The sequence below is a fragment of the Podarcis raffonei genome, chromosome 13, assembly GCF_027172205.1.
Source record: "Podarcis raffonei isolate rPodRaf1 chromosome 13, rPodRaf1.pri, whole genome shotgun sequence".
NCBI classification, from domain to species: domain Eukaryota; kingdom Metazoa; phylum Chordata; class Lepidosauria; order Squamata; family Lacertidae; genus Podarcis; species Podarcis raffonei.
The window spans coordinates 21,342,016-21,461,456 of record NC_070614.1 but is presented as its reverse complement, the minus strand read 5'-3'; the positions used below and the strand labels follow the sequence as shown (position 1 = coordinate 21,461,456).

Sequence of the window (119,441 nt, the reverse complement as noted above, 5' to 3'; positions counted from 1 at the left end):
AGGACGTGATGTTTATTGCAGGCATAGGCAAACTTGGCCCTCCAGATACTTTGGAACTACAATTCCCATCATCCCTGAACACTGGTCCTGTTAGCTAGGGATCATGGGAGTTGTAGTCCCAAAACACCTGGAGGGCCGAGTTTGCCTATGCCTGGTTTATTGCATGTTGCCAAGCGAGTGGCGAGCCAGGCAGACACAGAGGGAGTCCATTGGAGCTCACCGTAGCCAAAGATCACAGCGAGAGGGGCCTGACAGTGGGCTAGGGAGTGAAGGAAGGGCTACAAGTCCGTCCAAACAACTGCTTCATTAATACAGGAGCAACCTTTAGAAATCTCTGTGCTTTCTTTGCTTTGCTTTCCTTAATGAAGAAACTAACTGCACGTTCACCAAGTGTCTCTCTCTCTCTGAGACCTGCAAATGACCTGCTCTGCCTGTCAGCTCCCTAACAGAGTCCATGTTGACTGCAGCTCATGGATCATCAGAGCGGTTTGTCCATCACTCCTGACACCCATTAATGCAGAGACAGAGAACTAAGGGCACTGCAGGTGTTGGAACTCCCATCAGCCCCAGTCACCAGAGTCAGCGGGGGCAAGGCAGAAGCAGTTTGCCTCCTTTCACCAAAATGAGAAAGTGCAGTCCTGCCCCACCTCAGCCTCCCTTACCTGGGTTGTGTGGTGGACGCAGTGCAGCTACTGCCTTTGAGGCTTCCGCTGCCTGAGGCAGCTGCTTCAGCTTGCCTCGTGTGTGGGCCAGGTTCTGGGACAAGGATGCTGGGAGATGCAGTTGAGCAACATCTGAAGGGTACCATGTTGTGTAGTCCTAGGCCTTCACAGGAGGAGGGGGAGCTGGTTCTAAGGGTCTGGGCTGTGAAGGGCCTAGCAATTGTGCTTTTCGCACGCGCTGTGGTTAAAAAGGCGTTGTGGACAGGGATGAATATCTGTCGACGTGACGAGACAAGAATATGTATGACTTAACCACTGATGCCATTAAAAGGAAGCTGTGGGCCTGAGAATGAAGAGAGGAACTGAAGGGCTGGAAATATAGAAGTGGCTTAAGATGCTGGTTAAGGTTATGTGCGCATCAGTGGCTTCAAACACAGTGAGGTTGTTTCTTCCTCCTCCTCCCCATTTCAAGCTATATTTGCACATTGTGTGTACACAGCTGGGGGGTGGGGTGTCAATGGTCTTCACTAGCTGCACGTTTCCTGTTTGTTCCCCCCATGCAACCTCCCCCAACAACTCTCTATTCATGAATCTTGACATCTGAGCATGTGCAATGGCAGTCCCAAATGTACACACCTCAGCTTCATGGTGAAGTGGACGTGGCTTATGTTTTCAAATGGGATGCGAACCAGTTTGAGGGGAAATGCCACCAAACAGCAGCATTTCTCAAGAAACTACAGCATACAGGTGACTTGTGTGGCTAACGTCATGTGTACGCTAGCAGTGAGAGCACACTGGAGCCAGAGTAAACAGCAATGTGTGCCGGGCTAAGACAGGTGATGTTGGGCTCCAGGTACCATCAGCTTCAGGCAACGCAGCCAAGGTGGTGAGGACTCCCAAGAGTTGCCAGCAGTCCTGGCAAGGATGGTTGGTGGCTGCCTGAGAATGGTTCCATTTTCTCTGGTCTTCAGTTCTTCTTGGAGAAGGGAGGGAAGCACATTAAGAGGGAGGTACACAGTCGAAAAGATGGCTTATAAAACCATGCATTGCAAACTAGAAGTGGCTTCACCCCACAGGCCAACGGATACAGTGGTACCTTGGTTCTCAAACTTAATCCGTTCTGGAAATCTGTTCAACACCCAAAACGTTTGAAAACCAAGGCATGGCTTGCAATTCGCTGCAAGAGCTTCCTGCCCTCAAGTGGAAGCTGCGTCGGATGTTTGGCTTCTGAAAAACGTTAAAAAACCGGAACACTTACTTCCAGGGTTTCGGCGTTCGGGAGCCAATTTGTTCATCAACTAAGCCGTTTGAGAACCAAGGTTCCACTGTATAGGGAGATTGGTTTAGGACAGAAAGGGCAACTCCCCAGGAGGGAAGGATATCCCCCTCTCCTCAATATGCTTGTGAGGGTCTCAAGTAGAGAGATTCATACATTCAACATTGCAGGACAAAACAAAAAACAAAATTAACAGGCTACAGGGCGTTTTGGACACTTGGAAATGAAGTCACAGAGCATGCAGCTATTGTTGAAGTGTACACAAGACAAAATAAATCGAAATTGTTTGCTAATTGTTTCTTTTTTTGCACGCTTACAAAAAGAGTTTCCATGGCTTTTAAGTTCCAACAAGCATTGACAGACCGGTGGAGAAAAGGGAGGGAGTTGTTGACAACAAAGCAGGTTTGCAGAGGAAACAGAATTAAGGAGCAGGCGAAGGCGAAGCAAGACAGACTGACAAATGGGTTGGTTGTGCAATCTGCGATGGATGAGCAGGCGGCAAGCGTAAGGACAAGAACATCTTGCTGGTTTCAGGGAAAGCAGCATGGGAGAGGGAAATTTAAGGCTGCAATAGAAATATCATAAATAGAGAAGAATCTGGCAGGTCTTGGGTTGCACTCACAGAAGTGTCTCTCGAAGCAATCTGTTGATGATCATTGCACACAAGGGCAGGACACACAATCCACATAGGACCGTATGACCCACGTATGATCTCATGGACCATCACTTATTGTTTACGTTAAGCACACCCATGGGATTTCTGCGGCAGTGGCATGTATCTCACTTAGAAAGATACAGGCTTTGCTCGGATTAAGTTTTGCACAGTCCCTTTTTCCAAACTTTGTCCGGTACCTGTTTCCCTCATTGCTAAAGTCTTTGTAGCTATTGATTGAATAGATGTGGTTTCTTCCCAGGCATGGGGTTCTCAAGCAATTTTTCCAGGGGTGGAAGAAGCAGGCTCTCACCAAAAAAGTAAGAATAGTAGATGTGCATTTTTGCCCTGTATCTCAGGTTCTACAAATGCTAAATACTTGCTCTTTTTTAAAAAAATGAAGGCTAGAGAATGGGAAATTATGGTTCATCTGTGGAAGGAACATCCCCCCACTCTCCATAAATATTCATGTTCCTAGGGGAATGCAGTTCTGCAAAGGCATCCATGGATATTGAAGAGAGAATGTCAACACCCTTATCAAATTACCATGCCCAGGGTTCTTTGCGCGAAGTCATTAGTGGGTAAAAAAGTAAAGGGACGCCTGACCATTAGGTCAAGTCGTGGCCGAATCTGGGGTTGCGACGCTCATCTCGCTTTACTGGCCGAGGGAGCTGATGTATTAGTGGGTAAGTGGGTACAAAAAACATCATATAGATGTAGCAGAAAGAGCCACCTTTTTCTTTAAAATGATGCATTTGTAGCACAAGACCCAACTCCACATGGATTTCCCACCTTGCCAAACAATCCGTTTCTACTCCGCAACCCCTGCCCCCAATCCGCTATTCGTTTGGGAGGACGTGGCTGCTGCAAATTGACAAATTCAGCATATGGGGAATAGAAAAACCCAGCCTGAATCTGCAAGGAAAAGAGCTGTGTAGGAATGGGAAAATGCCCAAAGGTGAAACCCAGGTCAGCAAGAGCCAAAATGTGCAATGGGAGCACAACTTGGGTGTTTACCAGGATGATGCACCCTTAGAGAAAAATGGTGCCTCAAATGTATCTTTGCTTGTCCTCATTTGCCCACTCTGTAACTCAAGTGCACACTGTCCCTGACTGGCTTCTTCTTCCGACCCATTCAGTTCTCAACACACTGAACTCTTTGCTTGTTTTGCTATTCATTGCAACCTACAGGCCTCCCGATCCTGTTCATTCCCCCTTCATTTTAGACACCAGGCTTTTCTGAGCAGCAGGAATACTGTACTCCTTGAAGAGGTTGTCTTGCCAGGCAAGGAAGGGGAGAGTAGAAAACACCATTCATAGGCTGCTGCAGCAAAAGTGCTTTCCCTTTTTGTTCCCGACGTGCTCGGCCAAAGTCAGGGAGTGGGGATGGAGCTATAGTCCTTCGGTTGTTGTTGGACCACAGCTCCTATCAGCCCCAGCCAGCATTGCGAATGGTTGGGGATTATGGGAGTTGTAGTTCAGCAAATATCCAGAGGCTGTAGGTTCTCCGTCCCTGACCAGAGTGGGTCATCTCAGCCACAAGATGAGCAATGATGCCAGGAATCATCAAGTCCATGTAGCTGGGATAATCTTTCTGGCTCTCCCATTCTTTTCTGGAGACGCCAGGTGCCCCCCAGCCGATTTAGATAAACAATTAAAGACAATTCTGACATCCTGTTAGATGGAGTAGGATCTGTAAATGTAAATTTTTTTTTTAAAAGGTGTTTCGTTAAGTGAGGAGAACTATATTCAACACCCGTGAGCAGTCAAAATGCTTTGGTAATGACAGAATTTTCCCATGCGCTAAGAGCGCTACTGAGAACCAGCCCGAGCGAAACGAGATGCGTGGGTTTAGCAAATGCAAAAGTATTTTGCTTTTGCTTTCCAAAAAGGCAATCAAAAATATTTAAAATGGCCTGTCATCCACCCACCCTTCCTTCAATGGATTTTCTAACTGCATAGTGAGCCCTTATCTCTCGGCTGAAGGAAGGGGAGACCCAGAGACAAGAGATTTTGAGGTGGAGAAAGCCCAGAGAGAGCGTGAGAGAGCCTTAAGCCAAGCGTGAGAGAGCCGTGATGCTATAATCGTTCAGATCTTTCCAAACGAGAGCAGCTGTTTCCTCCCGCCAAAGGTCTCCCCCGCCCTCAACATTTCTTCTTGAGAACTTCTTGAAGGTGACGAGAAATCTCTACGGCAGAGTCCCAGGGGACGACCGTGGCCTGGTAAGTCCCAGGCTGGCTTTTCCCAGTCTCCTGGATGAGCTGGTGCATGGGGTAGCCTTTCCTAGGGAAGGCGACGTCGCTCGACTTCAGCGTGGTGGAAGGGCAGAAGTCATTGGCTCCGTCCCCGACGTAGAAGACGCGGTCGAACCTGGCCCCTTCCTGTGCCCTCTCTGCCAGGTATTCTGTCAGGATCTTGTGCTTACACATGTTGGCCGGGCAACGCTTGCAGTTGTGCGAGTGGTAAGGGCCCAAGGTGAAGTAGCCTCTCTTGTCAAAGCTCGAGGGGTTGCTGAAGATCTTACGGAAGAGGGGATAGGCCCCGGCCGCCTTCAAGGCGCACTCGATGCCAAACATGTTGGCGTCGGAGATGAGGATGATCTCGAAGTGGTCCTGTTGCTTGGAGAGGAGCTGGAAGAGGTCAGCCATGCCAGGGGAGAGCGGGATCCTTTCGTAGGCTGCTTTGAAGTCGGCCATCTTGACTCCTTGGTCACACATGTACTGCAGGACCCGCTGCATGTACTCGTTGTAGAAACCCTCGCGGTACGTGCTTCGGATCGATTCCGGGAGCTGCTTCCCTGGAGCGGCCTGGAGGATGGACTCGTCGCTGTTTTCGTTCACGATGGTCTCATCGAAGTCGAAGATGAGGAGGTATTTCTGGCCCTGTGTTACGGCCATAGCCCTGTCCTGCAGCAAGAACAGAGGCGATATCCATTACGTGGAGTCCTGTGGCTTTCATTCGTTACAGCAAACGGACACAGTAGTACGTTCAAAGCACCTCCAAGAAAGGAGAATCCACCACCTGAAGGGATGTGTTCTACTCAATGTTAGAAACTCAGATATGTAATCTAGGCGCCAAATGGCTCCTTAAACCAAGGTTGCAGTCGCCAAAACAGAAAGTCTGGTTGCCATTTTGGGGCAATATGGCTCTAAAGTCTTTATTTTTCAAAAAATGGGCTGAATGTGACTAATTATCAGTTAAACCTCTGGCTAGTTCAGATGACAACCTTGAGCTAGGTTAAGAACTTGGAGAATTTACAAGAAGAAAAGTCACCGGATTACAGGGACAGTCTAAAACATAGACTGGCCTATCCCGACCTCTTTTCCTTAATGGCGACTGCTCTTGCTCAGGCTGCACAGAAAAAGCATTTTGGTTCCTGAAATTCATTCTGATTGTGCGATATAACTGATCGCATTCTATGGGATGGGGTATTAAGTGTGTGAAAACAGTCTAGAACCAATGATCCCCAGAGGGTGGAGATGTCAGATGCTATCCTGGTGCCCGGGCGCCTTCACCTGATCGCAAGTGGTCAAAAGCCAGCTGCAAAATGCGCTTGGCACCTAGCTAATTTCGAACACTGGTTCCACTGAGTCTTAAGTACCCAGCAGCGACCCCTAGCCATGGGCAGGGTTTTATAAATCTCCCCCTGCCTTGTACATTCAGTGTCTCCGACTACCAGCGAGTCGCCTTTCATTTCCCAATGGAAACTCCGGTATGGAAAAAGCCTAAAAATTTGAGCGGGGAAGAAACTGGGCCCACAGGCCTGCCGAGTCAGCTACTTAGACGAAATCGCTACAGCCCGGTTGCCTCTTTGAGCATATCTTTCCAGCCATAATCTTTTCCCTCATGTTATCTTCAACTCTGACCGTTAAGAGGCTTAGCCTGCAAGTAAAGGGGATCAGAGGTTTGCGTCCATCTTAATCCAGGCCGCGCTCCTTAGCGAGCAAGACGATTACTTGCCCTTGAAACCTGCATGCCAGTGCCCCAAAAGAACAGCCGATGTGAGGCTTGGAAACTGGAGAATGAATAACTTGAGGTGGGTGGAAAGATGGCTTGAATCTGTGTGGGGATCTTTGTGTTGGGTGAGGATCTGTGTAAGGCACCTCGATAATGGATTTCCTAGAATTCGGCAGGAGTTATCACCACCTGGATTTTCACTGAGTTTTTAGAACTCAGTGAAAATCAAAGAAATGACGATGGTAGGGTTTTAGTCCCCACAGAGCTTTGAAACCCCTAGCAGAGTCAACAAATCTTTCCTGGTGTCAAGGTGGTGGAGCCTCTGAGCCCCACCTGACTGACTGCCCCCCTCCCACACCATCTCTCCAGCCTCGCTTCTCCTACCTCATCGACTTACCTGCGCGCTTTGCTCTGCCATCGCACTACTTTATATAGATCCTGCCCGCCAATCAGAAATGAGGAATGCCAGCCAATGAAGAGACGGAGGCGTGGCCTAGAGGTTGCGGGCGGTAGAGGCAAAGTGGTTAAGCTAACAGACAGAGGCATCTTCAGCCAGAGTCGGACCAAGGCGTTTTCGACGCTGAAGTCCAAGCTACCCCCCCTCCACACACACAAACATACACACACCTCCAGAGGCCCTGCTGCTACCAGGGCCAACCCTGGAGAAAGGAGCTTGCTTCGCCCTGCCTTCCAGCGACGGAGGCACAGTTTGGGTTGCGGCCCTCCGTGCAATGGCAACATCCAGGCTTTTGAGATCCTGGTTCCCTGCAGCAGATGCAGCCCATTTCCGGAGATTCGTGCTCACCTTAAGAAAGCATTGCAGCCCGACACTTTCGAAGCACCTTCTCATCTTCAGTTCCTTAGTAGCCAACACGCTGCATCAACCGGGGTTATCTCTCTCTCTCTGCCTCTCTCTCTTTCTCTCTCCACAGAAAGGTCTCTTTGCTGCCAGAGAAACCACACACTGCCATTTTTGCGAGGGCCCATGCCTGTCCTGTTATTTCTTGCGAATAAGCTCCAGTTATTTCTTTAAAAGACAGCCTTGCTTTCGACATCTCTGTTTCAGTCCAATCAATCAATAAGGCTCCATGCACATCACACATGGAAAGCACATGGCTTCCTCGGAATAATTCTGGGAACTGTAGTTTCCCCCCAGATACAGCACCTTTAACAAACTGCGGTTCCCAGGATTCTTGGTGGGGGAGTCATGTGCCTTCAATCTACGGCATGTACGTGCCATAAATCTGGTGCAAATTGAAGCACATGGGAGCTCAGGATGCAGAGAAGGTCTGGCTTCTCCATCACTGAGAGAAATCCTGGAGAAAGTCTGCCTTCTGTGGATCTCTTTAGAAAAGTGGCGCCCTTGCGCCTGGCAAAGCCATTTTGGAAGAGAGGAAGTGACTTCTTTCAAGGTAAGGAAGTAGTGGTCCACCCTCAACTCTTTCTCCCACAATGCAAAACACTTCCCACTCCCTACTGGTTCCTGGTAGCCAGCAGAGACTACTGCAAGGGCATTTTTTATTTTGCAGTCCCAGAACTGCACTTCCGTCGGGGATGGGCTACCTTTGGGATACGGGGTGCAGCAATCGATGAAGTTGCTAGCTCTCTGTACTAGGATACATTAAAAACATGCAGAAGCCAGAGGGGTCTCTACACCCACCCAACCCTCTTACAGTGGTACCTCAGGTTAAGAACTTAATTCGTTCTGGATGTCCATTCTTAACTTGAAACTGTTCTTAACCTGAGGTACCACTTTAGCTAATGGGGCCTCCCGCTGCTGCCACGCAATTTCTGTTCTCATCCTGAGGTAAGGTTCTTAACCCGAGGTACTATTTCTGGGTTAGTGGAGTCTGTAACCTGAAGCGTCTGTAACCCGAGGTACCACTGTACTGGCTTTGGCTACACAAATCAATAATATTCATAATCAAAATAATAGTCATTCACACCTCTCTACACCCGTCAATCACGGTATCATCATAGGATACATTCTGGCTAGGCAATGGCACTCAGGGAGGACATGGAATAAGGCCTGGAATCATAGAATCGTAGAGTTGGAGGGGGCACCAGTGGTCAGCTAGTCCAACCCCCTGCAATTCAGGAATCCCAGCTAAAGCATCCATGACAGATGGCTATCCAACTTCTGCTTAAGAAACCTCCGCTGCCGAGCAGCTCTTACCGTCAGGAAGTTCTTCCCGAGGTTCAGTCGGAAATCGGAATCTCCTTTCTTGCACATTGAAGGCATTGGGTTCGAGTCCTACCCTCCAGAGCAGCCTCCCATCCCATTGTAGCCTCACATAATATATTGCCTCACAATCACATTCGGCAGCTAAGATTCTATATAAACCTGCATGGGCTGCTGGTTTGTTTCAGCCATGAACTCTTTCTTAAGAGATGGGCGCAATTGGCAGAAGAGAAAAGCGTCATCTTCTTTCGCTCCGCTGCCATCATGTGGCCAGAAAAGGTAAAAGAGCGAAATTCTAAGAAAATGCTTGATAACTCGTGGAACGTAACCGGCGGTTTGATCCACTGAGAGCACTCAAGCATACTTATAAAAATAGCAGGGAGGCAGATGTACAGAACAACAGTTTTAATGCTGGTTGTTGTCAGTCTGTCCCCTGCAAAGCTGCCTGCCTGTTTTCATTGTGTTCTTTTTTTAAAAAAAGCCCTAGGTAGGTAAAGGGACCCCTGACCATTAGGTCCAGTCGTGACCGACTCTGGGGTTGCGGTGCTCATCTCACTTTATTGGCCGAGGGAGCCGGTGTACAGCTTCCGGGTCATGTGGCCAGCATGACTAAGCTGCTTCTGGCAAACCAGAGCAGCACACGGAAATGCCGTTTACCTTCCCGCCATAGTGGTACCTATTTATCTACTTGCACTTTGACATGCTTTCGAACTGCTAGGTTGGCAGAAGCAGGGACCGAGCAATGGGAGCTCACCCCATCGCGGGGATTCGAACCGCCGACCTTCTGATTGGCAAGTCCTAGGCTTTGTGGTTTAACCCACAGCGCCACCCGCGTCCCTACACGACCATTTATTCCTGAAACATTTTTTTTAAAAGAAAACAAACAAGGAAAGTAAATTTTAAGTGTCATAAAATTGCTCTGGGATGGTGAGCGGGTTTGTGATGTCACATGGACCAGCCAATCAGTGCTGCCCACAGCCAAATTCTGCTGCAAAGCGGCAGGACTGGTTTCCCTGGTACACAGATGGCAGCTCTTGTGCTTCAGAACTCCCTGCTACTTGATACCAGGCTCTATTAGACACCTGCTGAAAAATGGTCTTTTCCAGTGGGCCTATCCAGAAATGGGATTCGGTTTCATCTGTTTTTAAACCGCTTTAAATGTTTGATTGTTTTTAGGTGTTTCACTTTTTACAATAGGCCGTGTTTTCTCTTCATTGTATTTTTTTTTAATCACAGATGCTTTCGGGGCTCCTTGGAAAGGGCAGCATGCTAATTTAATAAACAATACTGAGGACGCCAGATTTGTGCAAGAAAAACTGAAGTGGATGATTAATTTTTTTAATCCTCAAATTCATATGCTATTAACTCATCAAGCAGATTAACAGATACGTTGTGCCCAATCTGTAGTCTGGAGCAGACCTGAAACTGACTCTGCTCTCACCCGAAATAAAGAAGTAGTAATAATATTTTGGGCGGCTCACAAAAGAATATTAAAAACACAGGGCTGCCTTCAGATGTCTTCTAAAAGTCAGAGAGTTGTTTATTTCCTTTACATCTGATGGGAGGGCGTTCCACAGGGCGGGCGCCACTACTGAGAAGGCCCTCTGCCTGGTTCCCTGTAACCTCACTTCTCGCAGTGAGGGAACTGCCAGAAGGCCCCCGGAGCTGGACCTCAGCGTCCTGGCTGAACGATGGGGTGGAGACGCTCCTTCAGGTAAAGACTTGCAACAGGTAGTCCAGAGAGGTTAAAGGCTTTGCTGGTCACTGCAATGTAAACTTATGCTCCGGCACAGTCTAAGAAGCAATGCCTGTTTCGAGTGAGGAGGGCTGAATTCTATGAATGAATGAATGAATGAATGAATGAATGAATGAATGAATGGGATCCATTTGTCCCCAGTCCCCTGCTTTTCTGCCACATCCCTCAAAGCTACGGTTCAAAACCCCAAACACACAGAAGCCTCTGAAAAATCGCTAGCTTAAATCCCACTGCAGGGACACACAGACGGTGAATCTTTGCTCCAGCAGATGGCAAAGTCCTAGCACTGCTCTGGGCCGGAGAGCACTTTCCTTTTCACAGGATGTTCCCTGTCCTAGGCTGCCCCCGGCTTGGCAAGAGCGGTGCGGAACATGTGGGATGTGCCGAGTCAGCAGTGCCACATGCTACCAATTAAGCACAGCGAGACGTGGCACCTCTCGAGCGATGGTTCATGATTTGTGTTTTGTTTTTAAAATTTATTTTTGGGGACAACCTAAGCTGGTCAGATTCTTGGGACTGGGCTATGCCACAGGCAGGCAGCCGTCTGTGTGCAGATCCATTTATACTTTGCTGCAACAGAAGGCAGAATTCAGAGAACTAGCAAATGGCCCGATGCGGGACATCTTTGGGTGTGGGTGCCCATATTGGACAGCCCCATAGGATGCCAGTAAGGCAGGCATGTCCAAAAGTACATTTCGGGGACCCAATCCGTGGCAGTATATGTCCTGGGGTAAAATTGTTAAAAAGCTCAACCATTTCAATCCTTAAAAAAGCTCAAGAACTTTGGGATAAACTTCAATCCTAAAAGGGATGTGAGTGGCGCTGTGGTCTAAACCACTGAGCCTCTTGGGCTTGCCGATCAGAAGGTCGGCAGTTCGAATCCCCGCAACAGAGTGAGCTCCCGTTGCTCTGTCCCAGCTCCTGCCAACCTAGCATTTTGAAAGCACGCCAGTGCAAGTAGATAAATAGGTACCGCTCTAGCGGGAAGGTAAATGGCGTTTCCGTGTGCTGCTCTGGTTTTGCCAGAAGCGGCTTAGTCATGCTGGCCACGTGACCCGGAAGCTGTCTGCGGACAAACGCCGGCTCCCTCGGCCTATAGAGCAAGATGAGCGCGCAACCCCAGAGTCGTCCGCAACTGGACCTAACGGTCAGGGGTACCTTTACTGAGCTAGATGGCAGTATATGTCCTAGGGTAAATCCTAAAAAAAGCCCAACAACTTTAGTCGGCCCTCACTTCATCAAATCCGGCCCTCTTTGAAAAATGTTTGGGCACCCCTGCAGTACGGGAAGGTGGACCAGTGCTAATACTGCTCTCACCCATCCCCAAGTGCAGTGCTGCTGAATAGCAGTCATTTGCTTATACAGTGGTACCTCAGCTTACATATGCTTCAGGTTACAGACTCCGCTAACCCAGAAATAGTGCTTCAGGTTAAGAACTTTGCTTCAGGATAAGAACAGAAATCGTGCTCTGGCGGCGCGGCGGCAGCAGGAGGCCCCATTAGCTAAAGTGGTGCTTCAGGTTAAGAACAGTTTCAGGTTAAGAACAGAGCTCCGGAATGAATTAAGTACTTAACCCGAGGTACCACTGTATGGAATAAAATTTTAAAGGGGTGCATTTGAGGATAACATTGCACGATTATCCAACCCGACCCAAAGCCCCGTTGGTTAAAGCATGGTGCTGGTAACACCAAGGCTGAAGATCCGATTCCCATAAGGAACAGCTGCATATTCCTGCATTGCATTGGACTAGATGATCCTCAGGACTCTACAATTCTATGATATAGAATCCTCAGGCTTCCTCAACCTCGGCCCTCCAGATGTTTTGAGACTACAATTCCCATCATCCCTGACCAGTAGTCCTGCTAGCTAGGCATCATGGGAGTTGTAGGCCAAAACCATCTGGAAGGCTGAGATTGAGGAAGCCTGTTCTGTAACACCCTCATGAACTGCACTGGGGCACTTTTGTGGAGGAATGAGCTAGACAATCAGGATCTACTAGCAGATTTCTGTGCAGTTTGCAGTTGATTGATGGGGATTTCTGACTCCTTGTTGTTCAGCCATAGCTATGACAACATTACTCTTCCACCCTCCATCAAACAATCGTAATGGGGGCGTGGGAGCGGAAGCAGCTGACGGTTTCTAGGAAGAGATTTTGGTAAACTCAGGTCACAGTTGCCACACTCAAAACAAATCCCTGTGTTCAGCAGATGCTCAGTAGCACTATTCTTTCATTCTAAAAGTGTACACCTTTTGCAAGTGGGCTGATCTCTGGGTTCTAGTCACACCCAAAGTACAGTGGTACCTCGGGTTAAGAACTTAATTCATTCCAGAGGTCCGTTCTTAACCTGAAACTGTTCTTAACCTGAGGTACCACTTTAGCTAATGGGGCTTCCCACTGCTGCTGCGCGATTTCTGTTCTCATCCTGAAGCAAAGTTCTTAACCCGAGGTACTATTTCTGGGTTAGCAGAGTCTGTAACCTGAAGCGTATGTAACCTGAAGCATCTGTAACCCAAGGTACCACTGTAGATCCTGCAAGCTAGTGTGCCTGGGAAATTAAAGCCACTAAATTTAAGTCACGGTACGATCCACCTTGTTTTAAAGAAGCACCTACCCTATCCCTCTCCAAAAGGCTGAAAGGGCACACAACCACAAGCCTCCGATGAATGAGACAAGCGCAGGGGAAATCTCAGAAACCACTACTGTCCAGGAAACAGAATCCTCTCCCTGACTAATAAAATAAAGGGGAGGCATGGGGGAAGAGAAGCAGGTGACTGAGAAGTAAAACAAAAACGGGGCTTCCCCTCAGATACCTGAACATTTAAGTTCCACTGAAGGTGAGGGTTGGACACAGCTTCTCACAGGCAAACCCAACACCATCAACGCTGTACCACCACTCTGACGCTCTGCCTGCAGAGACCTTTTCCCATTCCTGCACCTGCAAGGCTTGTCATACGACAAAACAGGACCAGTCACGTTCTCGGAGCATCAAAAGTGCAGAGTTAAAAAGCAGGCAAGCACGCCGCAGCCTTGCTAAGGCAGGTCAGCTTGCTCCCTTTGCGTATTCCAACAAGTCTGAATCTGGTTGGTCAAAGTAAAGAGATAAAGGAGCCTAGCAACTACAGGAATCCTTGTCCTGCAAATGATTAGAGAGCAGGGGCCTCTCTGTTTGGTTTGCAGATTTCTGGGGATGCAGATTTGAGACAGCTTCTAATTTCATGCCAATGCCCAATATTTCATTTCTAACTTGCACGCATTTCGTTTTATGGATGTGCATCGGGCATTTGTGAAAGGCCTCATTTCACGATGCAACCAGTGTTGGAAACTCATACAGTGGTACCTTGGGTTAAGTACTTAATTCATTCCGGAGGTCTGTTCTTAACCTGAAACTGTTCTTAACCTGAAGCACCACTTTAGCTAATGGGGCCTCCCGCTGCCGCTGCGCCGCCGCTGCGCAATTTCTGTTCTCATTCTGAAGCAAAGTTCTTAACCCGAGGTACTATTGCTGGGTTAGCGGAGTCTGTAACCTGAAGCGCATGTAACCTGAAGTGTACGTAACCCGAGGTACCACTGTATTTTGCTAATTGTGAAGTGGCACCTTAAGCCTAAGTTATGGTCACTGCAACGGAATGTCTAGGTGCCTTTTTTGGCATCAGATTATTATTATTTATTTCTTCATTTTCATTTCTGTACCGCTTTGTATTTTGAAGAAAAACACCTCACAGCAGTTTACAACACATTAAAAACCAAATACAGGCAACTCCCCATTTGCACAGAGGTTGCATTCTGGGTCATTACGCTGTGTGGCCCCGGGGTTCTGCGTCAAAGCATTCTTGCGGCTCACTTGGTCTAAGAGGTTGGACAGCCCTGATCTAGAAGACCACAGGTTCACTAGCTGGTGTAGTGAGGGTTGCAACAAAAGTAGGCCAAGTGTATGGCACACTATGTTCCCTGCCAACACACCAAAAAGGGAAGTAAAATCAAACACCCTCCCAACTCTGCAGATGCAGGAAGTTTGGGCAGAGGGTGTGCGATGCTCCCATGGTCTTAGAGCAAAGGCTACGGTGAAGGCGGCACTTGAACACAGGTCTCCCATGACCCAGACCCAAAGCTGCAATTGCTCCGTCTTCTTTTGGACTTGCAAGGGTGAAATCTGAACTTTCCAGCCAGGGCAAAGGCAGCTCAGGGACAGCCTCTTCCCTAAAGCAGCCTTCCTTCCTTCCTTGGGATTCCTCCACACGCCTCCGCACCGAGGTCTTATTGATTTGCAGAAGGAAAGGGCCATTCGGTGTGCAAATAACACAAGAGTGCCTCTCCTTGGGCAATGCCGCCAAAAGCACTCAGAACATTTCAAAATACCTTCCTCTCCAAAGAGGCATTTGCGGCCACCCTACCTCTGTAGCTGGCGAAAGGCTGGAGAGGAATACAATGTTTGCGTCCCTGCTTAACCTCCCTGCTGAGAAACTCCAAGTACAGCCTAAACATCGGAGAACTGTTCTCTGGAGCACAGCTGAGTCATGCTAATATTTGGCACATCCAGCAGCAGCAGTACTGGGGCTGGGGGAAGGGAGATAAGAGATCACAACAGAGTTTTCCAGAGAGTGAATCAACGATTCCCTGGGCATGGAAAGGGAAGGAAAGGAGGGATATCTAAACATGAGCCAGGACAAATACTCTGCTCCAATTGCCAGCTAGCCTGGGGCAGCGATGGGGAACCTCTGCCCCTGCCGACTCATACCCTTCAACATTAATCTGATGAAAATAGAGGTGCCCTATTCCTTATTTAGGGACGCGGCTGGCGCTGTGGTCTAAACCACTGAGCCTAGGGCTTGCTGATCAGAAGGTTGGCGGTTCAAATCCCTGCGACGGGGTGAGCTTCCGTTGCTCGGTCCCTGCTCCTGCCAACCTAGCAGTTCGAAAGCACATCAAAGTGCAAGTAGATAAATAGGTACCACTCTGGCGGGAAGGTAAACGGCGTTTCCGTGTGCTGCTCTGGTTTCGCCAGAAGCGGCTTAGTCATGCTGGCCACATGACCCGGAAAAACTGTCTGCGGACAAACGTCGGCTCCCTTGGCCTGTAAAGTGAGATGAGCGCCGCAACCCCAGAAATGATTGCGACTGGACTTAACTGTCAGGGGTTCTTTACCTTTTTATTCCTTATTTATTAGCCCACCCATCTGACTGGGTTGCCCCAGCCACTCTGGTCGGCTTCCAACATATTCCAAACACAAGACAACATTTAAAAACTCCCCCATGCAGGGCTGCCTTCAGATGTCTTCTAAAGGTTCTATAGTCACTTATCACCTTGGCTCGGGTGTGTGTGTGTGTCGCTTAACTCCATACCCTCCAATGAAAATAGGGACTTAATGTTTTACCATACCCTCCAGCAATTCCCCAATGAAAACAGGGACGTCCTAAGGAAAAGCGGGACATTCCGGGGTCAAGTCAACAACAGCAACAATACAATTTTATTATTTATACCCCGCCCATCTGGCTAGGTTTCCCCAGCCACTCTGGGTGGCTTACAGAATATACATTCAGAATATTAACAGGACTGCTCCTGTAAATCCGGGACTGTCCCTGGAAAACAGGGATGCTTGCAGGGTCTGCAGACTCCAGTTCCCATCAGCCCCAGCCAGTATGGCCAAGGGTTGGCAGCTCAACAACATCTCCATCCCTGTCCTTGGGGACCGCAGAGCCGGTAGAGGGAAGCAGGTGCTGGCCTTTGCCAATCAGAGCAGAGGTGGGGAACCCCAGGCCAAATGTGGGGCTCCCCCCAGGCCTCTGTGTGGCCCTCAGAACTCTCCCAAGGTCTCACCCCTCACCAGCCCTGCTCCCGAAGCCAAGCCCTTTTTTGTTTGCCTTGTGCACGTCCTCGAAGGAGGATAATGATGCCTCTGTCGTGGGTGGAGGATAAAGAGGACTGGGTGCGGGTGTGGAAACCAGCTGCGATGTACATGTACTTTTATTGGTCTGCCCTCTTTTGCCTGTGGCCCAGAAGGGAATGCAGCCTGTGGTCAGAAAACAATGCTTCCCCACCCCTGGATTAGAAAGAGCCAAGGCTGCTGGGTCGCTTCCACCCAAGCAAAACGTCCGGGGAATTTAAGAGCAGCCTGGCTCCAACCAGATGCCAACCATCTGTTTTACAGCTCGCACCTTTGCTCTTGACATTGTCAGACTGATCTCTCTCCACCTTTGGCCTCCACTTCTCCTCTTCCCTTTATCACTCATCTTTTTAAAGTTGTAGATCTCAGGGCAGAAGTCTGCTTCTCACTTTATTATTATTATTATTATTGTGACTGATGTTAGCAGTGTGGCCTAGTGGTTACACAGAGTTGGAGCAGGGTTTGGGGAAGAGCAGGGTTCAAATCCTCACTCGGCGATGAAGCTCAACTGGGTTGATATTGGGGCCAGTCACTCACTTTCTGCCTAAATCTACCTTGCAGGGTTTTTGTTATTGTGAGGACAAAATGGGGAGGAGGAGAAATACGCATGCCACCTCAAGCTCCTTGGAGGAGAGGCGAGATATAAATGCAATATATTAAGTAAACTTTGGGAGACAGTCGAAAGCTTATACCCGGAACAAACTTAGTAGGTCTCTAAGGTGCTACTGGACAATTTTTTATTTACCGTATTTTTCGCTCTATAAGACGCAGCAGACCATAAGACGCACCTAGTTTTTGGAGAAGGAAAGCAAGAAAAAAATATTCTGAATCTCAGAAGCCAGAACAAGAGGAATCGCTCTTGCTGTTCTGGCTTCTGGGATAGCTGCGCAGCCTGCATTCGCTCCATAAGACGCACACACATTTGCCCTTACTTTTAGGAGGGAAAAAGTGAGTCTTATAGAGCAAAAAATAAGGTATTTCGACTGCGTCAGACCAACACGGCTACCTACCTGAATTTGGGAAACAGTATTTGTCTGAAATGTGGAATATACATATTTTTATATATGAAATAAAGTAATCAATCATGGCTATATCAGGAACCTCTGTGCTCAGCTGCGAAATAAGACGAAAAGCAAATTTGGCAATCTTAAGTGATTGTCATCTCTCTTCCAAAAACTGGTCAGAGTTTAATAAGTCTTCCTTGTTTTCTTTCAAGCCATTCATGATGTCTGCACCTCCCCCCCCCGCATGACGATAGCTCTGCTACCAAAATATGTGAGCAGGAGAGTTGAAGTACTACAAGGATGGCTCAGTTAGGTCAGATAGGACCAGATAATCCACAGGGTCCCTTTCCAACTCTATGACCTGCACAGAGACGAGACACAATGTTTATCCTCAGCAACTATTACTCGGTGACATGCCATCCCTGAACAAGGGGGTTTGTATGAATGGCTGTCCCCCAATATAAAAACATTCCCTCCGTGCAGAAAACGAGCATTTCAGGACTCCCAGACTTCCTCTCTGCCGTGCTAGCTTCCTATGTGGAGGGAATACTTGTGTACGGCGGAGTATCCATCCAATTCGTGCCAGAAATGGTTAGAAAACTGCCCTTGGTCGTACCAGAGTGATGACACACCGAAAACTGGCCCGATAGCTAAATGTCTTTTCTTTCTGCACAGCCCCTTTCTGCGTATAAAACAACTTACAACCTTTCCCCAATTTATCGTTCTCAACAACCCTGTGAGGTAGGACAAAAAAGGCAATCACTTCTGCACCATGTCACCCGCAATCCTCAACCGGGGTTGCCACGGCCATCCAGTTACAACAAAAAAATTCAGGCATTCCTCCATGTTAAGGAGAACTTCACTGAGCTTTGGAGAGGCTTTATTTTAAACAGAATGCCTTTAATTTAGAGGAGAGGCATTTAGGTAGATTCTAAATTTAGCCTTCTCTGTTTTTCTTTGAAGAAGCTGGTCTGTTCTAAAATCCCTTCTTTTCCACATTGACAGGATAAACATATCGCTTGCCTAATGGCAGCTGGTCTGTAGGAGTCCCCCCAGAAAGGAAAAACACCTGACCAGGAGGTTTGGGGGGGAGGAATGGAAGAGAGAAGGCCAAGAAGGACAAACAAAAAAGGAAAATTAATAGGGAATGAAATAAAACTCTGTATGGAGAAACCTTGTATTTGTATTGGAAGGCTCTAAATCCAGCAAATAAAACAGCACGGCTTGTTTGGAGAGGATCTCCAGGATGCTATATTTGAAGGCGTCTAAACCACAATTTCCAAACATGCCCTACATTCGGAGTTACTCTCTCCTTGCAACAGAAGGTTCAGAGAATGTGGGTGTTGAGAACTCTGCATGGGGAGGAAGAAGGGAAGGGCAGGAAAATGGGGAAGGTAATTGGGCGAGAAGCTTAAGAGGAACTGACGAATGGGGAAGTCAAAGCCGGGATACCAGAAAGATGAGTGCAATCTTTTATCGGTATGCAGGGGCAAGAGGTATGAGGAACACACAGCATTTTAGGGTGGCGTGGGTGCGTACATGTGGATAAATGTTTCAGCGAAGGGTTTTAGCAAAGCAGCTGTGTCCATGTGCATTCGGGAATGAGGAAAAGTGCTCAAGATAAGATAGGGACTTTTGCCAAGAGGTACAACTCTTTTGATGCAACAGCCTACAATCTCACCTCCTTAACTCTGCTTGCAGTTACTTTGATTTTTGAGAACCCAAGTTTCTAAGCTTTCAAAATGGGAAGGATCAGAAGATGCAGAGGCAATGATTGGTGATTTTTAAAGGAGGGCAGGGGGGTGCTGAGCAGGGTTTCCAATAGTCTAGGTTTCAGTGCCTTGTATAGCTTTAGGGCTGGGGAACACCTGGCCCTCCAGATGTTGCCACACTACAGCTTTAATCATCCCTGGCCATTACCTGGAGGGCCACAGGCTCCCCATATCGGCTTTAGATCCTGCCTCAAGAAAGAATAATGTAAACTAGAGTAAAAGGTAAAGGGACCCCTGACCATTAGGTCCAGTTGCGGACGACTTTGGGGATGCAGTGCTCATCTCGCTTTATTGGCCGAGGGAGCCGACGTACAGCTTCTGGGTCATGTGGCCAGCGTGACTAAGTCGCTTCTGGTAAACCAGAAGAGCGCACAGAAACACTGTTTACCTTCCCGCCAGAGTGGTACCTATTTATCTACTTGCACTTTGGCATGCTTTCAAACTGCTAGGTTGGCAGGAGCAGGGACCGAGCAACGGGAGCTCACCCCGTCGCAGGGATTTGAACCGCCGACCTTCTGATCGGCAAGCCCTTCGCTCTGTGGTTTAACCCACAGCGCCACCGCGTCCAAGAAACTAGAGTACACAATTGCATAATTTGCATGAGGGGACCCCCACCATATACCGAGGGAAGAAGGCAGAGCACACACAATCCTGCTTATGGCACAAGGACCAAGCTGGAAATCTGTTTCTACTTGCAGTTACCATGAGACAATCATGACCTTGAAGATGTCCCCCTTCCCCCTGGAATTGCTAACGTTACGCCTTGCATTTACAATCTCAGGGGCACAACAAAATTGCTCTCCAGTGCTGCTGGCCCTAAAAGAATCGGCGTGGCCCTGGGAGGGTGTTAGGTCCAAGCTACTCCTCTCTTTGCCTCAGTTCTGCCTCTGTAGAATGGGAAGAATAGTCCTGTGTAGGACATTTTTGAGATGGGCAAGGCTTGTAACGTACAGTCATACCTTGGTTCTTGAACGCCTTGTGACTTGAACGTTTTGGCTCCCGAACGCCGCAAACCCAGAAGCAAGTATTCCGGTTTGCAAACTTTTTTTGGAAGCCGAATGTCTGACGCGGCTTCCAGTTGAGTGCAGGAAGCCACGCCTTGGTTTTCGAATGGACTTCCGTTCGAGAACCAAGGTAGGGTTGTATTGTAAACTGCATGCAAGCCATCAGCCTTGCAGGAGCATTTTACACTGCCCTGTACCAAGTTAGATCATTGTGTCCATCTAATGCACGACTTGCCTGCTCTAACTGTGAGGGATTCTCCAGTACAGTGGTACCTCAGGTTACAGACGCTTCAGGTTACATACGCTTCAGGTTACAGACTCCGCTAACCCAGAAATAGTACCTCGGGTTAAGAACTTTGCTTCAGGATGAGAACAGAAATCGCGTCGCAGTGGCAGCGGGAGGCCCCATTAGCTAAAGTGGTACCTCAGGTTAAGAACAGTTTCAGGTTATGAATGGACCTCCGGAATGAATTAAGTACCACTTTATTTCAGACACGAGTCACTCCTACCTGGAGATTGAAGCTGAAACTGTGGCCTACAGATGTTCAACCACTGAACTCAGTACAACCCATGCAAAGTACCCTCAGCTGCCTGTCACATCAAAAGGCATTGTCTTGCTTCCTTAAAAGCATTCCGAGAGCCAGACCTCCAGCTCAGTATCTCAAAAACCCCTTCAAATCCCAGATCCATCCAAGTCCCTTGGATTAAGTATGAAGCTTCCTGGATCTGCTTGCCCTAGTACAGCCCGCGGACTGGCACTTCAAACTGGCACTGGCAGCAATGTTGTCTCCTTGGAACCCCTGAAACACCTATCTACCCAGGCTCTCTTGGGAGTAAAACCCCCAAAACCCTGCATCTTTGGAGTCCGCAAAGATCTCTGTGCCTAGATCAGAAGCTGCTATGACCACCATTCTATCTTCTGTGTATTTGTTGCAGTTACATCTTGTCTTTGTTCCTACAGGGAAAAAAACCAGCATATGCCCAGGTTGGGTCCCCAGGCAGCCTTCCAAGCAAACACAGACAAGCCAGATCTTTGGCAAGACTGCTGTGTCATGAGCCTCCAGACGATGTCCTGGGGCGATAAGCAACTTCTGACCTCCCATTCTAATGCCGGCAGTCGCAGGGACCCTTCCTGCCCTGGAATAAAATATCGGTGGTGGTGGGGAAAGCCCTGCCATCGATCACATGACATGGTGCACACACACCATTTGAATGGCAATGCCCATCAACTTAGGGTGGTGGCGGCAGCAGCCCGCTCAAATATTTTAGGAGTTCGCTCCTATGCTGCCCCTATTAGGTAAGACAACTGGCATAGTCCTTCCACATCTCTGAGATCCTGCATAATGCGCTCGCCCCACCCCAAATGGGACAGTGGAATCAAAGAGGTGGCAGCTTTCATGTACTCACAGAATGCAAAACAAGAACAGCATTAAAAAATATACACAGTGGTACCTCGGGTTACGTATGCTTCAGGTTACAGACTCCGCTAACCCAGAAATAGTACCTCGGCTTAAGAACTTTGCTTCAGGATGAGAACAGAAATCGTGCAGCGGCGGCGCGGCAGCAGCAGGAGGCCCCATTAGCTAAAGTAGTGCTTCAGGTTAAGAACAGTTTCAGGTTAAGAACGGACCTACGGAACGAATTAAGTACTTAACCTGAGGTACCACTGTAAATCAAAAACCTACTACAAGGAAAAGTCACTTCCTCCCCACCAAAACAAGTGGTGGGTGCATGGGTGGCAGGTGGTTTTTGGAATAGGATGGTGTAAAGGGAAGGCAACTTTTCTAGGCATACCTGTGCCCTTGCCTTGGGCACAATGCACACCTTTACATCGTTAAATGACCTCCCTGGATCATCACCACCTCTCTTCCCACAACCCTCCTTTCGTCTAACACTCCAGTAATCAGCATCTGGAGGGGGAAATTCTTCCTAAGTGCAATGGGCAGCTGTTTTATAAGGCAGAACAACGTAAATGGACCACAGATCTTTAATGGCTAAGGTTATATATAACCTCTCCTTCCTCTGATCCCATCAAAGAGCTGGGATCAACGCCCCCCCCCCAATTAACTCTTCATCACTTACTTATCCACATGACATCTCACAGCTACACTTATCATCTATAAGCCTACCCATCCCTACCCATCCCCAAACTTCTGCAAAACTGCTGCCCCCCTCGCCCCAAGTCTGCTGCTTCCAAGATCTCCTCTGCCACTCAACGCTACTCGGATTCTGCCTCCCCATCAGCACCCTCCTGCCCCCCAACCCCAGGGTCCCGGGCCCCATCCACTTTCTCTCGTGTCCCTTTTGCCCTTGGCCAGATCTCAGCTCAACTCTGCTCTCTCTTCCTCTCCCCGTAACACCCCAAGTGCGGCAGACTCACGTGCGCTCTTGGACCGGATCCCAGCCGTCAAGCGGGAGATCCCTAGTTTCGCTTCACACTTCCAACTTTGCTCCCTGCATCGCTCTCCATGGGGGGGGGGGGGAACAGCTTTCCCCTTCTCTCTCCCTGGCCAGCTTCCTTTTGAACGCCGAGGGCCGGCGGAGAGCTGATCCTTCCACCCCTCCCCTCCTTTTTTTTTTTAAAGGAGGGTTGGGGTGGAGGGGTTGGGGGGAGAAAGCGGCCCCCGGGTTCCTCCTTTTGCTTCTCCCTCCCCCCTCCCCACCCGCACCAACCCAACAGAATCCCGGGTCTCTGGAAAGAGACGGAAACTAAGCCCGGCGCTTGCTACATAGGACAACCGCAGTCCCCGCACGTCACAAGAGAGGCAGCCAATAGCAGCGGCTCCTGGGCAGAGATCAAAAGAGGAGACGCCGCAACGGAGAAAGTGCATCCCGGAGCGCGCGCGCCCTCCTCCACGCCGAGGGGAGACACTTCGGCCAAGCAGGGGGTGGGGTGGGGGATAATCCCCGTAAAGTTTGCGCCCTGGTCCCCGTTGCATGGGTGCAGCCAGGATTTATGTTGGCAAGGGGAGGAGATGGGTGCTGGCAGGACACCCACCTGTCACAATCCTCTATCCAGTGGTCCCCAAACTTTTCTCAGCCCACTGCCCCCTTGGTTCCATAAACTCATCCACTGTGGCCCATAGAAAGCATTCGGAACGGCAGTTCGCATGACCCACCGAGGAAGCTAATGATAGCGCAAGAAAACTCGAAACGGCAACGATTCATAGCGCATTCATTCAAAATCCAGTAAAAACTGTTTTGAGTCAACAAAACTTGATGAAACACTGATGCCAGCTTTTCAAAGCCTGATAGTCATTTACACGACCCCCAGCGGCACCCCCCGGTGCCTAGTGCCTCCTAGGTAATCCACACACCCACACACCCCGGAGGCAGTAACTACTTTGGGAACTACTGGTCTAGCAGATTCAGAATGAAATGTCTCAACAGCAGTTGCTTAAAATTCATTTCTTTTGACCCCAAGTGCTCAGAAAAATCTGTCAAAGCCGTTCTACAATCTCTACTTTTAGCTAAGTATTTTTATGTATTTGCTTGATTTAAGTGTGGGGCAGCTGCCCCCACCCACCCCACGCTTTTTTTTTTTTTTTTTTGGCAATCACGCTTTTTAACTTAAGCGCCACAACCGGTTCAAGAGGCCGAGAAGGCGCTTGGAGCCTAATGCCTCCCAAAGGAAAGTGCCGGCAAACGTGTTTTAAAGGGGGAAGAGGGAAGCAGAAGAAGACCTACCTGTGCCTGTGCCATCCTGAGGGTGAAAGCCACATGCAATGGGTAGGACCAGAGTGCAAAAAGTGTTCTAATCGAGTCATCATCACCTGCCCTGAGCCAGCCCTATATTCTCAGCGGTACCTGCACAAGGCGACGCCACGCATTCCCAGCAGAAATCACCCCCAGGGCGAAGGAAGATGTTTCTGATAATTATCTCCTTCCGCATTATTAGGGCGCCGCCTCGCTATCTGGTCAGGTGAAATGCAAAACAACCCTTCCCCGCAGAACAACTGCTGGAATTCTGCCTCCGAACAAGGAAAAAGCCACAGCATCCGGCTTTCCAAACAAGTTTCTAGAACTCATGCTTACAACAGCACACTTGAAAGCGTGTGAAGACATAAGCCCTGCGGAATCGGAAGCTGAAGCGCCACACTGGTGCAGAACAAGGCTCTGGTGTCATGCACAGCCCCTGTCCCATTAGACAAAGCTAGAAAGTATTCAAAAATGAAAAAAAAAATGCCCAGTAGGCAAAGCTAGAAAGCATTCAAAAATGAACTCTCTACCACTGCGGTACATGCAGTAGAATTACGTAACTGTGCACCCCTAGATGACGCTGAAAAGCAGAGAAAGAACATCAAGTCAAGCCTTATGCTGCAATGTGACCAACTCACCCACCGCAGCCCAACTCCTGCTATTCAGACCACAGTACAAAAACCACACGGTAAAAAACTTCTCTAGGTTTCTTCAGGTCACTGGCCTAAATCTGATATGGATTTGCTATGCTCCTTTTGTGATCAGAGGGCATATCAAAACTACAAGACAGACATTGGTTTAATAATAATAATAATAATAATAATAATAATAATAATAATAATAATTTTTTATTTATACCCCACCCTCCCCAGCCAAGGCCGGGCTCAGAGCGGCTTACAAGCAATAATAAAAACAAGATGAATGATTACAACTTAAAAACAAAAACAAAAAACAACATTAAAATAATGGAACATTAAAATATTAAAATGTAGCCTCATTGCAGGAGGAGAAGGAAAAGAAAAAAGAAAGAGAGGGATGGAGGGAGGGAATCAAATTGGCTCCAAGCCAAAGGCCAGGCGGAACAACTCTGTCTTACAGGAAAGAAATCAGATCCTGCAGGGCCCTGGTCTCATGAGGCAGAGCGTTCCACCAGGCCGGAGCCAGAGTTGAAAAGGCCCTTCTCCTTCCAGAGAACCCTGAGAACTGCATTCCTAAGTACACTCCTGGGTTGGCATCCCTCCCCTCCCCAAATCATCCCCGCCCCCGTTCTCAGTCCATAAAATTTGCAGCGTCACCTGTTTCATTAAAGCCAGAGGCGACCTGCAAAAGTGGCAAAGGCAGCGTTTGCTAGAGACAGAGGGTTGTGTCCGATGCTCTTCATACTCAAGAGAAGACCTACTGAAATGAATGGGCACAGCTGACTTCACTACATCAACCTCAATGGGCCTGATCTGAGTCAGATCATAAGTTGGATGCAGATCAGTGTTTTGGCAGAAGTCAGGCCAGCCTGCAGAATTCAGTTTATGAAAAACGATTTGGTCAAGCAAATGAAACATACCACTTAAATTGAGAAGGGATCTGATGGGGACTTATCATTACGAGCATTAATTAACTGGGTCATTTTAAAAGTCACCATTTCCTGAGCAAGTTCTCTGATTTTTCCAACATATCTCTGCCCACTTTTAACACTCTAGAATGGGGGGGGGGGTACGATTTCCCTTATGTTAAAGAGAAGGCAATTATATTCCATGACCCTAGTAACTCCTATCCTTATGAATGTTTAAACATTAAAACTAAAATTATTGAAATTATAAAAAATAAAATTATTATTAACCAAGCAGCCAAGGGCACGTATATCACCAACAAGTGTTAAGGTTTTTCACCCTTTCACTCTGGAAGAGTTTAGTTCATAAAATTTGTGTCCTATTTTTCAATTTCCCATTAAGAGGCTGGCAAACTAGAGAGTTCCCCAATGTCCTCACACACCCCTCCAACAAATGTGATTTTGAAAAGCTAGATTCAGCACCTGTACCATATAGCCAGCTCCCGGTTCACTACTCAGCAAAAGACTTGGAAATGAAAGAAACAAAAATAGACATGTTTAAAAATAAAGCTGCCACGGCTGGAAAACCTCACCCTGCTCCTGGCTAACTATAGATTTCAAACTGTGCCACAGAGAACATTAGATTACAGGGTTCTAAGCAATGGGTGGCATGTTAAACAACCCTACCACCACCCTAAAATACTGTGGACAGCTCACCTAAAGCATCTTTGGTTTTGCAGAACCTTCTAATTCAACACCACATGTTTGAGAGAGATAAGGGAAACGGGTCATTAAAGCACAGGGTGTGGTCCTTGCAAGGACTATTTTAGCCTACCAGAAAGCTGCAGATGTTGTCTCTACCAACTACCAAAGAATGCCTGAGGTCTCCCTATATTTAAGAAGTCTCCACACTGGCATAATGGCACCAATTATACCCATACCAGGGCAGGCCAGTAGGAAATGCAACTCATTATTAAACTGATCACTCACGCAACTGTGACAAACCTGATCCTCTACCGTTTTTCAAACTCAATGAGTTTTCATCCCCGTGTTCTCGCAAGTTCTGTTTAATTATTTTTCTTTTTCACTTAAATTACCTAGGGTGATTTTTTTTGGGGGGGAGGGGAAAATAGGAAACAACACCTTTTGACCATGTTTGCAAACTGTTAACTGCAATTGTCCTGACCAAGAGAGTCACAAAAGCAACACAAAATTAAGGGGCCAGTGCGAAACACACAAGTATTTAGAGATATAATTCTTCTTCTTTGGTGATTACTCGTAGCCGAGTAAGATTATCTTCCATAAACACGGTCTTAACAGTGAGTCCGTGACTGTGGAGGCCAATTCTGGATCCACACTTCCTTCCAGTGGGGGCATTAGTTCACCTGTCTTCCCAAGTGATGTGTAAAATTTTTCGGAGACACAGATATAATTAGACAGATGAGAATGCATAACTGGGCCTTCTTGGTTGTGGCTCCACAACTCCATATTTAAAGTTAGACATTAAGCAGGTCCCACCTCCTGCATTTAAAGGTGGTTTTAAAATGCTTCCATAAGTTTTTGATGGGGTGCATGGATGAAGGCAGTTAACTGGGGTGTGGGCTAGGTTACTGTTTTATGCTGGTAGTTTTATGTGTTTTAAAAAGGTTTTATTAAATGAACCTGTAATTTAAAATACTGTAAGCGCTTTGTGAAGGATTTCCTCACAAGGTGGATTATAATATATCATCATCATTAAAACATAAATTTTTGTTTCACAACTTGGGACGAAGGATTCCATTCAGGCAAGCAGGCTGGCGTGAGAGGGATTGGTCCTCTGTCCCTTCTTCTGCAACCAGCACGAAAGCCAAGCTCTGGTCCCTTCTCTGCCAGAATTTCGCTCCCTATTTTTTACTAGTCTGTGCATCATCTAGCAACCAGCATTTCAGTCTTGCTCAGTAAGTAGGGCGTGGGCCTTAGCTTCTTCTGCAGGTAGCACAGAAATGCATAGTGTTAGCCACTTATAACACTTCATAACTTTTTGAGGGCTTATGTACAGTGATGGGTTTGTATCCATTCATGACGGTATGGGTGCATTGATAAGTGCAGCTTCCCTCACCAGTCACTCTGGTGAATACTATACACTGACGTTTCAGACACAATTGATTTATCCCTTTTCTCAAGCTGCATTTGATCAGCGCAAGACAATGCAGGTTAAATGCCTAAAGATAAGAGCAGGGGGCAGCAACCTTTTTCAGCAGGGGGCCGGTCCACCGTCCCTCAGACCGTGTGGTGGGCTGGACTATATTATGAAAAAAAATAATGAACACATTCCTATCCCCCACAAATAACCCAGAGATGCATTTTAAATAAAAGGACACATTCTACTCATGTACAAACACGCTGATTCCTGGACCGTCCTTGGGCTGGATTTAGAAGGCGATTGGGCCGTATCCGGCCCCTGGGCCTTAGGTTGCCTGGATAAGAGTGTCCAGCTGTGGCTTGGGATATATTTCCGAGACAACCCCCCGCAAACAACAATGCATACTCCAGCGTGCTACAGAGAGAACAAAGGCAGAAAGAAGCTAGAGTGCCCCATCCCTCAGCTACTCATCCTATTTCATTCCACAGAGATAAACAAGGTTATTTGTGTCCACAATTACACAAAGCCAATCATAAAAGCCCCTTCATGGATCACTGCCTTGCCGTGGCGAAGGGGCTTGAAGAACTCAGAGAAGCTATGAACTACGCCGAGCAGGGCACACAAGATGAACAGGTCATAGTGGAGAGTTTTGACCAAACGTGATCCACCTGGAGGAGGAACCGGCAAGCCACTCCAGTATCCTTGCCGAGAAAACTCCATGGACAAAGACAACAGGCATATAAAAGTTATGACGCTGGAAGATGAGCCCCTCAGGTCGGAAGGCGTCCAACATGCTACTGGGGAAGAGCGGAGGGCAAGTACAAGTAGATCCAGAGCTGATGAAGCGGCTGGGCCAAAGCCGAAAGGACGCTCAGTTGCGGATATGCCTGGAAGCGAAAGGAAAGTCCAATGCTGTAAAGAAAAATATTGCACAGGAACCTGGAATGTAAGAACCATAAACCTGGGTAAGTTGGAGGTGGTCAAAAATGAGATGGCAAGAATAAATATTGACATCCTGGGCATCAGTGAACTAAAATGGACGGGAATGGGCGAATTCAGTTCGGATGACCATCACATCCTACTACTGTGGGCAAGAAACCCGTAAAAGAAATGGAGTGGCCCTCATAGTCAACAAAAGAGTGGCGAAAGCTGTACTGGGATGCAATCTCAAAAATGATAGAATGATCTCGATACGAATCCAAGGCAGACCTTTTAACATCACAGTAATCCAAGTTTATGCACCAACTACTGGTGCTGAAGAAACTGAAATTGACCAATTCTATGAAGACTTACAACACCTTATAGAAGTGACACCAAAGAAGGATGTTCTTCTCATTATAGGGGATTGGAATGCTAAAGTAGGGAATCAAGAGATAAAAGGAACAACTGGCAAGTTTGGCCTTGGAGAGCAAAACGAAGCAGGGCAAAGGCTAATAGAGTTCTGTCAAGAGAACAAGCTGGTCATCACAAACACGCTTTTCCAACAACACAAGAAACAACTCTACACATGGACATCACCAGATGGGCAGCATCGAAATCAGATTGATTATATTCTCTGCAGCCAAAGATGGAGAAGCTCTATACAGTCAGCAAAAACAAGACCTGGAGCTGACTGTGGCTCAGATCATCAGCTTCTTATAGCAAAATTCAAGCTTAAACTGAAGAAAGTAGGAAAAACCACTGGGCCGGTAAGATACAATCTAAGTCAAATCCCTTATGAATACACAGTGGAAGTGAGGAACAGGTTTAAGGATTTAGATTTGGTGGACAGAGTGCCTGAAGAACTATGGATGGAGGCTCGTAACATTGTACAGGAGGCAGCAACGAAAACCATCCCAATGAAAAGGAAATGCAAGAAAGCAAAGTGGCTGTCCAATGAGGCCTTACAAATAGCAGGGGAGAGAAGGCAAGCAAAATGTGAGGGAGATAGTGATAGATACAGGAAATTGAATGCAGATTTCCAAAGAATAGCAAGGAGAGACAAGAAGACCTTCTTAAATGAGCAATGCAAAGAAATAGAGGAAAGCAATAGAATGGGAAGAACCAGAGATCTGTTCAAGAAAATTGGAGATATGAAAGGAACATTTCGTACAAAGAGTTCCATAATAAAGGACAAAAGTGGAAAGAACCTAACAGAAGCAGAAGACATCAAGAAGAGGTGGCAAGAATACACAGAGGAATTATACCAGAAAGAAATGGATGTCTCGTATACCCCAGGTAGTGTAGTTGCTGACCTTGAGCCAGACATCCTGGAGAGTGAAGTCAAATGGGCCTTAGAAAGCACTGCAAATAACAAGGCCAGTGGAAGTGATGGTATTCCAGCTGAACTATTTAAAATTTTAAAAGATGATGCTGTTAAGGTGCTACACTCAATATGCCAGCAAGTTTGGAAAACTCAGCAGTGGCCAGAAGATTGGAGAAGATCAGTCTACATCCCAGTCCCAAAGAAGGGCAGTGCCAAAGAGTGCTCCAACTACCGCACAATTGCACTCATTTCACACGCTAGCAAGGTTATGCTTAAAATTCTACAAGGAAGGCTCAAGCAGTATGTGGACCGAGAACTCCCAGAAGTGCAAGCTGGATTTAGAAGAGGCAGAGGAACCAGAGACCAAATTGCAAACATGCGCTGGATTATGGAGAAAGCTAGAGAGTTCCAGAAAGACATCTACTTCTGCTTCATTGACTATGCAAAAGCCTTTGACAAGGCTGTATAATGTCTCCCTGCTTATTTAATTTATATGCAGAATACATCATGCGAAAGGCTGGGCTGGATGAATCCCAAGCTGGAATTACGATTGCCGGAAGAAATATCAGCAACCTCAGATATGCAGATGACACAACCTTGATGGCAGAAAGTGAGGAGGAATTAAAGAACCTTTTAATGAGAGTGAAAGAGGAAAGCGCAAAATATGGTCTGAAGCTCAACATCAAAAAAACGAAGATCATGGCCACTGGTCCCATCACCTCCTGGCAAATAGAAGGGGAAGAAATGGAGGCAGTGAGAGATTTTACTTTCTTGGGCTCCATGATCACTGCAGATGGTGACAGCAGCCACAAAATTAAAAGACGTCTGCTTCTTGGGAGAAGGGCAATGACAGGCCTAGACAGCATCTTGAGAAGTAGAGACGTCACCTTGCCAACAAAGGTCCGTATAGTTAAAGCCATGGTCTTCCCAGTAGTGACGTATGGAAGTGAGAGCTGGACCATAAAGAAGGCTGATCGCCGAAGAATTGATGCTTTTGAATTATGGTGCTGGAGAAGACTCTTGACAGATCGTGAAGCTGAGGCTCCAGTACTTTGGCCACCTCATGAGAAGAGAAGACTCCCTGGAGAAGACACTGATGCTGGGAAAGATGGAGGGCACAGGGAGAAGGGGGCGACAGAGGACGAGATGGTTGGATAGTGTTTTCGAGGTTACCAGCATGAGTTTGAACAAACTGCGAGAGGTAGTGGAGGACAGAGGTGCCTGGCGTGCTCTGGTCCATGGGGTCACGAAGAGTCGGACACGACTAAACGACTAAACAACAACAACAACAACAATCATAAAACAATTCCTACTGATGCACTCCTCCCCGATAAACATTTATGGTACCAAGGAACTATACCAAGACGTGCCATGCAGTGCTATCTTAAAAATAAATAAATAAATACAGGAATTTAAGAGCTGCAATTACATATTTTTATCTATCAAAACTGACTGCACTTTGGACAACAAGGGAAGAGGGCAGACTGTAATGCAATTTAGCGTTTTAATTTGCATAAAACTAGCAAAAGGACAGTGGTTGAAAGGAACAATACAATAAATAGCGAGCTTATCTCTTTCTCAAGTGCTTGCTACAGCTCCAACCTTGCATTTCTTTGCAGTCGGATATGTGGATAGCAGACTGGCTTGCTTCAGCCCAGCTTGCTCCTGTAAAGTTTCACAAGAAAACAAAAAAGAGCCTTTGTACAGAAAGTCAGCTGCTCCAAGCATAGCACAGGAAACGTTACATCAACTTGCAACAGTTGTGTCAGCAGCAATTCAATAACCATCAAGAAATGTTGGACCGTCTGTTTTAAATGGAAAGGAACTTTGCTTCAGTTATGACACAGACACAACAATGATAGGTCCTGACATCACCACTGCCATCCTTTCAAGTATGCTGGAGAAAACAGGCTTGCGGCTTTTCAAACTGACCGAAAGATTAAAAATTGCACATATCTGCAACCTCTTTATGCAGCAAGATTCTCAGCAATTATCTGGACAGGTTCTGTAAGAAGTGTCCTAGCTGTTGCTTAAAGAACACCCACATCCCAATTGTGAATTGTGCTAGACGTTCCTCACATGATAACAAATGAGTATGATTCATGTAATTTTGCATAAATACTTCCAAGCCCCACGCATGGGCTTCTGTAGCATTTGCAATACTGTATTTTTGCAAGAACACTGGCGTTAGAAGGGCAGGGAAGGAGGCAGACTGGGAGAAAACGTTAAGAGGAACCTTGGAATAAGTGGGCGGTCAGTAGGAATTATGCAACACAGAAGCGACACACCCTTTGTCCTAGGACAGCATTATCCAAAATTCCATGTTTGTTTCAAGCTCACATACGCACAGGGGATCCAGTTTCCTCATTTTCCTTCTACTGTTGCGTTATAATTATGCACCCTCAGTTACTACTGATAAACAATGCAATTTAGCATTTTAATTTGCATAGAAATTAGTGGAAACAGATGCTGTGCAGAAGCGATGCAGTCTTGACTTAAGAGGGACAGAATGTTGCTCATTTTGCTTAAGGATTTAGCAGCACCTGCCATGTTGCAGAGGACCACTCCATATGGACACAGTACATTGGGTTGCCTGAAGGGCATGCACTGCCTCCACAAACGCTCTGGGAATTGGTGGGCACCCAACACACATGTCCCACACGCCCAATGGTAGGACCAGAGCAAAGCTTAACACAAATTAACCGTGATGTTAGGTTAAGGAGAATAAACTCAAGCACAAGAACAAAAACGGGCAACCATGTTCAAGCACTGCAGCCCTGAGCCCAAAAGCAGGTCGCTCCACACCATCAGTTCCCTTCAGAGCAACCTGAAGGCAGTTCTCTTTTTAATGCAGTTGGTTGGCAGACTGGTAGCCTGCTACTTAGCAGCACTGAGCACCAGTATAGCAAAGCAAAATTATGCCCCAATCATCAGAAAACCAATTAAAATGAAAAGCAAAACCTTAAGCAAAGAAATGCCAACAGCCTGCTGCTCTGACAGTTTAATACAAATGCCATTAAGATTGAATTATATTTAAAAGTATGTTTTAGGGAGATGACTGTAGAAGTATTTTATCATGGAGATTTTAAAATGTTGCCCTAGCTGCCAATACCCAACTACTCATTACCTCGAGGGTGTCCCTTTTTCTCAAGAACAGTTTCTTTATATAACATTTCTTTCCCTGTTGAAAAGTGAGTACAGATGGGAGATAAGGTTGTTAATAAGACATGCTACAGAGCACGACAGAAAAGTCATTTTGCAACAATGCCACAAGGAAGGTTTTCTGTTCTCAGTGTCTAAGATTTAATTTAATTTTAAAAGAAAATATGTAAGTATATAAATATGGGCGACAGGAATGGACAGTGTTTTTATTCACAGTCCGCAGCGGACCTGCCAAAGAGGTTGCTTGTTAGAAAAGGGAACATGGAGTCTCTTCTATAAGCAGCAACTTCCACAAGCTCCTAATTTTGCAAGTTTGCTTCGAGTGCCAGCTAATGCACCATAGCTCCAGCATTTATTCCAAACTGCATCCACGTCTGCACATAATGCAATAAATAAATTGAGGGTGGCTTATTTCTGGTTTGCAATGCGCAACTTATTTTTACTGCAACATGCTGACAGAAGTATAATATGCTATTGTCAACTTGCGCGTTGCATCTATTATCCAATCTTACTACGGTGCCACCTGCTGTAATCCTGAAAGCCAAACTGCAGGAATAGACTTAAAACTCAGAAGCTTATTCAAAAAGCCTTTGCAATTGAAACAAGAGATACAGATGCCAAATCAATATTATAGACTCTCTTTTTCTGTGTGTGATGGCATTAGTAATATCCAACTAGTCTTTCAAAACACCCACTTTCTGTAGGCTTTTTAAAACTTGTTTGCTCCACTCCAGTACTCTCGAGAATAGGAGCCCAGTGATTTTTAAATGAGAAAAGTAACTCAACTTTCAATTCAGTAAAACCAAGATAAGCTAGTTCTTAAGTCTACATGGAGTAACTTTGGTGGCAAGGAACTGCACCCTGCTGTTCAGCAACCTTGGCAAAACAAATCCCAAGTAGTTTGCCATACCCACTGCTCAAGCACTTGTGCTGGGGGGAAAATGTACAGTGGTACCTTGGGTTAAGTACTTAATTCGTTCTGGAGGTCCGTTCTTAACCTGAAACTGTTCTTAACCTGAAGCACCACTTTAGCTAATGGGGCCTCCTGCTGCTGCCCCCTCACCAGAGCATGATTTCTGTTCTCATCCTGAAGCAAAGTTCTTAACCCGAAGTAATATTTCTGGGTTAGCGGAGTCTGTAACCTGAAGCGTATGTAACCCGAGGTACCGCTGTGTTGAGTTTTAATCAGTTCTGGGAATTTCAGAAGGAACAGTGATCCTAAAACCCAGATGAGAAGACGTAATGATGGGGCACAGGTGATTTGCTGCCAGGAGTCTGCTACAGAGGCCCCTCCCACATCTGCAAAAATCTCTATGGTCATAGATCTAGGCTGCTGGTGGTTTCATCAGTGAGAGGCTCTGAAATGGGGCATTCGAGGGGCGAGTTGGAAGTGGTTCTGGATCTGCTGGATCCAAAGTCTTTGATTCCTCCGAGAAGCTCTAGGATGCATTTGAAGCTGGCAGAGCTAATTCCTCCCTTCCCTCTTGGTTTCAATGAGGGGATTAAAAAAAAGAGAGAGAATTGCCTGGGCAAAAATAAATAAAGAGGACAAAGGTGAAATCCCTCCTCGCTCTCAAAACAGCCAGCAAAACTGGCAGACTTTTGAAAATGGCAATCTGCCATTTCAGTCCCCTCACCTTAGCCACGGATGCTTCCTAACTTTCAATATGTCAGAATCACTGATCAGCTTGGAAGAATGCATTGATGCAAAGATCAGTCTTAATTATGCAGACATACTGTAGTGGCAAATTGTTAGTGCCTCTTTTAAAGTTTGAAGCAACTTGTAACTCAAAGGGATAGACTGTCCTTTCTGACATCAGAGCCAGTACAGCACTAGTTAAGAGCACGAAGAGGAAATCAAATATTCCGTTTAAGCAAAGCTGGCTTACATTGCCACCTGAAAATATTTGGAATGAGATGCAACAAACTGGATTCTTACAGCATTCTGAAAGTACCGGTATAACTGTCTGACACACTTCCTTCATGGATTTGCCAGGGTCAGGGCACTCATACTTTCTGCAGCATCTCAGGTATCTTTGAAGGAAATGGACTCCAAGGTTTCCCAAGCTAAAGTACTAAAATCCAAGTGTAAATGCCACTACTAGGAAATGAGAAGGTGCAATATGCAAAGTCTTATGGCCTCTGAGGGACGCACACAAAATCCATGTAACCAGTGCCTGTCCCACTTTTCCCAGGTTCAGGAAGTGATCAGCACGGACACCTCAATATCCCCAATACTGAGAACAAGTCAGACCCCCTCCCACAGAGCTGCATGTTCTGAAACCATTCGCTTTTAGGACAAAAATGTTGAAATTAATAGTATAACCATGAAATCAGTAGCATATCCATGAGTACGCGGGTGGCGCTGTGGGTTAAACCACAGAGCCTAGGGCTTGCCAATCAGAAGGTCGGTGGTTCGAATCCCCGCGACGGGGTGAGCTCCCGTTGCTCGGTCCCTGCTCCTGCCAACCTAGCAGTTCGAAAGCACGTCAAAGTGCAAGTAGATAAATAGGTACCGCTCCAGCAGGAAGGTAAATGGCGTTTCCGTGTGCTGCTCTGGTTCGCCAGAAGCGGCTTAGTCATGCTGGCCACATGACCCGGATGCTGTACGCCGGCTCCCTCGGCCAATAAAGCGAGATGAGTGCCGCAACCCCAGAGTCAGTCACGACTGGACCTAATGGTCAGGGGTCCCTTTACCTTTGTATATCCATGAATAGGTTTAGTTCTAATTCAGGCTTCCAAAGGACACATGGAGAAATAAATTGGCAAGGGGCTGCATTTGTCAGTAGTCCACAGTATCCTCATCCCTTTCAATTCCACCCCGACCTTTTTGTGTTGATGGAGGCTCTTCATGCGTTCTTCCGAACACACTTAGAACCTCTCCACAATCAGGAACTTGGCTTGGCTACGGCAACACAGCGGCTGCAAATCCATCCATAGGTAGGAAGGCAGATAGATAATGTGAGTCGAACTGCAGCTGCCCCCATCTGGCCACTTGCCAGGTGTACCCACATATATATATTAATACAACTCTCAAGTGTATAGAATCAGCTGCACATTCAAAGAGCCAGCTCAGCTGCTGTTTGGGGGAAAATAACACACCCGTCTCAAGTAGTAGGATTCATAAATAGCAGCCAAATACTGTAAATTTATTGAGAAAACCATTTTTTTGCAAAAGTGGATTACAACTGATTTAACCACAATGGTTTTTTTTTCTTTCTTCCTATAAAAGTAGATTTAACAAGCCAGTTTGTTGACCTGTGGCATATCTACACAGAACTGTAGGTTTGCAAACATGACATGGAATGTATAAAACCATTCAGGGTAGTTGAAGATGACAAACTGTTATGTATCAATTATTCACTTTTATAGCTAGCTTTACTACCTACAAAAGAGAAGGAACAGATGTTATCACATTTTTTTAAAAAATACTTATTTTTCCAGAAAAAAGGAGGAGATTTAGAGGTTTTTATTCAAATATGAATAGGTATGCAAAAGGCCTAACACTATTTTTTTAATGCAAAAAATCAAAGTTAATAGAGATGGTAAAAACACAATTAGCAACCTTGAGGTGCAATAGACAGGGCTTTCTGTTTGATCAGATGTAATCCCTCACCTAAGATTTAAAAGCCTAATTTTTAAAAAGAGAATGGCATGCTAGGGATCAGCATGATGGTCTCTGGGAGGGGAGGGGGCGTGAAATGAAGCTTAAGGAAATTTCACCTCTTTTAGTCATGAGTGTGTCACTGTGCCTTCTCCTCAAGGAGCCAACAGCTATTTCAGCTGCTTAAAACGGTGCTGTATTTCAGATTCCGTAAACTACATCTGAATAAGAACCATGACTCTCTGCATTCAAACTAGTTTGCCACAATTTAGTGCCACTGGAGACTTTGAGAAAACACAACTAGCAACTTGCTTAACATTCAAACATTTCTTTGCCACATACCTGTGAAACCTGAAGTCAAATCTGAAAGAAGCTATCCTATATAATATGCGTCTCTTTTCTATACCAGACACTGCTTCACTGCGTGCACATACTCTGTGGGTAAACATTTCAGGCAACATAACAACTGCGTTCCTGCTGATTCAAGGTTGTCGTTTTTACAAACCAAACCAAACAGCACCTTATTTGTGGTTCCCCACTTGTATCCTAATGAACTCTTGAATCTTTCGAGGAGGGGGGAAGCAAAAGCAGCATCAAGTATGATTCCCAGATTAAGTCATAGCTTAAACACATATCTATAAAATGAACTAGGTCCTAATGTATGCTAAAGAAACAACAGCATACAAATTCTGGTTGAGTTCTTCCTTGTATCTTCATACCCCCAATTTCCCCCCCAATGAGAGAGTCTATCCTTTCTGAAACGTTCTACACTTCAGTCCAGCAGAGGCAAGTGAAAAATGTTTGTGGGAATACAGTAGTTTAATGTTCTTGTCTAGCAACCCTCGAGTGACATTGAAAGAAGGTAACCGTCACGTTTAGAAAAACAACAACACCCTACAAATAAGTTATATAAAGTTCTGAAATCATCTCCACTTCTGAGGCAGCCTTACCAGAGACTTATTGGGTTCCTTCCTCTCCCTTTCAAAGCACCTTTTTAAGAGTAGTACAGATGTAAGAATATTTTCCCCCCTATTATAAGCTATTTGCATCTTTTTTTTCTTAAAGAATCACATTTGAATGATTATAAAAAATTATCTATTGTAACAACATAGGTCCAGCTACACTGAAAAAAATTACACCGCTTATTTGAAATACATTTCATTTTAGAAACAGGCTACTAAATAGGTCTATACAAAAACTCTAAAATAATTTTTCCGTATTAAAATAAAGAGTGTGTTAGGAGAACTACTCAAATGGGATTAAGTTTTGTTTACCGTCTTTTTCCTATAATGCTTGATATTCTGCGATCATGTGGCTGGCTCACTCCATAACCAGCACACACACACACACGCACAACCACACACACACACACAACCACACACGCACGCACACCAAAAAAAAAAAAGCTGAAAAGAAATTAACAAATACACAGTGATAATTAATGCTCTGGGATTTAGTCTCACAGTCTCTGATTAGTACAAAGGAAACCAGGCTCATCCCCTCTTTGAGGAGAAAGTCCGGGATATAAAAGCAAGCATACCTCATCAGCTGATATGAAATTATAAAAAATTTCACAAGTCTCAGTCATTTTGAAATCTAAAAAAGTCAACAGTAAAACGTGCAAGCCGAGTTGGGCTTCTGTCCTATCGGTTCCCCTGGGCTTGATGACCACTTTGCAGAACAGTCAAGATGCATGTGAAGTTCTTTCCCTTGGGGCTGCAGAAGCCACCATGAGATTTCTTGAGAAGGGAGCACACTTCCAGGTTCTCAAGACCAACTGAACGGCAGGCAGAAGACAAAAGCAGTTAGTGGTGCTGTACTGAACTGTTTTTCTCCGCTAGGTGTCGTAGAAAACTGTCTTCGCCTTGGCCCCTATGATTTAAAGGCTCACTCTTAAACAGAGCAGGAGGTGGGGGTAAATGAGGGACGGGGGGCACAGGGACAGGGAGGTGATGTGGATGGTGGGGGTGGAGGTGCAGGTGAGAATATGGGTGGGCAATGGGGCGGGGTGGAAGCGTGCTCACTGGGTTCATATTGATTGGTGGAGTAGGAGCAGGGACGTTCTGTGTGTTCGCAATGGAAGGTACAGTGGTGGCAGGAGAGCTTGTGGCTAGTGTGATCTGGGCAGCTGGTGGCACGTTAACAGGACTGGTAACACGGAAGCACTTCTCCTTGTGTGCCTTGAGCATGTTGGAAAAGCGGAACCGCTGGCCGCACACGTCGCATGGATATGGCTTCTCCCCTGTGTGAGTTCTGCGGTGTCTCTTCATGTTGGGGCGGCTGGTGAAGCTTTTGCCACAGATTTCACAGATAAAAGGCTTCTCTCCTGTTGGAAAATTGAAGGTGGAAATTCATTCTCCACCTACCTCAATCAGATATTCATCAACCGTAGGAAAAAACAGATCTACAATCAAAAACTTTTCAAAGGCTGAGGAATATATTAGGTGCTATGTTAAAGGACTCAAGACTTAAAATCACACAAAAATGATCTTAGCTAAGCAATGCTTATGATGCCAACTTGGTTTACATCCTTGATGCTTCTCTACTTTTCATGCCCAGAGGCTGCACTTCTCCAGTTCCTTGACTCTCAATATAAAATGGGAGCTATCCAAACACTCTTTCCACCCCTCATCCTTCAACACAGCCCTAAACCTTCTCCTCTGCAGTCTTGCTTGCAGAGATGACCATGTGCCCCGGGATCCTATCCCTTCCAATTTCAGTTTGCCATCTCCCCAATTATTCTTCCTTTTCAGCAGAATATAATCAGCCTATTCTCCAGCTCCTTCTGTATTGTGTTCAAATGAATCAGCAAGACAAAAAGTCCTCTTTTGACCTATTCCACCCTTTTATCTATGGTCACATTTTTTCTTTTAGATCTTTCCTCCAAATTCCCGGAATACGGACTCTATTCTTGCTGTCTTATCCATCTCTTCTCTCAACCTACCACAACTGGCTCCTGCTTTCTGCACTCAATGTAACCTGCTTTATAAGTAGGCAGACCATCTGGTTGTCAGTACACTCTGGCTAGCAGCAGCCCTCCAAGGTTCCAGAACCCGTCTTTCTCCCTGAAAGCGGACAGGGTCCATGTGTCACTGCAACTTTCACTTCGGCCTCCCATTTACTAACCTCAGTTCTTTCCTGTTTAGCTAACAACTCATTCACCTCTATCATTCAGACGATGCAACACATCGTCCCAAATCCCTATGTTCTTTTCCCATCCCCTTCTGTTTCCAGCACAAACACATGCTTAAAGCTCTCCAGCTCCCATAACTTTCAATACTGGATGCTGCTCTTTAAGGCCATAACTTCTCTCAGAGCACAAAAACTCTCCTCTAAACCTGTATTTTCTGGGAAACCTGGATCTTAACCATTTGCATTTCCCCAAGTGCAATTCTGTTTCCTTATGCCTGGTTGTTGTTTATCCTTGACTTTCCTCCACTGTACATCAAAATTTTTAGACTGGGCAAGAACCTGTCTTTTTCTTTTCATGTTCTGCATTATTGTTATGAATAAAACCGAGGGGTACATGCTAGTGAATCTCTTTTTTGTGGACGGCGTATGACCTTTTTTGGTCTAGTGCAGTGGTTCCCAAACTTGGGTCTCCAGCTGTTTTTGGACTACAACTCCCATCATCCCTAGCTAGAAGGACCAGTCGTCACAGGATGGTGGGAACTGTAGTCCTAAAACAGCTGGAAACCCAAGTTTGGGAAACCCTGCCCAGTGTACTTTCACATTATAGAATAAAAAAAGTACATCTTTACCAGTGTGGGTTTTCATGTGCTCATCGAAGTACTGCTTCATGTTGAAGTCTTTACCACACCACTGACACATAAACTGCTTGTGTCCAATGTGGATGCTCATGTGGGAACGGAGCTGGTACTTGTACTGAAACCTTTCATCACAGTTCTACAATAAACAAGAGGGTACAAGTCTTTCATTTTGCAATAATCAGGGTAAAATAAGCTATAATACAGCAGCAATGTATCCCATTGTGAAGAGACCCAAAAGGCTCTCATTCTGATTTAGCTTTCATTATGCCTTACCGCACACAGTTTCAAGGCTGCTAAGGCTATCATAAAAACAATTGCAATAAAATCCTGTTGTGCTAATAAGTTCCCAGGATAGTTTCTATACTATTTCAAAAATTACACCGTAAAGACTTGATCAGTTTATTGCGTTGAGAGAAACGAAACAAAAATATTCTTTCAGATTTATGGACTGTTTCTTAAGGGCAAGGTGGAAAATTTGTAGTGGTATATGTAGAGAGCAGGAAATGAAATGGGAGAACTTTGTTCTATTTCATTTCCAAGTCGAAACACCCAAGAATCAAGCTTTCGAAATGTAAGAATCAAAGTAAGTGGCAATACTGATGCACATACTGGATTGGGTCCAACAAAGTCATTCCATTCACGCAAGAACTTCTGCCTGCACAATGGAACTTCTTCTTCCCCTACCCAATTTTTGCAGATAACATTTTGGGGGGGAAGGCAAAAGCTTCAATTTGCTTTTCTATAAGACTATTTCTTTCTCGCTTTCACCTTTGACACTCATAGTTTTATTCTTCTGCTGCCTACGCTAAGATAAAATAGTCAGAATTTGCTGTATGATGGCAAGAACATGGTCAGCCGGTCAGCTGTAGTGCCTTACCATATAGTGAAGTGTATTTTACAGTGTCCCTGCTACTTCACACTGTGATGATATGGCACAATTAATCTCACAGTCAGGCAGCAGACAAGCAAGAAACAGTCTAGATGTTTGTTCTCCATTGTGCACGTTTTTCAAATTCAAAGTAATTCCCAACTCTAACTGCACCCTGAATTAGCAAGAGTGCATACCTCACACCGGAAAGGCTTCTCTCCCGAATGCTGCAGGGAATGAACTTTGAGTGACATACTGCGTTTGAAGGATTTCCCACAGGTTTCACATGTAAATGGCATGTCCTTAGTGTGTGCTGAAAAGACAAATTAGGGAACAAGTATTTAGAGAGGAGAACAGTAAGCGGTGAAAACAATGCTAAGTTCTATCCAAAATTCCACTCTGCTGTGATGGGCAAAAAAAAAAAAAAGAGGTTGGAAAGGGTCAAAAAGCCGCTGAGTCCAATCCCATATACTGAGAAAGGACGCTTCAAACCAACGTACTAATATCCATAATGTTTATTTTATTTCTATAGTGCCCTTCAGCCAGAATGCTTCCCAGGATGGTTTATAAGAAAATAATTACAATATAAACGAAATAAAACAATATCATAATTAGATTTTCCAAATCCGTTTCTCCCCCGGAAAAAAAATCAGCCCCCCCCATTTTTCTGGGTTTTTTCTCCAGGCCTTCCCATCTCTAGTCACAATAAGAACCAGCAATTTAAAATGGCATGTGAAATTTGAACCATAAAAAGCCCATTGCTGCGCACAACAGCCCCAGAGGAGGAGGGACCCAAAGAACACATCAGATATGTCCATAGAGCCATTACTAATTGAGAAAAAGGCTAATAATCAGACTATGAGAAAAACTTTCTTCTGCTGAAAATCTTTATAAGACCCCGGGGATGAAAGTAAAAAAACTACCTACATAAGACTTAATATCAAGGAAGAAAGCAGCCTTTTACTATCATGCCTACCCTGCTCAACATCACACCAGTATGCTTAAACTGCCCAGGTGTATTATTGGGTAAAATAACACACATCAAAGCCAGCACTTGGTGCTCCTGCACTGGGCAGATTTAACAAAACAACTGAATAATAAGGTAGTCTGGCTTTAGAAATGTCAAGTTGGAATATAAGATCTGGTATGATCTTCTAGGTTGTTGGTTAAACAAGTTATTCATTACTGAGCCAGAGTTCTTAGCAGGATGCTGTTGTAACCTTTGTGTCTTGGGCAGATTCTGCTGTAACTCAGCTTTGTTGAAGAAAATGTTTACTAAGAAAGAACCTGGTTGGAAGGAAATAGTGTCGGACTTCAGACCTGATAAGACTTGAGTTCAGATTCCCCCTTGAGGGTTGCTGTGAGGCCCACGTGCAGATGTGTTTGCATTCTTGTGCACGGATTTGATTTGCAACTGGGACAGCCGTGCCTGGACTGGGAGAGCCTGGCCACAGTTCAGGCACTGGTGACTTCAAGGCTGGATTACCGCAATGCACTCTCGCTGGGACTTCCCTTGTGTTTCATGCAGAAGCTGCAGTTAGTGCAGAATGCTGCAGCCTGGTTGCTGACAGGCCCTGTCTGCATGGAACACCTCAGCTCAGAGATCTACCGGGCCAAGTTCAAGGCGTTAACTTTAACCACAGGACCAGCACTTCAGAACTCCCTTCTTAAAACATTTTTGTTTAGGCAAAACCGATGCAGACCATGTAGAAGTTGAGTTGTATCTCTTTGTTATGATTTTAGTAATTATGTTTGAAATTGTTTTTGTTTCTTTTAATCGAGAATCTGAATGTTTGGTTTTTGTTCTGTTGACAGCTCTGTTGTTTTCACCATCGAATGGTATATAAATTTTGCAAAATAGAAGAACAGAATTTGAATTTCAGAGCAAAGGTAGTTTTGCTGGTGCAGGTAACAGCACTGATCTCACCAATAGCTCTGCTGGTTACAGCATGGTGCTAGCAATGCCAAGCTTGCTGGTTCAATCCCCGTAAGGGACAGCTGCATATTCCTGCATTGCAGGGGGTTGGACTAGATGACCCTCAGGGTTCCTTCGAACTCTACAATGTTTTTCCCCATGTGAACCTTCTGTTGATAAGGGCATTTCCCTCCACATTTTGGCCTCAGCTGCAAATAGAGATGGCAACGGCTGATGAGAATGAATAAGGTTATAGTACTTGGAGAGGAGACATAGACAGATCATTTGTCTATTTATAACCCAGGAGGCACTGGCAACAGTATAAGGAAAGTACTTTGAACGTTCTCGGAAACAAGCAGCAGAGAGATAAGGAACCACAATATGGGCAGCAAAAACTCACCAACCATGTGCTTTCGCACGTGAGCCATTGTGTAGAACTTCTTCTCGCATATCTCACAGGAGAACTTTTTCTCTGCATACCCATGGACAATCTTGATATGCTCATGGAGGGACCATAGCTTCTTGAACGATTTATTACAGGAAACACACTGAGGATGGATGGGACAAAGAAGTGCAATTCACACAGAGCTCATTTCAGATGGGACAAGCCAGCTGTAACTGAAATGCAGTGAAATAGGGAAGGAAACCACAACCCTAGATACATTATTTTGTGGCAACTGCTGAAATGCCACCCACTTCACTGTAATTCTGCTGCGCCGACAGAGCTCAAAAGCTAAATGTCCGATTAAAGAATGAGTGGGTTGTTCTTGGACTTACATCGCCACCTGCTGCTTCCGAACAGCAGCTACATCTAGATTAAAAACCTGGTGGCTGTGATGGGAGTGAAACCAATCCAAGATTGGTGTGGATGGGAAAGAAAGATTAGGATTACACTATTACAAACCCTATTCAGAGGCTAATATATAACTTGTACTAGCTGGTTTAGAAGTATGCATGCACATGAAAGCTTATACCCAGAACAAACTTAGTTGGTCTCTAAGGTGCTACTGGACAATTTTTTCATTTATTTTAGCTGGTTTAAAGACAGTGATATTCTAACTCAGATAAATAGCAGGTTTTCATTTGTACAGAGTGACTGGAACTTGTGAAGTCTAGAAAGCCCTATATTACGCAAAAAGAGTAAATCTAAAGTGAAGCATATTTGCCTTTCTTATCCAGATTCTAGGAATCGCGAGAGTTTGGACAGTTACTGAGACTGGAAGGAAGGAGTAGAACATAACATCCAAATGTTTTCCTTCTACCAGGGATTTATGACCAATTAATCACATCTAAACAAGTTAATGTAAGTTGGAAGTAATGACCCTTGGTTGCAAAGGGAGACAAATTTGAATTTATCAATTAGTAAAGGTAAAGGTAAAGGTACCCCTGCCCATACGGGCCAGTCTTGACAGACTCTAGGGTTGTGCGCCCATCTCACTTAAGAGGCCGGGGGCCAGCGCTGTCCGAAGACACTTCCGGGTCACGTGGCCAGCGTGACAAGCTGCATCTGGCGAGCCAGAGCCGCACACGGAAACGCCGTTTACCTTCCCGCTGGTGAGCGGTCCCTATTTATCTACTTGCACCCGGGAGTGCTTTCGAACTGCTAGGTTGGCAGGCGCTGGGACCGAGCAACAGGAGCGCACCCCGCCACGGGGATTCGAACCGCCGACCTTTCGATCGGCAAGCCCTAGGTGCTGAGGCTTTTACCCACAGCGCCACCCGCGTCCCTTATCAATTAGTAGTCAAAATAATTTTTGTTGTTTTAATAACTAATGTCTCCATTTTCTCCAAACACAACTCCAAAATGGCTGAGAAAAGTAAAAATTGGATCAACACAGCATATAAAACACCCTGTAACACAATTTACATCAAGTACTAGACAACATGATTATGAGCTAGGAATGTATATCGGCACAAACCTTAACACAACCCCCAATGACCCAGTTATGCACATGGCTGTGTGTACTGTGAGCTTAAAAACTGAAATTCTATACCAAGAAAAGCTGGATTTTGCCCCCCCCCCTGTATAAATTATGCTAAATGTATCAACAAAGGCAGTTGATAAAAGTTAAACAGCATTTTAAACAGAAATACTTAATACTTTCTTCTAACACTTTAAAGAACTTTGAAAGTTTCGAACTCAACCCCTGGCATCCTTCGAACTAGTTAGCCCACTCTACAGTCCACCTTAGTGGACTTCAGGTTGTGACTCTTCTTTAATTTACTTGTAGGATTCAGGGAGATATGGAGACAGAAGTTAACTGGATTCGAATTCCAAATGAACATGGCAGGAGGATTGTCCTAGCTGAGACAGTGGTAGCAGAATGAGGAGTTGGAACTAGTGAAGTGAAGCAGCAGCAGCTTCTGTGCTTCAGTGTACCAAAATCATACCCAGGTACAAAAACTGGAACCTGGAATAGCAGAGGACTTCTTGGAGGGATGAATGAAAACAACCGGATCCCAGCAATAATAGCAAGCACTTGGAATACAGCAATTACAAATCTATTGAACACATGAGGTTTCCCTGATCCAAAACAAGATCCAGTTCTTTAGCCATGGTACTTAGCTCCAGTGTCTGAGGAATGACAGCTCTGCAAGTTTTCCACTTCTTAGCCACCAGATGCAGGTATGTCACCACCCAAACAGGCAATAGCTTAAAAGGCGGCCCATAGTAGGAGCTTCGGAAGGTTTGCCTATTAGTTCCCTTAGTCCTTTGCTACAGATGATAAATGTTAACACAATCAGAATAGCTGGCTTCTGAGTACAGGAACCCTAAGGAAGAGAGCTAGCAGTTGCTAGCGCAAAGTTCTGCCAACTCATTCATCAAACATTTGCTCCCACAAGGATCCCATTTTCATATTCATTCCTGGACTGCTTAGGGTAATAGTCTCTGACATCAACCCCACCATTTACAGGCCCTGCAACCCCAGAAGTTTCTTGTCGGAGTTCAATCTGCTCTGCTGCAGATAAGACTGCCCAAAAACTCTGCCTAGTTCTTGGAAACAACCTATACTGATCTGATATAGTATTCCAGCAATGCAACACCTGATGCAATGACTATTTACACAGGCAACAGATTAAGAGACACTGATACCCTTTGTACATTTATCCCATTAAAATAAAATTAAACAGCTTAAGCAAATTCAAAATACGCATCAATATACTGAATGCTTTTATCCAGAAGGTTTTAGATTTATACAATCACTTCAAGATCTAGCACAGGGTTCACCCTGGACTAGTGCCCCAGATTCCGAGTGTCTCCCCCCCCCCCCCCGGTTTTAAAGCAAGTCACTAGCTCTCCTAGAAAGAAGGTTATGGGGTAAAATGTGCAGGAATCTTCTAAGTGATTTCTGTGAAACAAGTGAGCGTGATGTGGTCATCTTGTATATTTTTCGTGGTACTGTTCTTAAAACAGCAACAACATTTGAATGTATGTGTATGGTTGTCTGGCTAATTTTATGTTACGCCATTCCCCATGGCAGCTATTTTGTATTATGCCAAGCCTAGTGACATCCATTTTGTGTTATGCAGCATGTCCCCATGACAGCCATTTTGCGATTGGTGCCCTTAGCACTCTCTCAAAATTTGAAATACTTGCACTGGTTGAAAAAGGTTGGCAAGCCCATTCTAGAAGCCTAAGCCTAAAACATGTTGATGAGTTTACGAGTAACTTCAAATAGTTAACGACTACATTTACAGACCTATTTGATTCAGATTTACTCATAAGCCCAAATTCAACAGGACTTAACCATCAGGATTGCTGGTTTAATTGCTCCACCTTAGCAAGCCAATGTAATAAGGATAAATGGTAATGAAAACTTTTGTCAAATGGGCAATGACAGTTGTTCGACTGTCTTCTTTGTGACAATTTACCTTCAGATTTAAACAGCAATATGAGGGCACATGCTTTGCATTGAAAAGGTCCCACGTTTAATATCTGGCATCTCCAATAGGCATGGGAGATTCTTGTCTGAAATACTGGAGAGCCACTCCCAACACAATACTGGGTTAGACAAATCAATCATTTGACTCAGAATGAGGCAGCTTATGTCTGTCTGGGGCCTGATCCACATGTCACTTCAAAACCAGGGGTGGGGAACATGGGTCAAATCCTTATCGCTCCTACATCCTTGTGGGCCAAAGTTGATGAGTGGGCAGGGCTGTTTGCACAACATCACAGTGCCATTAGGTGATGGTCACCAGGAGTTCAATGCAGCCTGGGAGTCATTTTGGACTCGCAGCTGTCCATGGAGGAACAGGTCAATTCTGTGTCCAGGGCAGCTGTTTACCAGCTCCATCTGGAACGCAGGCTGAGACCCTATCTGCCTGAGGACTGTCTCGCCAGAGTGGTACATGCTCTAGTTATCTCTTGCTTGGACTACTGAAATGCACTCTACGTGGGGCTACCTTTGAAGGTGACCCGGAAACTACAACTAATGCAGAATGCGGCTGCTAGATTGGTAACTGGGACTGGCTGCCGAGACCACATAACATCGGTCTTGAAAGACCTACATTGGCTCCCAGTACATTTCCGGGCACAATTCAAAGTATTGGTGCTGACGTTTAAAGCCCTAACGGCCTCGGCCCAGTATACCTGAAGGAGCGTCTCCACCCCCATCGTTCTGCCCGGACACTGAGGTCCAGTGCCGAGGGCCTTCTGGCGGTTCCCTTGCTGTGAGAAGCCAAGTTACAGGGAACCAGGCAGTGGGCCTTGTCGGTAGTGGCACCTGCCCTGTGGAACACCCTCCCACCAGATGTCAAAGAGAAAAACAACTACCAAACTTTTAGAAGACATCTGAAGGCACCCCTGTTTAGGGAAGCTTTTAATGTTTGACACACTACAGTGGTACCTTGGGTTACATACACTTCAGGTTACATACGCTTCAGGTTACAGACTCTGCTAACCCAGAAATAGTACCTTGGGTTAAGAACTTTGCTTCAGGATGAGAACAGAAATCGTGCTCTGGTGGCATGGTGGCAGCAGGAGGCCCCATTAGCTAAAGTGGTGCTTTAGGTTAAGAACAGTTTCAGGTTAAGAACAGACCTCCGGAACGGATTAAGTACTTAACCCGAGGTACCGCTGTATTGTATTTTAATATTTTGTTGGAAGCCACCCAGAGTGGCTGCGGAAACCCAGCCAGATGTGCAGGGTATGTATGTATGTATGTATGTATGTATGTATAAATAAATAAATAAATAATGCACCACGAAGGGCTTGCAAAGAGCATCACAGACCAACAGGCCTGATGGTTGGCATTGTCTGCCTTGGGAGACAATGAAGGAGTGTGCCTTTGGGGGTGAAGTCAAACGGCTGGTGCAGTTCTAGACAACCATACACATGACATAATGCTAAGCCAAAAGCTAAGCCAAAAGCAAAAACACTGCAACCACAATTTCAGCAACATGCACTGACAAATTTAAATAATAGTTTAACAATGCAAACCAGGCCATGGGAACAGATTCACTACCATGTTTTTGGCATCTTTATGGAGGGTTGTGGGGCACATTAGGAGAATGAGCGAGTTTGGAGGGCAAACATTTTGGGTGACACATTTTTTTTTGTTGGGGGGGGGGAGAGAGAAGGAATTCACTGCTTCTGGCTATGAGATGCCTGGAGTAGTTTTTCCTTTTATAAACTTAAAAAGTTATGCTGCTGTTGTGGCTGGGCTGAGAGATCAGCTTTATGGTTCCCTTCTCACTTCTTTGCCATACAGTTCATTTTTCAAAGCTGTAACGCTGATTATTTATCAACAAAGCTTTGAGCTGCAACTTGGTTTTTTAAAAGTACTCAAGGAAACACTAAAATTGTCCCCATTTTATGTAAGCAGGAAAGTCTTTATCTGAAAGCAAAGCACTTTCCCTCTTCACTTGGAAGTCCCTGATATTCTCTTCCCCACCTTCACCAACGGACACAAATTATGTAAGGTGAGAAAGGAGGCTTTGTCCCGCCGTAGCTACACGTGAGACTTATTTGTTAAGTAAAAAAGGTGAATAAGGGGCAGTTTCAGAAAAGTTTATAAAATTATGCAGAGTGTAGAGAAAAACAGACAGAAAAGTCAGTCAGTCAGTCAGTCTCTCTCCCCCTCTCTCTCTCATATAGTACTAAAATTCAAGGGCATCCAATGAAACTTACTAGAAGGAGATTCAATACAAACAGGATCATTTGGTCTGATGTAGCAGGGTTGCTTTTGTATTTTTAATACCCCCTTTAACATGCTCTTTAACATTATCTAATGTAACCAAGTCATCCCACTAGCATGATCCAACGATTCACATGTTTGTCCCTGCTTTTGTTCTCATCCTAGCAAAGCAACCAATTTATCTGTATCCGCCCTTTAAGAATTTGATGGCCCTGGTTTTCAGAGATGGAGAAAATTCAAGGCTGAGAATGTCAGCAAGCATCCTAAGACGGTTTGCTTTGAGGGTTTCTTCATAAGTACTTGTGCTACACAGAATCTGGATGTCAATGCAGTTTTACTTCCATTGAAGTAAATATAGCAGACACCAATGCTGTATTACTTTAGATGCCTGGGAACTATTTTTAATTTAGTAGGTCTACCCAGACATATAATTTAATTAGGTAATACTTTATAAAAGTTTTGTTGCTTTTATTTGTTTTGTTGATAATTGTTTTATTATGTACACCGTGTAGGATTTATTTTTGATTAAGCAGTCTATAGGATTTTCTAAATAAAATAAAATGCAAGGACTCTGAATAAATAAAGTTTGTGATGAGGAGAGAACCCAGAACAGGATTTGTGGTGATTGTATGCAGTTTCTATAGGACTCTTCATAAAACCTACAGCTTCACAATCCCTACTTCATCTCTTTGTGGTAGCAGCGGTCTCTCTCCCCCTTGTGGCACCTAGAACAGTTTCACACAAGATCATTCCATACATAGTTCTTTAATGTGTGTACAAATGTCTATTTCACAAGCAGACATAAGCAATAAGTTGCAATAAGCCATCTAGTATACTCAGACTCCTGTCCATTTGTTACACATTAGTGTTTACAGCTTTCCTACATGGAAATACTTTCGAGGTAGGAAAATAGTCTTGCATGAAACAGCACCTGGATCCATCCTTGTATTTGCCTGCCCATCAATTCAAGTTTTCCCTCCTTCCTTATCAAAGCATGTCACACCACACATTCTACAAGCAGAATTACTAAAATAAATACAAGTTTTAAATTCAGCCTGTCCTTAGAACCTGAATTGCCTAGGGCACAGCAAGCTCAGCTTCATGTTCATGATTGTTGGAAATAAACTTCTGCTCATACTAACCAGCACAGAGTGCATTAAGCTCTATTTTGAAGCACCTTATATTTCACCTCACCTGTAATGTTGTGTAGAAAAACCCTAAGAGCCACTTCTTACTCCCTCCCTTTCCCACCCCACATTCATACAGGTAAGTTTCCTTAGGTGCGCAACAGGAAATGCCGACAGAAGCAGAAAGGCTTGGGACCTTGTTCTCCTCAAAGGATTTCCCCCCTTTCGAAGTGTCCAGGGGACAGCAGAAGGCAGGGAAATCTTGCAAGCAGGCAAGAGAACCTACCTGAATGTTTTTTTCACAGTCTGTTTGCTGGTGGAGGGAGAGCTCACTTTCTAGAACAAATTTCTTCCCACACTTGTCGCAGATCTGCATGCGCCTGTGAGTGACGTTCATGTGCTTCTCCAGATACCAGCGTGTGTTAAACACCCTGGGGCACTTCTCACAGGTCAAAGTCTCCTTTTCTTCACACTTTGATTTCTGCACAGGTGCCTTGGGCTCCTTTGCAGCTTTCTTCTTACGCTTGGGGGGCTCAACGCTCTTTCTACGGCCCCTTGTAGTTCTGGAAGTAGGGGAAGTTGTGGCGGCTGCAGCAGATGCAGCTCTCCTTGTCCTCCTTTGTGCAACACTATCTTTCTCCTCTCTTTGCTCTTTTTTCTTCTGCCTCTCATTCTCCTCCTCATCATTACTGTCTTCAGTGGCCTCTTCCTCCCCACTGTCACCCTCCTCTTCCTCACTGCTGGTCTTAAGAACAGCAGTTTCTTTGGATTGGGAGGGGACCCCCTTCTCCCCTTTTGAAACATTTAATGTTTGGTTGTTAAGGTTTACCTCTACTATTATCTGCTCCCTTTTGTAAGTCACTTCATCTTCCTCCTCGTCCTCCTGCAAGTCGTCAGAGTTCTCCCTGTCTTCTTTCACGGCTCGGACCTCTCCTACTGTTCTGTCCTCCTTGAAATATGGCTGTTCCTCTCTTTCATGGAGATGTGGTTTACTTGCTTTTGGGTCCACCAATACGGAGTAAGGACTCCCAGACTCCCTTTTGTAGACTTTGGTGGACAAATCAAGTTCCTGGCTGGCACCATGGTAGAAAGTGGGTGGCACTTGAGCTCTGTCCTCTTGCGCCATCCCTGCTACATGTGTGCTGCAGTTTTTAGCCATCTGCTGGCAAGAGCTGGCTGTTTCATTCATGGGGGCTCCCGATTCATTGAGCACCTTGTATTCCAGAATACCAAGGAAGTAACTCCTCTGGAGCAAGATGAATTGTCGGAGAGAACTAACACATGACTGCCTTGGGGAAGCAGAGCACCAAAGCACCCTGTGCAGGTCATGGAACTCTGGCTTTACAGCACGAGGAAATCGGCAGCAGTTCACAGGAAGAAAGCTGCCGCTCAACAGCTGAACATCTTGTCTAGAAAAGAAGGAGAAAATTAAGTCAGTGGCTTAAACATAACTAAAAGAACTTATCCCTGTGAAATCATTGGCTGCCTAACCTAAACAGAGTACAGGATTTGCCGCACAAGTTGTTAAACATTCTTATTAATAATGGCTTATTCATCTTATTGCTGGGGGTCGGGGCGGGGAATTAATTCTACTGCTGGAAAATATGCGGCTTTCATCTGATCCTCAGAGCAGAGGAAGGTCCTGAAATACAGTTCCAAATAAATGGCCTCATCTAATTGAAAGATGGCACATAACAAAAAATAGTTTATCCAAGGTCAGTCACCAGAACTGGCATTCGTCCATTTAACATCATTATTAACATACTTCCCTATTCTTATGTTCAACACTACAACAGAATTAATGTGCTGCACAATTAAACTTCATTGAATTGGTACAGTAAAATACTTCTCAGATTTAATTAAAAATAATAATAATCACACATTTATTCACACATAATTGAAACCTCTTGCACACACTAGTCCGCCCACCCATCAGTTTTGCCAGAAACAAATTATGAGCCCCCCAGGTATCCAACTAAGTTGTATGGTTCCTATGTGTCTGCAAGTACACATTCAAAAGACATAGATTGTAATGTAGCATAGAACTTAGCATTCCCTGTCCTTTGCTTTTATTTTTTTAGATGATTCTAGACCAAGGGTTGGCAACCTAAGGTCCATGGGCCATAAGCGGCCCATGGGGGTTGCTTAACCAGCCCATGGACCCCCACCACCCACTCGGTCAGCTCCCGTGCACTGCTCTAAACCGGCACGGAGTGGAGCGGAGACTGCCTTCTGCAAAGCTGGGCAGCTTCCCATTGGCTGCTGGAAGCTCCTGCAGCCAATGGGAAGCTGCGCACGCCTCCTCCGCGCCGGAAATAGCGTTTGCGCATTCGTGCGTGCACACTCTGGCCCACCGCGGCATCTGCAGGACTGTGAACCGGCCCAAGGCACAAGAACTTTGCCAACCCCTGTTCTAGACCCAACAGCTGTGACATCCATATTAAAAACTCATGGGTAGTGCCTAGTGAAAAAGCTTCTCATGTTCCTAGTTCACCTGGTTACCTGTCTATAGCACAATACTGTCTGCTCTGACTAGAAGCAGCTCTGAGCAGTCTTGGACACAGGTCTTCTCCACTCAATCCTCTTTACTAGAGATGCCAGGAAATGAACCTGGGGCCTTTTGCACGCAGAACATGTGCTCAACCACTGAGGTACAGTCTAACTCAGAAGCCAGAGAGGATAGGAATTTCAGGGGTGGGGTATTTCATCACCATCATTTATATCCCGCCCATCTAGCTGGGTTTCCCCAGCCACTCTGTGCGGCTCCCAACAGAATATTAATGATAATAAAAGAGCAATAAAACATTGAACATTAAAAACTTCCCTAAAACAGGGCTGCCTTCAGATGTCTTCTAAAAGTCAGATACCGTATTTTTCGCACGATTGGACGCACCGGACCATAGGGCGCACCTAGCTTTTTGGGGGGGAAATAAAGGAAAAAAATTTCCCTTTATTTCCCCCCCAAAAGCAGGTCAGGGAAACCGAACCAGGTCGAGGAACAGCGGGATAGTGGCGCTGCGCCTCCCTGCTGTCCCCCGAGCTTGTGGGGCTGGCTGATGTCTGCCTGGCGCGCGGGGCGCTCTGCTTCAGGGTGCCCCACCCGCCGGGTGGCAGGCTGCTGTCCGCAGCGTGGGGAGCCTTGCGGGGAACTCCTGCAGGGCTCCCCACGCTGCGGATGTCTGCCCGGCGCAGGGGGTGCTCTGATTCAGGGCGCCCCGCCCGCCGGGCGGCAGGCTGCTATCCGCAGCTTGGGGAGTCTTGCGGGGAACTCCTGCAGGGCTCCCCAGGCTGCGGATGTCTGCCCGGCGCGAGGGGCACTCTGATTCAGGGCGCCCCGCCCGCCGGGCGGCAGGCTGCTATCCGCAGCTTGGGGAGTCTTGCGGGGAACTCCTGCAGGGCTCCCCAGGCTGCGGATGTCTGCCTGGCGCGAGGGGCGCTCTGCTTCAGCGGGCCCCACCCGCCAGGCAGCAGGCTGCTATCCGCAGCGTGGGGAGCCCTGCAGGGAACTCCTGCAGGGCTCCCCAGGCTGCGGATGTCTGCCCGGCGCGAGGGGCGCTCTGATTCAGGGCGCCCCGCCCGCCGGGCGGCAGGCTGCTATCCGCAGCTTGGGGAGTCTTGCGGGGAACTCCTGCAGGGCTCCCCAGGCTGCGGATGTCTGCCCGGCGCGAGGGGCACTCTGATTCAGGGCGCCCCGCCCGCCGGGCGGCAGGCTGCTATCCGCAGCTTGGGGAGTCTTGCGGGGAACTCCTGCAGGGCTCCCCAGGCTGCGGATGTCTGCCTGGCGCGAGGGGCGCTCTGCTTCAGCGGGCCCCACCCGCCAGGCAGCAGGCTGCTATCCGCAGCGTGGGGAGCCCTGCAGGGAACTCCTGCAGGGCTCCCCAGGCTGCGGATGTCTGCCCGGCGCGAGGGGCGCTCTGATTCAGGGCACCCCGCCCGCCGGGCAGCAGGCTGCTATCCGCAGCTTGGGGAGTCTTGCGGGGAACTCCTGCAGGGCTCCCCACCCTGCGGATGTCTGCCCGGCGCGAGGGGCGCTCTGATTCAGGGCGCCCCGCCCGCCGGGCGGCAGGCTGCTATCCGCAGCATGGGGAGCCCTGCAGGGAATTCCTGCAGGGCTCCCCACCCTGCGGATGTCTGCCCGGCGCGAGGGGCGCTCTGATTCAGGGCGCCCCGCCCGCCGGGCAGCAGGCTGCTATCCGCAGCTTGGGGAGTCTTGCGGGGAACTCCTGCAGGGCTCCCCACCCTGCGGATGTCTGCCCGGCGCGAGGGGCGCTCTGATTCAGGGCGCCCCGCCCGCCGGGCGGCAGGCTGCTATCCGCAGCATGGGGAGCCCTGCAGGGAATTCCTGCAGGGCTCCCCAGGCTGCGGATGTCTGCCCGGCGCGAGGGGCGCTCTGCTTCAGGGCGCCCTTTCGCGCCGGGCGGCAGGCTGCTATCCGCAGCTTGGGGAGCCTTGCGGGGAACTCCTGCAGGGCTCCCCACGCTGCGGATGTCTGCCCGGTGCGAGGGGCGCTCTGATTCAGGGCGCCCCGCCCGCCGGGCGGCAGGCTGCTATCCGCAGCTTGGGGAGTCTTGCGGGGAACTCCTGCAGGGCTCCCCAGGCTGCGGATGTCTGCCCGGCGCGAGGGGCGCTCTGATTCAGGGCGCCCCGCCCGCCGGGCGGCAGGGTGCTATCCGCAGCTTGGGGAGCCTTGCGGGGAACTCCTGCAGGGCTCCCCACCCTGCGGATGTCTGCCTGGCGCGAGGGGCGCTCTGATTCAGGGCGCCCCGCCCGCCGGGCGGCAGGCTGCTATCCGCAGCGTGGGGAGTCTTGCGGGGAACTCCTGCAGGGCTCCCCACCCTGTGGATGTGTTCCCGAAGCGCCGGGCGCTCTGCTTTCAGGGCGCCCAACGCTCCGGGAAGCAGGCTGCTATCCGCAGCCTAGACACGGCTAGCGGAGCGCTAATCCCGAAGCTTGGGGCTGCGGAGCTCAGCGCGCCCCAAGCTGCTGGGTGCCGGCAAGGTCTAGACGGCTAGCGGAGACCTTGCCGGCACCCAGAAGCTTGGGGCGCGCTGAGCTCCGCACGCCCCAAGCTTCGGGATTAATGCCGCGCTCCGCTAGCCGTGGGAGAGCTGGGTCTCCCACGGCTAGTGGATAGCTTCCTGAAGCCTGGAGAGCGAGAGGGGTCGGTGCGCACCGACCCCTCTCACTTTCCAGGCTTCAGCGAAAGCCTGCATTCGCTCCATAGGACGCACACACATTTTCCCTTGCTTTTTAGGAGGGAAAAAGTGCGTCCTATGGTGCGAAAAATACGGTAGTTGCTTATTTCCTTGACATCTGATGGGAGGGCGTTTCACAGGGCCCTCTGCCTGGTTACCTGTAGCTTCACTTCTCACAGTGAGGGAACCGCCAGAAGACCCTCGGAGCTGGACCTCAGTGTCTGGGCTGTCATGTGCTCTATATAGTTCCTTTCCTATTCTGCTATGTACACACACTTCCTTGATTTACACAATTTATTCAGGTTTCAATATTTGGGTTTTCTTATTTAAAAGGTTTTATGCTACCTTTCCAAAGTTTCCCCAAAACAACTAAGACTGCCACTTATAAAAATCAACAATGTTGCTTATAGGGTTCCCCCCCCTGTTTTGTTTTTCTTAAAACCACAACCAAACACTATAAAATCAAACAATCAAAAACTCAGAAACAACCGGGGGGGGGGGGAGCAGTCAGTTTTCAAAGGCCAACAGTTTTGCCTGCCTTTGAAAAGCCAACAGGGAGGTAATTGTACAAACATCTCTTGGGAGTGAGCTGCACGGCATCAAGGCTGCTATGGAAGAAACCCTGCTGCGGAGTCAGCTCATGCTGGAACACATTTCCTAAGATAGTTAGGACCAATCTGCTTAGGGCTTTAACAGCAAGAATAAGCTCTTCTGAACTGAACCTGGAATGAATGGATACCTCAAAACGGGTCAATATCAGACCACACATAGAGGCTTCTGCATTCTGCACTAGATGTTTTCAAGTCATTGTCAAAGGCAGCTCCATGTAGAACACAATATTCTTGGAGGCAACCAATGTTATGGATAACCATGGTCAGGTTTCTATTTTCCAGCAACAGCCATAGTCAGTATATCAGCCAAAGCCGATAAAAGGCACTCCAGGTTGTAGCCATCAGCTAGGAATTGAGGAGCAACACTGAGTCCAGCAACAAACGTAAGTTACAAACTTGGTCTTTACAGCAAAGCTGACCCTATTCAAAAAAGGCATTTCTTCAACCAGTCTACTGAGTTATCATCAGCTATCTTATCTTAATTTAGTTTAAATTCTTCCATCTGTATTTAATCCACCACTGATCACACACATGTATTCTAGAACTAGGGTGTCTTGCCTGGGTTTGATGAAAAGTAGTAGTTTTTTTGTGTAGCAAGGTGTCTAAGACAGTGGATTTATAACTGTGGAATAAGGCATATATACCAGACACATTTTTGGACTGATCTGCTTTCAGCAGTTACATAACTATTCCAAAGTCGAAGATGCACACTTGCTACATAGTTTTCAGAATACATATAGTCCCTAAGGACATGCCTCCTACAGTGTCTTTTAGGTGCAGTCACTTTTTCCATGCTGCAGGGAAGCACAGCAAAGCAAGAACTCAAATGGCAGAACCAATAAAAATGAATTGTCCACCTGCCAGAGGGGGGGGTGTGTGTTCTGGCCAGCGTGCACAAAAAAAAACCCCAACAGCTCCAGTTTGCTACTGCCATGCCTTCCCTTCAAAAGCTGAAACATTAAAAAGACTCTTACATACCAAGTAACTTTCTTGACAGCATGTAAATGCACAAACAGCTTAGGTTTTTGCCTTTTGACAGCAAACCGTACTACAATACACTGTGATCAATTGCTCCCTTCCAGGTCAGTTTCTATACAGCTTCATAGTTGCATGTACTTTGTGTGTCCAAATAAAAACCCAAAGATTAATTATGCAAATAGCATAGGCATACATTATTTCAGGGGTCAGCAAACTTTTTCAGCAGGGTGCCAGTCAACTGTCGCTCAGTCTTTGTGGGGGGCTGGTCTATATTGGGGGGGGGGACTGAACAAATTCCTATGCCCCACAAATAACCCAGAGATGCATTTTAAATAAAAGGAGACATTCTACCCATGTAAAAACACTCTGATTCCCGGACCGTCCGTGGGCTGGATTTAGAAGGTGATTGGGCCAGATTTGGCCCCCGGGGCCTTAGTCTGCCTACCCATGGTCTAGAAACTATGTTCTACCAGTAGTTTCCATTTGTGATTTCCCCCCCTAAAGAAACTGGTTTAGCAAGACAACCAAGCAACTGCCTGTTGCCCTAAAAATGCAGCACTAGATTGGGGTAGGGGGAGGGGGAGAGAGGAGGACTGCTGAATGGATCTAACAGCAAACAAATTCCTGAAGTCAACTGTTACATTTTCAACATTCTCTTTACACTGTTCCAACTATATAAAAATAAAACATTTTTATACCACCTTTCAATTATATTCCAGGATGGCTTACAGAAAAGAACAAAACAACTGAAAAGGGGAATACAAACATACAATAACAGCGTTCGAAACTCCCATTGTCCTAGGTGCATTTTGCCACTGGGAATTTCATTAGCTCGAGCAATTTCTGAGCTCTGGGCGCGGTACTGCAACTAAGATTTCAGATTAAAACTGCCGCTGCTGATGGCATGAGAGGAGAAATTCTTGCTTGCTTGACTTCCAAGAAATCGCTGCAGCATCAGGCAAGCTGATAGGTTCTGCCTCGAAGCTGGCCTCACAGAAAGGCAGTGTTTTGAGGGGAGGGAAGGGGAAACATGGCTTTATTTTTTGCCTTCAGATGAGGACTAGACCATGTGAAAAATGAACATAAGATTTTAGGGGCAGTTCATTCATTTTCAACTTTGTAGTCTTATTATTAAAAACGTGTGCCTCAACATTCCGTTGTGGCACCTATAACCTAGGTTTAAGGTGCCATTTAGCTCCTAACTTTCATATCTCTGTTTCTAACACAGTACAATCAGCAAAAAGTCACAAAATCATGAAAGTAGCGTAAAACAGTAAAGGAGGATTAAAAGGATTAGAAATGAATCTAAAAAGCTTGGGAAAATAAACAAAAGTCTTAGCCTGGTGCCCAGTGGACAATAATATAGGTGCCAGACAAATCTCTCTGGGGAAAGTACTCCACAACTAGCAAATGACCACCAAGAACATCCTCTGATCACATTTAACATATCTGGGTTGATTTAGGGTTCAATAACAGCCACACAAGGAGCTGTAGGGAGAGCCACACAAGGAGCTGCAAGGAGGGAGAGATCAGGACTGCAGGATACAACTTTCCCTTCACATTAAGTTCCCAATGAAAATTGCCTCTCCCAGGTTTCTGATGTGCAATAGCAGCTGACCCTGAATATACACACATCACTACTATTTAACAAAAAATACAGATACATTAACTCTGAACATGAATTTAACACTGTGCATGCTTTGTTCACGATCTCTCACAAGAAAAACTCGAACAATGGTTTATTTCGCATGACTGTTGTGAAGATAAACGTAAAGCAGATGACACATTAAACAGTGCAGCATCTTCTGTAATTATTTTTCTGTTGTCTGCACTACAGCATCTGGAGAACCTGTTTGTGCTTGGGTGAATGTCTGCTGAACTCCAAATACTTCCTGAAGAATACAAGTAAGAAACAATCTTTTAAGGCAAAAAGAAGGGAGGCTGTGATGCCACTAGTCAACAGAACATGCTTATCCAAAACCCTGAAGCTTCAACAACTAAAAGTTGCAATTACAACCATTGGGGGGGTGTTAATGCTTGAAATGCCTAGGACTGGGTGCAGATTACATCACATTGTGAGCAATCTTATGAGACTACATGCTAGTGGTGGAATGGACCAGAAGCACTCATGGATGGTGCAGAGTATGGCTAGGCCTAAGTGGAGTCCCAAGGGCTAGACAGAGAGACCTGAAAGCCAACTTTTGATCTGTAGACTAGAGGTTCCCCACTCCTGACCTAGGATATATTTCAGAAAAAAAGTGATAAACCTGTAGGAAGGAGAGACTTAAAAGAAGTTGAAGCAAAGGGAAAGGAAGCTGAGACCAACATTCACTCACACAGATGCAGTCTCTCTCAGATATACAGTGGTACCTTGGTTCTCGAACAGCCTAGTTCACGAACAAGTTAGAACCCAAACGTCGCAAACCTGGAAGTGAGCGCTCCGGTTCTCAAATTTTTTTTGGAAGTCGAACGTGTCCTGAGCTTCTGTTTATAGGGTTGCACTTCTGTTTCTAGAGAGATCGCACTGATTGGGGAGGTGAGGAGAAGCGTCCCAGCAGCCCAGTCGCTTTGACAAGAGATAGATCGAAAGATCACACTGACTGGGGCAGTGGGAAGAAGTGTCCTGGCAGCGCTCCACAGCCCAGCTGCTTTGACGAGAGAGAGATCAAGAGAGGGAGATTGAAAGATTGTGCTGATTGAGGCGGTGGGGAGAAGTGTTTTAGGGGTAGTTTTTCAACAGCCTGGAACAGATTAATCCATTTTGCATTACTTTCTATGGGAAAGCGCACCTTGGTTTTGGAATGTTTTGGTTTTGGAATGGACTCCCGGAACAGATTAAATTTGAGAACCAAGGTACCGCTGTATTTCAATGCAAATTTCAAGGATGCATTGCTAATGTAGCTACAAGGAACAGTTACACCTGAATAGGGTAAAACAGAAAGAAGACATGGGCCTGATGTAAAGGTATAGAGGAGGTGCCTAACAGACGAGAGGGAAAGAAAGCAGGGGATAGAAGCCAGAAATAATTCTCTAGGAAAGTCAGCTGTGAAAGTTAGCAGAGGCTCTCACTTACCCCCAAATAGCTGCTTCTTCCACATATTTAGACACATTTCCATACACATTCCCTGCCATTTGATGGGCAGGAGCAAATCCAAGTTGAAGTTAAGTGGCAGGGAAGGTAATAAAAGGTGTTTGGGGAACCATCATCCTTCATTTGGAAGCTCCCCAAGTACCCTTCACTCTGAGAACTGCAGAAAGGAATAAAACAGTACAGTACTCTGCTTTTGAAGAAAAGGGAAAATGATTGTAACAATTGTCAGCCATTGCACCAGTTCCCAGCTATCCACTCCTTGCATGCCTAGCAAACAATGTATGCAAATAAAGGGGCGCTGAGGTCTCAGACAATGGTAAGAATTGGTACAATAGCAGCCACTGTCACAAGAATACCACTCCCCCTGTTCCTTGAAGAAAGTAATAGCAGAAGACTGAAGAGAAAAGCAGAAAGAGTCAGACACTTAAGATAAGAGAATAGAGAACAAGGAACAGTGAAAGGCAGCATGAAGGCAACAAAGAAAATAGAAGATGAGGCAAAACTGGATGAGATGGGAGATGGGACCAAGTCATCACCCAGGTACTGCTCATCTGTATGGTCTCCTTCCCATTCTTATTGCAATCAAGTTGTGTATACCTCATGAAAAATCTAAGATGAAGAATCTATGTAAGCTAAGTTCATGTCACACCAAACCAAACCCAGTTCCACTATTTTACAAATTCATTTCCAGTCACGCATCAAAATATTTTTAAAGAACAAATTACAGATCTAACACATGAAATAGCTCAAAGTGATACAATCATTTTAAAAACTGGTTTTAATATATTCCCCCTAATGCATTTGAAAGTTCTACAGCTGTGCCAAGCAGAGCAGGCCCGTGATTTTCCTGCTAAAATGGAGGGTGCAATGACAGTCATATTAAAGCAACTATATAGAAAAGGAATATTTAAAACAAGTCTAATATACTGTTCCATGAAGGACCCACAATATCCTAATAAAAATCTATCAGGCGGGTGATAAAACATTTAAACCAGACCTCAGCAAATGCTTTATACAAAAGATTAGTGTAGAACAGGGACAGAAAACAGGTTGCGAAGAAACAATGCCTACTGACTATAGTTACGCTTTTTATTATAAACTTTTTTTTAATTAACAAAACACCTTAAGACAAAGACTGACATTCCTGACCAAGGCTGCATACACACTCACTCAAAGAACCATGGGAACTGTAGCTTTGCAGGTGCTGAGGAACTGTAGCTCCGTGAAGACCAAACTTCCAGGATATTTTTTTAGCATGGGGGGTGGGGGTGGGAATGTGCTCTGACTGTGCTTCAAATGTATGGTGTGTACACAGCCCAAGTAAACATTAAAGGAAATTAAAGGAAACAAATCTCAGTCACTGTTCATTAATTAATTGTTCAGCGTTATAAGAATGAGCTGTGTTGATCTGCCACATGTGCTCTCTCTCTCTCCCTTTTCCACACATGAAGGAAGAAAAAGGAAAGCTTGTCTATTAGGAAACTGATTTATTCAAAACCAAAAGTGAAAGCTTTCAATCTTCTACCCTAATAGCACTGTGTTCCTCACTATAAAAGCATGGAATGCCACATTGGAATACTAGATGAAAAAAGGTAGTATATGAATCTGAATGTACTGAAGACATGACAAATTTCAGTAAGTCAGTTTTGATATAAAGTTCAAAAAGATGCAAAAAACATGTACAGGGATGACATGTGTAGGGGGAGTGGCAAGCTCACCTCCAATCCATTATTGCCTGCTCCACTCCTAACCTTCCCATACTGAGCAGGAAAGCCTGAGAGAGGCTTCAGTCTGAACCTTAAAAGAATTGTTAGCACACAGAATATTTTACTAAGCTGCTATCATGTTTCCATGAACCATCTTTCCAGGCATAAGAGTTCAGTTTCTTGAGAATCTCATCTTTCATGAAAAAAACAAGTTCTGAGCCCTTGGGGTTGCATAAATATGCTTGAAATATGGCTGACATTGTAGAAGCCAGAAGGATGGCTGAATGAGGTTTCTAGTGGCTGGATGTGGGGTTTCACCTTTTTACCTCTCCATGGCTAACAGAAAGAAAATTATGGAAAATAATAATTGCTGTGTATGTATAATTTGAACAGGCTGCAAAGTCCAGCTTTTTCCTAATGTCATATAATATTCTATTGATTTTTCCCCATTTCTAAAAATGCATTACTTGATAAAAATTTGTAACACAATACCAGACAAATCAAGCAATTTCAAAGTTATTATTTTTTCAGGTGATTTTCCCAAGGAACCACAAATTTCTACTTACAGTCTATTTGTAAATTTGGAAGAGGAGAAGTTATTTTTTGTGTTGAAAATATGTTGTGTGTGTTTCAAAAATAAGTGTCAGCACTTCAACAATTAGTTCAACACTTAACTGACATCTGCTAGGATGACTATTTGTTTTCACCCCAACTGAGAAATGAATTGATTCTTCTGCCCCATCTAAGTATAACATGAATTGCTACATGCACACAAATGCAGTGAGAGAAAGCATACAAAGGAACACCTGGAAAAGAATAGGGTCATAACCATACATGTAAAGGGTGTATGGCGCTGTGGGTTAAACCACAGAGCCTAGGACCTGCCAATCAGAAGGTCAGCTGTTTGAATCCCCGTGACAAGGTGAGCTCCCGTTGCTCGGTCCCTGCTCCTACCAACCTAGCAGTTTGAAAGCACGTCAAAGTGCAAGTAGATAAATAGGTACCGCTCTGGTGGGAAGGTAAACGGTGTTTCCGTGTGCTGCTCTGGTTCGCCAGAAGCGGCTTAGTCATGCTGGCCACATGACCCAGAAGCTGTATGCCGGCTCCCTCGGCCAACAAAGCGAGATGAGCACCGCAACCCCAGAGTCAGTCACGACTGAACCTAATGGTCAGGGGTCCCTTTACCTTTATCTAAAGTGGGCAGTAGAAGAACAGGGTGGAGATGCCAGGCAAAACTGGAAGTCTGATAGGGGTTGAAAAGAAAGGTGAATGTGCTTGAGTGCACGACAAATGATAGGTTGTTTAAATCATCAAGAGCATGTTTTTCATTTTCAAATGCACAGATTTTCCAAACAAGCATGGATACCAACAACTGATACTATACCAGCTAAAAGACAGTCTAAAATTCAACAGAACCTTACACAATGAGAAGCCCTGATCGTATGTAAGAGCCTTTACAAGATCATACGATCAAACCATCTAGTAAAGCAGAGCTTTCCAAACTGTGTGTCATGACACGTTAATGTGTTGGCTGCAGTGTGGAGGTATGTTGCGCGAACGCTCCCTGCGCTCCTCCCAGGGCTAGAAAGTGGTTAGTTTAACCTCTGGTTTGCTAGTAAAACTGAATTACTGTGTCGTGAAATGATGCATGTCTAAAAAGTGTGTCACCAACATGAAAAGTTTGGAAAGCTCTGTAGTAAAGTATCCTAAACTTAAGAAATTCCATAAAGCCGTCAATTAATTTCCTTGAATATCATGACCATCCAAGTTCTGGTAATGAGACAGTTACAAACTTTTCTTCAGATCACACAAAATTTTATAAACCTCTTTTCATGCCCTGCATGCCCTGCAGTTGCATCCTTCCTTCATCGAGAAAATGTTCCAGCCCATTGATAATTTTGATTTCCCTTTCTTGAACCCTTTCCAGCTCTACAATATCCTCATGAAGACTGGGAACCCAAACTATTCACAGTATTTTAAGTGTGGTCATACAAGGATTACAACCATTGAAATATTACAGGAGTACCCAGACTGCCCATATGGGCTTTGAAGGCGAACCAGGTAGCTTATACCATGGCACCTCATGGACCCTAATGCTTAGCAATAACTTGGACCCAACACAAATACAACAATAACAGGTAACATATTATTTAGGGTGCTATATATAATGATATAACGAGATCTCCTTCCCCAGAGTTCTTTTTATGCACAGAAAACTGGTTTCATTTAATCTGTTAACAGTCATGATTAAATAAATAAAATATAAACTACAGACTTAAGCATTTGCTTGTAAACAGTTCAGATTTCATTTTAACTTGCCACTATTTGATAGTTACAAAACTACCATTGATATTATTATTATTATTAACAAAAAATCTATTTTTAATCCATCCTGATATAAGCTTATGAATGTGTGGATCGCATAGGACAGGAGTGCCCAAACTCTTTTCAACGAGGGCCAGATTTGATGAAGTGAACGTTGAGGTTTTTTAAGAATTGCTGTTGTTGAGCACACTAGAAAGAGGGGAAGTGGGAGGAGATGATGCAAAGGCAAGAAAAGTTTTTGCCAGTCCCTAATTGTTTAATCTCCAAACTAAAAAAATATAAACTATCAATAATTTATAGTATTTATGTCAGCTGCAAATAAACCACATTTTGATTCTGTTTATGAATCACTTTCCATAAAACATCTAGAAGTGATTGCACAGTAAAATAATTGATAAGCTTCAGCCCTGTGACAACTGGAGTTTAAAAAAAGTTTGTGAAGTATCATTATCACCCTACCTGTAAGTTAAAAAGGACCGTCTTAACTGGCACCAGTAAATAATGAAAGGAAGGACTAATGGAATAGAGAATGAGATTCCTCAAGGTGCTAGCATGATTTTGAGCCAGTTCACAAGATCCTTGTCTCTTTTACTAATCATGTAAACCTTGGGTCTGCTGCAGAAAAGAAGACAAGGGACGGATTAACTCAACAGCAACACAGAATCACAGAATTGTAGCTATCATCATTTTTATTTTGAATGTTAGGCACCTTCAGCAATATTCAGTTGGAAAGGTGGGATATAGATATTCTAAATAAATAAATAAATAAATAAATAAGAATAGTAACTATTCTGTGCCTTCTGCTGATCCCATGTTTCTCTAGGTTAGAGACATGAGATGCAAAACAATGCACAGTTAAAGTCAATAAAATCTGCATGCGTATAACTGCATGCTGCAGCGTATCCATTGCTTTTATAAGCTACTTTGACTTCTACAATTCCATCTCATGCTATCAAGATGAACTCATCATAATGTAGTGCACATTAATTTTGCACAGGAGTCAACAAACGCTAGCATAATGTTGGCTGTAAATAGTATTGCCAGAATGAATGCAGAGGACACGTCAAATGACAGGCCAGTCACAAATCAACACAAGCTGCTATTCAATTCTTGCAATAATCACATATACACCACAGCCAGTCCTGGAACAATTAAGGACACCCTAGGGAGGGAGAAGAGAAGACAAGAGGAATGACACTCAGCATATCATGGAAATTTAATACACAGAACCATCCCCTGTATCTCATTTTAAACCTCTGTTTTATGCAATCCATGTACCTCAACAGAAACTAAAATGAAGCGCAAATACAACACTATAACAGAATTAATGGAAAACATTATCTCAAATCACTACAGTCTGAATATGGACACTGCCAAAACTTCCCCAGGACCCAAAGTTGAACACAGTCCTGTTGAAAACAACCCCGGGCATGCACACTGTACTATTTGTTACCCTAGGAGTGTCTGAGTGTTATCAGCATGCCTAATAACACAAGCACATATACAGCCTCCCAGCACTTGCACCATCAAGAAATCCCACCATATTCCAGATCTAAACACTAGAAAAAACAGTTTTTCATCCCATCCCTACCTGTCCTGATTGAAGTAGCCACATCTACCAAGTACAATCCTATTTCACCCCAGCTCATGCATGCTTCTGCTAAGGCAGCAGTGATATGGAAAGGAAATCTTCCCAGCACTTTATTTTTTGGTGGAAAAGTTTCCATTTCATAAGTTGATTAGTATCAGTGAATGGATGCCAACTGCAAATACAATATTAGGCAAGTGTGGCTGTTTCAAAGATCTAGCTTTGGTTCCTCAAAGTGTTGTTTTTTTTAATAAAAAAGGCTAAAATAGCAAATTCTATTTGCAATACAAATTTGCAAAAATTTCCTAGGCAAATTAGGCTATTATTATTTTTAAACCCCGCACGCCTTTACAGAAGGCATTTCAGTAACTACAAGTCACCCTCAAAGAACCAATGTACACTCAAACTTTCGTAGGATTATTTTAGATCACAAGGTATTACAGCAAGTGCAGCCTTTCTTCACCCTTTCACTGCTCAAACTGAAGCAGTTACAATGCAGTCAGTACAATTATTCCCTGGGCCAGTATGCTAGGAAATAAGCACTTACCACAGGTGCAGCAGCTGAAATATCTACTGCCAACATCCAGATGCTGGCATAATTTTCTGCTAATTCAGGATTATCCCCTATCATTGCTCCCCCCCATACATCCATGACAGAGAAAACAGCTGCTACCCCAAAGACTTTTATTTTACAGTGGTACCTCTGGTTAAGAACTTAATTCGTTCTGGAGGTCAGTTCTTAACCTGAAGCACCACTCTAGCTAATGGGGCCTCCTGCTGCTGCTGCACCGCCGGAGAACGATTTCTGTACTCATCCTGAGGTAAAGTTCTTAACCCAAGGTACTACTTTCGGATTAGCGGAGTCTGTAACCTGAAGTGTTTGTAACCAGAGGTACCACTGTACTTCCATTTCTCCCAAGGCAGCACACTACCTACCAGTGTTAGAAACTCTCATATATAAGCTAGGTTCCAAATGACTCTTTAAACCAAGGTTACAATCACCAAAACTGAATGTCTACTTGCCGTCTGGGGGCAAGATAACTCTAAAGCCTTAATTTTCAAAGGATGGACTGACTGTGATTGATTCTCAGTTAAGCATCTGGCTAGTTCAGATGACAACCTTGAGCAAGGTTAAAAGCTTTGAGAACTTAAATAAGAAAAGTCCCTTGATCCAGGGACAGTCTACATATATGCTGGACTCTTCCTACCTTTTTTCCTTAATGGTGACAGAGACCATTCATAACGGAAGAATATTAATCACAACTGTGAGCACGGGAGTGGGCAGGGGTAAGTGAATATAAGCGGCAACTATTAACTATAACATTGTTCACTGCTGCTTAGGCTGCATAGAAAAAGCATTTTGTTTCTGAAATTCATTCTGATTGTGCAGATAAAATATAACTGATAGAATTCTACAGGATGCGGTATTCGTGTGTGAAAACAGTCAAGATCCAGTGATCCCTGCACCTTCCAGTTAAGTTGTACTGATTTTTTCCATACATTTAAAGTGCTGTAAAATGGATATTTAGCTGAAGGATCTGAACTGGAATAGCCTAATAGATTCTATCTGCTAGGTGACCATATACTGCATAAAGAGTAGGGGGTAAAGGGCAGTAAGAGCATGCCCACATGAGTTGGGTTGTCATGCAATCCTGTATGCACATACACAACTCTCCACCCTCCTCTTTCCCTCATTAACCCTAGTTGCCAGCTGCTACCATTAGCCAGTTACACCTAGCAAAACAAACTTGCTGCTAAGGCTTCCCAATATATATCTAGCCTGAATAGTGTGGTGCTGAAAATGACAAGGTTGCAGGTTCGATCCCCACACGAGGCAGCTGCATATTCCTGCATTGCAGGGAGTTGTACTAGGTCCCTTCCAACACTACAATTCTATGATTCAGTTCTATGATATGGCCCACAACTTGTTTAGGAGCAAGATCATCATCATCATCATCACTATTATTATGAAGATCACAGGGTGGTTCACAACATACAAACACAAAATGATAACATAAAATACAGAACAAACACTAACACAAACGAATTTAAAAGGCTACATAGAATGTTCAATCAGCCAAAAACCTGATTATAAAGAAATACTTTTGCCTGGCGCCTAAAGACGCCAGGCGAGCCTCCCCAGTGACAGCATTCCACAAACAGGGAGCACAAGAAGAAGGGGTTCAGATTTTGATGACATCTCTTCCTAGTTTCAGTTGGTGCAACAATCTCTGCAGGGCATACATTTAACTGCATCACTCGAGAAGGTTTTGAGTAGATCCTTTCTCCATCTTCATCATGCCAAAAGCTGTAAACCCCATCCATCATGCAAATAGCTCCAATTGTTTTCCTAGTTGCACAAACTTCTATCTGGAGTACAGAATAACTCCACCACCCCAGTTCAGCAACCCCTACTGACACCCAGAGACTAGCTTACATGAACATACCTAATTCTCACATCAGGCACAATATGAAGGAGAGTAGATTTGCATCTATTTTCTTATGAATCCTATTCCACCTGAACAAAACTATTCCATTTGTCTCTCCTGCTTTACTCCAGGAACCATCATGGTGCTCTCCACCACAAATCACCTGAGTTCTCCCACTGGTATCCTTGTGAGAAAGAGCAATCGTAACACTCTCCAAAAGTCTGCTGTATAGCAGCCTAACAGTTCTCCAATCTATCACCAGAGGAGCATTTTAAGAGTAGGGAGTATTTAAACAATGATGTTTGAAACAAATGTGTAACTTTCTTTTTCTACAAAATGAGATTTTAAATAGGACTTAACTAATTAATTTCCAGACTTTCTAGGAGTTAGATTCAGGTTGCATAGAGGTACACCATCCAAACATATACTCCAAGGTAAGCTTTTATGAAAATAGTGTGACATAACACATTGATCTGCCTGCTCCAACCATGCACAGGTTGAAGTTAAGTCAATTTACAAACATTAGACACCTGTAGCTTATTTGCAGATGAGGAGGTTGGTCATCGGAAATCTGGGATTTTTACAGCCCTGATTTTAATCATATCAAATATCAAACTTCAAATAGCAGTGGTTTGGAAGAGAAGGAAAACTGTGTGTTGGGAAATGATAACATTTCTACTTCAGTAGTGGAACTTTTTCTTTTTTTAACTTTTCTACTATTTCGCGGACCTAATGTCACCCGAGGGTGCAAGGAGTCTCTTAACACTGCTTCCCTTCCCCCAATTCCCAAGATCTGCATCAGATCTTCCCAGCATCAGAGTTGTCACAGGAGACGGCACAACTTCCTCCTCCAACCACGCCAAACCTTTAAAGTGATGCCAAACTAAATGTTCCCCTCTATGCCAACTTCTCTGCTGAAGAAGCACCTTCCACCTCAACTTTCCAAAACCCACACACAGCCAAACCCTCCGACCCCAACCCCCCCATGACACTATCTCAACTGTCCAGATCCCAAGCAAGCAAGAGCACTCTGCACATGCTCAGGTGCACGCTCGCCCCTCCCTGACGCTCCCCAGCCGGGCCTCGTTGGCACTTCGAAGCGGGAGGCACGTTACCAACAACTAAGCAAAAAAGAAGGAGGCTGTGGAGCTGAGGAGGAGCTCGGCCTGCCCTTTCCCCAGCCCGAGGGCCTCTTTCCCTGCACGGACTCACCCAGGCCGGGACTCTCCGGGACTGCCACCGGCGCTGCTCCTCCGTCGCCGCTCCGCCTCCTCCTCCGCCGCCGCGGTCCATGCCTAGGCAGGGGAGGGGGGAAGGTAGGGGCGGCCAGGGCCCTCTTTCCTTCCTGCCCTCCCCCTGGGCTCGAGCCCCCTCCTCGTCCGCCGCCGCCTCAGGACCAGGCCTAGGCCCCGCCGCTCCAGCGGCTGCTCCCACTGACGCTCTCCCTGTCGCTCGCCCTCCCCTCGGCGGCCGCCGCCGCCGCCGCAGCGCTACGTGGCCGCCGCCGTAGCCAACCAAAGTCAGTCAGACACTCAGCCTCGCGACTGCACCGCCCGCTCCACTCGCAACACCCTCCCCCCCTCCTCCTCCTCCGCCCCGCGCGCGCTCTCTCTCTCTCCGCTTTTCCTTCAGCGTCGCTGGCTGGCTTGACTGGCTGGCTGGCTCGTCGTAAAGGAAGACAGCGACTGCGCTTGCGTCGTCGCTGTCGTCGCCTGAGGAGGACTTCGCGCGAGAACGCGCGGCGGCTTCCCTCTTTCCCCCCTCCCCCTTTACTCCGTTCACCGCCCCGCCCCTCGCCCAGCTCGCAACCTGCGCGCGCAATAGGCGCGAGCGCCACTTTCTCTGAAGCGCGGCCGTTCTGTTCCTTTCCCTCCACCCTCGAACGCTGGCTGGCTGGCTGGCTCGGACGGCGACGCGTGCGTGGTAGGAATCAACGTCTCCGCGCTCGCGCGCTCTGCTCTCACCGCCTCAGGTGAGACGGGAGGAAGGGGCGGGGCCGAGGGCCAACAAAACAAAACGGTGCGGGAAGGAAGAAGGGAGCCATCCGCGCATGCGTGACCAGCGCCAGCTACGAAATTCTGCTAGTTTCACTGAAATATATATGTTAATAGCAATTATAATATCCCGCCATTTCCATGTTTATCCTTCGTCTCTGTCTGCCTGTCTGTTTGTTTGTGTGCATTAAGACCGATCGGGGTTTTTTAATTTTTTTTATTTTTTTATTAAAAAAATTAAAAAACCCAGTATTTCTCTGGAAGGTTTTAATAAATACTACAGCTGCTGATGGTGGTTGGAAAGTGTGGGAAGGCACGGAGTCCGTGCACTGAGAATACACGCTCTTCAGTTAATCTTTGCGAGGGTGGGTCACTGTTTTAGGAATTTTGTTAATAAAATTTATTTATTTATTTATTTACACCCCACTCTTTTCCCTGACAGGAACTCAAGACAGCTTACAGATAAACATAAAAACAGTTAAAAGCATGGCGGGGGGGGGGAATACTTAAAACAACAACAATAATTAAACATTGATATGAGTTAAAAGTGCTCTCTCTCTTGTCCATTAAAGTCCTTTACATTTCAGAATTAGAGATAAAGTCCATCTATTTAGTATATACACAATTGTTATAAGAACTTTAAGGTCTTAGATATATAATAAATGTTCATAAATGTGCCAGGCAGGCACGCACATGAGTGTGTGAACTGCGTGTGGAGCAGCGCAGGGGGACAGTCCTGAAACCATTTTGACTCCCAAGCTGAACAAGTGTTTCTGTGCAAGGAGGGAGGAGGTGAAATAACCTTCCCATTGTCTCAGGAATTAAGTAATTACCATCTAAAAGAATGAGACGCGGGTGGTGCTGTGGGTTAAACCACAGAGCCAAGGTTGGTCCCTGCTCCTGCCAACCTAGCAGTTCAAAAGCACATCAAAGTGCAAGTAGATAAATAGGTACCACTCCGGCGGGAAGATAAACAGTGTTTCCGTGTGCTGCTCTGATTCACCAGAAGCGGCTTAGTCATGCTGGCCACATGACCCGGAAGCTGTCCGCCAGCTCCCTCGGCCAATAAAGCGAGATGAGCGCCGCAACCCCAGAGTCGGTCATGACTGGACCTAATGGTTAGGGGTCCCTTTACCTTTTTATCTCAAAGACATGGCCAGACTACCAGAAAAGGCAATCAGATAAGGCATTATCAGATAACCTGGCAGACAGGAAAAACAACAACATTCAAATTTCTGTTGTAGACCGCCTTTTCTGTGATGTAGGTATGATGTATGGAGGGGTGGTCTTGAGTTCCAGGGCAGGGAATTTCAAAATGGCTAGCGTGCCATTGTTCAAGGTCCTCCTCCTCTCTCCTACATGTGGGGGAGCACCCTGTTGCAACAGTCAATAAAGATCAGGCTTACTAGTTGCTTTGCTTCTCAATATTCTCTGGTTGGTCTCTCTTATTTTCTCATACTGATAGAGAACCTACAAAAAGACTCTATATGGGCTCTTGGGTACCCCATAAGGGAAAAGGACCAGTTTTTTTTACTTATATCACAATGAAGCCAGAAAAGCAGCAGTGGTTGCTATCCATGAGGGGAAAACAAATCCAATTTACACTTTGGAAATTAATGACGAGAATGCCCATTGCCACTGGAAACAATGGGAGCTATCCGAAGGCCCTTAGGAAATAATGAGCTCTCCAAATGACCTTTTTTATATGACTGCTGCACGGAAGTAGAGCGCTTGGTTTGTGTGCAGAAAAAACCCCCAGGTTGAGTCTCCAGCACTGCCGGGTAACTAGGGAAATAATCCTGTCTGCAATTCTTAATAATCACTGCCGGTGAGCATAGATGACTGTTAGCTAGACAGACCACTATCTTCTACTCAGTGCAAGGCAGCATCCTAAGCTCCCATAAGAAAAAGCTGCCGTTGTTTCCAGTGGGCATTCTTGTCTTTCATTTTAGTCCAGGCATAGGCAAACTCGGCCCTCCAGATGTTTTGGGACTACAACTCCCATCATCCCTACTAATAGGACCAGTGGTCAGGGATGATGGGAGTTGTAGTCCCAAAACATCTGGAGGGCCGAGTTTGCCTATGCCTGTTTTAGTCTATCCCAACATAAATACCAGGATTGTTAGGGTTAGCGGACCTAGAAACCAAGGGGAAAGCAGCTTTGAAAATTAGAAGGTAGAAATGTATGCAGCATACGAACGATGCTTTATTGAAGGTAGTTGGGTGGTGGTTGATGTTTTTCTAGTCTGTCTTTTATTCTCCCCCTTTTTATTATTCTTTCCACGAACAGTGACTGGGTGTGTCTCAAGAACTATCATGCCAAGGTGTTACCCAAATCAGTGCATTTTTTTTAAAAGGCCAAGTCCTCAAATGTAGACCAAAACATCCTCAGGAACAAACAGGTACAGGGGCATCCAGCAATAGACAAAAACTGCTCCATCAGGAACCATCATTACAGCTTTGATTTAAGATATCTTCAGTGGCAGATTATGCATGTGCACAGCCCTTGCTGGCTGAATTCCATATGTGGAAACCTTTTGACTGAGTAGACTTGGTGTTGACCTACATATGGCATAACAAAGATATTTGTATATACTTGTTTGATATTTAAGCAGGGTTTTATATAATCATTATCATCACCAGCTTCATCTTTTTAGTGAACAAACTTCAATGACTAATAACACAAATATAAAAAAGACAAATGGGTCAGGGCAGGCTGTGGGAAAAGGGGTTGTGCTGTCCCTTCGCGAGCATTGATGGATGTATTCATAGTCAGTATGGTGTCGTGGTTAGTGTGTCAGATTAGGATTTAAGAGATTGGTGTACAAATCCCCTTTCATTTATGAAGCTCTTTGGGTAACTTTGAGCCAATCACCATCGACTGAATTATCTCACAGGGCTTTTTTTCAGTCAGAACTTGCCAGAACTCAGTTCCGGCACCTTCCAGGTGGATGCTGTTGGCATTATAAGAGTTCTGGCACCTTTTTTTCTAGAAAAATAGAACTGGTTGTTAGGAGAGGGGAGAACCACATATACAACCTTGAGCTCCTTGGAGGAAAAGTGGAATATAAACAATACAGCAAAAATATTTTGGAAATGTTTACCTCTCATATAATCCCTTTTGCTCTCCCCTGGCCCCCATATTGGTATTGAATACTGTCAACAATAATTAAGTACTATCTTTTTGTATTCTTACTTGGGATACCTGCCACAAACCCTGGAGAGCCAGTGCTATACAGAATAGATCGGGGTAGCCCTGGGGATTTTGTTGAAAGATGACTCCCATCTTCCCTGACCATAGGCCAGTGGTGTCCAAACTTTTTTCAAAGAGGGCCAGATTTGATGAAGTGAAGGGCCGTGGGGGCTGACCAAAGGACCAACCAAAGTTGTTGACCTTTTTTAAGGATTGAAGTTGTTGCGCTGTTTCTATGATTTTACCCCAAAGTTGTTGGGCTTTCTTTAGGATTGAAATTGCTGAACTTTTAAAAGGTTTTTTTAGGGGTGGAGTTGTTTAGTTTCTTTTAGGATTGAAGCTGTTGAGTTTTTTTTAGGATTTTACCCCAGGAAATAAACTGCCACAGGGGCTGGATTAAACCGACCAGCGGGCCGGATTAGGCCCCCGAAGTGGACTTTGGACATGCCTGCCATAGGCAATTCTGGATGGGACTGGCGGGAGTTGTAATCCAATACCCCTGGAGAGCACCATGTCGGCTATGCCTGGACAACCCTGGACTAGATGGTAAAAGAATATCTGACCTGGTATACGACTGCTTTCTGTGTTCCCCAGAGAGCAGATCATGGTGAGGTTGGCACGCAGATGTTCTCCACCCGCTGCATCCAAAAGCACATTCCAAACTGCCTTGCAGCTTCTACATTTGCAGGTGAAGAAACACTCTCACACCACCTGCGCATTGGCATGAGAGTGGGATCGTTGCTTCTTGGAAGACAAGTATATGCGGCAACGTACGGCAAGAACTGAAGCTTGGAGCGTCTGCCAAGTGAAACCGCAGGGAGGATATGGAAGGGAGATTATCTGTTGGGATTGCAGCCAGGATGCCTGGGGAGAAAAATGCCATGAGAAATATTCCGAGGGCTAGGGAGCACCTATGTGGAAAGCAGATTAGGCATCTTCAGCCTCCAGTGCCAACAGGGAAATCACGGTCCCGATTAAGATCTGCAGCTGAGGGGCAGGCGTGTCGCTCTGTGTGTTGGCAAATGGCTGAGTATGCGAACAGGTGTGGGTTTGTTATGCAGTTTCCCTTTCTTTCTCTGCCCAGGTGACATGTCCTTTCATGTGAAAATTGAGATCAAAGGTGGGGGCACTGTAGGCAGCCAAAAACAGCCTTGTGAAAACAAGCACTGCAAAATTGACCATGCAACACTTTGAACATACGTTTCAACTTACAAGGCAGATTTGAGGAGGGCCTTGGGCAAAATGTGTTTTGGTGAGTCATCTCTTCCGTCAGTGAGCCCTGGCTGCGGTGGCAAAGCAGGGCTGGACAGCTAACTCTAGCCATCACATTAATTTCCCATAATGCCCCAGAACAATGCTAGGCCCAGGGCATTGTGGGGAAGTTAAAGAGTGGCTAGATCCAGCTGCTACGTGCTGCTCTGAGTGCCAGCCCAGAATGTAACTGGCCTATGGCAGGAATCATCTGTTGACTCTGCCAGTGAACAGCACCTAGCTTCAATTACCTTACTGCCCTTGTTCTTAATACTATACAAGCTTCTCAATTTATTGCCTAGCCATGTCTCAAAAAACATTGGGCAGGACATCTTTTTCTTCCAGTGGTCTTAACATATGCATCCAATGTTAGTTCTCCTCAGAGTAGACTCACTGAAATAAAGAGGACTAACCTAGGCCCAAATATTTCAAGGAGTTTACTCTGAGGAGAATGTAGTTGGATATAATTTAAAGAAATCTGCTTCTGTGGAAATATGAGGCCCATGAACGAAACACATTTAGAAACTAAGCATTAATTTGATAGGCATCTTTCCCAGAATCTGATTCACTATGTCCCAGGCATGTGTCAATCACACAATTCAAATGCAGGTCCTGCCCTTTAACATTCAAATGAACACTAAATTCAGTAACTGGGCAGTGGGTGGTGGGTGGGGTAGCAATCCTGTTTTTTTGCTCACCTTAAACACTGGTAGAACCAGCTGTAAGATTTTAGAGGCTTTCCTGGGACTACTTGAGTGCAAGACAGTCAACACGGCACCTTCCAAATGTTGTTGGACTACAACTGCCACCATCCCCAATCACTGACCATCCTGGCTGAGGGTTAATGGGAGTTGTTGTCCCAATCTGCCATCCACACACAACATTTTTTCACTAGATTTTCCTCCCCACCTCTGATGGAAATGCAAATTGTGAAAAGCAAACACAACCATAAATTTTGGTAACACTGTCAACATGCTAAATACAAACCACACAGTTAAAGAAGGGGCATTTTATTTGTTCATTTATTGAAGGTTGGTTAATACAATTTCATATTTTGCAGTTTCACTGTTAAAGCAAACATCTTTCAATTAAAAGAGCCCCAATAACACACTCATGAATGCAGCCTATCAGTGGAATAAGTACCCCTCTTAAAGCTGGGCCTTGAGACATGTGGAATAGATGCTTGCTGCCTAAAAAGTCAGCCTTTTTCTGCACAAGGTCAGATACAAGCTACAGAGAAGAGAGAGAGCTGTCCCCAGGAACTGTAATTCCACATATGGGAACATTATAATCTCAGATCTATACAGAACTGAAACTATATCAGGTGTTTTAGATCTGCGCTGTTGCAGTCTGAAGCATTACTGTAGACCCAGACATTAGGAAGAAGATAACCAGGAAGAGGAGCTGATATGCTACCTGTATGACACTAGATCTGGCAGGAAAGAAGGTGGGGCAAGAAAAAAAAACCCTTCTCTTTTCCATAAACAGCAGCAAACCAAAGTTGGCCTAGTTCTGATTACATAGACCACAGGCTGCTATGGCAAGGTCTTATCAAAACAAAAGGCTTTCCCAGCGGACAAAAACAAACACCCCCCACTCCTTTACAGCTTTTATTCCAAGCACTGATCTGCTAAAAATTATATTCTAGAGTGGGAAAGGGAGAATGCCTTAATTAGATCGAGGGATTTTAAATCCATTTGATTTCCTGCTATCTGTCAACCCCCAAATGGGGAAATCTCAGTGATTATATACTTTTGACTCATCTGTTAAGTTTCAAGGGAATAGTAGAAAAATAACATGGGGATGGGGAGAGTCAGGACACTCATTGTGGTAGCTGGAGCAACACTGACTGTCCTGAGGGCAGGTAGGTGATGTTGCGGGAGCGCGAGAGCTGGTAAGCGATGTCTTCGGCTGCCTCAAGTTTGCGCAGCTCAATGAGGCCATCGCCCACTGAAGACAGCGATGTGGCGATGAGCTCAGCTGCCTTCGAATCCCCCTCAGCTGAGATTATAGCGGCTTTTTTCTGCTGCTCTGCCTGTGAAGGGGACCGGGTTTGGGGGGGGGGAGGGATAGAGAGAAGATACAGACAGTGAACTTTGGTCAAAGGCAGTGCTGATAAACAGGTCATGTGCCCCCAATAATAATGAACTCAGGTGGCGCATGCCGACAGAACTGCAACCAAAAACAGGCACCCAAGAAAACCAGAGTAGCAGCAGTTATCTGCAGACTTGCATGCGCAGATACACTCAGTGATGGCTCAGCATGCTCAGTAGCCATAGGAGTGTCAGAAAAAGAGACCAGGCTCCAATTGCTGACCTAGGCAAGGCAGCGCCAAGCAAGTCACCATCTTTCACAGCCCAGCCTATTTTACAGGACAGTCAATGAGATAAATGAAAAGGGCCAGTTTATTAGGTCCAGTCGTGGCCGACGCTGGGGTTGCAGCACTCATCTCGCTTTATTGGCCGAGGGAGCCGGCGTACAGCTTCCGGGTCATGTGGCCAGCATGGCTAAGCTGCTTCTGGCGAACCAGAGCAGCACATGGAAACACCGTTTATCTTCCCGCCGGAGCGGTACCTATTTATCTACTTGCACTTTGACGTGCTTTCGAACTGCTAGGTTGGCAGGAGCTGGGACTGAGCAACGGGAGCTCACCCCGTCGCAGGGATTTGAACCGCCGACCTTCTGATCGGGAAGTCTTAGGCTCTGTGGTTTAACCCACAGCGCCACCCGCGTCCCTGTCAACGAGATAAATGAAAAGGGCCAGTTTAGGTGGCTTCAAAAAATGAGTTAAGACAAATTCATGGAGTCTTCCAAGGCTTCAATCCAAGCCCAACTGAGTTCAGTAGACTTAAGTTTTGAGTAAACATGCTTAGGATCACACTGTAAGTCTGTTACAGTGACTATGGGTCATGCCAGGTACAAGCAACCTCAAGATTTCAAGAGGCAGTTCCACTCGCTGAGGAGCAAAAACAGGATATGGCGGCTGCTTTCTTCTCCTGCTTGTAGGTTTTCCAGAGAACATCTGGCTGGTACTGCAGAAAATAGGATGCCTCTGGTCTGATCCCAGAGGATTCTGATGTCTCTTATGTAGGGTTGAGGAACCTGCAGCCCTCCAAATCCTTTTCACTCCCAACTTAGCTCTAGACAATGGCCAGGCTTGATGGCATTTGTAGTCCAACAACATCTGGAGGGCCACAGATTCCTCAAAGCTGCTCTAAAGCATTTGCAGCACAAGAAACAGTGCATTGGAAGGGATGGGTTCTGCAGAACATGAAGCAAGTGGAACACTGAATGAGGTGAAAAAACCCCACCTTGGTTGTTGCATTGGCAAGAAACAACGACAGATGTTGAGGCCAGCTGGCAAGCTCAACGTCCTCACCTTTTCCACGATGAATCTGGCTCGCTCTGCTTCTTGCTGTGCGACTTGCTTCATTTCTACTGCCTCCGTGAACTCCTTTCCGAATGTCAGATGTGTCTAAGAGGGAAGAATAAACGCACATGCTCAAAAAAGCATTTCTTTATTGTCTTACTTCCAGATTCCCAGGGCAGGAGATGTACAAGAGGACAGAGGCTTAATTGAAACATAATATAACACAAAGCAATTACAAAGACGGCCAAGGGATTATAGAAATTAAAAATGACTGGGTAAATAAAAATATGCCTTAACCCAGTGCTGAAAAGATGGTAAAGTAGGCACCAAATCTGGAGAAACATGATCAGTCCCAAAAGGAGGTAAGGTCCACAGCTTATATGCAGGTTTCATTTAAGCACCACTGGCTTAACATGTGTACTGCATTGGCTGCTGGTTTTTTTAATTGATTAGGTTAGGAACATCTACAGACTTGGTACTTTACAAGCAGGTTTGACAGGTCTCTGCTGCCCCAAAGGACTTACAGTCTAGAAAAGAATGAAAAAAAACAGAGGCAAACAACATAAGGAAAACAACAGAGGAAGGTGGGGTGATGAAGGGGGTAGGGAAGTAAATTAGGGGAAGAATATGTGATTATTTCAGTTCTATGCACTTTCAGTTAGCTATATTAGGGTACTGGGATTAGGAGGCTGTTCCAAAGTAGGAAAGGGCAATCTAGGTGTTGCTGGACCCATCAACTTCATCAGCCTTATCAATGACTGCGATGCAAAGCCAAAACTCAAAATTCAGTTCAATCGAGCATTTTTTCCTGTTGGATTCTGTGTGTGTTTCTCCCTGATCTACTTGCTATAGGATGTTGCATGTTGTTTAAGCAATCTTGTTAAATTTATAGTATTGAAATATGGGGGTGGGGGTTTGTATGTTGTTATATTTTTGTTCTGCTGTGCTATTATGAAATTTGTTACTTCTTTTTTTTGCTTTGCAAAAAACTGAATTTTTTTGCATTTGTTAGAAATGCGCACCTGTTTCTTTGTTGTAAGTGGTTTTGAGCATTATATTTTAGTGGGAAAGTGGCATACAAATAAAATAAAAATTTATTGAAAAGCTCTTCAGTACATTATTCACAACTTTTCCCTCTTCTCCTTTTCTTGGAATCATAGGACTACCGCATCCCTGTTGGTGGTGGCTGGCTGAGTTCTTGCATTCTTATAGGCAAACAGCACTGCAAAGCCAGAGAAATAGAGTATACCATCTTCTAGAACAGAGCTTTCCAAACTTTTCATGTTGGTGGCACACTTTTTAGACATGCATCGTTTCGTGACACAGTAATTCAGTTTTACTAGCAAACAGGAGGTTAAACTAACCCCTTTCCAGCCCCGGGAGGAGCATGGGGTGCGTTCGCGTGACACACCTACACACCGCAGCTGACACACCAACGTGTTGCGACACAGTTTTGAAAGCTCTGTTCTAGAATCTAGACTTCTAAGAACTACTGGTGAAATGTTGGCCTTCCTCCACATTGCTGGAAGCAGAGATGGAAAATACACACACACACACATATATCCTGGCTCTCAATTGTCAAGGTTCCTAAGCATTTGGTGGTAACAGCTTTGGAGTTTTGACAGAGACACCACCAAGGGGCTTGAGAATTTTGTGTTGCTTTTGTTGGAACCCCGATAGCCTCCCAAACCTCTCACTGCATCCAGCAGAGGGAGCCCCCTAGCTTCCTCACTTCTCCCAATTGTACTTTGAGCATCCCTTTGATGGGGAACCCGTGACCCGTCAGATAGTTAAGACTCCTACTCCCATCAGCCCCTAGCAGCACTACAAATGGTTGGATATGATGGGAATTGCAGTCCAACAACATCTGAAGGCCCATAGGCCCACTTTAAGGATCAAAACACAACCTCAGCCTCAATTCTGGAAACCGGCTGCGGTAGCTGACCAAAATCACAATCGAGACTTTACTATTGGTTTGCGGTATTGGAAGGGCTAACCATGGCCTTAAGGTTTGCATGTCCGGCAGGTGAAAAACAAAATCACTAACATATTTAACTCTGGAGAAAATAAGACACAAACATAACAGCTTCTGAATAAACACATATTTTTTTCAGCAGTAAATATTCCACCGATCCAAATCTTCTGCTTGCTCTACCCTGAACGTTTTATCACTGCAGATTTTGTGGTGCAGAGAATGGAATTTGAAGGGTCCAGTCCCTAAAGAGTGGGAAACCTGTGATCCTCCAGAACAGGCATAGGCAAACTCGGCCCTCCAGATGTTTTGGGACTACAACTCCCATCATCCCTGGCCACTGGTCCTGTTAGCTAGGGGTGATGGGAGTTGTAGTCCCCAAACATCTAGAGGGCCGAGTTTGCCTATGCCTGCTCCAGAATTTGCTGGAGTACAACCAGGGACTACTGGCCATGCTGGCTGTGGATGATAGGAGCTGGAATTTAGCGAGGTCTAGAGGGCCACAAGCTTCCTTTCCCTGCTTTAACCAAACTAGAAGGTAGCTCGTACCAAGGAAACGTCATCTAGAATGAGGCCAAAAGTTGCTGCTCTTTCCGTGAGGTCTTCACTCACTTGCCTGGAAACGAGTTCTCTCTGCGTGATCAACTCACCAGCATCAAAGCGAGCCTAAAAAGGAGACAAGCAATGGTAAATGCGGACGTAAACCAAAGAGCTTTTGTTAAAGCTGCGAGCCCTTGTTAAAACATAACCTAAGGAGCCTGCAAGGGACGCTGCTGGATGTGGATTGCCAAGTCAGCATCCTCTGATCCAGGCAAATGCATGAACACACCTTCCCTGCTCTTTCCCTCCATTACTCTTGAGACATTATCCAATACCACTTTAGTTAAGGTAAAAAAAAAAAGTAAAAAAAAAGTAAAGGACCCCTGGATGGTTAAGTCCAGACTCTGGTGTTGCAGTGCTCATCTCGCTTTCAGGCCGAGGGGGCCGGCGTTTGTCCACAGACAGCTTTCCGGGTCATGTAGCCAGCATGACTAAACAGCTTCTGGCTCAACGTGACACCCTGAGGGAAGCCAGAGTGCACGGAAACACCGTTTACTTTCCCGCCACAGTGGTACCTATTGATCTATTTGCACTGGCATGCTTTCGAACTGCTAGGTTGGCAGCAGCTGGGACAGCGCAATGGGCTCTCACTCTGCCACAGGGATTTGAACCACTGACCTTCCTATCGGCAAGCCCAAGAGACACAGCAGTTTAGACCACAGCGCCACCCGCATCCCTTTGCCACTTTAGTTAGCACTGAGCTAGACATGACACTGTTTATGCTATTGAAAATTATTAAAAAGAAAAACAGTGGGAAGAGGTGATCTAGATCAGAACTGCAGCAGTGGCACAGGGTAAAAGCCCCTCTGCCCACATCAGGGTCTGGATCAGGCCAGCTACACCTACCATTTATTATTTTAATTATTATTATTAGAATTTATATACCGCCCTATACCTGGGTAGTTTAACCCTCTCACATCTAGCTTGGCCCTTGGTTAGTATTCAAAAGGATCAATCCTAATAGAAAACTCTGTGACCCAAGGTGTGCTGCTGGTCTCCATGTACCCCTTAAGATCTCTCCTTTGGCTTTGTACTACAACTGCTCCCCTTTTCCTTCCTTCAGAGGATGAGAAAAGAGGAACGCAAGGCCCAAAGCTAGGGGAGGGGCAGCTGAAGCCCTCCAGCTGTTGTGGGACTCCAACTCCCATAAGCCCCTGCCAGCATAATCAACAGTCAAGGATGATGGGAGCTGCAGTCCAAGGTTCCCCACCCCTGCCATTTAGGGCTCCAGTATTAATGGCTTCCAATGAAAAGAGGAATATCACCAGCTGTTCCTTGGCCCTTACCACCACAGATTTGAGGATCTCAGTTGTGATGGAAGGCAGCACCCGCTCGTCGTAATCCTCGCCGATCGTGGTGAAAATCCGGGGAAGCTGCATGGTCACCGGCCTGAACAAGATCCTTAGTGTGATGTTCACATTCTGTAGATCTACCGGGGGAGGGAGCAGGGAGAGGGTCAGAGCAGGAACAAGTCTCAGCAAGTGCTAAAGGTCAAAATGTTAAGTTGGATTGGCGGTGGTGACACAAATTCCACCACTACTACAGTGGTATCTCGCAAGACGAATGCCTCGCAAGACGGAAAACTCGCAAGAAGAAAGAGTTTTCCGTTTTTCGAGGTGCTTCGCCAGACGAATTTCCCTATGGGCTTCCTTCGCAAGACAAAAGCCCATAGGGAAATCTCCGGGGACAGTGGGGAAGCGCAGCAGAACAGCATTCTGAATGTTGGCGGTGGGAAGGAAACCCCTCCTCCTCACCGCAAGCCCCGCAAGCAGCGCGCCTTCCCCTCTGTTCCCGGACCTGTCCTGAAGGCTTGCGGTGGGGAGAAAAGCCCTTCTCCGCACCGCCAGCCCAGCAAGTGGTTTCCATAGGAACGCATTAATTGATTTTCAATGCATTCCTATGGGAAACCGTGCTTTGCAAGACAAAAAACTCGCAAGAAGAAAAAACTCGCGGAATGAATTAATTTCGTCTTGCGAGGTACCACTGTACTTTAGGGGTTTGCAGGTGGGACCCGCAACAAAATGTTGCTGGCATCGAGGATTCCAAACTCCGCCCCCCACTCCCAGTTCTCAGTTCCTGCCCCCTCCCCAAAAGCAACAGCTGGTCAGAGTCCAATATCCTGCTCAGAACACTCACTGCTCAGTGAGCTCTTGGGAAGAGAGGATTCTAAAGGTTTTATGTACCGTATTTTTTGCTCCATAAGGCGCACCGGACCATAAGGCGCACCTAGTTTTTAGAGGGGGAAATCAAGAAAAAAAATCTTATTCCCCCCCCCCCCAAGGGCAAAGAAGCCAAGACAGTGAGTGGGATCCATCCCGCTGGCTGTCTTGGCTTCCTCTTTAGCCGCGCGCAACCTCACCCTGCCAGAGGGGCTGTGCGCGGCTATCCCTGAAGCCTTCGGAGCACAGCGCGAGTTCCCGCTGCGCTCCACAGGCTTCAGGTTCCTTTAGCTGAAGCCAGAAGAGCAAGACTCTCCTGGCTTCAGCGAAAGGAACCTGAAGCCTCCAGAACGCAGCGGGAAATCGCGCTGCGCTCCGAAGGCTTCAGGCGGCAATCCAAGGAGCCTGCAATCGCTCCATAGGACGCACACACACATTTCCCCTTAATTTTTGGAGGGGGAAAAGTGTGTCCTATAGAGCGAAAAATACAGTACTTCTGCAAACCTTGGGGCTCCCCACAAACTTGCTAATGCCACCCCCACTTTGGATACATAAGCAGCAGCACTGAGATGGCTATGACTGTTGTTGTCGGCATCCGTTCGTCTTGAGAGACAATGGAGCGCACTTCCAGGGGTGGTCAAACTGCTGTGTCAGCAGCAACAAAGTGAGCTCCCTGGTGTACAAGCCAGGGCATTGCGTACAGAGTTCCTGGGCTGCCCAGACGCCTCACTGATGTGGTCCAAAGGAAAGCAGAACAATATGTTTGGCACCAGCTTGGCTGCAGTTGCTGCCGGAAGGAGCAGTACAAGGTGCCATTCAACCATCTTAGGGACTCCAAATTTGTATAGGGTTTACTCCTTAGGCTTTTCTTCTCCTGAAGATGTCCCTCAAAGGCAGCGGTGGTTTAAGATCAAAGTTTTCCTTTTCCTAGATGGGCTGCCCACCCAGGTTGATATGCCCCACCTGTCCCTCACTTCCTTCTACAGCATGTGCAGAAACTGCCTTCTTGATTGTTGGATCCACTACAGTGGTACCTCAGGTTACATACGCTTCAGGTTACAGACTCCGCTAACCCAGAAATAGTGCTTCAGGTTAAGAACTTTGCTTCAGGATGAGAACAGGAATTGTGCTTCGCCGGCGCGGCAGCAGCAGGAGGCCCCATTAGCTAAAGTGGTGCTTCAGGTTAAGAACAGTTTCAGGTTAAGAACAGACCTCCGGAACGAATTAAGTACTTAACCCGAGGTACCACTGTATTGGTTTTGTTCACTCAATCTGCTGGAGCTTGTCTTCGCATGCAGGGGAAGTGCCTAGCTACCCAAGGGTTTGAGACCCACTGACCACCCTCACCTGGTTCAGCTAGCCAGTCAAAGCCATTCTCGGGGTGTGGCTGCTATTGGATGTTGGGATCTTCTAGGAGTCCTGGGTGAGAGCTGGGTGCAAGGTGGGGACCAAAGGTGGACAAACCACCCCAGGAGGAATATGACATGTCCCCTACCAGAGGTATTAGGTAAAGGTAAAGGGACTCCTGACCATTAGGTCTAATCGTGGCCGACTCTGGGGCTGCGGTGCTCATCTCGCTTTATTGGCCGAGGGAGCCAGCGTACAGCTTCCGGGTCATGTGGCCAGCATGACTAAGCTGCTTCTGGCGAACCAGAGCAGTGCACGGAAACACCGTTTACCTTCCCGCCGGAGCGGTACCTATTTATTTACTTGCACTTTGACGTGCTTTTGAACTGCTAGGTTGGCAGAAGCTGGGACCGAGCAATGGGAACTCACCCTGTTGCGGGGATTCGAACTGCCAATCTTCCGATCAGCAAGCCCTAGGCTCAGTCGTTTAGACCACAGCACCACCCGCGTCCCACCAGAGGTATTACCCCTCCTCTAACACCCCACACACCCCTTGCTATGACTACATGCAACATTATGAAAAAGGACACATTCAAATGGATGTGCTTCTTTCTCAATTTTAAAGCAGCCTTTATAGCTGCTGCTAAAAAAATGATGCATTTGGGCTCAGAAGCTGGTATGTAGTTAGGGCGGCTCGCCTTTGTGTTTAGTTTCCCGTTACCCAGACCCAACTTCCGACTCCCGAGTCCAGAGGATAAAAAACTGCACCCACCCACTGCTCACCTTTGCTGCCAGTGATTACAGGAACGTTACGTGGGCGTGAGCGGCAGTCGAAGATGATCGGCTTCTGCACCCAGGGAATGAGAAAATGGGTCCCTTCTCCCACCACTATGTCCTGGACGCCTCGGAATCGGTCAAAGATGACAGCCCTGTGGCCTGCGTCAACTAGAGAAGAGAGAAACAGCTCAGCAACATCGCACTCAAAACACAAAGAAGAAATATTGAATGATTATGTGACGATTCCTACGCCCAGATTCTAGGTAAACCTGGATCATTTACATGTTCTTCCGGACAACTTTTTTTTGGGGAGGGGGCACATGACAAAGGTGAGTGGGGCCAGAGGCAAAAGATCAAGAAATGTAAATTTTACATTTGCGCCATCCACACTCCTGAAAAACCATTTTAAAAAAACCATTAAGAAAAATCAGTTGAACAGCACATGTTCAAATCCCTGAACACTTACCAATACATCCCCACTATCCCCCTTTTGTCCTATTCCCTTTGTGGACTGGCCTTTCTTTTTCTTCCACCTCACCACTGCATTCTTAAAGGGACACTGTATTAAAGAATACAAATGGGCCTGAAGAATGGAAACCTTTTTCGGATTATTTGAAGAAATTTTACAACATGAAGAATCCGCAAACAGGTTTTGAGTTATGAGTAAAAGAAAGGATTAGAAACTATTGTGCTAGGAGGAATATGATAAAAAGAGTGCGGAGAGGGTGCAGCAAAGGGGGTGAAAAGGAAAACATCATGGAAAACGGGTTGGGAAGTCAAAAATAGAAAAGAAATTTCTTTTTTAAAGGTATTGGAATTTTATGTGTAAAATTTCAGAAATTTAATAAAACTACACATACAAACATTACAAATGGGCCAAACAGGTCCTGCAAAAAGTTGTTTTGTGGAGTGCTTGATTTAGAGCAGGGATTTGATTTAAATAAAATAGATGTAAATCATGATTTAAATCACTAGTCAGTAAGACTTGATTTAAATCATTATTTTTTTTAACAGAAAGACTCATTCTTGCTGGTATAATCTTAATATTTACAACCAGAGGAAGGTTCCATTTTTGGAATAATAACTTTTCAGAGTAGTTTTTACAGTTATATCAAAAATTGCTGACTTGGTTATACTATTAGAAATACATAGACAGATAATTATGAAATTATTGTGAGGATTAATAAGTTAACTGTTTATATATAGACAAATTTTCTGCTGTACTTTATTGGAAGGAGAAAAATAATCATTAGTAACAATTTATTTAACTAAAACAATAACATTGTAGCATATGTATCCATGTTTGTTAACTGATGTGGTTTTTTAAAAAACAACAACAACCACCTTAGACTGAGTTTTAACACACATGAAGAACTTAAAACAAATCCTTATTTCCTCATGAATAGCCTTTGGACTATAATATAACTTAAATAGAAAACTATCTTTAGAAAGATTTTCCCCCCAAAAGCATTTTATTTTAAAAATCCGATTTAAATAATAATAATAATAAATCTGATTTAATTTTTTTTAATCAATTTTTTAATTTTAAAAAAACACCATTGATTTTTATCCACCCTGATTTAGAGTTCCACCAGCCATGCCCTCTTCCAAGGTATGTCATTCCATTCACCAAGCCTTCTATGCACACTGAGGATGCTCAGTCCCCAAATATATTTTTGTACTTCTGCAGGCCTTGGCGTTTCTCCAAGCCACCCTTCTTGTGTGCGGAACATGCCACTTTGGCGAGATAAGGGCTGGTGCTCAGAGAATGAGTTTGCCATTAGTAAATAGGACTAAATAAGCACATTCCTCCTTCTCCCCACTACAAAATTACAGAGCCAGGTGAAGCCAACAGCACTGCCCTAAGTTGGATGAACTCAACGGCTACCAAAGCGCAAGTGATCCACAAGAAAGATAGGGAATTAGGCTTGTTGCAGCGAAAGCATTTGGGATTGTCTCCTATCGCACCAGTAAACCAGGGGTAGCCAATGTGGTGGTTCCTTTCTAGATCTTTCTGGACTACAACTCCATCAGCCCTCGCCATTCCCTCTGTTGGCTGGGGCTGACGGGAGCCAGAATCCAACAATAACTGGAGGGCGCCATTTTAGCTACCACAGCTGTAGACCAAATTCAGGAGAAATACCATATCTGTATATTCACTGCTGTGCCTTGTATTTAATTTCCGACTGCAGGTGAGGATCCAGACCCTTGTATTTTCTATAAAAATCACTGCTACATAGCCTGTGGGAAAGGATAGGATCCTGTAGACTCCCATCTTATTCCACAGGAAAATCATGAGAGGGTGTGGTTTGTTTTGGGCTGAAGAATTCCAGATAAACAAAAATAGTCATGCAACAGCTCAGTGTTATGGAAGGAAAGGCCTCCTCACCATTATAAAGAGCAGAGTTGACAACTCCGCCGGCAACTGCCAGCCCCAGGCCAAGTTTACCGATTGTCTCAAAGATCTTGGTAGCCATCGGTGTCAGCTCAAATCCGTCCCCTGCGTTGCCGAAAAAGTCACACCTACTCATACATAAAGGAAAGATGCAGCAGCATTAGACAACTCAGTCAGCGAAACACCTTCCCAAAAGATACCATTGCAGGGGGTTGGACTTGACCACCAGGGTGCTTCCATTTCTCCAATCCTATGATTCTAAGCCCCCCAGCCCCCCCCCAGCTTGCAATGCACTCCAAGGCATCTGGAACACAGTTTGAACAGAAGCTTCCTGTGCTTTTTCTACACTCTCTCACCTCAACCCCATATTTCCCCCTTCTCAGGGACCACTGCCTTTCCCAGTCTTGCATTACCCGCCTCCTTCTCCCCCCAACCCCCCACCCTCTCTCACCATCACTATATTCTACCGCTGCTTACTTTTTAATTTTACCAATCATGAGAGCTCTGCTGCTGCAGCACGAGACTCCTTAATCTCAGGGTTGTGGGTTCGAGACCAGCGTTGGGCAAGATTCCTGCACTGCAGGGGTTGGACTGAATGAAGCTCTACAATTCTATGACAGATACTGCACATCCTTTTCCTGCTCAAAACCCCAAAAAGATGGAGGGCAGGCGAATCGCCGCCTTCCACTTAACTTTAGGCAAAAGCATTCCTCTTCTCCCTGGCCTAACTAAACAACCTAGGGCCTTTTTAACTGTGTTTGTTTGGGGAGGGTGTGTGTGAATTATTATTATTATTATTAAAATTATGCTATATATTTTCCTGTTTTTCTATGGTAAACCGCCCTGTGATATTCGGGTGAAGGGCGGTATAGATTAATAATAATAATAATAGTAATAGTAATAGTAATAATAATAATAATAATAATAATAATATTCTCAGCACCTTTCTCCCTTTCCTACTTTACCTCGTTACTTTATGTCACTGATTAACCTCCACGCTCTCCCAGCTCCGTTTCCCTATCTTCCCCTCCCTTTCTCTTCCTTTTCTGCAGCCGCTGGCGTGCCAAGCACCGTTTGCCAACCCTCCCGGGGCTCCGGGGCGGGAAGGGCGCAGCAGCCAAGGCCCTTCGCCTCCCGCGCTCGACTCTCACCTCGCAGCGCAGCGCTGACCTCCGCGTGAATGCCCAGCCGAGCCACCTGGTCCTTGTCGCTCGAGGCATGACGCGAAACCCGCGCGACCGCGGAGCGTCCCGCGATTGGCTCCCGCCTAAAAGGGCCGCGACGCCTGACGGGATCGGTAGTTCCCCAGCCCACCCGCTGCGCCACCGCAGGGCGCTTAACGGCAGGGCCTTCCCTTGGAAGGCGTGAGAACTACAGATCCCGAAGGGCACCGCGGCACCACCGCCTCCTACTTTCGCCTTTGGGGCAGCGCAAGGGGATCCTGGGAGTTGTTGTCCGTCGTATTTGGTGCTCGTTCCCACCTGTAAGCACCAAGGCAGCGGTGCCAGTGCGGGAAGGGAGGGGGAAACAAGCGCCCCCTCCCAAATATGGAGCTTCTTCACCCCCACCCCACCCATTGCTGGACACCTGTCATTCTCATATATTACGTTATCGATATCGTTACCGGCGATATAGATATCGGCGTTATCGATATCGTCGGTAACGATATTGATATCGTTTCCGGTGATATCTCGATATAGATATCGATACCAACGATATCATGATCGTTATCGTCAATGTCGATATCGATATTATCGGGTCCACCGATATCGTTACCGTCGATATCGATACCATTATCGGCTATATCGATATCGATATTGTTACCGTCGATATATCGATATCATTAGCTGGCTGTTTTGGCTTCCTCTTGCTGGGAGAGGCTGCGCAGGGCTAAAGAAGCCATATGGAACAAGCCTGCATTCGCTCCATAGGACACGCACACACATTTCCCCTCAATTTTTGGAGAGGAAAAACTGTGTCCAATATAGCGAAAAATACGGTACATCAAACTATATAATATTTTCTTTTTTTATATAAGATATTTATTGAAATTTTTCACTTTAATACATTAAAAAATCAAAAAAGAAAAAAACAAAAAAAGTTAAAAACACATAAAGTTTACAATCCTTATTTTTCTATAACATATTTCCCTGACCTCCCCACACCTCCCCTTCTTATATTCCAATTCAAATTGTTAGTTCAACAAGTTCTTATCCCCAATTTTTGACCTTTTTCTATTTAGTTCATTTAAAAAAAAGCCAATTTTACCTTATAAACATCAATATTTATATATCAATACTCATTCTTAAAACCTCTTTCTAAAGTCGACCCAAATTCCCTTCCACGACTTCCCCAATTTTCATACGAATAGCAAAACAGAATAAAAGCAAAAACAGATTGTAATTATGCACCCTTTGGATCCCCAAACTCCACCCCCCCTTTCAATCCCCAACAAATGTCCATCAGTCTTAATCTACTATCAGCCTGGAGATCTCACGTCTGAGGCTCTTAATTCTCTCTCAATTCCTCTCTGCCGGTTTTTTTGATAGTCCTTAATATTAAACACCAGATCTCGGAGAAGCTCTAGCCGAATGGGATCCATGTTTCTTCCAGCCAAACCTCCATACTTAAAAGTGGAGCCCAAATCTTGTTTCTTACTCCTTTCAAGTCCAAATGTCCCCAAAGCTCCAACTTCCATCTTAATCAGATTTGTAATCCTTGGATCTTCAGATCTCCACATAAGGAGATCTCTCCATTCTTCAATCTCCAATTCAAACCAGATTTTCAACATCAAGTTCTTATTTTCCTTTGTAGCCATCATGTCAGGCCTCTGGCTCTCCTTTGTCATCTGCAGCATTACAGCTCCTCCTTCCTTTTCCTCAGGAACAACATATATCTCTTTCTCCACACTCTCAAAGTTCTCAAGTTTCTCTTCTTGTCCAGCTGCATGGACTTCCTGAGTCAAGTCCTTATCAAATTCAATGAGTTTATTTACTGTTAAATCCAGAGTTGCAACATTTGTAGCCAAAACATCAATTTGGCCTTGTAACTTTCCCAAGAGAACAAAAACTCTGTCCAATTTAGCATGTATTTCCCCTCCTTCAGCCATTCTTGTAATGTCCCCAAACCCCCTCTAGAGGGATTTTGGTTACTTAAAATTCCTTCCAGTTCAAATCCAAAAGTCAAGTTAGTTTGTATCAATTCTTCCTTGTTTTCAACAAATTATAACCAAATTGTAACAAATATAACCAGCAGAGACAACAGAAACAAAGTTCTCTTTTTCAGTCTTGACAGCTAATTTGACAGCTGTCAAACTCTTCAATACCTCTTCAACAGGCTCTCTCGCGGATCACTCCCGGGTCCGGGGGGGTGGCACTTCAGCTCCCAAAATTAGCTCTTATCCTCCAGTAAAATTACTTATACTGCCAAATCGTGAAATTAATGTCTTTTGCCCAATAAACAAGAAAAAATTATCTCGACCTTAGTTAGCTGATCTTTGCTTTAGATTATTTACAAGACGGGGAGACGGACTTCTTGTTTGCGCCTTCCCCGATCATGCCTAATTCAAAAAAAATTTTCTTTGTAAATCCAATTTCCGTACTACTCACGGGTTGTTGCTTTTAATGTCCAATTGTTCACAAGAAGAAGTCAGCGCTCTCCGCAGGAGAAACAGTCGACTCTCAGCACCGCGCCGTTCACCCCGTCCCCCGCTCCGAAGCCTTTAAAAAGGCTCCTTCGCGGGTCGGGGGGGGGCGCAAATGGTGCCCGCCGAGTCACCAAGTTCACAGGCTTCACCACCTGTGATTTCTGAGGGTCCCCGCGTCGCCGCGGCGGCAAGACCCAAATCCTGCGGAGTTTTCTTAAATAGTCCAGAAAGGACTTCCATTCTTCAAAAAAACCCGACACCCCACTATCATCATTATGTTGTTGTTTAGTCGTTTACTCGTGTCTGACTCTTAGTGACCCCCTTCCCCTGAAGATCACAGGGCGGTTCGCAGCATAACAATACAACAGGAGAACACAAAATACATACTAAAAACAAGAACAGAACAGATCCGATATCTATGGAAGATCTGTTGCCCCTGCCAGTGCTGCCTTTTGGTGAATAGGAAGACTGCTGGTCTCTCCCCTCCCCTAGTGAGGAAATGGTGGGGGCTGCCCTGTGGGGGCATAGCTGTCAACTTTTCCCTTTTCTTGCAAGGAATCCTATTCAGAATAAGGGAATTTCCCTTAAAAAAGGGAAACATTGACAGCTATGTGTGGGGGTCTCCAGGGGTCTGCAGCCAGCCGGACTTGAACTGGGGTTAACAGATGGGCAACAGTCAATGATGTGGAACCATTGTAGTACTTTTCTGCTATTAGAGGAGAGTAACCAAACACACCCATGTCATTGTCAACCATTAAAGCTACTGGCAGCCTCCCACCATCTCTGATGTTGCCACCAGTACTGATGTGGGAAAGGGACCTTCCTTCCTTTTGCTTCGCAGAGGCCCCCTATTACAGTGGTACCTTGGGTTAAGAACTTAATTCGTTCTGGAGGTCCGTTCTTAACCTGAAACTGTCCTTAACCTAAAGCACCACTTTAGCTAATGGGGCCTCCTGCTGCCGCTGCGCTGCCGGAGCACAATTTCTATTCTCATCCTGAAGCAAAGTTCTTAACCCGAGGTATTATTTCTGGGTTAGCGGAGTCTGTAACCTGAAGCGTATGTAACCCGAAGCGTATGTAACCCGAGGTGCCACTGTACTGCCAAGGAGGTGATGCAATGCAGAATCTTAACTGTAATGCTGTTGTTCCAACAGTAGGTGGCACTGTTTCCCATAGTAACAGCGTCTCTTGTATCCATCAGGTTAGAATAATACAACTTGAATTCTTAGCAATATGCTTAGGGTAGCTTTGCAGAACCTGTTGCCCTACAGATGTTTGGGAGCCCAACTCCCACCAGCCCTAGCCAGCCAGCACAGCCAATAGTCAGGGATGATGGGAGTTGTCATCTGAAGCATCTGGAGGGCACAAGTTTGGGTACGGTCTAAGAACACAGAGGTGTTCATGGCAAAAGAAAACGCTCTGACGCAGGTGATGTGCTACACCTGAAAAGGGCTTCCTTTAAGACAGGCCCGAACCCCAGATTTGGTTTTCAAAGTCAGGGCTCAGCAGCTGTGGAAAATTTCTTGCAGTGATCAGCAGAAAAGGAGCTCTGAGCATGGACAGAATGCCACGGACCTGCCTGTCCAAACAGCCCACAAAGGAAGACATTGAGCCTCTGACCACATTTCCTTCCTCTTTTGTTCAGCCTGGCTCTTTCCTTGGCTGTTTTCCCAGCTGACTGGGGCATCGAACCCCATTAAAGTACTAACTAAGCAGAATCAGAGCAATAGGTCATTACTTCTTCTTTTTAATCTTCCATTAAAAATGTGGGGGAAAGGCACAAAATTGCCTTTCTTTCCTCCAAGACACTGCTGAGCAAGCAACATTTCTAGGAGCAGAGGTATATTATTGAGCAGAGAGGGATAGACCGAGGAAATCTGCTGACAATGCATCTTCGGAGGGCATAATACACTCACCTATCCAGAATAAGAATGATTGATTGGGGGCTATCAATGGCGACTGCCTTTCTTTTCACTGGAGTGCTTAGTTTTTCAAAGGAGAGGTGTCTGGGCTCCACGTTATTGTGGAACTACAGTGGTACCTTGGTTCCCAAACACCTTGGTTCCCAAACACCAAAACCAGGAAGTAAGTGTCCCGGTTTTCGAAATCTTTTCGGGAGTCGAATGTCCGATGCAGTTGTCGGCTGTTGTTTCCGGGGCGCCTGCACCAATCAGAAGCTGCGCCTTGGTTTTCGAACATTTTGGAAGTCAACTGGACTTCTCGAATGGATTAAGTCTGGCGCTTTTGTTTTTGCTATTAATTTTGTGTTTTTGAGGCTTTTTCGGTTCATTTGTTTTTGTGACTGTGTGGAACCCAGTTCTGCTACTTATTGATTGCTTGTGTGACTGCGGAAATGGATAAAAGCCCCCCATCCAAACAACGGCTATCACCAGTGCAGGTAAGAAAAATCAATTAATTTAAATTTTTATCATCTACGGTACTGTCTTATTTATTTTATAGTATTGCTTTAATTTTATGGATCAATGGTCTTGTTAGATAGTAAAATGCATGTTAAATTGCTGTTTTAGGGGTCGTTTTTAAAAGTCTGGAATGGATGAATCCATTTTTCAATACTTTTGTATTGTTTTATTGTTGTTAGCCGCCCTGAGCCCGGCTTCGGCTGGGGAGGGCGGGATATAAATAAAATTTATTATTATTATTATTACTTTCTATGGGAAAGCACGCCTTGGTTTTGGAACGCTTTGGTTTTGGAACGGATTAAGTTTGAGAACCAAGGTTACCACTGTAAAGTTCCTATTGGCTATCCTGACAGGATTGACAGGTGCTGGAGACCAGCCTCATTCATTTGTTTACTACTGAAAGAAATAAAAGACAACGTCTCCCCTCAGCCACTGCAGTCTCTTGCTTTTCTAAGCCCGGCTAAACATCTCACAGATCTGACTTTACATTAGCAGGGGTGGGTGGGGATAATCAGAGGAACACAGAGTAAAAGAGTCATGTGCTTCCCATCCCTGGTGGCTTGGGGAAGCCTCATGTTTGTGGGGAAGGATGTTCATCACTACATGCAAGAAATATGCAGATTAGCTGGAGCCCCTCTGCTTGGCATATGTTGCCCACCCAAGACATAAGCGAGAGACCTCCTCCATCCCATCTCGGCTATGTCTTCTTGCAATCGTTTCTCTCCAGTAGCCACCGGGAGGCGCTGTTGTCCTCACCTATCAGTCTTTGTGGGTGAAAAAAATGACCCAAGTTTTGCTGAAGGTCTGGACTTGGGTTATCTTTTCTTCCTTCTCGGACGACAGGCTAAGTATCTTTGTTGTTTAGTCATTTAGTTGTGTCTGACTCTTCGTGACCCCATGGACCAGAGCACGCCAGGCACTCCTGTCTCCCACGGCCTCCCGCAGTTTGGTTAAACTGATGTTGGTAGCTTCAAGAACACTGTCCAGCCATCTCATCCTCTGTCGTCCCCTTCTCCCTGTGCCCTCCATCTTTCCCAACATCAGGGTCTTTTCCAGGGAGTCTTCTCTTCTCATGAGGTGGCCAAAGTATTGGCGTCTCAGCTTCAGGATCTGTCCTTCCAGTGAGCACTCAGGGCTGATTTCCTTCAGAATGGAGAGGTCTGATTTTCTTGCAGTCCATGGGACTCTCAAGAGTCTCCTCCAGCACCAGAATTCAAAAGCATCAATTATTTGGATCACTGCCTTGCCGTGGTGAAGGGGCTTGAATAACTCAGAGAAGCTATGCCGTGCAGGGCCACCCAAGATGGACAGGACATAGTGGAGAGTTTTGACCGAACATGATCCACCTGGAGCAGGAACCGGCAAGCCACTCCAGTATCCCTGCCAAGAAAACTCCATGGACAAAGACCTAAGTATCTAGTTTAGCGTATATCAAGTCCCTTCCACAGACCCCCCCCCCCCACTTCACTCTAGCAAACTCAAGCACTGCTCTGTTGGTTTTGCCTTCAGTTTCATCCCCCCAAGCATAGGGTCTTCATTAAGACAAAGGGTTGGTGATTTGCAAGGCAACAGCTTAGATCTTGACATCTATCAGGTATCAGATAAACTTAAGAGGGGCAGAGGGGAGGGAGGACGAGGCGAAGGGAGTGGGGAGTGGTTCCGGAAAACCAGCTGCTAATGGCGGGTTCTCCTTGCTCAATGGCACAAGGACTGATTTAAGAGCTCTGAAATGAATCACTTTTATTGCTGTCCCTTTGTCTTGCTGTCATGCGTTTAACCCAAAACATCAGTCAGGGGCTGTGGAGGGTCTCTGCTTGCGTCAGGCACAAGCTATCTATTCCTGCAATGATGTCTGACCCTCCCATAAGCCCCTTCCCTGTCTTTGCAGGCAATAGAATCACAAGGGGCACATTTAGGTCCACAGCAACATTAGATTTAATCTAATGCCATCATATACACTATATTAACAAACACACCATATTATTATTGTTGCTGCTGTTGTTGTTGTTATAGGTTGGATGGCCATCTGTCATGGATGCATTAATTTAGATTCCTCACATTCCGAGGGGTTGGACTAGATGACTCTTGGGGTCTCTTCCAGCTTTATGATATTATTATTATTATTATTATTATTATTATTATTATTATTATTATTATCATCATCATCATCATCATCATCATCATTATCAAAATTTACATGCATGTCCATCAGCTGATGTCATTGGATGATGACATATAGTGGGCAGGATTTAATTTTGCTGGGTGCTACTTTAAAGCCCTAAACGGCTTCAGCCCAGTATACTTGAAGGAGCATCTCTACCCCCATTGTTCAGCCCGGACATTGAGGTCCAGCTCCGAGGGCCTTCTGGCAGTTCCCTCACTGTGAGAAATGTGGTTACAGGGAACCAGGCAGAGGACCTTCTTGGTGGTGGCGCCCGCCCTGTGGAACACCCTCCCATCAGATGTCAAGGGTTATTAAAATCCTGCTAAGTGTTATTAAAATCCTGCTAAGGTTTTCATCTGCTTACAGTGGTCTCCTAGATAAATTCTAAATTTCCCCCATTCTTCGTTGAACTTTTGGTCTTCTTGGTTCCTGAGCCTTCTGGTCAGTTTTGTCATTTCGGCATAGTCCAACACCTTGGGTTGCCATTCCTCTCTGGTAGGGACTTTGTCTTCTTTCAGTCTCTGGGCTAGTAGTATCCGCATTGCTGTTGTCACATACGTGAATTTTTTTCCCTGTTCCTTGGGAATGTCGGTACCTACAATTCCTAATAAAAGGCTTCTGGGTTTGTTTGTTTGTTTTAACAAAGTTATTTTAAACATTTTTCCCCCAATTCATTATATTGGTACTTTGAAATTTCCCAAAGAAGAGTTTCTTGAAGGGAAATCATCAAAACGGCCATGTTTTCTGCGAGTAATTCTCTTCTTCATGATTTCCCAAAGAAGGATAAGGCAAACTTTTACCTTTCGATAAAAAGTTGCTTGTGTCATTGAAAGCTCTGTTACTGTTTTTTTCTTTTAAGACCAAAGATGCTAATGTATGAGTTGTTTTTTTTCTAAACTGAAACCTCAATAAGGTAAAGGGTAAAGGGACCCCTGACCATTAGGTCCAGTCGTGGCCGACTCTGGGGTTGCGGCACTCATCTCGCTTTATTGGCCGAGGGAGCTGACGTACAGCTTCCGGGTCATGTGGCCAGCATGACTAAGCCGCTTCTGGAGAACCAGAGCAGCGCATGGAAATGCCGTTTACCTTCTCGCCGGAGCGGTACCTATTGATCTACTTGCACTTTGAGGTGCTTTCGAACTGCTAGGTTGGCAGGAGCAGGGACCAAACAATGGGAGCTCACCCCGTCGCAGGGATTCGAACCGCCGACCTTCTGATCAGCAAGTCCTAAGCTCTGTGGTTTAACCCACAGCGTCACCCGCATCCCGAAACCTCAGTATTCAGGTTAAATTGCCGTGTTGGCACTTTGCGATAAATAAGTGGGTTGCAGTTTGGGCACTCGGTCTCTAAAAGGTTCACCATCCCTGGGCTAGATGATCCTCACGGTCGCTTCCAATGCTATGATTCTATGATTCTCCTTTTCTAACCTTTCTACACCTTTCCCCTTCTTTCCCCCTCTCTTTCTCCGATTATTTAAAATGCATGCTGTATCTTGCTTTTATGGGCTTTATATGACTATTACTCTCTGATGGCGTGTTGCCATCTTTGCCTTTTTACGATGTATTAATCTTCCGGCACACACATTGGGAAGAATGCTGAATAGATGGGTTCTCTGGAAGTGCCCCAGGATTTGCCTCTCTGTAAAGAAACGATGTGCCTGGCGGTGGCACAAAATTAGGTGGGCATCCTATTTCAAAAGGAGAAACAGAATGGCATAATGTTTAGAGCAGGGACGCGGGTGGCACTCTGGGTTAAACCACAGAGCCTAGGACTTGCCGATCAGAAGGTCGCGGTTCGAATCCCCGTGACGGGGTGAGCTCCCATTGTTCGGTCCCTGCTTCTGCCAACCTAGCAGCTCGAAAGCACGTCAAAGTGCAAGTAGATAAATAGGTAACACTCTGGTGGGAAGGTAAACGGCGTTTCCGTGCGCTGCTCTGGTTCGCCAGAAGCGGCTTAGTCATGCTGGCCACATGACCCGGAAGCTGTATGCTGACTCCCTCGGCCAATAAAGCTAGATGAGCGCCACAACCCCAGAGTTGGTCACGACTTTACCTTTTACCTTTACTAGTCAACCTTTTTATACCTTTGTTGTTGTTATTTAGTCATTTAGTCGTGTCCAACTCTTCGTGACCCCATGGACTAGAGCACGCCAGGCATTCCTGTCTTCCACTGGCTCCCGCAGTTTGGTCAAACTCATGCTGGTAGCTTCGAGAACACTGTACAGCCATCTCATCCTCTGTCGTCCCCTTCTCCTTGTGCCCTTCATCTTTCCCAACATCAGGGTCTTTTCCAGGGAGTCTTCTCTTCTCATGAGGTGGCCAAAGTATTGGAGTCTCAGCTTCAGGATCTGTTCTTCCAGTGAGCACTCAGGGCTGATTTCCTTCAGAATGGATAGGTTTGATTTTCTTGCAGTCTATGGGACTCTCAAGAGTCTCCTCCAGCACCATAATTCAAAAGCATACCTACCGCCCACTTCTTGATGGTAAAATTTCCTTACCGGCCACCAGTGCTCGATGGAAGGAGGGTACAGCTTTTGCCGTAGTACCCTCTACCGCCCACCTAGAATCCTGAAGCACCCACTAGTGGGTGGTAGGGGCCAGGTTGGCAACCCCTGGGTTAGAGTGATGGACTGGGAAGAAGACATGTGTTCAAATCCCCACTTGGTCATAAAGCCTTGGGCCAATCACTTTCTCTGAGCCTGACCTATGTTGTGAGGATAAAATGGGGTTTGTGAGAGAGAATCCTTGGAGGAAATCTGAAATATACATGTAAATATGAGAATGTAATGATAACTATTACTGCTGTTTGGTTCAGAGGAAAGTGAAATATCAACAGCAATAATATTGAGGTGAATGTTGCCGTGGTTCAGATGAAGATTAAAGAATAAGCCACGCCTTACCGTTTTGTAACTTCCATCAAGATCTCTGGAAAGAATTAACTAATCCATCAATCACTTTGCATCCTGGAAGATCACCTGAATATTATGTCTCTCCTTCTCTGATATAGATAAGAGCAGTCACAGAAACCATAGCTAAACTCCTGTTTCAAGCAATTAAGATACAAGTAAAAACGGCACCCAAACAAATGCAATTAAGTGATCTTATCTGTTAATAGAGATCATTGATCATTCTGCACCCTAGTTTTGCATGTTAACTTGAGCTGTAAGTTTTATTGTGAGGTCTCCTGACAGGATCAGTAGATTGACTGACTGATGGCACAAAGGGAACAAGTGGTTGCCAAGGTCCTTAAAATGTTAATTTTGCTGCAAAGTTTGGCATGAATGTTAGATTTTATCAGCGCTAGCCCACCTTCTGAGAATAAATTCTTCTTAACACTCCCACACCCACAGCTGCACAGCTGCAATTCTTTGCAAACTTACCTGAGAATAAGATCCCCTGAACACAAATGGAACTTAATTCCAAGTAAACATTGGACTGGGCTGTTTATATTAGTTTCCTGCATGATACCTTACTGAGTTCTACAAACCAAACTCCAAATGTTATGGAATTCAATTGTATATATAATTCAGTCAATTATATATATAGGAAACCCATGCAATGCCTACTATTTTCCCCATTCCAAAAGTAGGAAATGCAAAGTGACCTAGCCAAGCTAGATGGGTGGAGTATAAATAATAAAATTATTATTATTATTATTATTATTATTATTATTATTATTATTATTATTATTAAGAGCCATTGAAGAAGGAAGAAGAGAGAATGGGATCCATCTTGGGCAGGCTGGCTGAAGGCTGGCTGCACTGCTGTGGGTGACAAGTCCTTCTTGAAATGACCATGCTGTAAGATCTGGACTCCCTCCATGCAGACTGAAGGTGTAAATAGGTGGATGAACCATATTTCTTAAAGCTACAGCAGTCTCTGCTGTGTCTCAATTTTCCAAAGGAGCACAGACCCTGGGTGAGTGCCTGGAATCCTCTGGGATCTTGTAGAGAGTGGGGGATGGTGCATGATTGTGGCAAGAATAGACTTCGTTTTTAATCCTGGAACTGTTTATACCACAAATGTTCCAGGATTTGCTTGTTTGGTCCTACTTTTGCTGTGCTAGAGTGGAAAAGTAACATTGGGGGGACTAATAAGGCAGAATGAGGAGCGGACAGCCCACTATAAACCCACGACTAATGCACTATTATGGCATCAATGACATGTTGCAGAACACACCCGGCGAAAATCTGCAGGGGCTTCAGAGATGTGCCAAAGTTATCAGTGTCCCAAGACCCCTTGCTTGAATCTGGTTCTGATAAGCACCTCCCTGACCAGCCATATGACCGATGAGATGTATGACCTGCTGTTGTTTTTTGACATTGCAGGGAAGTGTTTTCGGCGGGGAGGAGGAATAAATAGCAGCCTCTTATTTACAAACAGCGAGAGAGGCGGTGGGTGGCCTCGAAAGCAGCTGGAACAAATGTGTGTGTACCGTATCTAGACAAAGCTGCTCAGATGTAGAGGATCTCCAACTGCTGAACTGAAAATTCAAGAAATGACCTCCTGGTTCCACTCGGTGTGAAACTCCCTGTGCACCAAGGACAAGTTCACAGCTGATCTTCACTCCTGGCACCAAGCATGTTCCTGTTTTGTTAAAAGGGGGGGAGGATTAAATGAAAAGGGGAGAGGGGGGAAACAGCCTGCACACCCAAGTCCCTCACTGCACTGGAGACCAGCTGTACGGAACAGATGTACGGCAGCGTGGTTGGAATTGAGTTTTGCATTTCTGGCAAATCCTTTCCCCGCATTCACAAAAGATCTTTTATGTCTTGACAGCTCTGGGAAGCAGAAACTTTAGAGGAGAAAGGAAGAGAGGGGGAAGGTGTTTACAGGTGTGCGGGATTGTTCTAGTGTCTCATCCCCCGGGATAGAGGAAGGGAAGGAGACCCTGACGTCACAGACGGAGGTTCCACAAAAATTTCTAATAAGCCATTCGCCGGAAGAAGGGGGGGGGAGGGAAGCAGTGAGGGGATTGAGGATCCTCTGGGGGCTCAAACCTGGATGGAAGAAAAGGAAAGGAAGGCGAGAGGTGTGTGTATGTGCCAGAGCTCGTTTTCATAAAAGAGAAGCTACGAATCGCGGGGGACTCCAGATTGGCTTCTTTTGGAGGTTGAAGGTTGGAACGGACCGGCCCTTGGGACCAGCTAAAGCCATGTGGAGCTGAGCTCATCCATATAAAGGACACTTGGAGGGGGAGGACAGCGGAAGAGAAGCCTGCAGGACGGAAATGGGGTGGGTGATGGTAACAGAGCATCACGAGAGATTTGAGCACAAAGGGGCCAAACACCATCTCATAAGGATAAAGGTAAACGGACCCCTGACCATTAGGTCCAGTCGTGGCCGACTCTGGGGTTGCGGTGCTCATCTCGCTTTATTGGCCTAGGGAGCTGGCATACAGCTTCCAGGTCATGTGGCCAGCATGACTAAGCCGCTTCTGGCGAACCAGAGCAGCGCGCGGAAACACCGCCAGAGTGGTACCTATTTATCTACTTGCACTTTGACGTGCTTCTTAACTGCTAGGTTGGCAGGAGCAGGGACTGAGCAACGGGAGCTCACCCCGTTGTGTGGATTCGAACCGCTGACCTTCTGATCGGCAAATCCTAGGCCCTGTGGTTTAACCCACAGCACAACCTGCGTCCCGTAAAAGATCGTACCATAACCCCTTATGTACCCAACTGATCACTGTGCTCCAACATCTCATCAGTGCGTCTGTTCCATATGATGTAGGAATGGCACCTTTCGTGTGTGGCATCTGTACTTTGGACCGCCGCCTCCCTTTGAATATTAACCAGGCTTCGTCTCCGTTGTCTTTTCAGCAACTATCGAAACAGCTATCAAAAACCTTCCTTTTTCCAGCAAGCCTTTTAAGCGGAGACCTTTATCCCAGTCTCTGTCCATCTGCGATCTGGACTTGATTTTTTAAATATGAAAAAAAAGTTTGTTTTCAAAATTGCTTTAATTGTATTTTTGCATATGAAATGGTGTGATTCTTTTTATTGTTGATGTTTATTTTGCTGTGAAATCACTTTGAGATCTTTTCAGGGAAATGATCCGTAAGCAAATAAAATACTGGTCTAAAACGAGTTAAAACGAGATAAAATCAATTAAAACTCAGTTAAAATTTGTGGAGCTCTGGAGCTGACAGCCTAGCCTGCCGCCATCTTGAAAAATCATGCTGGCCAATCGAGCTTAATAAATAAATTCACACACACATATTCAGAGGGGGACAGGAAAAATCAGGGCTGGGCCTCAGCAAGCTTCAGCCTCTCCTTGTCTTTGCCCATTCTCCAGCAAAATCGGGACACTTGGAGGGTATGCTTCTTCTTCTTTGGCGATCATTCGTAGCTGAGTAAGATTGTCTTCCATAAACCCACTTTTAACGGGGGGTGCGTAAGTGGCTGTGGAGGCCGATTCTGGATCCATAAGTCCTTCCACAGTGGGGACATAGGTTTCCAGACGGGAGTTGATCATGGTGAGGGTTTGCCAAGCGTGCCTCTTAGCACGTTTCTCCCTTTCATCCGGAGTTTGAGTGTCTTTAAAATGCACGACACCTTTGGTAAAGGCTGTTCTCCAATTGGAGCGCTTGCAGGCCAGTGATCCCAGTTGTTGGTGATTATACTACATTTTTTAGATTTGCCTTGAGAGTCTTTGAACCTCTTTTGTTGACCACTAGCATTACGCTTTCCATTTTTAAGTTCGGAATAAAGTAGTTGCTTTGGAAGACGATAATCAGGCATCCACACAACATGATCAGTTGAACGAAGTTGATGTTGAAGAATCATCGCTTCGACACTGGTGATCTTTGCTTCTTCCAGTACACTGGCATTAGTTCACCTGTCTTCCCAAGTGATGTGTAAAATTTTTCGGAGACACCGTTGATGGAATCTTTCAAGGAGCTGGAGATGCCTTTTATAAGTGGTCCATGTTTCACAAGCATACAGTAAGGTTGGTAGTACAATAGCTTTGTAAACAAGCATGTTGGTTTCCCTGCGAATGTTCCGGTCCTCAAACACTCTGCAACAGACCACCGGTGCGCAGAGTGGGAGGAAATCTCTGCCATATTCTAAACCACTTCTGGTAGTGTGGCTTGTGTGTTAGGAATGCTTTATATGCCTGAGGGCAGGGACAGTTTCACTGATTTTGCAAGTGGCTCTGGGCATCCTATCTTCAAGTATATGTAGGTAAAGTAAGCTGCATTGCCATTTAAAGAGCCCTTCTCCCTTGACTCTGTAAGACCTTTAAGTACATGGTCTGAAATTGCCTAGCTGCACCCTTGGGTGAGGAAATTTGCAACAACAGGGGGGAGGAAGGGGCAGAAGGGTGCCATCTCTGCTTGCTCCTGAATTTCTCCTACAGCACTTGGCTTCGTTCATAGGAAAACAAACCTAATCAGTGCATTTATTATCCATTTGTTCACCTCTCTATTGAGAACCAGGATGGTGTAGTGGTTAGAGTGTTGGACTAAGACCTGGGAGACGGGGGTTCTAGTCCCCACTTGGCCACAAAACTCTCTGTCTGGTTTTGGGCCAGTCATGACCTCTCAGCCAAAACTACCTCACAGGGTTGTTCTGAGGATAAAATGAGGAGAGGGGGAACCTTGAAGGAAAGCTGGGATATAGTAAGGATAAGAAAACACATGGCCATGAATCAGGCTACTGCACCCATTGATGAGGATGAACCTGCTGATTTAGAATATGGAACACTGATGGGCGCATCCCGAAGACTTGTCAATGGGGCAGCCAACTCATTGAGAACCCAGCAAGTTGTTGACATCTCCAGCTCTCAGCTGAAACATCCCTCTGCATATTGGCACATTGACCACAGCGGGAGTCGTCATGTGCTCTCCCAGTCACCGCCCGGTCACCATCTGTTGACACGTTCCAGAGAGTGAGAGAGTTATGATTTCTAGAATGGCTGGGGAGGAGGCCCAGGGAAATAAAAAAATGGCCTCATTGTCTGAGGAATATCTCAAGAGTGAGTTCAGCTAAGACTGACGCCTGACTCCTTCTCCTTCTCCTTCTTCACGATTGTGAGGCTGGGGGACACTGTGTTTGTGTGTGTTGGACGGGAGACCCACGAGGCACACATTTCTACAAAATTAGGTAGCACTGAGGGCATAGTTGAAGGCAGAACGTTTTGGTTGAATTCTGGGTCAGCCTTTCTCCTTCTGTGCCCTGCAAAGAGTCCAACATGCTTCCATGGAAACATGGCGTTTTTGAGTTGGTGGGGACCCTGGAGCTGATGAGGGCAGGGTGGGTAATATGGCACCCCGAGAAAGGACAGCATTTGACACTTCCCCGCTAAGTGTTTTTTTATTGTTTACAATAATTTCTTTTGGTACAGTTGCTTTTTAAGTTGATCTTCCCTGAAGGCACCTGTATAAATAATAAAGTAAAGGTAAAGGGACCCCTGACCATTAGGTCCAGTCGTGGCCGACTGGGGTTGCGGCGCTCATCTTGCTTTATTGGCCGAGGGAGCTGGCGTACAGCTTCCGGGTCATGTGGCCAGCATGACTAAGCTGCTTCTGGCGAACCAGAGCAGCACACGGAAACGCAGTTTACCTTCCGCCAGAGCAGTACCTATTTATCTACTTGCGCTTTGACGTGCTTTTGAACTGCTAGGTTGGCAGGAGCAGGGACCGAGCAATGGAAGCTCACCCCGTCGTGGGGATTCAAACCACCGACCTTCTGATCGGCAAGTCCTAGGCTCTGTGGTTTAACCCACAGCGCCACCCGCATCCCTGTATAAATAATAATAATAATAACAGCTCAGCGCCCTGTGGGGAGGGGGACTGGACGCACCACCCTAAATCCTGGCTACAGAGTATTAGAAACCAGGAAGCAGAGTTTCTATACCAGATTAAAGCTGAACAGGAATGACTGAGTGCTGCTAAACCACCCTCTTCTGCATCATCCTGTGGCTCCTGTCTAGAATGACCAGCTTGTCAGTTTGCATTTCTTAGTGCAGAAAGTATTGCTCTGATGTGTAGAGATCTTTCCTATTCTAATTAATTCAAGAGTGTTCTGGAAGCTTCTCTGTGTGAAAGAAAGAGGCAGAAGGCTCATGATGTTTGGGTTATTCCTTCAGAGAAGCTGAGCACAGCAGGCTTAAACTGGTTCTGTTATCTTTTCTGTCAAGGTCATGCTGACTTTAAAAGTAAGGCCAGAAGGAGCCTGGGTTTCACTTCTCTCTCTCTCTCTCTCTCTCTCTCTCTCTCTCTCTCTCTCTTTTTCTGGGGTGGTGTTCTGTACATAGTATGCTCAGTGTTAAGGTTTAGATTTATTATAAGTTATTGTAAGTTTTTTAGATTTATTATAAGTTATCGTGAAGCTGAGGCTCCAATACTTTGGCCACCTCATGAGAAGAGAAGACTCCCTGGAAAAGACCCTGATGTTGGGAAAGATTACAACATTGTAAGTTTAAGTTACGGTAAGTCTTCTGCAACTGGATTTCTTATGGACAATGCCAATCCTGAATGTATTGGACTTGTGACCATTATGCTCATTTGCCATCAGTAGCAGTAAAGCTCTGCTGGATGAAATACAATTGCCTCTGGTCTATTTTTTGTGAATTCTGCAACGTGTTTAAGGTTTTACTCCGCTAACTATACACTGGAATCTACTCTGGATCAATACTGAATAGAATTCCATGACACAGCTGTCTCCAGATCTCAGTTCTATGCACACCACGTGCATGGAACCTTTGACCCTCCAAATATTGTTGAACCACAACTCCCAGCCAGCATGACCAATGGCCGGGGATGATGGGAGCTGTAGTTCAGCCACATCTGGGAGACCAAAGAAACCTGTGGCTAATGATAGCCAAATTTTAAAGCTGCATCATTTCTGGGACTAAGTACCAACCACGCAACGATGCCTTTCAAAAAGCAAGTTACTGTAGTTGCATGTTGTTCTTGTAGTTACATGAAAACCAATAGAAAATATTTGGATTTTTTAAAAAATGACACACCATTGACTGAGTGTTGGGGCACTTTTCTGGCTGGAAGCTGTGCTGATGACAACTGGATTTGCGACACTTCCCTGCTTGGCTGGCGTTTTCTCCAGGGGAGACCCCAGGCCACTTGGATCCTGGCTGAGAGTCTCAATTAGAGACAGCAGCACCCCCGGCATGCTCAAATCTGGGCTGGCTGAGTGGCTTGATGTTGAGAGAGAGCGCAGATCTCCTGGGTACTTGCTAATTAGCTGCTCTTGAAGAATTGATGAGCTGCTAATTTCTGCTCATCTGGGGTGAAACCTGGAGATTTGTTTTCAGCGCTTTCTGCAAAGACCCGCAAGCGTGCTGTACCACCCGGTGAGTGTCGCTGCTTGCTGTGCTTGCAGATTTCACGTTTCCCAGGACCCATTGCAAACAAAGTGAAAGCAAAAACTCCCAAGGCCTCCAACAGAATTGTGGGGCCTGTCAGTGCCAGATTTACATCTAAGCTAAACAAGCTATAGCTTAGGGCCCCCCTCTCTTGCGGGCCCCCCAAAAAATTAAAGGGAAGAAAAACCTGGATGTACATTTCCAAAATATAAGATAAAAAAACAAATAAAATAAAGCCTACATACAGCAACAGTGTTTTGTGTTGTGTAGGCTCCTGTGATGTAAGTCTGCTAGCCTGCTCCCTAAAATATCACTGGTTTGCTCATTTCTATATATAGGGTGCCTACATTCTGCATGGACTAGTTGCATGGCAACATGCGCAAACGGCTTTAGATAACTATGGAGTCCATAAATTACCATATAGCATATATTCAACACAAAAAACAGTGACAATTTGTTGTTGACAAGGGACAGCTGGACATATAAAGGGCACCATTACCTTCAGTAGCTTAGGGCCTCATCAAACCTAAATCCGGCCCTTGGGCTGATGCGTCAAAAAATATACTTTCTTTTCGTCCCAAAACAATCAGAGAGAAAAAACCTCACAGGACAACTTTATGAAGGTTTCTTCTCAGAGTTTAAAGGAAGCAAGAACTCATCATAGCATGGTGCTAAGATCACATTTCTGTGCCCCTTCAGCAGTTGAAAAGACTGCTTCTGAGCTTATGCAAAGTGGCCTATTGTTGCATCATCATCACAGACCACTCTTCCCAGGTGGAACATAGGGTGTCCTCAATCAGAAAGGAGGGCAGAATGCAGCTTCCAGGTGGATTTGAACCTCTACGTAGAGTCTATGGGAAACGTTTCCTTTAAGACATTAACTACTATCCATGCAAATTGCTGCTACTGCAGCAACACCTCAAGGATTCTTTATTTAAACATTAGATATACATTTGATCTATGTAGCGGTGCACAGGAAGGTTGCAAAAGATCCATTAAAGATCAGATCAGTTAAAATTAACTGGAAAACTAACTTCAAATGCCATAGAAATTAGTAGGCCTTCACCAAGGGCTGGAAGTTCAACAGGGACTGGGAGCATGCATCCTCAGCCAAAAAGACTCCCAGAGTAGCTTACAAACAATTAATTAAAACAAGAACATCCCTGCGCACAGGCTTAAAATCTTAAACATATGATACAATAGAAAACAAGGAAGGAAAGAAGAGTGAAACGTTAACATCATTTGGAAAGCCATCCTTTATCCCAAAAGACACTCTTGTTCCAAACCATGCCAGTTAAAAGCCAACTCCATCTTTTGCATTTCTTGTTGTTGTTTAGTCGTTTAGTCATGTCCGACTCTTCGTGACCCCATGGACCAGAGCACGCCAGGCACTTCTGTCTTCCACTGCCTCCCACAGTTTGGTCCAACTCATGCTGGTAGCTTCGAGAACACTGTCCAACCATCTCATCCTCTGTTGTCCCCTTCTCCTTGTGCCCTCCATCTTTGCCAACATCAGGGTCTTTTCCAGGGAGTCGAGTCTTCTCATGAGGTGGCCAAAGTATTGGAGCCTCAGCTTCAGGATCTGTCCTTCCAGTGAGCACTCAGGGCTGATTTCCTTCAGAATGGATAGGTTTGAGATTCTTGCAGTCCATGGGACTCTCAAGAGTCTTCTCCAGCACCATAATTCAAACGCATCAATTCTTCAGCGATCAGCCTTCTTATGGTCCAGCTTTCACTTCCATACATCACTACTGAGAAAAAATTAGGTAAAGTTAAAGGTACCCCTCACCATTAGGTCCAGTCATGGCCGACTCTGGGGTTGCTGCGCTCATCTCGCTTTATTGGCCGAGGGATCCGGTGTACAGCTTCCAGGTCATGTGGCCAGCATGACTAAGCCGCTTCTGGCGAACCAGAGCAGTGCATGGAAATGCCGTTTACCTTCCCGCCAGAGCGGTACCTATTTATCTACTTGCACATTGATGTGCTTTCGAACTGCTAGGTTGGCAGGAGCAGGGACCGAGCAACGGGAGCTGACCCCATCATGGGGATTCGAACAGCTGACCTTCTGATCAGCAAGTCCTAAGCTCTGTGGTTTAACCCACAGTTCCACCCATGTCCCTATCTTTTGCATTAAACCAAAATAAATACCATTGCCTAATGAATAACTATTGGAATCATCATGTCAGCTATAAACAACACGACACCCTCTTTCGCCCTAACCAGGGTCCGGGGAGGAGGGTACCGTCAGCAAAGTGCTATCTGGTGGGCCCCCAACGTAGGACAATCATGGCTTTGCTTGCTGCTGGGAGCAGATGGTTGGGAAGCTGCCAATTAGAATTTCCCACAATGCCCCTGTGTGCTCAGTGGACAGTTGCTCCAGAGCACTATGGGAAATGTTCAATGGAAACCTCCCAGACCCTGCCATCTGGCATGGAGTGGACAAGGCATCCATCAAGACAGGAGGGTCCAGGGCCTGACAGCTGCTGCCAGGCAACCATATGGACTCTGAAATGACACATACAGTGGTACCTCTGTTTACGTACTTAATTCATTCCGGAGGTCCATTCTTAACCTGAAACTGTTCTTAACCTGAAGCACCACTTTAGCTAATGGGGCCTCCCGCTGCTGCCGCTCCGGTTAAGTACTTAATTCATTCCAGAGGTGTGTTCTTAACCTGAAGCACCAATTTAGCTAATGGGGCCTCCCGCTGCTGCCGCTCCGCCGCCGCACAATTTCTGTTCTCATCCTGAAGCAAAGTTCTTAACCCAAGGTACTATTTCTGGGTTAGCGGAGTCTGTAACTTGAAGCGTATGAAACCTGAAGCGTATGTAACCTGAAGTACCACTGTATATGTGACAAACTGTCTCTTAAGACTCTCACTGCTGCCCTCTTCCAAATCACCGTCTCAATCAACTTCCTTTTCTGCAGGGTTTTGTTTCTTTTTTTCTTTCTTTCTTTTTTAGTGTTCTTATGTCACATGTGTATACATTATCATATTACATTACAGGGCATATTATAATATAATTTCCAACATGTATACAAAGTTTATATAGAAAATTTATGTACCTAACAAAAAACAAAGAAAAAACAATGATATAAAGCCATTTCAAAATAATATTTGTACCAAGACTACAGACTTCCTGTCAATCTCGTTGTATATTCTTTTTTTTACAAATGAATTGTATATTTCTTTACATTTTATCTAATACATTCCTATATCAATATGTACCCTTAATCTTGTTTCTCAACTCAATTTCTCTCCAACATCAATCGAATGCTAGCATAGATAGCAAACCTTTACTATATTTTTGAACATATATCTTATATCTATCCCATTTTTCCATAATTTTTTTGTTTTGAATTGCCTCTCAGACTATTTGTCAACTGTGCCATTTCAGCAAATTCTTGTAGTTTATTATGCCAGTCCGTTATTGTCGGGGCTTCTTCTTCCTAAGGATCATTAGGTGCGAGTGATCATGCTCTTCTGAAGTTTACTATACAGCGGAAAGGAGCAGCCAAGCATACTAGGACTCAATTTCTTGACTTTAAGAAAGCCGACTTCATAAAACTTAGGGAAGTGCTGGGTGAGATCCCATGGACAGTAATACTAAAAGGAAAGGGAGTTCATGATGGCTGGGAGTTTGTTAAGAGGGAGATAGTAAAAGCACAACTTCAGGCAATACCAATGAGACGGAAACATGGAAGGTGCCTAAAGAAGCCAGGGTGGCTATCTAAAGAACTTTTAACTGAGTTAAGATTAAAAAAGGATGTGTACAAAAAATGGAAAAGGGGGGAAACCACCAAAGAGGAATTCAAACAAATAGCCAGCACATGTAGACACAAAGTCAGAAAAGCTAAAGCACAGAATGAACTCAGGCTTGCTAGAGAGGTTAAAAGCAACAAAAAAGGCTTTTATGGGTATGTTCGTAGCAAAAGGAAGAACAAAGAAACAGTGGGGGTCACTCAGAGGAGAAGATGGTGAAATGCAAACAGGGGACACAGAAAGGGCTGAACTCCTCAATGCATTCTTTACCTCAGTCTTCTCCGATAAAGAAAACAATGCCCGACCTGAAGAATTTGGAGCAAATGATTCAGCAGAGGAAACACAGCCCAGAATAACTAAGGAGATAGTACAAGAATACTTGGCTAGTCTAGATGTATTCAAGTCTCCAGGGCCAGATGAACTGCATCCAAGAGTATTAAAAGAACTGGCAGATGTGATCTCAGAACCACTGGCAGTCATCTTTGAGAATTCCTGGAGAACAGGCGAAGTCCCGGCAGACTGGAGGAGGGCAAATGTTGTCCCTATTTTCAAAAAGGGGAAAAGAGAGGACCCAAATAATTACCGCCCAGTCAGTCTGACATCAATACCAGGGAAGATTCTGGAGCAGATCATTAAGCAAACAGTCTGTGAGCACCTAGAAAGGAATGCTGTGATCACCAATAGTCAGCATGGATTTCTGAAAAATAAGTCATGTCAGACTAACCTGATCTCGTTTTTTGACAGAATTACAAGCCTGGTAGATGAAGGGAACGCAGTGGATGTAGCCTACCTTGATTTCAGCAAGGCATTTGACAAGGTGCCCCATGATATTCTTGTAAAGAAGCTGGTAAAATGCGGTCTTGACTATGCTACCACTCAGTGGATTTGTAACTGGCTGACTGACCGAACCCAAAGGGTGCTCATCAATGGTTCCTCTTCATCCTGGAGAAGAGTGACTAGTCGGGTGCCACAGGGTTCTGTCTTGGGCCCGGTCTTATTCAACATCTTTATCAACGACTTGGATGATGGACTCAAGGGCATCCTGATCAAATTTGCAGATGACACCAAACTGGGAGGGGTGGCTAACACCCCAGAGGACAGGATCACACTTCAAAACGACCTTGACAGATTAGAGAACTGGGCCAAAACAAACAAGATGAATTTTAACAGGGAGAAATGTAAAGTATTGCACTTGGGCAAAAAAAATGAGAGGCACAAATACAAGATGGGTGACACCTGGCTTGAGAGCAGTACATGCGAAAAGGATCTAGGAGTCTTGGTTGACCACAAACTTGACATGAGCCAACAGTGTGACGTGGCAGCTAAAAAAGCCAATGCAATTCTGGGCTGCATCAATAGGAGTATAGCATCTAGATCAAGGGAAGTAATAGTGCCACTGTATTCTGCTCTGGTCAGACCTCACCTGGAGTACTGTGTCCAGTTCTGGGCACCACAGTTCAAGAAGGACACTGACAAACTGGAACGTGTCCAGAGGAGGGCAACCAAAATGGTCAATGGTCTGGAAATGATGCCTTATGAGGAACGGCTAAGGGAGCTGGGCATGTTTAGCCTGGAGAAGAGGAGGTTAAGGGGTGATATGATAGCCATGTTCAAATATATAAAAGGATGTCACATAGAGGAGGGAGAAAGGTTGTTTTCTGCTGCTCCAGAGAAGCGGACACGGAGTAATGGATCCAAACTACAAGAAAGAAGATTCCACCTAAACATTAGGAACATTAGGAAGAACTTCCTGACAGTAAGAGCTGTTCGAAGGGGCACTGAGCAGAGAGGGGGAGAATTTTTTTTCTTGTTCTCCCCCTCTAAAACAAGGTGCGTCCTATGGTCGGGTGTATCCTATAGAACGAAAAACACAGTATGTCTTTGTGACTGAATTACCACCTGAAGCCTGCCTGGACAAAGCTGCTCTTCCAACAAGTATTCTGTGTGAGTAAATGCTATTTTTACCTTTTACAAGACTGTTTGTGTGTTTGTTGCTTTAAGGGGGAGAAAAGGGGGAGATACCAGGAAAATCCCGTCTGCCTTAAAGCTTCCTGGATTACTTAAAGTAAAAAGCTAAAACTAGCCTATCTAAGCTTCCCTTTTAAACTGCGAAGGGATGGCACTCTGTTGAACTCACAAATATAAGGAAGGATAATATCTAACAAACATATCCTCTCCTAGCGTCTAAAAGGTAAAAAAGGTAAAGGACCTCTGGATGGTTAAGTCCAGTCAAAGGCGACTATGTGGTTGCAGCACTCATCTCGCTTTCAGGCTGAGGGAGCCGGCGTTTGTCCACAGACAGCTTTCCGGATCGTGTGGCCAGCATGACTAAACCACTTCTTGCGCAACGGGGCACCGTGATGGAAACCAGAGCACATGGAAACACCGTTTACCTTCCTGCCATAGCGGTACCTATTTATCTACTTGCACTGGCATGCTTTCGAACTGCTAGGTTGGCAGGAGCAGGGACAGAGCAACGGGAGCTCAGCCCGTCGTAGAGATTCAAACCGCCAACTTTCCAATCGAGAAGCCCAAGAGGCTCAGTGGTTTAGACCACAGCGCCACCTGCGTCCCCTAGCATCTATTCACATCCCAACAACATGGAATATCATACACTGGAGCCCTGCTTTCACAGCCTCCAGTATGAGAGACCACCACATTGATGTGCGAGATAAGTGACTGGCTGCAGTTCTCTCCACTCTCACCTCACACCTATTTGCATGCCAAGCAACCAACACATGTCAAACTAAGGGGTGAAGGGAGGCAAGCTGCCGTGTTTCACAGGCATGTAAGCCAAGGTTCAAGAAACGAGGATGGGCATATAGAGGCGAGTATCATCAAGTGTAGCTACTCTGTGCTTTGCAAATTCTCATTTTGCCCTTGGTAGTTCCTCCCCTGAATTTTGTCTGCTTGTCAGTTCTATTGCGGCTGTGATGTTGGAAACACTTCGCAGCCTTTGACGCATCTGTCCACAAGACAAAACTCTGCGTGGCAAAGTGTAAGGATGCTAGTTTTACAGAGGGAGGGAGCTGAAGAGAAGCGGCTGGGCAAGGGAAAGTCTGTGGGGCTGGCCAAGGTTTGAACCCAAAGCTGCGTGGCCGCAGGTCCAGGATTCCTTCCGTAAATGCTTTCCATTGCACCGAGCTGTTCAGTAGACGGCACAGTGGCTGCCTAGGGAAGAAAGTGCTGAATCTTTTGCTGAATTAGGACTTTGGAGCGGCAGTGACGCCAACTTGACTCGCTATCAGCTTCCACAGACACACGCCTGGCCAAAGCATCCTCAGAGGGCAGATTTGCCTCTGCCTCCTCCATCCAGATTCGTCACGGGGAGTTTTGATTCTGTTTAATGAGGCTGAAGGATTGCTGAGGAAAGAAACACGTCAGTTGGATTTCATTTACAAATCAAGCGGCTGGACCTTTGGCTTCGTTAGCAAAACCAGATGCATAACATGCACGCACACCAAACAACCAAACAACCATTTCCACATTATTATTTTTTTAAAAATTAGTTTCTCTTAAAGATTTTTCTTGCACTGCAAAACAAACGAATAGGGGAAGTGCATCTTTCAACTCCACTTTCAATTCATAGATTCTTTTCCACAGCTCGTTTACATGTTGCGAGAGACACTTTTGACATAGACATACAGTGGTCCCTCGGGTTACATACACTTCAGGTTACATACGCTTCAGGTTACAGACTCCGCTAACCCAGAAATAGTGCTTCAGGTTAAGAACTTTGCTTCAGGATGAGAACAGAAATCATGCTCCGGCGGCGCAGCGGCAGCGGGAGGCCCCATTAGCTAAAGTGGTGCTTCAGGTTAAGAACAGTTTCAGGTTAAGTATGGACCTCTGGAACAAATTAAGTACTTAACCTGAGGTACCACTGTATTGCGATTGGGGGAAAGGGAGAGAGAGGGAGGGAGGGAGAAAAACGGTGTGTGTGTGTGTGTGTGTGTGTGTGTGTGTGTTTCCAGATGGAGGGTGTTCTTTTGTTCTGTTGTGTAGTGTTAGGGCAAGGTTTTGTTTCAGAGTCACAATTATTTAGCAAACCATCAAACCGACAAGTCACACCCCCCCTTCCTTGGGTTATTTATATATTTAATTGCTTTCCTTTGTAAAATATCATTAGTTCCCACACAACATATCCACTTACCTAAACTGGCTATAAATGGATGCAAAATGAGAAGTTTGTTTCTTGAGGGAGCACATTAAGAAGACAGGGAGGATTTGCGTGTGTGTGTGTGTGTGTGTGTGTGTGTGAGGGAGAAGCCACACAGTACACAAACTGCAGAATTTCAAAGGAAAAGGGTTCCTCTGGATCAGTGATTATGCAGAGGGCCCCTTTGACATTCATTGGTCTTCTGTGAAACTCTGGTAAATTGTAGATGATCTCAAACGTGTATTGTGTGGGGGGGTGAATAATAGACCTAGAATTTTTGAGTTGAAATGGGATGCTGAAGGTTTATCCATTCTAGTTGCCTGCACAAGAGAGTTTATGAAGGAACTGGCTATGCTTATTGGGACTAGGGGTGGGTGAACCTGTTCGTTTCAGTTTTCTCATTTTCTTTAAATCTTATGCAGGCGAGTTTGCGCTTTTCTTTTCCTTTCTTTTCTATATAAAAAAATAGCCCTCATGAATATTTGTAATCATTTTACTGCGAATTCTTCAAAGAGACACATTTTGGAAGGGACCGTTGTCTAATATAGTTTGTTTATCTGATTATTCGTTGAAGTTTTTGTAACCTACAATTTCATAGCAGTATATCATGGTAAGGCAAACTAGGGCCCAGGGGCCGGATCCAGCCCAATCACCTTCTAAATATGGACAGTCTGGGAATCAGTGTGTTTTTACATGAGTAGAATGTGTGCTTTTATTTAAAATGCATCTCTGTGTTATTAGTGCAGCATAGGAATTCATTCATATATATATTTTTCAAAATATAGTCCAGCCCACCACATGGTCTGAGGGACAGTGGACTGGCCCCCTGCTGGAAAAGTTTGCTGACCCCTGCAGTATATCAGGGGTCCGTTCCAAAACCAAAGCGTTTCAAAACCAACGCACGCTTTCCCATAGAAAGTAATGCAAAATTGATTAATCCATTCCTGACTTTTAAAAACAACCCCTAAAACAGCAATTTAACATGAATTTTACTGTCTAACGAGACCATTGGTCCATAAAATGAAAGCAATAAGCAATGTACTGCAGTCACACAATCTATCAATCCGTAGCCAAACTGGGTTCCACACAGTCACAAAAATGAAACAAAAAGAGCCGCAAAAACAAAAACGCAAAATCAATAGCAAAAACAGACAGATCTCAGTGTAACACTCAAAACAGTGGTGTGGTACTCAAATCGGAAGTGTAACACTCAAAATGGAAGCGTGGCACTCAAAACGGAGCACATTCGGCTTCTGAAAAAAGTTTGAAAACCAGAACACTTCTGGGTTTATAGTGTTTGGGTTCCAAGTTGTTTGAGTACCAAGGCATTTGAGAACCAGGGTACCACTATATTGGATACTAGCCTGAGGAGTCACCACTTTTTCTCCTGGTCCACAGCATGCAAAAACTGCATGTGCAATTTTTCATGGTGAGGCCATCAGAGGGAGGGAAAGCAGGTTCCAACACAAGCTCCTGCATGTACGCTTAGAAGGGGACTTCCTCCTGTGGGCACAGGAGTGCAGTTGGTTTAATGCTTGTGTATCTTGGGATGCAGGTGGCGCTGTGGGTTAAACCACAGAGCCTAGGACTTGCTGATCAGAAGGTTGGCAGTTCGAATCCCCACGACGGTGTGAGCTCCCATTGCTTGGTCCCTGCTCCTGCCAACCTAGCAGTTTGAAAGCACGTCAAAGTGCAAGTAGATAAATAGGTACTGCTCCGGCAGGAAGGTAAACGCCGTTTCCGAGCGCTGCTCTGGTTCGCCAGAAACAGCTTAGTCATGCTGGCCACATGACCCGGAAGCTGTACGCCGGCTCCCTCGGCCAATAAAGTGGGATGAGCACCGCAACCACCGGGGTCGGCCACGACTGGACCTAATGGTCAGGGGTCCCTTTACCTTTATCATGCAACTCCTAAGCTGAGTAGAACAGAGCCGGTAAAGAAAAAAATTAACGCAATCCTGCTGCAAGATGCCACTTCTCTTGTTATCATTGCCCACTTGTTCTTGCCTAGGGCAGATGTCTGCACAACATCCCACGCCTGCTTTTTCTTGCCAGCATCGGCGCCGTTTCTCATGAGGCTGGGTTGGTGCCGTTGTCCTCCTCTTGCCCCCTCTTAAACTTCTAGCACCGCAGCTCATAAGGCCAGGGTGTCGGGCTTTTCAGGAATCCAGAGGGGCATATCTTGGTCCTTCCCCGACGGCTAACAATGGGATTTCCGATAGATGACGACTTGCAGAAACAAAGATGGGAGTCTGAATCGGGGCTCTGTGTGGGAATTGGGTGTATTAGAGAAGATCCATTCCGAGATTGGGGGCAGAGCCTCCACCGGGAGAAGCCACGGCCTCCGAGCCAAGAAGTGCTCCATTGTATTTCTCCGCTGGGAGTCTAGGCCAGCACCAACTCCATGCTTGGAAGGGAGCAGGCGGGCCGGGGGAACAAGAGAGACCCTTCTTCCTCATCCCTCTCCAGCCCGCCAGCCCAAAGACAATGGTGTCCAAAGTCTACCCCAGAGGGGGGAAAGTTGCGGCATGAAATTTGCAAACTCTGGAGAATTTGAAGTGCTTGTCACCGAGTGACCCCAGAGATCTTGTCAGCTATAAAGGCAGCCATTGATCTCTTCCCATCTCGCTTCGGGAATCCTTGTTATTGCTAGAAGCTCGGCATTTCGTTTGGACAGAGGCAGTCGTGGTGACGGTGGTCAGGATGTCTCAAACTCACTGCGTTTTCAAGAAAGGGGGAGTCACAGGTGTTGCGTGATAGCTGCTTGGCTTTGTCCTGCCTAGAGATGGGAAGGCCTGGGAAAAACCCTGGAAAAATGGAGGTGGGGACCCTGTCCCCCCCAATTTTTCCAGTTCCCCCCCAGGCCTTCCCATCTCTAGTCCTGCCCCTTTGGTGATGTCATAGGAGTGTGCCAGTCAGCAATCACACACTTCAAAGATGCAGCTAGCTATTAGCAAACACATGACCTCCACGGACTTGGTTGAGTGTCAGGCCTAATGAGCAGAGCAGCATTCCCAGCGGTCTTCCTCCATGAAAATCAGCTCTAGAGATTGAAAGTCCCCACCTCCTCCTTGTTTCCCAAGCAATCAGAGACTATGTCTGTGTGATACCAACCTCTCCTCTGCCCTTTTCAGACCTCTCCTGGTCCTGGGAGACCAGAGGGGAGGAGATCTGGTCACAGTAGGAAGGGGAGACACCCGTGACTCTGCACCAGCCCGACTCATCTCTACCTCTTGGCCTCCCTCATCTCACTTTCCTGCTTCAGCTTCTGCCTCCGATTCTGGACTTCTCTCTGCCACACTCTCCCGGGTCATTAAGTCCTGTTAGCTCTTCAGCTTCCGACACCTCCTCATCCCAGTCCTGTCCCTCTTCTCCCTCTGGCCACTCATCGTCGTCCCACCACCACCACTCTGAGCCTTCATTTCTTGGGGTTTTCCTTAGGGGTTCCCCAGCTGATGCCTTACACCACTACTCTGCATCCAGCGCACCCATGATATCTCACTACACTGACCTTGTAATCTGAGGCCCTTCTCTATCCCCTGCTCCCTGAGAGGTTCGGAAGGTGACATGAGAATGGGCCTTTTTTGTGGTGGCTCCCCATCTGTGGAATGCTCTCCCTACAGAGGCACACCTGGCGCCATCATTGCATGTCTTTAGGCCCCAGGCAAAAACATTCCTCTTTACCTGGGCCTTTGGCCATTAAATAATAATCTATGACCTGTTAAAGCTGTGGAGGGGTGGGGCTGTTATTATGATTATTTTATTATTATGCTGTCTGCTAGTATGCTTTTATAATTGATGCTCCATAAAATGTGCTATTAATGTTGTAAGCCACCCCAGGATCTTTTGATAAAGGGTAGTATACAAATCAAATAAATTATTATTATTATTATTCAGCCTTCATTCAGCTTTGTTTGCAGGAAGGTTGGCTATTTATTGAGCATTCATTCATGCCCTAAGGAAAAGTGTACATTTTAGGACCAAATCAGAAGCGGGGCAGCTGTAAATCCGAGACTGTCCATGGAAAACAGGGACACTTCGAAGGGCCTGTCATTCTGATTTGTTTTCGGGGAGAGCATGTTCCTGTCACTTTCATCATCACATAAAATCTGATATTCAGGGGAGTAAGGGGTTGGGTTTTTTTGCATCAAACCTGCCCATCACCTATAACAAGGGCCAGATTTAGGTTTGATGAGGCCCTAAGCTACTGAAGGTAATGGGACCCTTTATATGTGCAGCTGTCCTTTGTCAACAACAAATTGTCACTGTTTTTTGTGTTGAATATATGGTAATTTACGGACCTAATAGATATCTAAAGCCATTTGCACATAACAACCCCTGTTGAACTGAAATACAATTAAGAACCAGTGATATTTTAGGGAGCAGGCTAGCAGGCTTACATCATAGGAGCCTACGCAACGCAAAACACTGTTGCTGTGTGTAGGTTTTATTTTAATTGGTTTTTATGTTATATTTTGGAAATGTACAGTGGTACCTTGGGTTACAGGCGCTTCAGGTTACATACGCTTCAGGTTACAGACTCCGCTAACCCAGAAATAATACCTCGGGTTAAGAACTTCAAGATGAGAAATCGTGCAGCGGTGGTGCAGCGGCAGCAGCAGCAGGAGGCCCCATTAGCTAAAGTGGTGCTTCAGGTTAAGAACAGTTTCAGGTTAAGAACAGACCACCAGAATGAATTAAGTTCTTAACCCGAGGTACTACTGTACATCCAGTTTTTTTCCCTTTAATTTTTTTGGGGCCCCCAAGAGAGTGGGGCCCTAAGCTATAGCTTGTTTAGCTTATACGTAAATCCGGCACTGCCTATAACTGCATGACTTGGATTTGCCAGAGTGTGACTGAATTCCACCTGAAAATAGCAGCAGCCTGGAAGGGCCCTGCGCTGGCATGGGAGCCATTCCAATCCGAAAAAGGGATGCATCTTCGATGAGGCCCTGAAGGGCGAAAGTCTTCCCAAGAGCACACAGAGGCAGCATTCAGGCCCGGCTTCCCGACTTGCCCGGCTACCTCCCTGCTCTCCAGAATGGCTTCAGCAGCATCTTTTGTTTGACATTGCTTAAAATAGCTCCCTGGCGGTGGTGGCAGCGAGGCGATAGGAGGGAGTCTGAATCACCCGCATTCACAGGGCCTGCTGTGATTCAAGCTGTCGCTCGCAAAGCAATTACGCCAAGCTGTTAACTTAAGAATGGGAGCGACACAGTTGCGGCAGGGAAGCTGATAGCGGCCAGTCATGCCAGCCTGGCGGGAGAGGAGCTGGCATATGAACTGATGTTTGTTGTTTAACGTATTTGTCAGCCACCCTGAGCCATCAGGCGTGGGTGGGGAGGGGGGGTTGTGGAGATGGAGCAGCAAGGGATGAGAATCTAGACACAATTTAGGGCCTCTTTGTACGCCTGTTTCACTTCAACTGGTTTTTATTGTATGTTGTGATCACGTTTGCACCATACATTGAAAGCACTCTGACAGCAATCATGGCAACCTCCCCCTCCCGGCCCAAAAACCCCTGTGGGAACTGTAGTTTGTTGCTGGGAATTTTCGCTCTGTGAGGAGGGGGGGGGTGTCTCCTGACCAAGGCCAGCCCAAGACATTTTGCTGCCTGAGGCAACGGGCAAGATGGTGCCCC

At 45.7% G+C, this 119,441-nt stretch overlaps 3 protein-coding genes and 1 long non-coding RNA gene across 7 annotated transcripts; 1 reads left to right on the top strand and 3 right to left on the bottom strand.

Annotated features, from left to right (window-relative positions):
- Positions 1 to 4,653: 4,653 nt before the first annotated feature.
- Positions 4,654 to 22,846, bottom strand: PHOSPHO1 (phosphoethanolamine/phosphocholine phosphatase 1). 2 transcript variants are annotated; one of them, XM_053363440.1, is made up of 3 exons: positions 22,529 to 22,846; positions 7,354 to 7,493; positions 4,654 to 5,497 (listed from the first exon to the last, which is right to left on the bottom strand). In XM_053363440.1, exons 2-3 carry the CDS (start codon positions 7,396 to 7,398, stop codon positions 4,736 to 4,738), a joined length of 807 nt encoding a protein of 268 aa, XP_053219415.1. In that variant the 5' UTR covers positions 7,399 to 7,493; positions 22,529 to 22,846; the 3' UTR covers positions 4,654 to 4,735. The 2 variants fall into 2 exon arrangements, with proteins under 2 accessions (XP_053219415.1, XP_053219416.1); XM_053363441.1 differs by lacking the exon at positions 22,529 to 22,846 and adding an exon at positions 6,946 to 7,041 and having other exon boundaries at positions 7,354 to 7,463.
- Positions 22,847 to 36,034: 13,188 nt separating this feature from the next.
- Positions 36,035 to 69,856, bottom strand: ZNF652 (zinc finger protein 652). The gene is made up of 6 exons (XM_053363428.1): positions 69,479 to 69,856; positions 50,630 to 51,752; positions 43,477 to 43,624; positions 41,359 to 41,474; positions 40,285 to 40,429; positions 36,035 to 38,849 (listed from the first exon to the last, which is right to left on the bottom strand). Exons 2-6 carry the CDS (start codon positions 51,530 to 51,532, stop codon positions 38,329 to 38,331), a joined length of 1,833 nt encoding a protein of 610 aa, XP_053219403.1. The 5' UTR covers positions 51,533 to 51,752; positions 69,479 to 69,856; the 3' UTR covers positions 36,035 to 38,328.
- Positions 69,857 to 69,970: 114 nt separating this feature from the next.
- Positions 69,971 to 79,178, top strand: LOC128400845 (uncharacterized). The gene is made up of 2 exons (XR_008327389.1): positions 69,971 to 70,238; positions 78,241 to 79,178. It is a non-coding gene; the product is annotated as an uncharacterized LOC128400845 (long non-coding RNA).
- Positions 75,711 to 88,597, bottom strand: PHB1 (prohibitin 1). 3 transcript variants are annotated; one of them, XM_053363436.1, is made up of 7 exons: positions 88,476 to 88,597; positions 87,319 to 87,452; positions 84,936 to 85,097; positions 81,933 to 82,075; positions 80,596 to 80,712; positions 78,084 to 78,179; positions 75,711 to 76,739 (listed from the first exon to the last, which is right to left on the bottom strand). In XM_053363436.1, exons 2-7 carry the CDS (start codon positions 87,404 to 87,406, stop codon positions 76,527 to 76,529), a joined length of 819 nt encoding a protein of 272 aa, XP_053219411.1. In that variant the 5' UTR covers positions 87,407 to 87,452; positions 88,476 to 88,597; the 3' UTR covers positions 75,711 to 76,526. The 3 variants fall into 3 exon arrangements, with proteins under 3 accessions (XP_053219411.1, XP_053219414.1, XP_053219413.1); XM_053363439.1 differs by having other exon boundaries at positions 87,319 to 87,455; positions 88,476 to 88,493; XM_053363438.1 differs by lacking the exon at positions 88,476 to 88,597 and adding an exon at positions 88,290 to 88,469.
- Positions 88,598 to 119,441: the final 30,844 nt, after the last annotated feature.

Coding starts and splice junctions, on each gene's coding strand:
- PHOSPHO1 (XM_053363440.1), bottom strand. CDS start 7,398: ATGAGAAGGTGCTTCGAAAGTGTCGGGCTGCAATGCTTTCTTAAG. Junction 5,498..7,353: donor GGCTGCAATGCTTTCTTAAG/GTGAGCACGAAT, acceptor TTCTTGCTGCAG/GACAGGGCTATGGCCGTAAC.
- ZNF652 (XM_053363428.1), bottom strand. CDS start 51,532: ATGAATGAAACAGCCAGCTCTTGCCAGCAGATGGCTAAAAACTGCAGC. Junction 43,625..50,629: donor ACTGTGAAAAAAACATTCAG/GTAGGTTCTCTT, acceptor ATCCATCCTCAG/TGTGTTTCCTGTAATAAATC. Junction 38,850..40,284: donor GCACATGAAAACCCACACTG/GTAAAGATGTAC, acceptor ATTTTCCAACAG/GAGAGAAGCCTTTTATCTGT.
- PHB1 (XM_053363436.1), bottom strand. CDS start 87,406: ATGGCTACCAAGATCTTTGAGACAATCGGTAAACTTGGCCTGGGGCTG. Junction 80,713..81,932: donor AGATCCTCAAATCTGTGGTG/GTAAGGGCCAAG, acceptor TCTCCTTTTTAG/GCTCGCTTTGATGCTGGTGA. Junction 78,180..80,595: donor TTCTAGATGACGTTTCCTTG/GTACGAGCTACC, acceptor CTTCCCTCTTAG/ACACATCTGACATTCGGAAA.